This window comes from Tamandua tetradactyla, chromosome 6, assembly GCF_023851605.1.
Source record: "Tamandua tetradactyla isolate mTamTet1 chromosome 6, mTamTet1.pri, whole genome shotgun sequence".
Taxonomy (NCBI): domain Eukaryota; kingdom Metazoa; phylum Chordata; class Mammalia; order Pilosa; family Myrmecophagidae; genus Tamandua; species Tamandua tetradactyla.
Genome location: NC_135332.1, coordinates 89,140,535 through 89,284,713, shown reverse-complemented (window position 1 = coordinate 89,284,713; position 144,179 = coordinate 89,140,535). Strand labels below are relative to the sequence as shown.

Here is a 144,179-nt window from a genome sequence, read left to right as displayed (position 1 = left end):
TCTTGGTCTAACTTATTCAAGACCTTTAGGATAGACTGTGTTTAACTGTTCATATTTTCTCAGTTCTTCTTCATCTGATTCTTGTCCTAGAATGTGGTAGAATTTTTAAGATTGTACTTTTTCTGAAATTGTTTCATGTCCAGGAGGGAGCTTCCTTTCCTCTATTCTTTCTCTGTGAATCTTGCTCTGTTTGTTTTTGTTCAAACTTTTCTCCCCATTGCCTATGAGTTATTTAAGTACTCTCCCTCACTCAGTGCCCTGCCTTCCTTACAGTCTTCCATTCTAGGCCCCCCCTTTCTTACAGCACTTACAGATATTCAGTTTAATATCCATCTTCTATTTCTCTGATTCTTTTCATCTCTGCTTTTTTGCCCTGTTAGGGAATCCTGCCCTGGGAAGCCAGATGAGGTCAATCCAGAAAGGTGGAGCACTTCAGAAAATTCTGTTTTGCCTTTAGTGGTCCAGCCGACTGAAACTGGATTGAGTGACAGCACAACAGTTCTTGCCAGTATTTCTATCATGGTGTCTCTCCTTTCCTCACCTGGAGATATGCAGCACTGTTCAGTGACTTGTTTTCCCCCTGGGTTTCTACAGAATTAGCTGTCTGTGCCTGAGCATGCATGGAGTTCTACCTTGTTTCTGTGAGTTGCTCAACAGTCTCCACAGTGGGAAGACCCATGCTGTGCTGCATCTGTGTGCCTCTTCCACAGGATTGTGTGACGGGAGGGCAGTGGATACTGACTGGTCTTCGAGGATGGAATTTTTCTACCTGGTATTTTTCTGTTTCTTCATTTCAGCATTTGTAGAGTCTGACTCTAGTGTCTGCCATCCTCCAGTTCTAAGCAAGTGAGATTTGTCCTTTTAATTCCTAAATCTCTGGGAGGCTTTTTCAGGGGATGCCTTATATTGTCATATTGAAATCACCTCTGCAATATGATTTTAGTGGTTGCTTTTGGGAATATAATATGCATTCTTAACTTTTCACAACCTACTTAGAATTAATATTTACTGTCATATATAAATTGAAGGTAACTTGAAAAGTTATGGTTGCATATATTGACCCTTTTTGTGTTATTGTAAAATATATTTTGCATCTAGACATATTATAAACCCAACAATACACTGTATAATTTTTGCTTTAAAATAAATTATCTTTTAAAGATGTTAAGAGAAAAAATGATATATTTTATATTCACGTTTTTGTCTTATCTCGCACTCTTCATGCTTCTGTATAGATCTGAGATGCCATTTGGCAGTGCTTCCTTTCAGTGCATTTTCTTTTTTTTTAGCATTTATTTTACTGCAGGTCACCTGGAAATACATTACCTCAGTTTTTATTTTTCTGAAAATGTCTATTTCATCTCAGTTTTGAAATATATTTTCACTAGATATAGAATACTGGATTGGATATTTTTGCCTGTGGATCTTCAAAGATGCCATTTCATTGTTTTCTGGCATTCATTTTTTCTCAGTAAGAAGCGAGATGTAATTTGTTACCCAGTACATAATGTGTAGTTTTCTGTGGCTACTTTAAATATATCTTTTTTTTTAAATTTTCATCAGTTTGATAGAATGCACGTAAGCATGGTTTTCTTTCATTTTTCATTCAGAATTGGCTAGGATTCTTGAATCTGTAGTGATATTTTCTTTCACATTGGAAAACTTTGGCCTTTATTTCTTCAAATACTTTTGCTGTCCTTATTCTCTCTGTTGTCCCTTTCCATGAGTAGAATTTCACATTTTAGACTACTTCATATCTTCTTACACATCTGTAGAAAATTAAATCATGTTCCCTACAAAGACAGTTTTAACATGTCTAAGACAAGTCTTAACCCCTCATTCTTCGTGTGTGAACTCATTTGTAAAGAGGCATCCTTTTTACAAATTGAATCAGGCTGGGCCTTAACCATATATTATTTTGAAGTCCTTATAATGATAGAAAGGTTGGATACAGGGGTATAATCTACAGGAGGACACAGAAAGAGACAGCTATCCATGTGAGAGAGGCAGAAAGTGATTGCCAGCAAGTCACCACCAGAATGATACAAGCTTTGAGGAAGGCATGACCAGCCAATACCTTGGCTTTGGACTTTATCCTCAAAACCATGAGCCAATAAATCCCTGTGGTTTAAGGCAACCAGTTTATGGTATTTTGTCATATAAATCAAGTTCATTGAGTTTCTTCCTTCCTTCCTTCCTTCCTTCCTTCCTTCCTTCCTTCCTTCCTTCCTTCCTTCCTTCCTTCCTTCCTTCCTTCCTTCCTTCCTTCCTTCCTTCCTTCCTACCTTCCTTCCTTCTTTCCTTCCTTCCTTCCTTCCTTCCCTCTTTCCTTCCCTCCTTCCCTCCTTCCCTCCCTCCCCCCTTCCTTCTTTTTTCTCCTTCTTCCTCTTTTTCTATTTCTCCTTCTGCTTCTCTCTCTCCTTGGATGGGACTCTTTAGATTGATATATGTTCTAGTTTGCTAGCTGCCGGAATGCGATATGCCAGAAACCAAATGGCTTTTAAAAGGGGGAATTTATTAAGTTGCAAGTTTACAGTTCTAAGGCCATGAAAATGTTCCAATTAAAACAAGTCTATAAAAATGTTCAAATTATGGCACCAACAAGAGGTGACCTTCACTCAAGAGAGGCCAATGAAGTTCAGGTTTCTCTCTCAACTGGAAAAGCATGTGGTGAACATGGCTACATATGCTAGATTTCTCTCTAGACTTCTTGTTTCATGCCCCCACCCCTCCCCGGGGAGGAGATATTTGCTTAAGAGTAATCTCCAGAATGATTTCCTGACTCTATTTTAAACCTCTTGGCCATAGTAACCCTATTTTGTTTTATTTCATTTTACATTAGTTAAGTAGAATCTTTAAAATGTGTTCATTATATATCTATATGAGAGTCATTATATCATTAAAGGTATGCTTTAATATATCACAAATATCCTGTCCCACATGGCCTCACCTGACCTCAGTGTCCTGGAAGTTTAGTTGTCTGTTTCTCAGAAGGGCAGGAGACCAGGTGTTCATCAGTAAAACTGTGCTTGACCACATGTTGCTTTTTGGGCACTCCCTCAGGAAATCTTTTCCTGACCCCAAAGACTATTATATTATTCAGATTATATTGTTTATGGTCCAACCTCAGACTTTCCATTCATAGTATTTATAACAGTTCTATTGAAATAGTACTTCATAAAATTATGTATTCAATATTTGTCTCTACCTTGGGACTAAAAATTCCTTGAAGATAGATGCCCTGTCTGTCTTATTTTCCATGATGAGCCTGATGCTTAGTGATGTGTGGGCCAAGTTACCATCTGGTAAATATTTGTTGAATAAATAAATGGGTGGAATATTCAAAGAATTTCTAGGTGGGCTTCTTCCCTTCGTAACATTTCTGGGACCTCCTTAGGGTATGACATTTCAACAAGTGGGTTGAGTTCTTGCTATACGGAGATGGTCTTTTCTTGAGAATAAGAATCAGAGCAGAATGACTTTCTGGAATTTCTTTAAGAAGTGATGTGGAGAAGAGAAAAAACATGAGCTTTGGGGACAGAATATAGGAGTTCAACTCCTGGCATCTTATCCACAAGGAAGGAGCTAAAATCTCTCTAGAGCCTTGGTTTCATCATTATTAAAATTGAGAACATGACACATGCCTCTCAGGGATGTTGAGAATATGCAATGGCAGCCTCTGGACACTGTGTGCACTTCAGGTATGACTATTACTATGTTTTAGTACCTATTTCAATTTACTTCAATAGTGGACGAGCATTTTGATGACAATGTGTCATTCAGCTTTTGCTAGGATATGCTGTGATGTCAAACAATCCCTGTTTTGGTTTCCTGGGCTGCTCAAGCAAATACGATACAATAGGCTGGTTTAACATTGGAGATTAATTAGTTTGTTGTTTTGAGATTAAGAGAAAGTCTAAATCAAGGCATCATGAAGATGATGCTTTTGTCCTGAAGACTGGCATTCTGGGGCTGGCTGCCAGCAGTCCTTGGTCCTTTGTTCCTCTGTCACATGACAAGGCACATGGTGGCATCTCCTGGTCTCTCTCTTCCCTTTCGAGTTCCATGGATATCCTGCCTCTTGCTTCCTGTGGCTTTTCTCTCTCTCTATCTGAGTTTCATTCTCTTCCAAAGGACTCTAGTAAAAGGACTAAGACCCATTCTGGTTGAGGTGGGTCACACCTTCATTGAAATAACTGCATCAAAAGGTCCTATTTACAATGGGTTCACACCTACAAGAATGGATTAAATTTAAGAACATATTTTTCTCAGGTACATACCACTCCAGACTGCCTCAACCCGCACATTAGAAGGCTCACAACATCATAGACATCTCATTTCAGCTTCTACTGCAGTTTGTGACTCTGCTTGGCTCTGCCCCAGGTGACTTCTTTGTTCTGGGATATAAGCAAAAATAAGGTGCTTTCTGGAACATATCATTCATTCTCAAGGAAGAGGTAAAGAACACTGGTGGATCCACACAGTGGACACTCCTGTTCACAGTTAGTTGGCTAAGGGGGCAGTCAGTGGGGCAGCACGGGGAGAAATGGGCAATGATAATTGAGGGCTGATATTAAGATCTGCCATCAGGATGAGGATTTGGTGGGACAGCCTTGGACTGCATACCTCTTCACTGGCCACTTGAGAGTCTGCGTGTCTAACGGTCTTGTGCATTAAGCCTAATGCCACTGTGTTCTTCACTACATGTGGTTTCCCCCACCTTGCTGATGTCAAGCCTCTCCCTCCTCCAATTTCTTTCTCCACATGTGCCCACAGGACATATCAGTCCTACTTTGATGATGGCCATGGCCCCATTTCTCTCCACCCTGTGTCTACTTGGCCTGGCCTTTGCTGACCAATGGGGCTTGTCCCCATCTCACAGCAGGTGGCTTCTCACTTCAGGTCATGCCCATGCTGGACACTCCACCTGTGCCTGCGTCCATGTGGAGCTGCCTCCCCAGCCCTCCCCCACTTCCACCCAGCCCCAGGCATCCCTCCGCACCTCCTCATTGCCTGGTGTTGGGTGCTGAGGCCAGTGCTGCTGGACCTGTCCCTGTGTGCACAGAACACACTTTGATGAAAGTCATTCGGGACTGCCCAGCCGAGGGCAGAGAAGTTGTCCTGGGACTGCTTGCCCTGCCCATCTTGCAGAGTGACCCCACAGGCCTACACGGTGCCTCCTAGCTCAGGTTCCAGGTCTCTGGGGAGAAGATAGCCCATGGCGGGCCCATTCATCCACCCTGAGGATGGGCAGTGAGCTTAGGGGGGAAGGTCTTGAGTGGGCAGAAGGGCTGGAAGGTTTCAGAAACTGTGCCTTTGAGGAAGGGCCCCCTAGACTGACCATGTGGCCATGCTCTTCCCAACTGTGCTTTACACTAGGTGTAGAGTGTATCAACATGGAAAGACTAATAAAGCTTACTATTTTAAGGATAGTTTGTTGTCAATTTTAAAAAAGAAACATATACATATTAAAATTATTGGGCTTCAGAAAATTAAAAAAGAAACTAAAGCTACTAAAGCTAATGTTCTGATGTTTCCGTTGAGCAATTTTTCTCTAAGAGCCCCTTGCCCCAAAGGTCATTATTAATTGAGGCACTATCCTCTTAGCAGTGTGCCCTGTGTGGCTGGGAAGGTGCCCCCTGAGCATGTGGCTTGGCTTATGGGGACTTCCTCTCACACCCACCCACTGTGCCTCTCGAGATACACAAAGAAGGGAGATTTCTCTTTTGCTTCAAGCTATTTTGCTTCTTTAGTGCTGGCCCTGAGAAACAATGGATAACATAGAACCTAGGGGGTCCTGGCATTGAGACCAGTGTTAGAGATTGTGGACCCCTGGTGCAGCTCCCGAAGGTGGAGGCTTTCTCTTTTGTCTTGTCCTAACCATACAGCATGCTTGCTAGCTGGACACCTGGCCATGCCTGCTGTCCCTACTCTCCCAGCACTCACACCCATGGACTCTCCCCTCTGCCCTCCTCTGTCTGTGGCACCCACTAAGGCTGCCTCTCACCACGACCACATCCTGCCCAGGCCCCTTCCAGTAGGCTCATCTAACGGTTACCCACTGGACCTCCTGCTTTTCCTCAGTGACATAGATGCCCATCCCTCACAGATATCCTGCCCTCATACCTGCCTGGGCACCTGTCAAGGCCACAGCCCCCAGCTCAGCCCTTTTCCATAAGGACTTCCCAGGTGGAGGTAAGGAGAGATCTCCCACCCCTGCCCATATCCTCCCTGGCAGGCTTTCCCTGTGTGGAGCTAAGGACAAACTCCCCCTGCCCACATTCTTCTTGAGGACAGACTTTTGGAACAGAGTACTTGTTGATGTTTGGGAGATAGCAGGATGTCCTGATCCTCTCCTTTCACTGTTTCTAGCAGGTGGCCAGGAATGTCTGTCCCTTTGGGTTGAGTCCCACGTCTGAGGTTACTGTGGGTAACCATTGTGGGGGTCCCTGCTGAGGTCTCCTTGCTTAAAAGAAGGTGACAGAGCATGGAGGCTGGACACTGGCTAAGCGATTGGACAGGAGGCTCCTCCCTGAGACCAAAGAAAGGTAAACCTGTTCCTCAGGCCTTGGATACACAGGAGCTTCCAGGATAGAGCATGGCCAGATGTGGACTGGAAAGAAGGGAAGTCTGAGCCACAGCCAGTGGCAACTCCTGGGTCTGCCCTTGACAGTAAAGTGTCCCTACCATGGCATCTATGGGAAACCTTTTGCAACCCCGGCCTGACCAAGGGTGGAATCCTGCCTCTGGTTCCTATGAAGGCCTGCACTTATGCTGATGTACATCTGGACATTTGTCCCTGGCATCTCCTCTTCAGGGTGAACCTGCATGGGCTACCCCAAGGGCAGTGTTCTGTATGTGCCCAAGTTGGGAGAACAAAGCCTAATAATACTCCTGTGCTGAGCCCCAGACGGGCACATGGGTTGTCTGCAGCACTCTGGCCAGCACTCCTGGTGGCTGCTGTGCATATGCACCCAGTTATGAAGGAACTGGCAGGCATCCAAGATGCTGAGGTCTGGGGATAGAGCTTGCTGCCCACAAAGTTCTCCAAAGGGATGTAGATAATGCAACAATTCAGAGGATGGAGGGGCCAGAGAGGGCGGGAGCAAAGGCTTGTGAGATCAGAGGGGCAGCAAGATCAGAGTCAATGAAGTCAGAGGGCAGAGGCACAGGCCTGAAGTGGTGGACTGACCACATGAAGCCAATGGGCTTCTATGTTTTGACGTCCAGGCAGGGACATCATCCCCTCTATGTACAGTCCCTGGATGCCTGAGTAGGAAGGGTGGCGCTAGGCTCCCTGCTTGATCCTGTTCCTGAGTCAGGGATGACAGTTCATTTCAGCTCCACCACCAAGAAGAAAATCTGCTTCACTTGTGGACAGAGAGGTGGACATGAGTGTGTGGGGATGGACAGGCTCTTGTGGCTCCTGTGATCCGCACCACCACTGCACCCTCTGGCCACCACCCTCTTTCCTACCAACAGTACTGGTGCCCTGGCTAATGGAGCCCTGGGCTGGTGTGGGGGGTGGCAGTGCAGAGAGGGAGGCCCCAGGGAGAAGCCTGATTTGAAGAGGGTGATGGTGAGACTGAAGCACACACTAAGCAGGAAGAACATGATAAAGATGGAGATGGCTGTCCACAGCCTGCCCAGGTCCCCTCTCTGAGCCTCTCATCTGGCCACAGCTCTGCTCAGGAAATCAGTGGGGAGGGTCACTAGGCTGTCCCAGCTGCTGGTCTTTGGGAGGAGCAGATCCCTGTGAGAGGCAGGTAGGACAGATGAGAGTGGGAAGCATAGGACGAGAAGGTTCAGGTGGAAGGGCTCTGTCTGTGCTGTGATGGGGCTCCCATCCCCTCTGCCCTATCCCCTCTGGGCCTGGCTGCAGGTCCTTCCCAGGCTGAATGGCTTTGTCCTTATCACCATCCCACTCTTCCAACCTGGAAGCTCTTCACCCAGATAATGCCTGATCAGCTGTGGGATCTGCTCCCTGCCATCCACCCGGGCACTGGGAATGTGGGAACAGTATAAAGGTCCAAAAGAGGACAAGCCTCCCCCAAGTTCTCTGCCCCTTCCTTGGATAATCTGGCTGCAGAGAAGAACAGGGCTGGGAGAGGCTCCCAGTGACAGAGACAATGATGAGGGTGGACGTAGTAAGTGGTGTTTGCAGGAGGGTGTATGAACATGTGGGACTGGGAGCATGTGAGCCCAAATGTATGAGCGTGTGAGAAGGTGAGCATGTTGTATGAACCTGTGGTAGTGTGATTGTGTGACTGTGTGAGCGTGTCTGGGTATGAGCATGTGAGAGTGTGAGCGTGGCAGCATGTGAGTCCACGGGAGAGCATGTAAGAATACAAGTGTGAAAATGTGAATGCGTGAGAGTGGGTGAGTGTGTGGGTGTATGTGCTGGCTTGAAAGTATTTTGTACCCCAGAAAAGCCATGTTTTAATCCTGATCCAAGTTTTGTGGGAGTAGCTGTTTCTTTTAATCCTGATTCAACACTGCAAGTTGGAAACTTTTGACTAGATTATCTCCATGGAGATGTGACATGCCTAATTGTGGGTGTAATCTTTTGATCAGATGGAGATGTGACTCCACTCATTCTAGGTGGGTCTTGATTAGCTTACTAGAATCTTTAAAAGAGAAAACGTTTTGAAGAGCATCAGAAACAACAGAGCTGATGGAGACTTCAGAGCAGAGCTGACAGTCAGAGAACACAGACACGGATGTATGGAGATACTTGGTGCCCAGCAGACGTTACCATGATATGTTAAGCAAGTCAGAAGCTGGATTGAGCCAAGGGCAGCCAAGAGATGAAAGCCATCCCTGGAGAAGCAAAGTGAGGAACCCGCACAGGAACAGAGGCTGAAAGCAACAGATCTCAAGAGCGAGGGATCAGCAGATGCCAGCTTCATGACTTCCCAGCTGGCAGAGCTGCTCCAGAACCATTGGCCTTTCTTGAGTTAAGGTATATTTCCCTGGATGCCTTAGTTTGGACATTTTCATAAGCTTAGAACTGAAAACTTTAACTTATCAAATTTCCCTTTTAAAATTTAAATTTTTAAAAAGCCATTCCAGTTCTGATATATTGCATTCCAGCTGCTTGCAAACCACTATAATGTATGAGCATGTGAGTGTATGAGAATGTGGTAATGTTAGTTTGTATGAGTTTGTGAATGTGTGGGCATGTGAGCATGTGGAAGTGTGAGCATGTGAGCTAGGTCGAGGGAATAAGGGAGGGCTCTATGGCTGGAATCATGATGTCACTTCAAAACGGGAGGTAGATTGTTACAACCAAGGCTTCTACACAGCAGACATCAGCTCACTCATTGCTTAACGGACATCTGACCACCTGCTTCTCAACCCCCTAGCATAATGATCCTTTGCTTAATGTGCTGCCCCTTTCATGTCATCACTTAACCCCTGCCCTTAAAAACAGCACGCGCCAAAGCCCGCGCGCGAACTCACCTCACTCCATCTTGGGTTTGGTGAGCTCTGCCCGGGAGTGCAGTCAATAAAGCATGCTCACTTAAAATCATTTCGTCTACTTTCCTTTCTCTCAAATACCTCATTTCTTAACACCTTTCATCTTGGTGCCAAAACCGGGGAGACTGATCCAGCAAATTCCCCCCACAATCTTAACTGGGGAATGGGGTACTCCTCAAACAGCTGCAGCCTGGACCACTCCAACCATGGTGGACTGGCCCACACACGGTAGTGCTTACCACTTCTACAGCGGTAAAACTATTGGGGGATGCTTCTTGGCACCACATATCTTGGGTCAAATTATATAAGCAGGATGAGCCCTCCTACACTTGTCAGCTTCTGGGGACTACTCGGGTCCATATCACTCATGCTGCTCACCCTCCTAACTCCCACTGAAAGCAAATCCTATGTCTGGGAATTCCAAATCAGGGAAACCTTTAGCCAAAGTGGAAAAGCAACCACTTACATAATTGGCACAGCAGACTGCCCGTTAACAGGTTGTAGCCAACCTATAACCATTCCTACTCCTCCAAAATCAGTTGAAAAGGGCCCAAGGCCATATGCCTGCTTTCCATACACCCAAACCAAAAACTATTGTAACCAGAACAACTATAACAACATATATGGGGGATGCCCCTATTGGTCATGCAGGATACACGATGCTTACAATGAAGCACCTCATAAGGGTACCTTTTACATCAGTTCCCAGCAATTTTACATAAATATTGCAGATCCCTGGGGCATGAAATGGGTAGCAGGAGTCCAAGGCAAACTATACTACAGTGGCTGGTCCCAATACCCTATAGGCACCATTGAAATACATCACAAATATGTCCCCATTAACACTACTTTTACCCAGGTGTCTATCGACATTTCACAAGCTGAGCAAATCCTCTCCAATCATCTTGTCCAAACCTCAGCCACAGCAACCCCACATACATGGCTTCAAATCCTCCAACAAACCTTACAATTCCTCAACCAAACACAAATACTTCCTGAAATATCCCTCTGTTTCCTGTGTGCATCATTAAATAGGCCACTCTTGGCAGCCGTCCCTATAAATCTCACCCAAATACACCAACACAGCCCTAATTCCTGCCACACCACCCTGAAAAGTGTCCCCCTATGGGAACCTGAGTCTGAAAACCTTCCCTACCTCCTAAAAACCTGCTACCTCACACGCATAACCGTAGAACAAGCCAAACTTCAGAACCGATGCCAAACCAATGTCACTATCCGCAACACCACCCGTGCCCCCAAAGGGCAATATTTCTGGTGTAATGAAACTCTTATCAAGTGCCTTAACCCCACTGCCCCAGGACCGTGCTTCCTGGTAACTATTGTTATTCAACTAACCCTCTACAGGGAGTCTGAGCTAGCTTGGTTATTACCCCCCTCACACTCAAAAAGGGCTGCCTTTCTTCCTATCCTAGTAAGCATCAGCCTAACCACCTCGGTCACAGCCTCAGCCACAGCGGGAGGGGCACTCAGACACAATATTCTAACCTCTCAGAACTTTGAAACTTGACTACAGGTAGCTCTAGAATCAATAGCCGAATCTCTCTCATCTCTACAACACCAACTCACTTCACTAGCTCAGGTAACTCTTCAAAATCGATAGGCCTTAGACCTGCTGATAGCCAAAAAAGGAGGGACATGTATATTCCTCCAAGAAGAATGTTGCTATTACATCAATGAATCAGGTCTGGTAGAGCAAAACATTCAAACCCTAAACAAGCTAAAGGAAGATTTCTATCGCAGGAAACAGGAAACCTTCTCTTCCCTAAACTGGTTCTCCTCTCCACTAGCAGCATGGCTTCTCCCACTGCAAGATCCAGTTATCTTAATTTGTCTCTTTTTTCTCCTAGCTCCTTGCCTCCTTAACTTCCACCAGAGTTGTATAAGAGAACTATCCTGAGTAGTAGTCAACCAAATGCTTCTGCATCAACATCACCACCTGCCAACCTCACCAAACTCCTGCAGCCAGCTTCTCCTTTCTCCTGACCCTAACAATTTCAAACCATAGCCCCACACTGCCCCACTACAGCAGGAAGTAGCTAGAAAGATCTCAATGCCCTACTATCACAAAAAGGCTGGAATGTTAGGTTGGAGGAATAAGGGAGGGCTCTATGGCTGGAATCATGATGTCACTTCAGAATGGGAGGTAGACTGTTATAACCAAGGCTTCTGCGCAGCAGACATCTGTTCACTCATTGCTCAACAGACATATGACCACCTGCTGCTCAACCCCCTTGCATAATGATCCTTTGCTTAACGTGCTGCCCCTTTCATGTCATCACCTAACCCCTGCCCTTAAAAACTGCATGCGCCAAAGCCCGCGTATGGACTCACCTCACTCCATCTTGGGTTCAGTGAGCTCTGCCCGGGAGCGCAGCCAAGAAAAGCACACTCAACATTGTGTCTACTTTCCTTTCTCTCAAATACCTCATTTCTTAAAACCTTTCATCTAACATGTGAATGTGTGGGAGAGGGGAGGGTGAATGTGTGACTGTGGAAGTGTGTTGGAGTAGAAGTGCCTGAGAGTTACAGCATGTGGGTGTATGAGTCTTTGAGAGTGCAAGCATTTTTGAGTATGAGAATGTGAGCATGTCAGTGTGTGCGTATATGGAAGTGTGATAATGTCAGCGTGTGATTGTGTTTGTGTTAGGGTGTGGGTATTATTCAGGGTTCTCTAGAGAAACAGAATCAATAGGAGGTATCTGTAAATATGAGATCTATAAATTTGTCTCATGCAACCATGGCAATGGAAAAGGCCAAAATCTGCAGGCAGGCTGTGCATCTGGTGACTCTAATGAAGGGTCTGGATGACCTCCACAGGAGAGACTCACTGGCTGAAGAAGCAGTGAAAGAGTCTCTCCTCTCCCTTAAAAGCCTTCAGCTGATTGGATTATCTTGCTGCTGGAGGCATGCCTTAGTTAATCACAGATGTAATCAGCCACAGATGCCATCAAATGACCGATGATTTAATACACCAGTCTTCTGGTCTGTCAACCAGCCATAAAATATCCTTGCAGCATCAGTCAGGTCAGTACTTGCCTGACCAGACAACTTGGTATTATCACTTGGCCAATTTGACACCAGAACCTAACCATTACAGTCCACCCCTTGTCAAATTGGCAGCTATAAACATCAGTTTGAAATAAGCTTAATTTCCAAGTAGAATACAATAACAGACACCTAGTAATACTCAACTGTCCTGTGTACAACGTGAAAAGCACTACATCTCTCCATAATAGGATTTAAGTCCTTAGGTAACATTCACCCTTATATTTAATATCCTATTACTTATATGCTATAACATGAACAATAGAACTTATGCTATATGATAAGAGGAGAAAAGATATGTACAAATTCAAAATACTCATAACAAAAAAAGGCAGGAAGTATTCATATAATCACAGTCCTCATTTCTATAACTGGTGACATGGTCATAGTTCATTTATCACTACCATCTTCTACTAACCATTACATGTTCCCTTTTTATCTTCAGCAAGCACTTCAACTGGCCATGGTTCCTTGCTAGGTGGGGTGAACCAGATCTTCATTCCTGAAGTTTTGGGCTATTGCTAGTCCTGCCTGGATTGCGTTGTTGCAGTTTTCTATTGACTTTAATCATAGGGCATGGTAGTACTAACAGAAGTCCTAGGGGATCTCATGTATTCCAGGAAAACTCTTTCTTATCTCCATTGTGTTACTGCAGCCCTATTTCCTCATGATGATCAGGATCAATCACCCCAGACAGAACAGTAATCCCTTTTCATCTGTGTTGATTCAGTGGCATGAAAAGCCCAAAGTGGCCAGGTGGCAGTCTTAACTTCCACTTCAGTGAAATCATTGTTGTGTATCCTGGTAGGAGCACTTCTTCTTTTGAAACTAATACTTATAGACCAGCAGAGCTTAAGATTTCAGGGACAGGAAGCAAAAATTTTCCCAGTGGACCATTAGGGGTGATAGTGAGTGATGCCACTCCCATTTCCACGCCTTGATTCCTGTACCTGTGTGTGAATCCTGGCTATGGGAGAAATAGCACCATTGAGTGGAGGCTGATTCAGAGCATACACAGCCTTCCCTTGGCCTACAAAGTACTGCCACCTATTTAACCGGGTCTTTGAAAGGTCATTCCACCATACTATCAACCCAGCTGCCTCTGGATGATGGGGAATATAGTAAGACCAGAGAATTCCATGAACATGTATGTGCCCATTCCCACAATTAATTTGCAGTCAAGGAACCAAGTGGGTTCCTTGATCAGAAGTAATGCTGTGTGGAATACGATGATGGTGGACAAGGCATTCATAAGTCCATGGATGGTAGTTTTTGCAGAAGCATTGTGTGCAGAGAATACAAACCCGTATCAGGAGTATGTGTCTATTCCAGTTAGAACAAATAGCTGCCCCTTCAATGATGGAAGTGATCCAGTGTAATCAATGCAGCACCAGGTAGCAGGCTGATCGCCTCAGGGAGTGCTGCCATATCAGGGACTGCCATATCAGGGACTGAGTGTGAGCCTCTGCTGCTGGCAGATTGGGCACTTGGCAGTGGCGGTAGCCAGGTCAGCCTTGGTGAGTAGAAGACTATGTCGCTGAGATCATGCATAACCTCTACTCCTATCACTGTGCCAACTTTGTTCATGAGCCCATTGGGCAATGGCAGGAGTGGCTTAGGAAAGAAGATGACTTGTGTCCACAGGATGTGCTGTCTTATCCATTTGATTATTAAAACCTTCCTCTTCTGAAGTCAACCTCTGGTGACTACTCACATGGGACACAAATATTATCATATTCTTTGCCCACTCAGAACGGTCTATCCACATAGACTCTTCCCCAGACTTCTTTGTCACCAGTTTTCCAATCACAGTCCTTCTAAGTCCCTTTCCATCCGGCCAAACCATTAGCTACAGCCCAGGAGTCAGTATACAAACACACCCCTGGCCAGTTCTTCTTCCAAGCAAATGAACAACCTGGTGCACTGCTTGAATTTCCATCCACTGGGAGGATTTTCCCTCACCACTGTCCTTCAAGGATATCCCAGAATGAGGTTGTAGTGCTAGAGGTGTTCACTTCTGAGAGGTCCCTGCATATTATGCAGAACCTTTTGTGAACTTGGCCCAAGTTTTCTCTTTTTCAGTCAACTGAATATAAGGAATCCACGAGAGCCCATAGCTCTGGTCTATGAAAGAGAAGGTAATGTGGCAGGAGTGGGGGCCATGGGCATTTGGGCCATTTCCTCATATAACTTACTTCTGCCTTCAGGGCCTGCTCAAGCCCTTTCTATAATATACCATTTCCATTTTATGATGGAGTGCTGCTGTGCATACCCAACTTTTTGTCTTGGTTGGTCAAACAACACCCAGCTCATAGGCAACTCAGGTCTCATGGTAACTTGGTGGCCCATGGTTAAGCGTTCAGTCTCTGCTAAGGCCCAGTAGCAGGCTAAAAGCTGTTTCTCAAAAGGAGAGTAGTTATCTGCAGTCGATGGTAAGGCTTTGCTCCGAAATCCTAAGGGTCTGCATTGTGATTCTCCTATAGGGGCCTGCAAGAGGCTTCAGACAACATTTCTATTTGCCACGGACACTTTAAGCACCATTGGATCTGCTGGATCATATGGTCTGAGAGGCAGAGCAGATTGCACAACAGCCTGGACCTGTCGCAGAGCCTCCTCTTGTTCTGGTCCCCATTCAAAACTAGCAGCTTTCCTTTTCACTTGGTAAATGGGCTAGAGTAGCAGACCCAAATGAGGAATATGTTGTCTCAAAAATCCAAAGGGGCCAACTAGGAATTGTGGCTCTTCTTTGATCATAGGAGGGGCCAGATGAAACAGTTTATCCTTCACCTTAGAAGGACTATCTCCACATGCCCCACACCCACTGGACACCTAGAAATTTCACTGAGGTGGAAGGTCCCTATATTTTTTTGGAATTTATCTCCCATCCCCTGACACACAAATGCCTTACCAATAAGTCTAGAGTAGTTGCTACTTCTTGCTTAGTAGTTCCAATCAGCATATCATCAATATAATGGACCAGTATGATGTCTTGTGGGAAGGAGAAACGATCAAGGTCCCTGTGGACAAGATCGTGACACAGGGCTGGAGAGTTGACATACCCTTGAGGCAGTGAAGCACGATGAAGGTATACTACTGGCCTTGCCAGCTGAATGCAAACTGTATCTGGTGGTCCTTACTGACAGCTATGGAGAAAAAAATCATTTGCCAGATCAATGGCTGCATACCAGGTACCTGGTGCAGTGCCGATTTGCTGAAGCAATGATACTACATCTGGAATAGAAACTGCCAATTGGAGTCAGCACCTGGTTAAATTTATGATAACCCACTCTCATCCTCCAAGACCCATCTGTTTTCTGCACAGGTCAAATAGGAGAGTTGAATGGGGATGTTGTGGTGATCACCACTCCTGCATACTTCATGTCCTTAAGAGTGGCACTAATCTCTGCAATCCCTCCAGGAATATAGTACTGCTTCTGCTTCACTATTTTGCTAAATAGGAGCAGTTCTGGTGGTTTCCACTTGGCCTTTCCTGCCCTAATAGCCTTCATTCCATGAATCAGAGAATCAGTGTGGGGATTCTGCCACTTGTTGTGTTGCTGATTTCAATTATGCATTCTGGAATTGGGGAAACGATCACAGAACAGGTCTGGGGACCCACTGGACACACTGTAAGACAGATCTGAGCTAAAACTCCATCACCTGACCTCCATTAGTCCTACTCGGACAGATGGACCAGAGTGATATTTTGATTCTCCTGGAATTAGTGTCATTTCTGAGCCAGTGTGCAATAATCCCCCTAATATCTGATCATTTCCTTTTCCCCAATGCACAGTCATCCTGGTAAAAGGCTGTAGGTCTCCTTTGGGAAGGCTGGGAGGAATGTTAGCAGTGTAAATCTTGGGCCATTCTTCTCAGTCTTTCTTTGAATTTCATGACTTCGGCATTTTCAAGATCCCAAGTCATTTATTTTGTAAAATGGCCCTCAGTTTGGGTTTGTCTGATGATTTTTCATGATTCAGTTGATGCAGCTTTGGCAAGAATAACAGAGAAATAAGGCTGCACACTTCTCATTGCCTTTTATCAAGGGGTACATGATTTCCATTTGCCCTGTCACTGATGACATTAATTCTAAACACTTAATAAGGTATTGTCCTCCTTCTGATCCACTGTGAAGATACTCTTTTCCCTTTGTAATTAACAAGGATTTTATGGAGAGCACTTTTAAACTATGTAAATATTCGTCTTCAATTTATTCATTAATTTTTTCATGTTTCTTATTTTCATTCAACAAATTATGTTACTATCATTATTTAATTTGATTGTCAAGTGGACCCCAGAATCATTGATTTCTTCCCAGTTGGCTGTTGTGTATTTTTCACATGTTCACTTCACTCTTTGAGCACTGCCTTGCTTTGTGGCATAAGATGTTCCAAATCATGTTAGGGTTTTCTTGCCCCAGCCCTGCATTAAGCCACTTCTTCAAAGAACACTATTTAGAAATAAAAGTCAGGTTCTGTGTATACCTGTTGCTATAGGAATGTCACTGTTCTCAAAACTCTACAATGGGTAGAACTGGGAGATATTTATATGTACACATATGCACCTATAGACATATAGATATATAGATTTAATTAATTTATTTATCTAACTACATATGTTGAAATCCGCGAATTCACACTGATGAATCTAGTTCCAATCAGATACCATAAGGTTTGTTCTGTTTTCTTTTCCCCCTTTTGGTATTCATAATTCCATTCTTTCCCTCCATTCTTATGGTGTGTCCTGAAATCCAAGTCTTTTCTCCATAGTTCCATGAGATTATGAAAATTGCTATTCAGCCTCTCAACTGTTTATTCCAGAATTAGTGAATGTTTCAGCAGAAAGGTGACAGCAGATTCAGGCTTAAATCTCTGAATTACTTTTGGCTCTTGGCCTTGTGATTTGTTACTTCTCCACAGTATTTTGTAAAATGTGTCTTCCAGGTTTTCTATTGCTCAGTAGAAGGGTTGGTCCAAATTACCTGTATGTCATTACAAGAAGCAGACATCTGGTTATTTAATACATTTTTATATTCTGTTTGCTCCTGGTCTACATAGCAACATAATTGATTTTTTAAAAAATTAATCTTGTAGCAGTCACCTGTTATATATAATAATAATTTTGTACATATTTCTGGATTTTTTCTTAGAAAATTATCATACTTTGTTTTATTTATTTACTTTTTGGTCTTCTGCACATACTAAGACCCACAGTGAAATGTTGCTTTTAACAACTTGCATTAAGAATAATTCTTAAAAGGTTTTTGGTAGATACACTCCATCAGGTCAAGAAAATTCCCTTTTATTCTTAGTTTGAAAAATGGTTTATATTATAAAAAATGTGGAATTCTTTCAATCTTTTCTGTACCTTGAGATTATATTATTTTCATCTTTTAATTTGTTAATGCTTTGAATGACATTTACAGAATTCCTAATGTTAACTATGCCTGCATTTGGGGATAAACCTAGCTTGGGCATGGCAATTAAAAAAAAATTAATATGCAAATATTTGTTAATATTTTCTTTAGATGTTTAGTATCTATTTAATGAGTGATATTGTCTTGTAATTTTCCTTTCCCATCCTATCCTCATCTGCTTGGCTATTCAGGTTATACTACTGACTTTATAGAATGACTTAGGGTTTATTTCTTCTTTTTCACTTTTTGAAACTTTTTGAATTCCAATACAAAAAATTGGAATGATATATACCTTCAAAAATTGGCAGAATATGGTCCTGGTAATTTCATTAAAGAAGATTTGAAACTACTTCTTTAATTTATTTGATAGCTATAGTATTTTTAAGGCTTTTTTCTTGTTAAGTAATTTTTTAGGTAAAAAAATGATATGTAGATAATAAAGGTATTAATACCACAAATATTGAATAATTAAGCTTTGGTTTGATTAGAAACCCATGATTCACCAAGTTACTTTATGGAAGCAGTATAAAACTACATTTAATATTTTTCTCAGTTCTCTGGTATCCATGAAGCTCGTAAATATTCAGAGCACTGTAATATTAGCTTGCTGAACAGTGATAAAGATGAGATGATTTATTTAAATGTCAGTTTCTCACACAAAAAAAGATGCTCCATCCAGTTTCCTTCAGAACCCCCGCCAGTAAGGTCCTAAAAGGATGAAGGCATAGGAGAGATTCATGGAAGCAAAGCTCTTCCATTTTAGTACAGAGTGTAAAAGCAGAAGGCTAATTTAAGTAACATTGCAATGTGGTAATAGACTTTTAAAATTATATATATATATATTCTGTTATCCGTGTTGAAGGTCAAAGCCAGACTTTCACCGTCCAATCATTTTCCCAACCAGTATGACAAGAAGGAGAGTATCAGATACCCAGGCTGGAATAAATATGAGGGAGGATTTATAAGGTGCCTTCTCAAACAGTTTCAACAGCAACCTGATCAAGAAGAATAACATGAAAAGCTAGGTAATTAGTACTCTCTGTGCCAAGGACATTCTCATTTAAGCAGTTTAAAGAGCCTTCTATAATGAAGTACCAGAAACTGGGTGGCTTAAAACAAAAGACTGGAGACCAAAAGACTGAAATTTATGGGGGGGGGGGGGGATTCTTTCCTGCTTCTTCCAATTCTGGTGGTTTGTCAGCAATCCTTGGGCTTCAGTCTTGCCCTCTGTCATCACATGGTCTTCTCCCCTTTGTCTCATTGTATCCAATTCTTCCTTTCTTGTAAGAATATCAGTCAAATTGGGTTAAGAAAACACTTACCCCAGAGTGACTTCATTTAAGGCAGTTAATTCTATCCGGAATAATCCTATTTCCAAATAAGGTCACATTCTGTAGTACTGGGGAGTGGACTTCAGCGTATCTTTTGTGGGGGATACAATTCAACTCACCCTTTCTTGGACTTGCAAAGCACATTTCTGCCCCAGGACCTTTACATCTTTGTTTCTTATGCCTGGAATGTGCCTTCCCTGACCTTGGGATAACCTCCCCTTGCTCCATTAAGATCTTGGTGTCAAATGTCATCTCCTCAAGGAAATGACCTTGAACACTCTCTGAAATGGCATCTGGAACTGATGTCCATGCCTTCACTTGGCTTGGCTATTCTTTATGGAACATTTATTTGTTCTTTGATTTTATTGTTTGTCTCTGTTAGAAATGAACACAGGTGTGTGAGTTTCTCTACCTGACCACCTGCTTGGTGCACTGTAGGTGTTCCGTAAGTGTTTTCCCCATGAGTGAATGGCCAGTTGCTTGAAGCACACTTCATTGATTATGTATGACCTTTAATGATTTTCAGGTGCTTTATTGACTATATGTGTTTTCAACTCCTTGGAAACGATTTTCCCCACACTTCTTCTTTCCACTAATCTTTTCCTTGAAGGTCAAGTTTCTTGTAAGTTTTTCCAGTGTTCATTGATTTGAGCTGTTTTTGAACTTCGATGCTTTGTTCACCCTGTTTTCTGTAGTGTTTTACTTCGTTTATGATATTTTTATCTTTACGGATATTTAATTTTTTTCTGTAGGAAACTCTGTCCATCTTTTCTTTTCAATGTCCTGGCCTAAATGTTCTTCAAAGAAAGCATTTATTCACCACCACCCCTCCCTAGGAATCTAGAATCTAAATTTTTTTTTCCCACGCTCTATTCTAGATTCATTTTTTATTTATAGCTGTACTGCTTTATGATATTTAATTTATATTTTGTACTCCTTACAGGAGAGCAAGTATTTCTGTCTCTTTTCCCTTTCATTTTCCCCAATTTTCCTTTTAGGTCTCATCCCTACCAATATGCCTTCAAGAATAAATCTACAGAATGCAGACCCAGCCCAGGCCATGGGAGCAGGATTTGACATGGAATCTGGGGGACCTTTTGCGGTCAGGAGATCATGACCTGATATCTTCCCAGACTTTGTAGGCATGAAAGATACACTAAGGTCCTTCCTCTAAACACGTACAGGGCGAGGGTCATTGATCCTATGCGTGTTAATAGGGTGGTGAATTACAGCAGGCAAAAAAACCCTTGCCAGAGCCTTGATTTAAGAGTGGAAGTGTGTGTGTCCTGTTTGTTAACACAGCTGGAAACAGATGTTTCTGCCCCAAGGAGCTGCATTAAAAAAATCACATCCTGGTGGGTGATGCTGTATGACGGGGTTGGTCTGTAATATGTGCAAGGAAATAGACCTCAGCACCACCTGTCACAGGGGTTGAATTAGGGCCTGTGGTTCCAGTGCCCAGAAGACAGTTAACATGGGGCCACAGGAAGGGAAATGGCCTGTCACATGCCTCCTAACTACGATTTCTGTAGTTAGGCAAAAAGTGTCTGGCAAGTATTTAAGATTAAAGAAAGGGAAGTAAGGTTTGAAGGCAACTCACTGGATTTTTCAGTTGAAGAAATGGGTGGAAATGTGTAAAATAACACCAAAAGACTAAAAGGTGCTAGGTTTGTAGATGTTTTAAGCAGATAGGCTGGCTGTAGTTGATGGGGTTTGTGCACTTCGAAAGGTATGCAGTTTAAGAAGTTTTTGATGATGTACATCATGTGTGTTTTGCGGCATTTTGTAAATATATCTTCTGTACAGAGAAAAAGCACATGTACCAGGCCCTTAGAATCAATCCAGGCATTCACCATCCTCAGGGTAAACCACAGGGAACCTATAAGTTTGGGTTCCCAACATCCCCCGTTGACCTCCAAGGAGTCCGTGGATGGGGTTCAAGGATGCATGTTAGTGTCCAGATGGACCTGTCAGGATCTGCTTGCTGACACCTGTGATCACACTGCAAGAGTGTCTCTGGTTTGTGCTGGGCTGGAGAACGTTGCTTAGGTCAGAAGGTCCAAGTAAGCTCTTTCCTTTGACCAGCCAACCCTGAGACCACTTAACCAATCTAAATATTCATTCATTCATTCATTCGAGGGTTCATTCAGCTGTTCTTGAGGCTAGGTGTGCACTATCTCTGCTCTCATGTGGTTTAGAGTCCAGAGTGGGAAACAAGAATATGCAAAGAGAGCTGATAAATGATTACAAATGATAAAGTGAGATAGGAGCTATGGCAGAGCGGATATGTGGGTGTAAAAGGTTGAAACCAGAGGAGATAAAGAAGTGGATCTTGGAGAGATGAGGACCACAGAGGAGTGGAGGGCAAGAATGCTGGAGCCTTTGAAGCATGAGGCTGGGAAGCAATGAGTACGGACATGAGGCATGGTGGTGTGAAGAGGCCCAGGCTCCAGGCTGCACCCTGAGAAGTACAAATGAGTTTTTACTTTCATTCCAGGTGTGATGGGAACTATATCAGTCACAGTTCTCCAGAGAAACAGAACCAACAGAATACGTGTGTGTTTGTGTGTGTATCTGTATTTATCTATCTCTACCCCAATTATCTGTCTGCATTTTCATCTACTTCTACATCTCTATTATCTATCAATCTCCATACTTATGGAGGTTTATATTAAGGAATTTTCTCACACTACTGTGGACATTGAAAAGTCTGAATTCTTTTGGGCAAATGAGTCTGAAATTCACAGGAAACGACAGCAGGCTGTAAAGGAAGAGAGAAGTAGATGAGGGAGCCTTGAGGCAGAATTTCTTCTCTCTCTGGAAACCTGTTATTTTCTCTTAAGGCCTTCAAACTATTGGATGAGGCCCTCTCATATTATCAAAAGTAATCTTAAAGTCAACTGACTGGAGTTAATCACATCTACAAAATACTTTCATGGCCACATCCAGGCCAGTGTTTTACACAACAAAAAGAAAAAAAAAAACCCTCATCAAGTGGACACATTAACATCACAGGAACCCAACAAAGGGTCTTAGAGAGAGGTGCCTGACAGTTGTATGTTTTAAAGATATCATGCATGTTGTGGATTGGAGGTGGGCAAACATGGAGGCTGGTGAGTCAGAAAGAAACTCCAGATGGAATCAGTAGCATGGTTTGCACTATTGATGGTCATAATGAAGTGGCAAGGGTGGGAGAATGGACTCATAGAGGCAGAAGTGAAGACTGTAGAATCAAGCATGACTGAGGTTTCTTGCTTTAAAGACTCACCAGATGATGGTTCATGTATGAGATGGCAGAGCCTGGTGAGAGGTAGATTTTAGAAGGGACATTCATTTGCGAATTTTAAATTTGATAAATCTGTGACTTGTTGAGTTGAATGTATCTGGAAGTAAAATTAATTATATGATCCTGTAATGTAGAGACCTGGACCTATCACTGTCACTCATGCATTTGACAAATGTTGGTTGGGCACCAACTGTGTCCTGAGGTCTCCTTTAGGTACTGGAAATCAGTGGGAACAATGGAAAAAAATCCCTGTATTTTGGACATTATATTCTAATTGAGGAGACAGACAATAATAATAGTGAATCCTGACAAAGTCTTTAAAAATATGATCTTCAGTGTGCTTAAGGAGATGAAGGAAAGTACACAGAAAGAACTGAAGGATATCAGGAAAACAATGAATGAGCAATATGATAGTCTAAGTATAGAAAAAAATTTTTGAAAAAGAATGAAACAGAACTAATGAAGTTGAAGACCATAATAACTGAAATGAAAAATACCCAGGAGAGTTTCATCAGAAGATTAGAGCTGGCAGAAGAAAGAATTAGTGAACTTGAAGACAAGACACTTGAAATGAGACAAGCTCAGGAGCAGAAAGAAAAAAAAACTTTAAAAATTGATAAGAAAGGATACTAAACAGAGGTTCAAAGTAGCCTAAAGAAATAAAGCCCTAGAGTAAAAGTAGCCATTTGGGTAATTATAAATGCTAGTATTGTATAGTTGGTATGTAATGCCATTTCAAGTTCCCACAGGGGCTAAAATGCAAAGTCAGAAAAGATAATGCTAAATCTATACATTTGTACATACAATGTGCAAAGATATAAATGGTAACAAGTACAAAATATCTTGGTGGGATAGAGAGGTATAAGATAAGCATATATGCATGCTATTGAAGTTAAGCTTGCATCAAACCACATATGAATACTATATATTTAGGATGTTAAATTTTAAGTGCATTATAACCACAAGGAAAATAGATGAAAAAATATATATGGCAAATCACATGCCAGCCTGAGGTGTGTGTGTTGCCTGTGTAACCTTGAAGGAACTGGGGGTGGATGGGTCTCAAGAGGAGACCCCAAAGGACGCAGGACAGCTGTGGCAGGTGAGGGAATGGGTATCTATTTTTTTTTTCAAATAATAATACTGATCATTTTACTCTTACATTTTCTTGCCCCCAAATCTGTAAGGCCATCAGAAATCTGTAAAGCAGTCACAGGAGGAAAGAGCATACAGTTATTAATAATTTAGTTAATTTGACTCTCATTTGTGAAAAATAGGTTCTTTGAAAGCAAAAGGATGTGCCAATTCGAAGCTGCCTCCCATAACTCTAAGCCATAATAAGTAGAACCTCATAAACTAGGGATCTTTTGAGGACACCAACCCCACAACTGCTAAGGAGAGGCTGGCCTGGTGGGAGATTGGAGAGCGCAGGGAGAGCTGGTGATTAAGTCAGTAGTGGAGGCTGTGTAGTCATGGTCCATTCTAGGGGGCCTGAGGCTGCCTACAGCAGGGGAGCAGTTCCAGCCAACCTTCAGCTGGCCAAGGGAGGACCATGTTCTTGACCATGTCCTGACAACATGCACTGGCTGACCCCTAGGGAGGTTGGTGAGGGGTTTGGTCTCCTGGGGGAGGACTTTCTTCCCATTCCCTTCCAGAGGAGCCAAGAAACAGGCCAGGCTCTTGGAGCCTGGAGCCAAGTTCAGGTGGTGGTTGGTACTGACCTGGCCTCCACAGCTTCTGCAGCCCTGCCATGTTTCTGGTATGTATGGCCCTAGGGTGCTGCCAGGGCCCATGTGAGGAGGTATGACTGGTTTTGCCAAGGCTCTGGAAGTCTCTAAGTCCATGCTGGGACAGGAACATGTTTTAAAAAGCATGACCAAGGGATATCAGAACACGGGGCAGCATCAAAATAGGGAGATAGCAATGCTGGGTGCCAGGGTGGCTCAGCCCTTCATCACTCATTTTCTCACCTCATGTATATACAAGCAGATATGCCCACAAGTGCATACCTTGCTCTGTTCTACATAGACTCTTATACACAGGTACACAGGGGGTGGGGGCGCTGAGCACCTTCCAGCACGATGAAGGTAATACGGTGCCCATTTTAAAAGTGAGGAGAGTGAAACAGGACAAGACATGGTGAATTCCCCAGGGCCCTATGGCACAGCGATGGGTGGAGACGTAGACCCAGGCAGCCAGATCACTGCCTGAGCTTTCATCCATGAGGCTGTTCTGGTGTCTCTCCCTACATGGTAGGGTGTAGATGCGTGCACTTGTGTACTTCTGGGTTGACAAGATACACACTGCAATAACAGACCCTCTCGTGGTAGAAGAGCCTCCAAGCCAGGTCTGGCACAGGAAGAAGAGGCTCACCTGTGATGCCACAGAGCCCAAGAAGGGGCTGGTCAACTGGGAAGGGACTCCACTGTGCCCCTGCCCAGAGCTGTGGGGACTGAGTCTCTCTCTCACACCTCTTCTGCTGGCTGCTCCAGTAGCGTGTGGTTAGGTCTTGCCAGTAATGCACACTCATCTCACTTTGCGCTTGGCTGTGGAGCCCAAATCCCCAGTTGTGGATGTATCCAGAGGAGCCTTAAATGTTCCTGCATGGGCAGAGGGCCTGGGTCTCCAATGAACTGAGCCTGCGTTCTGGGAAAGCTCAGATGTCCTTGCAAAGGGCAGATGTCTGCGGTGACCACATGCCCACAAAAAGGGTGGGGGGGGAGCTTTGGGGTGGGGTGTAGGGGGTGAGCTGCTTTGCAACCAACCATGGAAAGCAATGGCCAATGGTTTGAGACTGGCCAGGGGCAGCACTAGAAGTCCGCCTGCCCTGGGACCCACCTGCAGCAGCCAGAGGTGGTTTGTGGACAACTGGGACTGGTCAGGGAAGGGAAGGACAGGAGTGGAGGAAGAGAGGGTGTGCCATTCCCAGACACCAGGGGGAACGCTGGGGGCAGGAGGTAGGAGAAGGTGTGGAGTTGGGGGCTAGAAGGTGGGGTAGTGCTGGCAACCCTGGCCTAGAGTGCAGGTCCCATCCCCTCCAAGCACGGAGGCTGTCCCTGCTCAGCCCCGGCTCTCCGTGGGGCGGCCCCCAGGGATGCTCACCACCCCCCCACCTCCACCCCTGCTCCGCTTGCCCCGCTTGGCTTACCGTCGACATCCACACTCCTGCTAGCGTTGAGCTCCTTCGGGGAGGCTTCGTGCCAGATCGCGCACATCTAGGTAGCCGGCTGGCTGCAAGGTTGCCGGGATGCAGAATCTGGAAGGAGGAGTACCTGCGGGAGGGGGCGAGAATCCAGACGCCTTGCACAGTAGCCAGTGGGCAGCCTCCGGGGTGCTGTCAGGAGATCAAAGGGAGACACTGCTGGGCGCTGTGGCAGCTGAGGGAGGAGAAGGTTGGGGAGAAGCCGATCATGGAGAGAAGTCAAATCTGGACAGTGGGCCCTCCCCCTCCTCAACTCCAGAGGCTAGAGTGCTACTGGGGTCCCCTGGCCCCACCTAGTCAGGGCAGGAGCAGGCGGCAGCTGACCCTGTCAGTGCCAACGCTGTGCTGCTGCTCAAGGGGCCCCTAACATCCTGGGGAAGACACAGCCACCTCCCAGGACCAGGCCAGGCGATGGCAGCCTCATGTGAAGCTCTAGGCCCTGTGGGTGCAGAAGGTAGAGCAGGGAGGGGCGATAAAGCAGGGCTGAGAAGAATTTTTCTGTAAAGGGAAAAAGACTGGATATTCTAGGCTTTGTGTCTGCATAGGATTTCTGTCACATATTCTTCTTCTGTTTAAGATCCCTTGAGAAATATAAAGGGCAAATTTGGGCCTTAGAAAAACTGAAAGCGGGAAGCCTTATGATAAAAAGCAATGGCACTGTGGAGTTAGCCCAGCAGTGCCTGCCTTAGACTCTTCTACCAGCCCTTGCTTTCTCTTACACTGAAATTCAGGTCCTCTTTCTCTCTGCGTGATGGTGGGGGTGAGTGCAGACCCTGCCTCGCAGGGATTACAGGATATGTGAGTAAATGCTGCTAAAGTCAGCACTGGCAGGGAACAGTGCTGCTATGCCATCTTTATTGTTGATGCCCAGTCCCCCTGGTGCTGCCTGTTCTCCGCAGAGCAGCCTGGGGCCTATTGCTTGGCTGAAATGCAGAAAAAGCTCCATGCAAACACTGGTCCACCAGGCTGGGAACTTATTTGCAGGCTCTGTTGCCCCATATCTGCCCTCCACCCTTCAACACCCTCTCTGGGCGCTGAGAGGCTGACCTCTGAGGATGGAACCACCTGGCTTTCCAGACTCCCTGCTCCTGTGAGAGGGCCTGCAGAAGTGGTGGTTGGGGGAGATGTAGATATGGTATTGGCCCCTAGCACCTGAATTCTGAAGGCTTAGCAGTTGTGGTGCCCCAGCTTGAGCTCCCTTGAACTATCCCTCCTGTCCCAGGCAGACTTGCATGGTGCCAGGCTTTTTGAGGTCAAACTCCCATTAATTAAGATGAGGGTTGTCCGCGACTTCTCGCTCAGCGTCAAGCCCCCGGCCGGCGGGTGAGACAATGAGGAGAGACAGAGAGACGCAGACAAATCCGCGCTGGTGAGAAACACAGATCCAAGACACGTAGCAGTTGTAAGCACAGACCTTTACTGGAGTTAAGCTTGCATTCTCTGTTACAGGTTCCGCGCGGGACAAGATACCCCGCGGGGGAACAACCTCTATGCGGCCGTCAGGCACGGCTCCCTGTGGGTCGTCTCCACCCACCCCGTCCGGGTAACCTCTTATATACTGTGCCCAAACCCAATAGGTTAGTGCCACGTATACAGAGGTGATTGGAAGATAGGGTTGGTGGGCGCGTGCGTCATACGCGGAAACAGGATGCGGGCGCCATCTTGACTCACTCGATGGGCGGGGGGAACTCTAGAGCAGGCTGCAGCGTGTCCACTAGGCCCAACCCGGGAGGCGGCTCTCCACAGAGGGTCATCTTCACTGAGCCTTAAAGCCAAGCCCCTGGCTGGCTCCCCTCTGCTCATGAGCCTCACTTGCCACTGATCCTCCCCCTACCACTTGCCTGCCATACTGTTATTTCATGTGATGGATACTCTTCTCTGTCTTTTTTCTCTCCTGTCAAGCCCCTTTCTAATGTGCTCTCACTTGCAGACTCATATCAATGGCTTCTGCTGTAGATGATGCCATCCCAGGCAGAGAGAAAAGGTGTCCCATACTGCTTCAGGCTGTGCTCCCTGTGCGACTGCATCTCCTGGTCATATCATTATTATGGGTAGATTTGTGTCCTCCAAAGAGACATGAGCAAGTTCTAACCCCCACCCTCCAAAATGTGACTCCAATTGGAAACAGGATCTTTGAAGATGTGATTGATTAAGACGAGGCCAAACTGGATGTAGGGGGTGGGGTCCTAATCCAGTTATTGCTAGTATCCTCATAAGCAGATGAAATTTGGGCACAGACGGGAAGATAGAGAGATGGCCCTGTGACAGAGGCAGAGACTGGGTTATGCCACAAGCCAAGGAACATTGCAGAGCACCAGCTACCCACCAGAAGCCAGGGGAGTGGCCTAGAACTAAGTCTCCCTTTTAAAAGGAGACACCTTGTTTTCAGATTTCCACTCATGAGACAATATACTCCTATTGTTTTAAGATGCCCAGGATATGGTACTTTGTTACAGCACCCTGGGCACACTGAGACATCACACAGATGTGGTACACACATGCTGAGCTCATGGAGGGAGCTGGCCTCCATGCACACCACATGCCATGAACGATTGCTGAAGATGGATGAAGCAAGCAGTGACACACCAAGAGGGTCTTCATAGTCACTTCCCCACCAAGACCTGACACCAGTTTCTCTCCGTCATTGCTCCCCTCCATGAACATCATCCCAGTCACAGATAAGTAACTGTTGAGCAAGGTGGGGTAAACCAGCTGCGACAAGACCCTGAATGTGCAAGTGTCAGCTGAGACCAGGGGCTTCCAGCCCTCTGTGGGGAGAGAAAGAGCTGGGTGTGGCAGGACCCAGTGTGGAGTTGGGGACACCCGCATGGTGGGCAGGAGTGGCGGGTGGGCCTCTGGCAAGGCCACTCTGACACCTTTTCATCTAAACCTACTGCCTGAGGAATAGTCTCCCAACATGACTGTGTACATCTTGCCCAGTGACACTTCCAGCTCAAGCCAGCACATATCCAAGCTCATCTGCCAGGTCCCGGACTTCAGCCCCAAGAAGATCTCTCTGTCTTGGCTGCATAATGGCAAACTGGTAGAGACAGATTTCTCCATGGGTAAAGTCGAGTCCAAAGCCAAAGGATCTCAGCTGGTCACCTGCAAGGTCACCAGCACGCTGTCCATCGGTATGAATGACTGACTCAGCCAGAGCGTGTTCACCTGCCATGTAGAGCACAAAGGGCTCACCTTCCTAAGAAATGTGTCCTCCGTCTGTGGCACCGGTGAGTGGACAGTCCCTCCAGGCAGTGGCAGTTTTCCCTATTCTTATCATATAGGGAGATAAGGCCTGAAATTCTCCAGAGCAAGGCTGACACTCTTATATCAGGCCTGAGGAGCTCCAAGACCCTAGGGTTAAGCATGTGTGGACTTACATTCTTACATTCATGTCATGTTGCCATGGCCCCTTTCTCAGCACGCCCCACCATAAGTCCATGCTGAGACATAGATCCCTTTCCCACAGCTCCTTTGGAAACACTCATGCAATAAGAAAGGAGTGAACTTTGCAAAAAATAAAAATAAAACCAATTAAAAACTCATGAGAAAGCAGTTTAACAAGAGAAAATATACATATTTATTTTTAAGCAATAACCACACAAACAGCAGAAGTTCACAGCTTTGGGTTCCACACATAATGAATAGGCATTTGGTTTCATCTAGAAAGAAGCCTGTTTTTTTTTTTTTGAGCTCAAAGATGGAGGGGGACATGTGAAAAGATTTCAAGCCAATGGTTAATACAAGCCTGGGACAATCCTCAAAACCCAAGGAAGGTCCCTGTTGGCTCTTTCTCTTTGGGGTTGAATATCCTTCCGTTGATGGATTATTTTACCTGCAGATGACAAAGATGGATATGAATGACTTTTCTATAGTTGGGAACAATAGGGAGGAATACCTTGGGGACCCATTGCCTCTGAGTTCCCTTCTCCAGTCCTATCTCATTTTGCCTCCTTCATGCACATCAAGAGAGGGACAGTTTCTGTTCTTTGCATTTCATAGATGAAGAAATGGAACTCAGAATTCCAGGGCTGGGGACAAAATGTCTGTGACACTTAGCATCTTGGGTATGGGCATTCAAGGCCTCTAAAGGAATGTGACACCCAGAAGAACCACAAGGGTCTCTTATTCACTCTGAACCCTCCCACAATATGACTGTGGAGACCTGGCCAGATGGGTACTTCCCGGGACCCCACTCCACATGCCCACCTGGGGCTGACCTACCTTGAACAGGGTAACAGTTGTGCTGTAGAAGAGGCTCAGGAGGAAGAGGACAATGAAGGTGGAGGCCATGGTCCACGTGTTCTCAAACCCTTCCTCTTCAGCGTTCACCTCCACCTCTGTAAAGGGACACAACATAGAGGGAGGAATCAGACTTGTGACCAGGCATTTTGGTGGACTCTTCTCCAGGGTTGGAGGGAATGTGTTGGCTCAGGAGGGACTGTCCAGCCTGCTGGAGCCTCTGAAGTTTGCACACCCCACTGTGATAAGATCACACTTGGTTCTTGGTTGTGCTATACCTTTGAGGAGGGGGCAAGGTAGGGAAGAACAGCAGAAGCAAGAAGACAGGAAGGAGGCTATGCACAAAGAGGATGTGGGGGACGGGTTAGCGTGCTATAGGGGTGGATCTCTGAGCAGCAGCCATCTGCCATTTGCCATGGGAACTCCTGGGCTCTGTCTGAACAAGTGACCAGCAGCAGTGATATGGATCTACCCAAACATCTGATGAGGTGTGTGCTTGGGCACAGAGGCAAGAGCATTGATGAAGCTTGAATAGGTCACTGACATATAGCATCCTTTTCTAGGGCCATTGATGGTGACAAGGCAGTGAAAGAGGCAACACACAGATATATAGGCAGGCCAGGCCTGGGCTGGGACCAAAGGTTGGGACCTCCCAAGTGTGTCCTGGACCCTCCTTGAAGAGGTAGTGACATAGATGGGAGCACAGACTCCCTTGGTCATATGAGACTAAGAAACATGGAGAGGAGTCTCCTCTATATTATGGTTTAGGGTAAGGGTGTGCCCCTGGGTCATTGTAGGAGTGGCAGGGTGGAAAACTGGATCTGAAAGTTCTCCTTTCCTGGATATTTTCCCCTGGTATCTCTTCTGTCCGTCACTTCTCTCTATCTCTCTCTGTATCTTTTGCTCCATCTCCATTTTTATCTCCATTTCTATCTTTCCATCTCCACCACTATCTGCATCGCTTCATTTCCACCTCCTAGCTCCATCTTTCATCTCCATTTTTCTACCTCCTTTTCTCTATTTCCATCACCATATCCACCTATCTATGCCCAACTCCATCTCTACCTTTATTTATCTCTACCCAGCTCTGTCTCCATCTATATATCTCCAACTCTCTATCTCCATCTTTACCTCTATCTCTGTCTAGCTCTTTGTCTCTCCATCTCTTCATCTCCACCTCTCCATCTCCATCACCATCTCTATCTCTGTCCATCTCTGTCTCCAGTTCCACCTCCACCTCTCTCTCTTTCCACCTCTGTCCATACCTCCATCTCTATATCTCCCTTCCTCACTCTGTCCCTCCCTCTCAGTATGGAGGGCATACATGAGAGACCATGGTGGGATTATCCTGCCCCATCCAGACTGATGACCCTTGTGACAGAGGAGACAGGCAGACAGCCTGAGGCCCAGGGAGGTTGGCATTAGGATGGGCAGGTGGAGAACACTGAATGGGACTGAGTCTGCAGCATAAATAGGCCATCCAGGGTATCTGGAGCTCAGGCCTCCAATGGGCTAGGAACCTGGGCATATCTTGGAGGCAGTCCCAAAGGCAACCCCTAGGGATATACTCTCTTTTAGGTGTAGTTCCCAGGGACCTCACTTGGGATCCCATTCTTCTATCTGGGTCTACTTGGCTCAGGGATTCCCTGGGCAGCTGGATTCTGCCTTCTGAGTTTCTCTGCTCTCTAATCTGGGGGGTGGGGGTGCATAGGAGTTGTGTTTGGTTGAAACAGCTGGCTCAGATTTAACTCCCTGCCACTTCCCACTAAAATGAGGAGTTGCCAAGGATTGCTCTGGTACTGTTAGGACGTGGGTCATGACTCCTGGTCCGGTTAACAAATGGGTGCTGGTGGGTCATGGGTGCTGCTTTCACCAAGAGTCTGGACTGGGAGAGACCACAGATCCTCTGAGGACCTCCAACCAGCCAAGCCATGGGGAGCTCAGGCTCATGCCCAACATGCACTTCAGAGACTTCTGCCCAGGGCCAGGTGATAGCAGTCATGGTCAGTACCCAGGCCAGGCCACTAGCTGAATACACATTCAAGCTGAGACAGAGGGCAAGTGGAGCTTTTGGCAGAAAACCCAGTGGCAGCCACAGTACAGGGCCGAGATGGCTAAAGAAGAGAGGTGCCAGCAGGAAGCACATGTCTGGTGTCCATGCATCTGTGTATGCGTGTGCATGCTCGATGTGCTTGAGTGTCCAGGAATGTGTGTCCCCAAGAAGGTGTGTCTTGGTGTGTGCTCATATGTACATGTGCCAGTGTATGTGCATGTGTACCCATGTGTGTGTGTGTCCATAAATCCACGTGTATCTGCATGTGTGTTTTATCTGTATTTGTGTGCCCATGTACATCACTGTGTCTGTGCATATTTATGTGTATGTGGAAGTGGGAGTGTGCATGTGTACGTGTGTGAGTGTGTCTGTGTGTGTTCTCTAATGTGTTTGTGCCTGTGTCTGTCTGTCCACCTGTCCATGTGTGTATGTGCGTGCCCGTGTGTGTCTGTGTCTATATGCCCATGTGTCCATGTGTGTGTATCTGTGTGTGTGTTTGGGTGTGCAGCCTCTGACTATGTGGGCCTGCTCTAGCCAACTATCCAGAAGCAGCTGGAGGAGCAGTGAGTATTGGGCCTGCCACTGTGATGTCTTGTCAGGTACACATAGGGCTTCCTCAGGCCGGTGGCAGGTGGTGGTGGTGGGAAGGTGGGGTGGGGGAGTGGTTTGTGATGTGGAAGCAGATGGACACAGCACAGTCATGGCCCTGGGCAAGTGGAAAACCCTGCTTACTCAGGACGAGCATCATTTGAACTGATATTTTTATTTGTAGCTTTTATGAAATGCAACATCCCTCCCCATTGACATGGTTAGTTTGCAAACACAGAGACCCCGGCACAGTCAGCAGCACGTATTGTCGGATATCACTAGGGACACATTGTACAAGGAGGGTTTACCGGTGGACTTGTCTACGGTCCTCTCGGTCACAATGTGTGGCAAGGCCTCGTGCCCCACGACGCAGGTGTAGGTGTCCCCGTTGCTCCAGTCCTCCTTGGATATGGTCATGATGCTGTAGGCAAGGTAGAGGCCAGGGGCCTGGGGCTCAGGCATCGGATTGCTGGTCACATAATTGTCTGTGGGCACGGGCTCCCCCTTGTGTAGCCACTGCACAACCACGTCTGGAGGGGAGAAGCCCTTCACCAGGCAGGTGACAGAGGCTGATTCCTGCAGATTCAGCTGCTCTCGGGTGGGTGGTAACATGTAGACCCCTGGCATGTGCTTGGCGACCCCTGTGAGTGCAGAGAAGACAGTGAGTGGGCAAAATAGGACCATGAGTCTGGGTTCACATTAGGGAGGAGGGAGGGATGCCAGGGGTGTGGGGAAGAAAGAAAAGGCCAATGAGAGGATTCCTGGCCTGAGCCACAAGTCCCCATCTGCCTTTGGGAGTCTCACATTCACCCAGAGGCCTGTAGGGGAATTCCCAAGTGAAGGGCAAGAGCAATTGGAAGGGGAGTCACTCTCACCTTTGGGCTTGGAGATGGTGCGCATGAGTGGGGCGGGGAGGTCCGTGTGGGTCACAATGCATGTGAACTCATCCCCAATCTCCCAGTCCTCCACGCAGACGTTGGTCACACCCGTGGCACTGAAGGTGGCATTGGGGAAGCTCTCAGAGATGTTGGTGTGGGTGTTTAGAACTTGGCCGTTCTGGTGGGTCCAGGAGATTCTCAGGCTGTCGTAGGTGGCCAGGTCTGTGACCAAACAGGAGAGCTTGGCAGATTTGGCTAGAAAGATGCTGGTGAAGGTGGGTGGGATGAGGAAGATATTCATTGCTGAGGATGGACCTGAGTCAAGAGAAAGTTGGTTTCAGCGAGCAGTGGCATACGAAATTGAGGGAAGTTGTTGTGTTCTCCCAGAGAGCCGGGTCGACTGTGCCAAGCTCTCCTAATATCCAGGGGTATCTAACCAGTGACCCATGCTGCCTGGTAGGACTGCTCTCCTGGCCCAGCCATGAGTGACTGTCTTAGTGAGCCCTGAGAAGCCATGGTCCAGGGCAGAAGACCACATATGGGGAAGCATCTATCCATGTGCGGAGTGGGAACTCCTCACCTAGGTCCAGAAGGGCAGGTGCTGGATTTGGGGCCGATACCACTGTCTGGAGGGACTGCCCACTCACCAGTGCCACAGGTGGAGGACACATTTCTTTGGAAGGTTAGCCCTTTGTGCTCTATGCGGCAGGTGAACACGCTGTGGCGGAGCCAGTCGATCTCGCTGATGGTCAGCGTGCTGGTGACCTTGTAGGTGACCTGCTGAGATTCTTTGACTTCAGACTCGACCTCACCCGTGGAGAAACCTTTCTCTACCAGCTTGCCATCATGCAGCCAGGACAGAGATATCTTCTTGGGGCTGAAATCTGTGGCCTGGCAGATGAGCTTGGACAGGCGCTGGTTGGAGCCAGAGAAGGCATCCCGGGGTGGGATGTACACAGCCAGGTTGGGGGACTGTTCCTTAGGCAGGAAGTCTAGAGGGAAAAGGTGTCAGAGTGGCCTGGATGGAGTCCCACCTGCCGCCCCTCCTGCCCAATGTACGGGTGGCTCTCAGCCCCATACTGGGTTCTGCAACACCAAGCTCTTTTTCTGCCTAGAGGGCTAGAAGCCCCAGGTCTCACCTGACAGATCCAAGTTCAGAGTCTTGTCACCACTGCTGTGCCCCACCTTGCACACCAGGTACTCATCTATACCCGGGACAACGTTCAAGGAGGGGAGGAACAACTGAGAGGAAGCTATGTATGTGCCATCTCTCAGGATTGTCGGGAAGATCATGAAGTTCTGGTTGTTGATCGAGGTGCTGTTCTTATATTTCCAGGAGAAGGTGATGGAGCTGGGCAGGAAGTCCCGGGCAAAGCAGCCCATGACCATCAGGCTCTCTGTGGATCGCCTGCTCCCACATGAGACCAGGGGGAAGAGAGTTGGGGCAGATGGGCTCTCTGTGGACCCAAGAGGACAAAAGAGAGAAGGGAGAGGGGTGGTTAGGTGGGACTGTTGACCACTGGGCTGAACAAGCAGAAATGGGTGAGTGAGAGGCAGCTCAGTGAATCCAGGTAGGTAGAACTCAGCTAATTCTCTGCTCTTAGCTACCCCCATCCCCACCCCACTGTGGCTGGTCCCCAGGGCTAAGTCCACCAAGTATTGCCTGCAAGTGGTCCAGAATTGTGGCAGGAAGACATGGTGAAGGGAGCCCAGGTCCTGAAGGATGAGGAGGCCAGTCCCAGCCTTAGCTTGCTGTAGGAACCTTGCTCTGAATGTGTGGGAAGGCCCAGTGACAGAGGGTTTCCTGTCGAAGCAGGCAGATCCCTTCCACCAGCATTGATCTTGCCACCCAGAGAGGAGCACCCTGAGGCTCAGTCACACTAGAGCTCAGACCTGAAGTCTAGTGAGTGAGTAGCTCAGTACATGGTGTCAGGGGTCGGGGGTGCATGTGCATGATGGATATGGCCCAACTCAGCCCTCTCCACCTTAGCCCAACAAGATCATCCATGGTCCGCACAGTATACTGTCATCCAGGACAGTACAGCATGGCCATTTCAGCTCAAACTGGACCCACGTAACCAAGCCTAGTTCAGTCTAGCCCAAAGCAGCCCATCAGTTCATACTAGTTAGCTCAACCCAGCTAGCTCACCCCATCTGGATCCAGCTCAGCTCACCTTAGTTAACTCTGCTAAACCCACCAGCTCAGCCCAATTCAGTTAAGCCAAGCACAGGTGAACTCAGCCAGTTCAGCTCAGCCCAGCTCAGACCAGACAAGGCCAGGCCAGCTTAGCCCAGGTCGGCTCAGCTCAGCTAAGCTAAGCCCAGATCAGACTAGGCCAGGCCAGCTTAGCCCAGCTCATCCTAACTCTGCCAGTTCTTCCCAGCCAGCTCATGCTAGCTCAGTCCAGCTCAACCTAACTGAACTCAGCCCAGCCCAGCCCAACTGAGCTTAGCTCAGCCCAACTCTGCTCAGCTCACCAGTTCAGCTCAGCCTGGTTCAGGTCAGCCCAGATCAGCCCACTTCAGCCCAATTTAGCATACCCGGCTCAGTCCAGTTCAGTCCAGCTCAGCCCATCTCAGTCCAGCCTGGCTCAGCCCAGCTTAGTCCAGTTCAGCCCATCCAGCTCAACAAGGCTTGGTTCAGCTCAGCCGAGCTCACCCCGCTTTGACAGTTCAGCTCAACCTAGCTCTGCCAGTTAAGCTCAGTTCAGCCAGCCCAACTCAGGCCAGCTCAGTCCAGCATCACCAAGCCGTATGCAGCCTGTAAAGCCCCAAAAGTCAGGTGCTGGGATATTGGCCAGGAGAATCCAGCTCAGTAAGTCCTGCTTGCTTTAGCTAGAGGCATGGCATTCCAGGAGTCCTGCACAGCCAAGCTCATCCCAGGTATCAATTCCTTTCTGGCTCCTCTTCCTGACTCTCTCCAACCTCATAGATTTTCTTCTGTGCTGTTTCCACTTCATGCCCTGAATCTCAGTTCTCATATCCCAGCTCCACTGACTTTGGCTCCAAAGCAGTACCTGCTTTCAGTTTATGTAACTTTAAATTCATTAAAACATCTCATAAGAACTGAAGAATAGCAAATCCTTATCATAAAAATGAATGCACCTCTTTTGCTCTACAGTAAGGAGCTGACAGGAAGTAAGCTTGGATTCCGTGAGGAGGAAGAGACTTGGGAGATGCATCCCTTCAGACATTTTATATCCCCTTCAGGCATTTTGACTCCTTGGATCAAGACAAATTCCTCTGTCTTGAGCCTAAAATAAGCTCTTTGCTTGAACTAAATTCCCTCTAGATAAAAATCATCATTAAAAACTACCAGGAAATGAATCGTATCTGATTTGCCTATTTTGAACTAGGCTTTTTACTGTAAAGCTCTTTAGAAGGCATAGGAGTGCACAATAATGATCTAAAATCCAAAGCTACATTTATTATGTAAATAAAGACAATTTAAGTGGTGTTTTGTATATTTTAAAGCATCATAAACAATATAATCAATAAGGAACAGTTCAGCTCATGCCATTTTTTTTCCTTGCAACATCATTGAAGGAAAGTTAAATGTTTCTGAACCCGTCAAGGATCACCAAGGGACTCATCCAAATACGTCTCTTTCCACTCAAAGAGAAATAATATAAAGGCTTATTTCCCTCCACAATAGAAATAAAACATCAAATACAAACATTTATGAGCAGTAAATCAGACTGCGCTGGCTGCTTCTTTCCTACCATTTTACTGCCTAGTCACTGGCACATTCTATGGGATATTTTGGCATTGAATAATTCCTCCAAATCCAATAGCTAGGTTGGCCATTGGTGGCAAAAGCTACAACTGATTGTTCTGGACTCTGGGTGGCCCTGGGAGATGACACATCCAAGGGCAGCCTTGGCAGGAACCCTGCTTGCTGCCCTTCCTTACTTTTCTTCAATTAAGAAGCTCGGCCAAGATTAAAAAAAAAAGAAACCACTTCAGAAGTGGTCCTGGAGTTGCTTTGTTTCAGAAGTTCCTTTCTGACACTCTGTCTGACTTGTTTTCCTCTTAATCCACCAACTAACATGTTAACTGAAATAACCCAGCATCAATTTATGCATTTAACCTAAAATTTATCTATAATCAATACTTGAAGAGTGGTCTTGAAAAATATTGAAGGGAGGGTAAACTTTTCATAATATTCAAGCATTTCTTAATCACAAAGAACAAATAATATAAACAATTCTGAACACAATCATAGCAAGAATAAGGCTTCAGGACGGTGGAAAATGGTTTGACGTTAGTTTTCATAAGAGAGAATGACAAACAAATAAGGTAGCAGTGGCTGAGAGTGTTCAAATAAAGTTGAGAGGCTACTTTGGAGGTCACTCTTATGCAAGCTTCAGCTAGACATTCTTACTATCATAACTTGCCAAACCTCAATCAAAACTATTCCTGCCAATCTTTTAAGAATACCTAGGACATTATATAAGATTCTACAAAGGTTCCAAGCACCACGGGGTAACTTTCCAGAAACCTGCAACTTCCAGATGGGTCTCTGAACCAGATAAGTCCTGATATGCAGAGTGGCCAGCATTTCCAGAACATCAACTACTTCCATCTCCCTATCCCATATTATCGATAGCCCCTTCCAACATGAAAAAGTTAGAATGGCCATAGCCCAAATACCCTTAAAGAGTAGGAGAAAGATCAAAGGTGAATGGTGGAGTTATACAGAGAAGGTTGGATTTAACAAATGAATATGAGTGCTGAATCAGTACAATGATATTTCTTTTAGTCTCTAGTACCTTAGAGAACCTAGAAATAAAAACCTTAAGTTGTAACCCATACCAAACTTTGAAATCTATTCTACAAATAATTGTTGTAATGTGCTTTGAAAATTACTACCTTTCTGTATATGTTATTTTTCACAAAAAAAGAGAAGGGAGAGTATAATAGAGAAGATAGGATTTAAAAAATAAATATGACTGCTGAATCAATATATTGATATTTCTTTTGGTCTCCACTGTCTTGGAGCAGCTAGAAGTAAAAATGAATGATTGTGGAACTTTACCCCATAACAAACTTTAAAATCTGTTCTGTAACTACTTGTTAAAATATACTTGGAAATTTATTGCTTTTTTGTAAATATGTTATTTTTCACAATTAAAAAACATTTAAAAAATAAAAAAAGAGAATGACAAAACAATTAAAAAAGTTGTATAAATGCATTACAAACCATACCTAAGACTTAAATTTCTTAAACACCTGACTTTGTAAAATGAATACAAATATGAAGGTGATAAAAAATAAGGCCGAAAAATTAAAATCAAGTAGTTGAAAATGGAACTTTCCCTGTTTTTGTCAGGTTGCATGCCTTATTTTAGAAATGCAAATTACCCAGGTGTTGTTTTGTTCACTGGAACATGTTTGGATATGTGGGGCTGGGCAAAACCATCTGAAAACCACCTCTTCAGAACCATAAACTAATTTTACCAATTGTGTTTTCTCAGTTCCTGAAATAGACTCCTGACGTCACCCATTTCCGGCCACCTGCTGTAGGTACCAGTGTCCAGCCTATGGCCATCTTGACTCTAACTCAGCACCAATATCTCAGAAAATTGCTCCATTAATTTTTAAAATAACCTTCTTTTACTATTGTCAAAACTCATCCCTGAGTTGAGGGAATGACAGTATCCCATTTTACCATCTCTTTTCCAAACCTATAGTACTATCAATACACAAAGACAGCACTCACAGTTATTAATTGAATCTGAATTTTATGTCCTTTGGCATCTTAAAATTTAACATACTGACAACCTCTAAAATTTTTAAGTAACTTTTTCCCTGATCATCTTTCTCAAGCCACTTCAAAGAAGTAATCTCTGTTAATACTTTGAAATCACTTTCTTTTAGAAACTGTCCTCACAAACGAAGCTCCCTAAAACGTCCCTGTACAGATTGCTGGTGGACGTGGGAAACAGCCCTCGGAAGCTCTCCGAGACAAAGATTATATAACTCTCCTTTCTGAGACACTTACAGAAAGCAGTTTTCTTTGTAACTGACAATCTGGCACAGAACATAGCTCATAATTCTAAAGAAAGTAGTTCACTGTGCTCTCTACATGTGGCATTCTCATGGTTCTAGAAACACTATTAGAAAGGCACACCATTCAGCAAACACCATGTTCCCAGAAAAGAAGTGGGAGGACCCTGTCCCTTCTGGCTACCTTGCCCAAATTTGGCCCTCCAAACGCTCAGCCCAGTGCTTCCCTCTTTCAGTAGCTAAGGTGCGTCCTCAGATAAGCTGGACATCATGAAATTTAGAAAGGCATCTGAGAAACAATGGAGGTTCTTAAATCCCTATAGCAGCCCCAGCCCCATCTCCTTCCGACCACCCCCCCTAGGATCCTCAGGGATACATCCCTGGGATGTTCAGAAAAATGCCGTAAGAATAAGGAGAAAATGAGGCCCCGGAGGGTTTGACCTTACCTGAGGAGATGGTGACCATGAGCCGCAGACGTCCATAGCATAGTAATCACAATGCCGAACTCTCCATGCCCACCCCCCAAAAAACCCTGGGCGCTGGCCTGGGTATCACTGCCTGCTGCCCAGAAAATGGACCACACAGAGAACTTGCTGTGTCTCATGGCCTCCCATGGAAGCCGATGGTCCGTGTGCTGTTATCTGGGGTCTCCACACTCAGCCTCCTCTCTGTTTGGGATCAGAGAGCCCTGGACCCCTCGACTGGCCCCAGAGACCCCACATCCTCTTTGCCTGCCTGGACAGTCTGACTGAGCTGAACAGACTAGCCTGCTCTGAAGACAAGTCCTAACACGCACTCAGAAGTCAAACATAACCTGAGACCAGTAACTGGCCCCAGAAGCAGGTGGCTTGGAGGTAGATGGAAGCCTCAATTATGACTCAAAGTCATGACAGTCTCTGATACTGCACCCTGCTGAGGATGCAATGAAACGGGGAGCAGCCACCCTTAGTCTCTGATACTGTACCCTGCTGAGGATCCAATGAAACGGGGAGCAGCCACCCTTGTTTGGGGCTCCTGAACAGCCACAACTACAGCAGGCTGCCCTTTGAGAAGAGAGGTTGGATCTTGAGTTCCTAGTTATGGGACGAGAGGTAGGACCCTCTCCCTTTCCTGACCTCCGATGTGCCTTGGCCTCTTTCTGAGACCCACATACCATAAATTCCCCCAAGTAATTAAGATGCAGTGTTGAGTAGGATGGAGACGAGAACTCACCTGAGGAGACAGTGACCATAGTCCCCTGGACCAAGATGTCAAATACATTGTCACATTATGACAAAAAAAACTGGAGTCCCAGGCAAGAACTGTGCCTGATGGAGGCCGTCAGGGGCTGCAGGACCATCTCCCATCAAGCCCGGTAGGGCCAAGAAGCCACAGGTAGTTCAGAGGCCAATAACAGCTGAGACCCTAGAGAAACCTCCAGCCCACAGAGTCCAAGAGGAGAGGCGCTGACTCCTCGCTGGCCCCTTTCAGAGACCCCCAGACAGCAAGCACCAAGTCCTACTGGGGATGAGACCCAAACACCCTCATTTCTCCCCCCAGATAGAGCAAAAAGCCTCATAAACCAGAGGGAGGCTGAGAGGACTCACCTGAGGTGACAGTGACCTGGATTCCTGGGCCCCATAGATCAAAGTAATCACATTGCTGTGGGCCCCACTAGGGGTTGTACAAAATCCCTGACCTGGCCCTGCCGACCCAAGCCTGCCCAGTCAAGATATAAAACCTTATTCCTTAAAGTCCCTGCACCCCAAACACAAAGCCCACCTCTGCCCAGCCTGTGTCCCAGTAGTGGAGCACATCTAACCTTGCAGAGATGCCATTTACACAACAGAGAGCCAGACCATGCACAGAAAGCCTCAGAGAACCCTGAGAACCCCGGGAGGCCCCACCTGGACCAGAGTGTCTTCAGAAATTACCGTCCCTGCTCCAGGGCAGAGAAGGCTGTGGGCAGGGTGAGGAGGCAGAGAAAGAGCTTTCTCACCTGAGGAGACGGCGACAGGGTGGCCTTGCCCCAGAAGTCAAATCTGTTGTCACATTTTGACAAATACACTGGAACCTCAGGCAAGTACTATGCCAGACTAGAGCCATTGGGGGCCTCAGGACTTTTTCAAATTGAGCCTGGTAGGGCCAAGAGGCCACGGGGGACTCCAGATGCTAATGGCGGCCGAGAGCCCAGAGAAAGCCCTAGGCCTGGAGTCCAGGAGGAGAAGGTGTCCTGTGAAGCTCTGACCCTTCACCAGCCACAGCACCAGTTCTCCAGGGCCTGAGATTCAGACACCCTCATTTCTTCCCAAAAGTATAGCCAAAGCCCTGAGAAAGATGCTGGAGAGAGAGGCTGAGAGGACTCAGCTGAGGAGACAGTGACCAGATTCCTGGGCTCAGATATCAAAGTTATCATGCTGCCGTGGGCCCCACTAGGGGTTGAACCAAATCCTTGATCTGGCCCCGCCTCTGTGCCTGCCCAGTTGTGGCAAAAAGCCTTATTTCCTAAGGTCTCCATGCCCCAAACACAAAGCCCGCCTCTACCCTGCCTGTGTCCGTGGAGCAGAGAACCCCTAACTCCGTAAAAATGCTTATTGCACAGCAGAGAGCCAGATCACGCAGCACAGAGACCTGCAGAGGGCCACAGGAAGTCCCACCTGGGCCAGAGTGTCTCCAGAAATTTCTGACTCTGCTCTAGGAGATGCTGAATGCAGGTGGAGGAGGCAGAGACAGTTTTGTCTCCTGAGGTGATAGTGATGAGTGTGACTGGCCCCAGGAGTCGAAAGCATCGTGCAGGGACACAATCCCTGGTCTTGCCCTCCATAAACCTGCTGTGGTCCCCTAGGATGGGGAAGCAGAGTGAGCTGGCCTCACATCTCAGACACACAGACCCCCAGGACTAAGACAGAAGGCAGACAAGGGAGCAGTTACCTGAGGACTGGGGTGCCTGGGCCCCATTAGCCCAAATTGCCATAGACACACTACTGGACATACTTAGGTCACTGGCACAATGCCCCACTACAGCCCAGGTACCCCAGGGCTTGCCTGAGCCCTTCATGCCCCTAAAGAGGTGGACACCTGCTGGGTCCACATATGGCTGGAACTCTCTGCACCTACTCAGAGCCGGCTAGTTGGTTGAGGGGGAGACCCACCCAGGGTGATGATGTTTGGGGTGCCCTGGCCCCAGAACTCAAAGATGCCACACACTCAGTGGTATGCATGCCAGCACCCCAGTAGGCAAATTTCCCTAGGACCTGGGACCCTGTCACAGCACTGCCTGCAACTTCTCCTTTACAGCCAGGTCTGTACTTTTGGCTTCTTTCCACCCAGCTCTAAGGCTTGTCCACTTACTCAGCTATGCAGGGGATCTATCAGCTACCAGAACCCAGCAGGCCTCCTTTCCTAGCCACTCAGGGTTGGCTGATTTCCAGGGCAGCAGCGATGGCCATCCCGGGTCTCTCTCTACCTGCAGACCCCAGTGCCTTTGCCCTGAGCCCTGGCAGAGAAGCTGCAGGAGCCCACTTATTTGACAAGAGGTTGTCTGGGGCACTTTGACTCCAGATCTGCAGGTAATAATGACACAGCATACACCCCTCTGCTTCTGCTGTCCAAAGTAAGCCCTCCCTTCCCTCTCCTCTGAACCTTTCGTCCTCCTGAGCCTGAGACTGACCAACATCCCTCAGCAAACTTGATCCCCACTGCCCCTGGTTTCAGGGCACCAAACGTCAGGCTCACCTGCTGAGTGGGGTGTCCTGGGCCCAGGACTAGGGGGAGTTGTAGCCAAAGTAAGTGGGCCCTGTGCTGGGGGCCACAGAAACTCCCCACAGCCCAAGTCTCCAGGGAGTCCCCAGGGAGTCCAGGATCCCAGAAACTCTGTTCTCAACTTGAAGAGCTCCCCAACCCTACTGTCCCTGCAAACCTCACCCTTTCCCTCAGACCCTGGCTCTTTGATTACTGGGTTCTTCCTGACACTTGGCTGCATTTGTTTCCTAGGGTCACAACTTCACCTGCTTCTGATGTGCAGCCCAGCTTGAAGGACAAGCCAAGCTCTCTGTGGCCAGTCCATTCTGTACTCTCCCTGTCCTGATCTTGCCCCAGGTGGTCCTCTACCCCTATAGCCCCAGGTTGTTGCCTATGGCAGGCCCCTACCCATGCCCCTCCTGACACCAGTGCATGTCCACTCAGAAATTTCTCCCCCTCATCCTCCAAGACAGCCCATGTCTTCCTTTGTCTCTTCTCTTCTGCCTATTTTGGTCTCCTCACCCCACCCCTTTGCAGAACTGACAGCATGCCATGGGGAAAGACCCATAGGGCTCTCTTATGGTCCTCTGGAGACTCTGCCCTGCCAGCACAGCAGAGATGAAGCCTGGTTTTGTATTGTTTTCGGTCACTGTGGTTGTGGTCGCAATTAGCAATGTGATTCCCTACTGAGTCAAAACCTGGGTGGTGCTGGGGACCTGTAGCCTGAGTAAGAAGGAGGGTGGCCCAGCAGGCTACTAAGGCCACAATGACAGCCCCTCATCTCACCATTAGGAAGGGGATGGGCTCCTCAATCTGTGAGTTGGTGCAAAGGACTTGCTGTTGCTGCTGCTACAGAAGGTTGGAGCACATTGTTTGCTTTAAAAATCAGAGTACATGCAGGTCGGTTCATCAGCTCCCCCATGGACCTCCCTTTTGCAGTGTTTTCTGGAATCTGGTTAGAAAGGACATGGGGGCAGGTGTAGGGTCCCATGGTGAACAGGGGCTACTCTTGGACACCCACTGCACCACAGGCTTTCCTAACCTGGCCCCTCAGGGGGCTCTGCTGGCCTCCGAGCCCTCCAGGAGTGGCTTTTGGTCTCCTTGATGGCATCATTCATGCAGGAAGCGCCCCTCTTGTTATTTTTGTGTCACGGAAAGTCTCTCTGTGCAATGAGACCATCGGGAGGACAATGCCTGTTCTGAGTTCATCCTGGTGAACTCTGTGGGTGCCTGGTTGTCTCTCCTTCCACCCTCCTATAGCTGCTGGTCCTGGGCTGCAGCCTCAGCTGGAGGGACAGGTGCACGGGGAGAGGAAGAATGGTCTGAGGGTAGACATTTCCCTCCCCCATGCTCAGGAAATATAGTCTAGCCATCTCCATCTGAACTCTCCTGGCCAAGAGAGGTGTCCTTGGTGGGGCAGTCTGTTGGATGGGGAGGGGAGGTCTGCAGCTATTCACCACTGGCCTGGGGATGAAGATGCAGGCTTTCACATGCTAGGTGTGCATCCGAAGGTTGTGCCCTCAGAGAGGTTCCTGCTGGGTGACCAGAAGAGGGTCCATACACTGAGGGACTGGGGGTGAGGGTGCCCTGAGGCTTGTTGGGGGAGAGACAGGTAAATGGTATCTTGCCATGACAACAGGGGTGGGGTGAGAGCTGGGAGCAGGGAAATGGAGTTCCAGGTAGAGAGTTACAGCCAAGGTGGAGGCCCAGCGTGCCTCCTGGAGAATGTCAGGTTGCATGTGGCTGGACTTAAAGAGCATGCATGTGGCATGGAAGCTCACATGCCCAGCAAGGAAGCTGCCTGTTGCAGGAAGCTATGGAAGGACTTTCACTCCAGATGCTCACTCTGATACAGTGTGAATCAGTTTAAGGGCAGGATGGGCCAGGCAGGGAGTAAAGGGTAAGGACTGAGAGATGGTAAGTGCTTCCCATGAGGTCCAGGTAGGATGGAGTAGAGGCTGTAAGGGGAGGGTAGAGGTCCAGACAAGAAGTATATGGTGGGGAGGGCAGGGGTTCCAGGCAGATTGGAGTAGAGATAGGGAGGTTCCAGGTAACATAGGGTAGAAGGAGCACAGGATTCTAGGAAAGATGGAGTGGAGGGGGCCAATGTAGAGATTCCAGGCAGATCAGAGTGGAGGATGTCAGGGGCACAGCGGAACTGAGTGGACTCCATGGGAGATGGAGAGCAGGGAGAGCAGGCACATTTTTTGACGTCAAACCCAAAGGATTTGAGGGACAAAAGTGGTGTTCTCATTTCTGGGCAGGTTCTTGGAGGTAGCATGGCCAGGGAAGCAATGGAGGACAGGTCTCCAGTAAGGGAGAAGAAATGGGAGTCAGGCATGGAGAAAATGAAGAAGGAGAGTGTCTGGTGCTAGGTAGAGAGGACAAGACTGAAGACCAGCTTGCCTGCCACTGGTAGGGTGGTGGTAGGGATGGAGCCAAACCAGGGAGTGAGGTTGTGGCCTCCTCTGCCCAGCCTAGCCAAGGTCTGTGATGAGGAGAAGGTCTGGGCTTTGCCCTCTTCTATGAACTTGGGTTCCTCTTCTCCAAGGTACATGGAAGAAACTCACAGCTCAGGGTAGGCTTCCTCAGTGCCTCCAACCCAATTCCTCAAGAATGGGTGAGGCCACCTCTCCTGCCCAGGGAGCAAGGGGAACTGCCACAGGCCCTGCAGGAAACACCTGCTTCTCGGGTACCACAGGCTCCAGTCTGGGGGAAGGGAAGTTTCTTGTTGTGAAAATAAATAAAACAAAATCAAATTACCTTGGTTAAGGAATTTAAAATGGCTATTACATGTGTCCCAGTCAGATATCACAAATTGCCAAGGTGTGCAAAACCCCAAGCAACAATATTCCTCAAAACCTTAGGGACATCTGGACTCCATAAGCAAACCACAGGATAAAGAACTCAGCAAACTATGTAACTTAGAGGACATATCAAAAAGCCTATTTAGTCTTTTTCTTTAAAACTCTTGCTTGGAAGCACCTAGACAAGGAACAATTTGGGTTGCTACCTGAAGGTGCTCCACGAATTGCAATTCTAATACCCCCAAATAAATGTCTTTGCTGCCTTGCACATCCTTTATGGTATTTCTCAGTCAAAACTGCTATCAGCAGCCACCTGGCCAGGCTGCATCAGCATTGACCAGACCACAAGGCACTCAGATCAGCCCATGAAAAACCTAGCCTTGCAGAGGTACCTGAACCTTTCAGAGAAAGTTTCTAAGCAGCCGAGTCTTTGGTCAGGGAAACTGGGGTGCTTCTGGAGTCCTACAGACTACCTACTGACTTTTCCCATGTCCAGCTTGCCTTGAGCTCTTTCTGCAGCATCCATGGCCCCATTCTAGGAGCCCATACCCCCTACTTCCTGCCTTTACCACAAGCACACACCCAAGAAAAAGATGTTGTGTTACAGGCATGTGTTGCCACGGCTTTCCCTGTGTACCAGGGTGTATTGTTGCGATCTGGGTGCTGGAGCAGACAGAATGGGTTGCGCTGGCCTATGTCCAGCCTCTGTTCATGGCTGGAGTCTGCTGGTGGGTCCCCACCCCTACCCTAAACAGGAGGAGAGGGGGATCGTGAAGACGGAGAGGAAGGAAATGAGGAGTGGGGAGGATGCTGAGGAGTTAGAGCAGAAGGGAAGGAGAATCCTATGGGTTGAAGTGTGTGCCCCCCAAAATACATATTCTAGTCCTAATCCCCAGTCCTGGAAATGTGATAATGTTTGAAAATAGGGTCTTTGCTGGTGTGATTAGTTAAGATGAGGCCAAACTAGATTAGGGAATGTCCCAATTAAATATGACTGGAGTGCTTCAAAGAAGAAAATTCAGACTCAGAGTCTGACAGACACAGAGGGAAGAGAGCCGAACAGAGGCAGACACTGGAGTTAAGCTGCCACAAGCCAAGAAGTGTCCACCAAGTTTTGCTGGTAACCACCAGAAGCAGGAAGAGACAAGAATAATTTTTTCTTAGGGACTTTAGAGGTTGTGCAGCCCTGCCAACACCTTGATTTCAGACTTTTAGCCTCCAGAAATGTCAGGGGATACGTTTCTGTAGTTTTAAGAAGAACTTTAAATCACCGGTTTGCGGTGATTTGATATGGCAGCCCCAAGAAACTAAGACAGATAGTTTATGCAAACTCATTGCATTTTATTTGATTTTTCAACAAGGAAATGAAAACAACAAATAACACAATTGACAAATGGGCAAAAGATCTGAACAGACACTTCTGCAAAGAAGATATACAAATGGAAGATAAAAACATGAAAATATGCTCAAAGTTTTTAGTCAGCCAAGAAATACAAATCAAAGCCACAAGGAGGTACCATTTCATGGGGATGGCTATAACAAAAAATGACTGACCATAACAAGTGTTGATGAAGAAATGGAAAAACTAAACTATCATACACTGTGGGTAGGAGTGTAAAATGGTGCACTTGCTTTGAAAACCAGTCTGGAAGTTCCTAAAAAGGTTAAGCATAGAGTTACATATGATCCAGCAATTTCACTTCCAGATATACACCCAGGAAAAGTGAAACATTTTTCCACATAAATACTTGAATACGAATGATTATAATAGCATTTTCCACAAAGGCTAAAAGGTGAAAGCAACCTAAGTCTCCATCAATGGAAAATGGAAAAGCAAAATGTGGTATGCCCATATGATGAAATATTATTTAGCTAACAAAAGGAATGTATTTATGATACTTCCTACAACATGGATGAACTTTGAGAATATTGTCCTAAGTGAAAGAAGCCAGACACAAATGACCAGAGATTGTTTGATTCTATTTCTCTAAAATGGCTAGACTATGCAGATCAGAAAGTAGACTAGAGGTTTCCAAGGGTTGAGGTTGGGGATGGGGGAATTGGTGAGTGATGGCTAAAGTGTACATAGGTGTACAGTGTTTTTATTTGATGTGATGAAAATGTTCTAAAACTGATTGTGATAATGGTTTCACAACTCTGAATATATTAAAAATCATTGTATTACAGACTTCAAATGATGAATTGTGTGGTATGCGAGTTATTTATCAGTAAAGCTGTTGTTTTAAAAAAAAAAGACTGGTTATGACTTGCAAGTCAGCAACTGGCAGTATGGGGCGATGGGTTAGTGTCTCACTCAATGACTTAGCTTTTCTTTCATGACCGAAAAGTGACTGTCCCTTACCAATACCTGAAGCAGGGAAGGAAGGTCAACAGCGGATTTTCTCTTGTGGAATGTCTCGCTCTTTTTCAAGCTTGGTAACTGCAGCTCCCTCTATTTCTCATTGTCCAGAATTTTGCTGCATTTCCATCCTAGGCTTCCCATGACTGCACCAGAGCCTGGGACCTGGAGGTGCATCCCTGAGTCGAGGGAAGCTGTGCTGCTGCATAAACACCTCATTTTCACAACTTCTCAGCATGGGTACGCTCTGGCAGTTCAGGAATCAGGGGCATGTAAAGAGGTATGCATCAAGATCTGATTCTCTGCTGGGAGTGTGAACTCTAGGAGCCACTGTGAGTTCAAATCCTGAGGGCAGCGCCCACGAAAGTAAGACAAAATTGTTTCTTCCATGGAATGGCCCTAGATGTTTAACAAAGTGTCAGAAAATTCAGTGTACTCCTTTACTCCTTCCTTGGCCTAAGATGAAAGTAAATAGTCCCAAGGTCAGTGCTCAGCCAGGAGTGGTCCAGAGCTAGAGATGCATGGCTTCACATGGGGTAGAGGGAGCCGGCGGATTCAGCTCACTCTACCATCTCAAGAAGGCATGGACAAACCTGAGCCTCATGATTAAAAAAAAAATGAAATTATAGTAACATATATATAAAGCATAAATTTTCCAATTTTAGCTATTTTAAAAATGTATAATTCTATGGTATTATCATCACCACCCATTACCAAAGATTTTTTCATCACACTCAAACAGAAGCTACACTCTGAACCTATTTAGAATAACATCCTGTTCATGCTCTCCTCCAGCTCCTGGAAACCTATAATCTACTTTATGTCTGTGTGAGTTTACTTATTCTAGGTGTTTCATATAAGACAGAATATACAATATTTTCCCTCCTGAGTCTGGTTTCTTTCACTTAGCATAATGTAATCAATCCATGCTGACACATGTATCAGAACATCTTTCCTTTTTTTGGTTAAATAACATGCCATTGTATGGATATGCCACAGTTGTTTTATCCATTCACCTGTTGATGGACATTTGGGTTCCTTCCACTTTTGGCAATTGTGAATAATGCTGCGATGACCACTAGTGTAAAAGTTTTTGTTTGAGTTCCAGCTTTCAACCCTTCTTAACATTTGTGTACAATTTGCATCCATTTATTTACGCATTTTTGAAGCAACTTTTAGGTTTTTCTCCTGAAAGTAATCTTGACTTAGTCTCTGTAGTTCTTTCCTGCCTCATAATCCATCTGTACTCCTCACACCACAAATTTACTGTTAATGGTGAAAGGGGTTGAGAGGAACAAAATGCCCTAGGAATTCTCAAAAAATTCTGAATAACCATTGATCATGAGGTATGTATGTTCTGTGGATGAAATCTTGGGACTGAGCCATGAATTATAGCTCCCTTAGCTTCCAGAACGTGAAGAATTTCACTTTGAAAACTTGGCATGTGCTGACCCTAATACAAAAGTGCCCCCATTGTCTTTCGCGACCCACCGCGTTTAGACCACACATTGTGAATTGCTTTTCTCCTGGCAGCCACTTGCCCCTGTGACTGAGCCATCTCAGCCCCTGTGGTCCCTGCAGCAGGCCCAAATCCACTGCCATTGGAACAGAGAAGAGAACAGGGGTTTCTAAATCATTATGAAGCCAAATTGCATGCGGTTTCAGTAAAAACATGCCCAATAGTGTGTGGTTAAGCTTGTGTGTCAACTTGGCCAAATTTTGGTGTTCAGTTGTTTAGTCAGGCAAACACTGGTCTTATTTTTACTGTGAGGGCATTTCATGGACTTGAGTGTGTCTGAGGTTGATTACATCTACATTGGCCAGACCTGGGTTCACATAGCCACCCTTAGATGCTAAGGAGTCAGGACTGTGTTAGAAAGGAAGAAGAGAGAATAGATAAATTAAGTGGAGACCTAGACTAAGTGGACACCTGTGGTTTCCTACCCCAAAGACTGATTGAGGAGAGCTCTATAGAAGCCAAGCTGGGCAGGCCCTGTGGTGTGTGGCCATGAATCCAAAATGGTGCCTGGGACCACTGACAGTCACAGTCCCTGTCTGGACTCAAGGAGGATGTGCAGAGTTGCTTGGTAGGAGCTACAAAGACTGTGTGTGCGTGTGTGTATAGGGGGTGAGGGGGGTAGAAGTCAAGGGATGCAGAGGAACTTCTGTGATTATACGCATGGATTCAAGCTAGGTGAGGAGAGAAGTGAGGACCTGAAGGCTGAGAGAGGGAGGTAGGGACGCTAGATATTGTGATTTAGGAAGTGGGACAACGGAGAATGACAAGTTCTTGTGTTGGACCCAGGATGTGCTATTGTTGGGGATGGGTTAGGGAAACGAATGGCTGGGTGTTGGAAGGGTCACTCTGTGGAGAAGAAAAAGAGCAAGGGGTGTGTGGGCTCTCTGGAATCTCTTTCGATTCTGTCAGTGCTGCCTTCCCCATCCATGGACCATCAACACCTATATCCACTTTATTTTAACACTGACAAACAGCACAAGCTGTGAGACTCCAGAAGACCCTCTTACAAACCCTTCTCTATTCACAGAAGGAGTGACCTTGCTGGGTCTGGTTCTGGTTTGGGGTCCACTATGCAGCTATTCTGAGGTCCATATGCCTTATCCGCTCTGTTTCTCTCCCAAGTCTAAACCCACGCATGCATGGGGTCTATGAACCTTGTAAGGCATCCTTGCCTTTGGGGTCTTGTGCTAACCCTTCCTAGCTTCAGCCCCACCAGGGTACTCCCTACTGATAGGTTTCTCTACCGAGAGGGATAAGAGACCCAAACTTGATTAAAGGAGCTTTATTGTGAGGCTATGTACAGGCAGGCTGATGGTTAAGATGGCGACAGCCATGAGCAGGAGAAGGTGTACAGCTTGTATAGGATGTTTAGTGGTGGTAGGAAAGGGGAGGTGGATTTTCACTGTCTAGCTTGGAAGCAAGAAATTGGCAAGCTAAGTGTGGAGTTATTGTGAGCTTGTAGCTGCCACGGGTGTAACTGCTGGAGGGCAGAGGTTGGACAAGGGGAGCTATTTTAAGATTGTAGCTGCCAGAGGGAGACGCAAGGACACTCATGTGACTGCCCTGTGGGCTGGTCACATCATGGAGGTAAGCGCTCTGCCTAACACCTATGTCTGGTGGCCAGGACCAGGTGGATTGCAGGGGAAGGAACATGCTTGTGTCCTTAGATGCAGACTACCAGCTGCTTTCTGGCTCCCCCTGTCCCCACACCATGACAAGGAGGCCAAGTCCTGGCTGCCCAGGCTGCCTGTTAGGGGGTATGCTGGTTTGAATCTGTTGTGTACCTCAGAAAGCCACGTTCTTTAATTCTCATTCAATATTGCTGGGTGGAATCATTTTTATTGTTCCCATGGAGATGTGACCCACCCAAATGTGGGTGATAACTTTTGATTAGATGGTTTCCATGGAGATAGATGTGTGTCCACCCATTCAAGGTGAGGTTGCTTATCGGAGCCCCTTAAGAGGGAACCATTTTGTGAAAAGGTCAGAGCCACGAGAGCCACCATAACTGACAGAGCTAACATAAAGGACAGAACCCAAGGGAAGCCACTGAAGAGAAAACTGGCAGATCCCACCATGTGCCTTTCCAGCTGAGAGAGAAACCCTGCGGCTTTCTTGAACCAAGGTATCTTTCCCTGGATGCCTTAGATTTTTATAACCTTGCCTTAATTTGTACATTTTCATGGCTTTAGAACTGTAAACTAGGAACTTAACAAGTTCCCCTTTCTTTAAAATCCATTTTGTTTCTGGTATATTGTATTCTGGCAGCTTGCAAACTAGAACAGGAAGGGTTCTTTTCTTTGGTTCTGGTGGACACTTTGGGCTGGATTCCAGTTGGCAGGGCCATGAACTGGGTCACTCAGGTTTCAGGGGATGCCCAGGGTGGTGAGAGCATTTGAGCAACCCAAGTTTCCTACTGGAGGGCATAGGGGTCCCACATGTTGGCGCCTTTGACCCGCATCTGCTTTTGCCATGGCACTGTCCTCTCCACAGTGCAGGGATGGACCCATTTACTTGTGCCCCACACTTGGGGGAGGGGATAGTCAGATTTGTATTTCAACTCTGGGGCTAAGGAGGGGGCTTGTCCCAGAGACCAGAGCTGAGCCATTTGCCAGTTCTGGCAGCTGATAAAAATGTCTTAATTCTTTTTTTCAAAATCGCAAGGAAAAATGCATATCCAAATGAAAATATAACAATGAATTTGGCCTAGATTGTATAAATCTTTATACCCATGCAGTCATAAAATATTTTAAATATTTTTTGGTGGAGGAAGGAGCCCAGGAAAATCTGAACTCAGTTGCCCTGGGTCATCTGCCTAGGAAAGCTGACAGATGGAGAGGCTGTTCCATTTTCTGAGCAGAGACCTCCAGGAACACAAGCGTACAGGAGGTCACATGCCTGTGAGGGGTCCTGCAGCAGAGCGGGGTCATGGGTTAAAGGCCAAGGCTAGGATATCCAAGGCTGTGTCTGGGCTTTCTGAAAAGAGGCTGATGGCTTTCTGATGTTTGCTGGCAGTCATTTCTCTGTCTGACCCCATCTTGTCTCTCTTTAGGAACTAGACACTCCTGTCTCCCCAGTGTCCACCTTAAGGTCTGCTCAAGCTAGGGGTGTCCTAGCCAAGGCCAGAGGATATGGGATTGTCTAGCTCACACCCAGGTGGCTGGTGCCCTCTGTCCTTAGCATGAAATGGCCATACATATGGAGCATCTGGGGGTCAGTGTCTGCCAGGAGATGAATGGAGTGTGGGTCCTTGGAGCAAGCACTCCTCTTTGCTCCCTGCTGTGACATCCAGCCTGGCTGCACCTCTGGCTGGCTGCCACAGAGCAGTATCACAGTAGTAGCTCCCACTATATCCACAGAGCCACCCAGAATCCCCCAGGCACTGTGGGCCCTGTCCAGAGGTGTGGGTCCTTGGTGAGAGAAGGGTGAGCACCGCAGTGAAGTTTCTGTTAAACGGGCTTGACCACCAACCCTGGGCTCTGGGTGGCTGTGGGGGTCACACTCAGGCCTCCCATGTTCAAAATCTTAGTCTTGTCTGGCTTGGAGGTGTGATGGGGGCTGGGCTCTTTTCTCTCCAGCTCTGGACATCTTCAAAGCTAGTTTCCATGGGGATTTAAAACCTGCCCATTGCAGGACACAGCTCCCACCGGCTGGGATCTGCTGGTCACTTGTGAAGCAGAAGATGGTCATTCCTCCTGGGGCTGGGGTCAGTCCAGGCCCCACTTATGACTGAACCCAGATCTGGTGTTCTCCCAGCCTTGCTAGGTTTGGATCCTGTCCTGCCCCAGAGGGGTCTGAACCGTGGGGCCGGATCCCTGCATTTGGCCTCCTTAGGTGCACGGCTCCCCTTTGGATAGGGACAGCTCGTGGAGGAGTTTTGGCTCTGCATGAGCCACTGGGTGGTTCACCGTGATAGGTCCCAGAGTGAGGACCTGGGATCCCAGACGGGGTTGAATCTGCTAGGTAAGCGGTGGGTTCAGGGAACGCTGGCGTGCAGGAGGCTCTGTCCTTTCGCTCCGCCCCTCTCTCGCCACTCTTCCCAGAACCGCTCCTGCTCGGCCCCGCTCGGCCCCGCTCGGCTCCCGTTCGGTCCCGCTCGGCCCCCGCTCGGCCCCTGCTCGGCCCCTGCTTTTGCCCGGCTCAGGCCCCCTCGCTCTGTTCCGCTCAGGCTCTCTTTACTCTGGCAAGAGCGGTTCCTGCCTGGCTCCGCTCTGCCCAACTCCGCTCCCGCTCGGCTCCCGCTCGGCTCCCGCTCGGCTCCCGCTCGGCTCCCGCTCGGCTGCCGCTCGGTTCCCGCTCGGCTTTCGGTCAACTCTGCTCGGCCCCTGCTCGGCTCCGCTCGGGCACTCTAGCCTTGCTCCGTTCGGAGCGGCTCGTGCTCGGCTCTGCTCGGCGCAGCTCGGCGCAGCTCGGCGCAGCTCGGCGCAGCTCGGCGCAGCTCGGCGCAGCTCGGCTTCCAGTGGGCTCGCGCCTGGCCGTAGTAGGCAGCTCTCTGGCTCTCGCTGGCATCGGTCGGCCCGCTCGGCCCCGGCTCGGCGTCTTGTTTAGCCCCTGCTCTGCCCCACTCAGCCTGGTCTCGCCCTGCTGGGCCCCAGTCCAGCCTCTCTCACAGGAGCTGGTATTTGCCCTGCTGTCTACCACAGTGGTAATTGGTACCAGCTTTATCACAGCGATAGAGCCTCATACCAAATCCCCGTGGCGTGCCCCGTGTCTGTGCGCAGCCCCTGCCCCCCGGCCCCCCCCGCCCCCGTAATGGTTTCGGCCATCCCTGCGGAATGTCCTGTGGAGGAAATGAGAAGAGAGCAGAGGCTTGAGGAAGAAGAGGCCAGGCTGGGGGTGCCCTGTGGCTTCAGGTTAGCTCTCATCACTGCTGCCCAGGGAGCTCTGGGGAAGGTGCTTGCCTGTTAGTGAAGGCCCCAGGGGTTGGCTGCTAATCTTCTATGGTAATAGAGTTCTTGTCCAGCCCAGTAGTTAACTGGGTTACTGCTCAGCTGTTTCTCAGGGACCTGTCAGTTTTAAGAGGGTGGGGTGGTTTCAGTTCTTTTAGGACATGGTGCTGACTTTAGACATCTTGGAGAGTAAGTATTTGAGTTCTCCGAGGGTATCTATTATAAGATCCATAGTCTTAAAAATTATCCCCCGAAGGAAAACAAAACTATTCTAAGTGTCCCCATAATGCTAAGAACAAATAGTGGTGCAGAAAATACAGATTTCAGTAGTAAAATGTTGATATAAAACATACGTAGTGTACATAGTATATGGTGCACATGGTTGTGGTCCCGTTTATGTGTAAAATATACAAAATATTTATATACAAAAATACTGAGCATTGCTCATATATACGTTGTGTATGTCCATATTACAATGAATAAATCAAAGTATGTAATGGTAAAACCCAACCATGAATGCTGGTTATCACTGGGAAGGAAGAGAGAAAGAGGTGAAAAGCCCATATATGAGTTTTTTCCAAGCAACGTAATTGAAACCTTATAATAGGGTGCATGCTTCTTTGAAAATGTCTTTATAATAGTTTTCTAGAAGGTATAGGGAATCTGTATTACTGTTTTTATATGAAGAGCATAGAGTCTTTGTAGTTTTAAAGTACATAAAGTTTTATGTATGAAATAACATAATTTCACCTGCTGATATAAAAATATGTATAAATAATAAAAACAATGATATAAACTGTATATTGTATTATACATAGTGAATATAAATGTGTTTCTGTGGCTTACTTTTTCCCATGTCATTCCATACATATATCCCTGTCAGTGGATATAGTTCTAACTCACTCCTTTTTAATGGCTGAGTATGATTACATTGCATGGTTATAACGCATTAATTTGACCATATCCCTTATTTCCATCTTTTGGCTGTTCTTGTGTCTTTTATTTTCCATATGACATTTAGAATCGGTTCATAAAATATTCTACTGTTATTACATCGAACTGCTAGGATAATTTAACAAGAATTGTATGCTTTCACAACATGGAGTTGTGAAAAACTGAAGAACATGGAGTGATTTATATTTATCCAGGTCTTTTTGTCTGATTGTGCTTCATAGTTCACTTTATAAATTATATTGTACTCTTACTGATATTGGTATGCGTGATATCTTCTATTTCTCTCAGAGTTAGTGTAGATCGCGCATCTGTTTCTAGGAAATTTTCCATTTCGTCTAGGTTGTCAAATTTGCTAGCATACTGTTGTTCATAGTATTCATTTATGATCCTTTATTACTTTTGTGATTTTATTTTGTGTGTTTATTTTATTTTATATCCTTCATAATACACCCTCTCTCATTTATGATTTTAGTTATTCACGTCTTCTCTCTTCCTTTCTTTGTCAGTCTAGCTATGGATTAGTAAATTTAAACATTTTGTATTTATCTTTTCAAAGAACCGACTTTTGATTTTGTTACTGGTCTCTGTTGTTCTTTTATTCTCTAATTTATTTCTGCTCTAATATTTTAAAAATTCTTTCCTTCTGATTGTTGTGGGTTTAGTTTATTGTACTTTTTCCAGTTCTTCTTGGTGTGCACATGTCTTCAATTTTAGCTCTTCCTTCTTTAGGACAATAAAGTTCTCTCTCAGCATTACCTTCACTGCATCCATAGGTTTTGATATGTTCTCTTCTCATTTTGTTCGTCTCAAGATATTTACTTATTTCATTTGTGATCTCTTCTTTACTGATTAATTGTTTAAGAATGTGTTATTTAACTTCCATGTATTTTCAGATTTTCCAGTTGTCTGCCTGTTATTGATTTCCAGGCTCATTCCTTTTGGTCAGAGATAATACTTCATGTATTTTCAAACTTTTAAAATTTATGGACACTTGTATTGTGACTGAACATGTGGTCTATCCTGGAGAATGACCCATGTGCTCTTGAGAATCATGTATATCCTGATGTTTTGTGATGCAACGTGCCATATATATTTGTTAGGTCTAGTTCACTTATATTATGCAAGTTCTCTGTTTCTTATTGATCTTCTGTCTCGATGCTCTATGTATTGATGAGAGTGGGATATTGAAATCTCCAACTATTTTTATAGAGGTGTTTCTTTCTCTCTTCAGTTTTGCCAGTGCTTGCTTCGTTTATTTTGGGGCACATGGTCAGGTGCACAAATATTTTTATTTGCTATTTCTTCTTGGTAGATAGACCCTCTTATTAACATATTATGTCTTTCTTTGTCTTTTGTAAAAGCTTTTGACCTAAAATCTTTATTGTTGAATATTAATACAGCTACTACAGTTCTTTTGTGGTTACTATTTGCATGAAATATCTTTTTATATCTGTTCACTTTCACACTATTTGTGTCTTTGTCTCTAAGGCTAGTCTCTTGTAACTGACATATAGTTGGATCATGCTTGTTTATCCATTAAGCCAATCTGTGACTTTTGATTGGGAAATTGCATCCATTAACATTCACTGTTAAACTTCAAAGTTCATTTTATCCTTTAATTTTTATGCCATATTTTTTTGTTTGATTCTCTTTTCCTTTATTGCAGCCTCCTTTTCTGGATTGTTGATCTTATGTGATATAGCTGACTGATCCCTTTCCTATTTATGTATATTTTAAAATACTCCCTTTGTTGTTACCCTGTAGATTGTATCACATAACATACATCTATAACCTACTAATTTGAAAATATACCAATTTAGATTCAATAGCATGCACGTTCTCTGCTCGTATATCCCTCCATTTCCCTCTTTATATAGTTTTTGCCCCACATTACCTCTTTGTATTTTGCATGTACATTATCAAGAAATATGATTGCCTGTTCAGAGTCTTATAGAAATTAAAGTGTAGAGTTACATATTGATGATACAGTGTTATTGGGTTTTGCATTCACCCTTTTCTTTACCTGTACTCAAGATTTTCATTTCTTTACATTACTTCAGCCACTCTCTCAGGTCTTTTCCTCTCAACCTGCATAACTCGCTTTGATAATTCTTCTAGGTGAGGTCTATTGTTGAATTTTCTCAGTTTCTGTTTTTCTGCAGATGCTTTAAACTCTCTCTCATTTTTAAGGGCATGCTTGATGGATAAAGATTTTTTTTCAGTTTTTCTCCTTCAATACCTTCAATATACAGTGCATTTAATTTGTGATATTTATTGAGGTATAATTTAGGATTGGTATGCTTTTCTGTGTCATGAATCTATTTTCCCAAAGCTTTATCTAAAAAGTAGCTGATGGATGTAAATAATAAAGGACCTGATGTTCTGCCTTCTGTTGGCAATCTGTACTAATAAAAGTGTACAAGAATATTACTTTTCTGTAATATGTCCTGAAACTTTTCCCCTGGCTTCTAGGAAGAAAGGTAAGGAGACATGAAGATGGAAATCACTCCCAGCCATGCTTTAGGGAGGGAGGGAATCTTTTCAGATTGGAGAGTAGAAATGTGTGTTTTGTGCTCCTGAATAGTTTTTATAGAAAAATGTATACCATCTCTCCTCCAGCCTACCCTCTCTGACCTAGTCTTAGCTTCTCCTCTCTGCATGGTCTTAGTTTATGACAAGGTAGCATGTCTTATAGTACATGTCCTACTGGAGGGCAAGTCATCAATTAATTCTTTCTTTGGAAGCTCATATTCATATCATATGGACACGGGGATATTGATCTCAGTAATGTTCATTCTTCTAAGGATAAGGTATGCTTTCTTAAATCAAAAAGTTTTATTGAAAAATACGGAGTTTGTTACTAGAGATAAATGGAATCAAACCAATAGAACTTAACAGATCTCAATATTCCTGAGGTTGAATAATAAATTTCATAGTTAGACGCTTTGCAGTCCATCTTCATTTTTATCCTTAGCTCAGCTGTCTTGCTGTATCTCTGTGCATATGATAAAACCAACTTGATTGAGGGATAGGAAGAAAAAGAATTATCTAAAGTATCTGTGAGTCTCTGGATGACCTTGAGCCCCAGGAGGGTCATGTAAAACTAGTGACAAAAAAGAAGTCTCTACTCCCCTCCCAACTGATGAATTCTTTTATTTCTTTTGTTTTTTGTCCACAATATTTTAATACTTTTTCCACTGTTAAACACTTATTTTAATTTTCTGATTGTAACATGGAAGATCCAACTTTATTACTTTTTAAATACATCGTCAGGATCATAAAGCTATTATAGAATCGTTATACTCTATACACTCCCAAGTGTAGACATAATAAAATGATTATGTTTTTGAGTCTGTAGCTGAACAATGACAACAATCCAAATACATGTTTGTGCAACTCGGATGAAGTGTTTATCTGGACAAACAAGTGATAAGCTTAAAGATAACCAGCACAATTTCACATCAGGCTTGACCAGTGCTGTTGTGGCTCCATCTGAAACACCAACACCATCTCACTCTTCTCTCCTACGGGCCCTCTTTTGGGCAGCAGTCAATGCATGTTTGTTGGATGAGACAATAATAATGAATGAAAGAAAAGAATTACACAACAAGATTTATTTTATTCACTGCAGGAACATTGAAGGCTGGAATGAGTTCATAATTTGGTTTACCAGTCATACATGCAGTGACCTCCTGTCCACGAATATGAACATATTTAAGAAAAACTGCTCTTTTTTATGCCTGAAACTGTGAAATGATGTGCCAGAGGCAGCAAGGGAAATATGGTCTCTGGAATGTCTCTCTTCTTCCTGTCTTCTTTAATTACTAAGAAAAGGAAGCAAACCTGAAAAGAAATATTTCCTGGCCACTCCCTGCATCCAACCTTGGGTTGGGCCCTAGGTTCCATGGTCCTGAGTATCTCATGCAACCGAGCATCCTCCTTGAAGAAGCTTGCGTCTAGGCCCCCCACATAGTGCTTTCTCTCACCAGTTATACACAGTTGAGTCCTCGGCTCTCAGACTGCCCATTTGCAGATACAACATATTTTGGGATAATCTCTAGAAACAAGGTATTTGCCTTTCACAGATCCAGCATACTGCCTAATGGGGCCACTAGCTTGGTGTCTTATTAAACCAACCCCCTCTGGCCCTTTCCAAAGCCTGGCAGTTCCAGTTTTCCAGTGGTTGCTGAAGGCAAATCCAGAGGCTGCACAGGACAGCCTCAGCAAATCCCCTGGCTGCCTCACATCACCCCCAGACTCCACCAGCTGCACTTCACACTGGACACCTACAAGGGCAGAAACACAGTGTCCAAGGTAGATTTACCTTGGTAGAGGAAAATATAGGCACACATATGCTGTTTGACTGTGGCACACTTAGAAACACAACCTTGGCAAATACTCAGGGAACAAAACAGCTTGGCAGAAATTTCATGACAGACCCGTTGGTTTCCATCTGCTAAGATCAGACACAAGAGATTTGGGCTTCTCTTTGAGCTCTGCTTTGTATTAGCAGAGGGCGTGCCTCCATTTGCATGTCCTCTGAATAAAGAAGTGAGCCATGAGTCTGGTCTGTCTATATTCATCAATGTCTATATCATCCTACAGATGACCTTGGATGGAATGCCGGCACCAAGGTGGACCCTGCTGTGATCTACCCGCCCCACATTCCCCTATGAGAACTGGATGCCTGGTCCCATTATTATTTTTATTTTTTATTTTTTGGCATGGGCAGGCATGGGGAATCAAACCCAGGTCTCGAATTCTACCACTGAACCACCGTTGCACCGTTCCGATTATGTTTTATATAAGTTACTAGAACTGAAACTCTTCTGGCCTCTGTTTGTTTTTATTTTTAATTTTTTTTTATTGTATAATATAACATACATACAAAGCAAAGAAAGAAAAAAGCAGTAGTTTTCAGAGTACTCTTCAACAAGCAGTTACAGGACAGATCCCAGAGTTTGTCATGAGCTACCATACCATCATCTCAGAGTTTTCCTTCTAGCTGCTCCAGACTGGCCTCCACTTTGAGACTGTTGATGAAGACCTCAACTGAGTAATGCTGCCAGAGGCATCGTGATTATGCCCCTCTTTCAACAGTTTTCTTTGCTTCCCAGTTGACTTGTTGCCACACTGGGGCTCAGAAAGAAGAATTTGAATGTAGACAACATCTTCTGACACTGAAAGACTCTATGATTAGTTTTTCCAAATCAGGTCTTACACTAAACTCTAACATATAAATGTAATAAAATTAGACTGACTTCCTTTGAATTTGTGGCTAAAAGCCCCATCTCATTGACATCACTCTTGTAAGCACACAAACTGCTTCTCTAAAAACAAAATTTTCACATTACTTTCATGATTTTTAGTATATGAGAGCTCTTAGTTTTTTACATATCTCTCAAATTGTGACAATTTCTGTTGCTTTTAAAAAGAAAAGGAATTTGTTGGCTTATATGAATGAAACTCCAGTTCGAAACTCACGGAACTGCCAAGGTATTCCATTGGGGTACTCTCCCATCTCCTTACTGCCTCCCTATGTGCCAACCCCACTATCTGACAGTTGAACCCTTTCATAGCTCAGGGAAACTCTGTCAAAACTTCTTTTGGTAGTGCCAATTACAAAGGACATCTACCATATTTCTCCTATGGTAAAAGATACTAGATGAGTTATAATTGACTTACTTGTGATTAAACCTATACTCTCATTGATCATTTTGCTCTGAGAGGAGAATATCCTCATTGGGCAGAGTTTTCTTATTGCCCATCCCCAGATTTGGGCTGAGAAATCACTTATTCAAACTCTATTGAGTGGGTATAGCAAGTAGTGGTTCTGTAAGGAGAGCTAAGACTCTTATGAGAAGGAGAACAGATGCCATGAGGCCAGAACAAGTGTCCATTAAGTGGGCCTTTTAACCCATTTCACAGATGAATTAACTGAAGCTCAAAACACCCACATCGATTATCCCCCATCTCTGATGAATAACTTGCAGAGCAAGCTGCTCTGTATGATTCCCAAATCTGTGTTTTATTACATATGATCTACGTCTTCACAGTGCTGACAAGATAATGGCTATAACATTTTGCTGGCCATTAGAAATATCTCTTGTATTAATAAATATCTTTGTGACAGTGAAAGTTTAAAGTCCTAGGTTTATAATTAAGTTATCAAAAGGGAGTAAGGCTAGAATAAACCCTATGGGGCTTTATTAGGATAAGAGATATCAGTATTAGGTTAATACATATCTATATCTATGTATCTACACGTATATCCATTCCATATCCATATCTATGTCTCTCTATCTACATAACTATCATCTTTAAATTAATCTATAGTTATAGCCGTATATACACACAGATGTAATTATAGAGACATGTGAAAACATGTGTTTGTATGCATAGATATCTTTTCTAACTCCATTCACAGTGAGAATCCAGAAAGTTATATTCCATTAGCAATGAGCACAAACAATGCCAGATTTTGGTTTCTAAGACTTTTCCAACAAAAACAACCATCATTCCTTGAAGAAATGACTAATTTCAAGGCTGATCCAGAGAATATACAAAGTGAACAGGGCATCTCATAATGTAAGAAAATAAGGACTTGGGGAAACAAGGGACTAGAGTGCGTTCAAAAGACCCAGGGGTCAACATAGATGAATTCTCACTGACCAAATTTGGAAAATTTTACCCCTTTAATAAATGAATTAAACAGGGGTACAAGGGACAAATATTTACAGAAGAATTCCTAATTATAAATTCTAAATATAGACAAATTTTGAGCAAAATAGAAAATCAGCATTAGAACACCACAAAAATATCTGCTGCAGGCAAGAACCACCAATGATGCTAAAAATATTTTAAAAACTCAGCAGAAACGTAATATTTGTATAGCCTCAAAGTATTTTCCCACATATTTGTTACTTGCTCTAAAGTTTTTAGCATACGTTCACGAATTTCTGATATTCCTCCATGCAGTAACTAGCACCTAATTCATTTCTCCTTCAGTGTGGGCTAAACTAAGTGGTGCTTTTAAAGACTAGAATTTTGAAAGGAAAAAAAAATGCAACTTTCCAGTGAAGGAAACTCTCAGTTACTCCTTAAGCAAGTGATCAAAGTCAACCTCACCCATGATAAATTATGTAGACATCATGACCATGTCGATGTGATGCAAAGAGAAGGGCATCTCATTTCTGTGGAATTCTTCTCCCTAAAAGATACCCCAGTTAACCATGAGAAAATATCAGACAAACCCACACAGAGGAATATTCTACAAAATACCTCACCCGCATCCTTAAAATGTATCAAGGTCATGAAATATAAGGAAAGAGTAAGAACCACCACAGACAGGAAGGATTAAGGAGATATGATGACAAGAGGCAATGAGGAGTCCTGGATGAACTCTTAGGACAAAGACGTACATCTATAATTACATCTCTGTGTATATATGTTTATAACTATAGCTATAGGTTTATTGAAAGAGATAAATGATTATGACAATAGCTATATACAGATAGATATAAATATAAAGAGATATAGATATGGGTGTGGATGTGGATATGGATACATAGGAAAAACCACTGACATTTGAATAAAGTCAGTATTTTAATCAATAGTGTGGTACAAAATGTTCATTTCTTAGTTTGATAAAGATGCAAGCTTATACATGATATTAACTTTAGGGAGAGTTAGGTAAAGGATATATGGGAACTCTCTGAACTATCTTTGCATTTCTTCTTCAGATCTGAAATTGTTTCAATATAAAATATTGTAAGAAAACACAATACAATGGTTAATATTCAAAGTCATTTCCAGGGCCTCAGGGCCCACTGGATGTGGACTTGGCCACCTCTTACGCCTCAATTCTCTCTCACTTCACTCCAAACACTGTGGTGGGGTTCAGTGAACAACCCCAAAACACCCACAGCTCAGTGCCTTTGCACTGTCTGTTCTCTTGCAGAGAATCCGTTGGATAGGTGCTTCCCCAGGTAGCCACACCCTCCTCTACCCTCTTTTCCACTTGTTCACCTCGAGTGTTGCCCTCTAAGCTAGTGGGCTCCAAGAATTACTTATTTCATGCTGTATCATAGAATTATTATTTTTTATTTTTTACCATATAAAGTGATATTTTTTTATTATGTATGTGCTCATCCTGTGGCCCCACAAGAATGCAAGCTCCACGAGAACAGGATTATTTTTAATTTTCAGATCAATAGTGACTAGAATAGTGCATGGCTTTTGCTAGGTATTCAAATGATTGTTGGAAGAAGGAACTGTAGGTTCTCTCTGGTGCAAATGGAGTGTACTACTCAACATCAAAAGGTAGAGTGTCACCTCCATCTGCTTTGGCCCAGCCATCCCACATCTCCCAACCATGATTCCCATAATAATGTTTTATTTTTTGTTGTATTGTGTTTATAGTTAACAATCTTTTACATTTCTGAATCACCATATTTTAGGTAGGGGTTTTATAGAAACTTGCAGTAAGTGTTTTGGTTTCATTTATATTTTTCCATATTTAAAATACATTTTTTAAAAAATCAAGAGTAGATATGACTTTAGATTCAGGAGTAGCATCATTCTGAAATTTCTGCCATTTCTGAAATTCAATTATATTTTACTGTATTTGAAATACATTAAGCTCCATATGTAGGTATGTATGTTACTTGTTTGTTTACAAGAGTAAGTTTACTTCACATACTAGTGCAAATGTTCGCATTCGTTTGGATGAGATGTGCTGAAGTTTATTGACATAAAAAAAAGTGTGAAAAATAAACCTGGCTGGGTGGTGCAATGGTTCTCAGTGGCAGAATTCTCACCTGCTGTGCCAGAGACCCGGGTTTGATTCCTGGTGCCTGCACATGCAAAAAAATAAAATAAAATAAACCTGGCTTCCAAAATGGATGGAATTGCAGAACATATTTCTCATCTCAAAGCAGTGAGTAGCCAAATAGAAACTGTCTGAATCAAATTTCTGAGGAACTAGGGACAAAGGGGAGGTCAATACATTGCCCAGGGAAATGTGGGATGGAGAGACTGTGAAATTGTGATCAGAGACTGTGAGTAATTCTGCCTGAGACTCCTGGGGCCCATCTCCCACCCTTGAGAGAAGCAGCAGCTGATAGTCCAAGCCTTGCCTGGGTGACAAATCTTTCACCCCAAGTACAGAGGGGGACACAGCCCCAAACTGAACGAAATATTTGCTAGCTAAAAGAGAACTTGGTACCCTGTAGTTTCAGCCTTTCCTGGTCAGATGACACTGGGCTTCACTATTTCAACTGCCTCAAGGTCTGGCAAAGAGTTATGGCTTGTCTTAATAGAGTGAAGGGGAACTGGCAGCCAAAGAGCACCTTCTGGGCAGGATGGAAAGCAAAGGATAAAACAGGGCTTTTTGAACTCTTTCCAGATCCTCCTTCAGGGCCCGTTGGATCTGGGACTTTCCATGCATGGGTATCTCATCCTGTTTTGGCTTTGAAACTGATGATCCAACAAATTAAGACAAAGAAGTAATATAATCCATATCCTGTCAACAATAAAATATTTTATAAGAAAAAGAAACTGACCTCCAGCATAAACACATCAAGAAAATCAGATAACCAGATATCAGCAAAAAGTCATAAAACATTCAAAAATATAGGGATATATAGTCCAGTCAAAGAAACAAATTAAAAATTCAAAGGAGACACATAGTATGGAAAAACTAATCAAAGATTTTCAAGCAAATATACTAAACAAATGCAATGAGATGGTTAAAGAGGTAAATGCTATTAAGAAGACAGTGGGTGATCATTAAGAAGAATGTGAAAGAATTCGTAGAAAAATAACGTGTAACAGAAGTGAAAGACACTATAGATGAAATTTTTAAAAAGCTCTAGAGACACACAACTGCAGATTTGAAGAGGCAGAAGAAAGGATCAGCAAGCTAGAAGATAGCACATCCAAATTTGAAGGTACCAAAGAACAGATGGAGAAAAGAAAAGAAAAATTGGAGATGGGTCTCAGAAAAATGATTGAAAACACAAAGCATCCAAACATATGCAAAATGGTTGTCCCAGAAGGAGAAGAGAAGGGGAAAGGGCCAGGAAGTATATTTGAGGAAATAAAGACAGCAAATTTCCTATCCATTATAACAGACACAAATATGCAAATCCAAGAAGATCAATGAATTCCAATCAGAATAAATATGAATAGAAATACTCCAAGACACATACAATTAGATGGTCAAATCCTGAAGAGAAAGAATGAATTCTGGAAGCAGCAAGAGAAAAGCAATTCACCACATCCAAGAGAAGCCAAATAAGAATAGATGCCGATTTCTCACCAGAAATCATGGAGGCAAGAAGATAATGCTACAATATATTTAAGATATTGAAAGAGAAATATTGCCAGCCAAGAATAGTGTAGCCAGCAAAGCTGTCCTTCAAAAATCAGGAAGATTTAAAAATATTCACAGATAAACAGAAGGGGAGAATGTTTGTTTAAAAGAGCCTTGCCCTACAAGGAAGTTCTGCTGTCTGAAAAGAAAAGAAAGAGTGACAAGCTTGGAAGAGAAATACAGAAATGAAGATTATCAGTAAAGATAACTAAAAGAATAAATACAGACAAAAGATAGATCTGTCAAATAATAGCCAAGGATAAAGTGTTTGAAATAAGACTACTTTTACAATAATAACATTGAATACTAATGGATTTAAATTCCTGAATCAAAAGATGCAGGTCAGCAGAACAGACTCAAAAATATGATCCATCTATATGTTGTTTACAAGACACCTATTTTCAACCCAAAAAGCAATTTGAAAGTGAAAGGATGGAAGAATATATTACATGCAAGCTGTATGGTAGCCATACTAATAACAGACAAAATAGAGATTAAATTACAAAATGTTATAAGAGACAATGAAGGGCATAATACATTAATAAAAGGAGCACGTCACCAAGAAGAAATAATAATTATAAATATCTATGTAACTAATAAAGATTCTACAAATTACATGAGGCAAACGTTGACAAAATTGAAGGGAATAATATACATCTCTACCATAATAATGGGAGACTTCAACACACCATTCTCTTAAATAGAATATGTAAACAGAGGATAAATAAGGAAAAGAGAATACGAATAACGTGATAAATGAACTAGACCTAACAGATATATATATAGAGAGAGAATATTGCATGTCAATACTGCAAGATATACATTTTTTCTCAAGTGCTCATGGATCATTCTCCAGGATAGATGACATACCAAGGACAAAAAAAGTCTTAATAAATTGAAAATGATTAATATTACACAAAGCATTTTTTCTGATCACAATGGCAGGACGCTGGAAATCAGCACCACCCAGAGAACTAGAAAACTCATAAATATCTGGAGGTTTAAATAATCAGTTCATAAAAGATGAAGATTGCAAAAATAAATCAGTAAATATATTGAGACAAATGAAAATAACTACACAGTATATCAGAACTTATGGGATGACATTGAGAGGAAAATTTATAACCCTAAACAACTACATTAAAAAGTCAAAAGAGCTAAAATAAAAGATCTAACTGAACACCTGGAGAAACTAGAAGACTAAGCAAACTAATCCAAATGCAAGCAAAAGGAAAGAAATAATAAAGATTAGAGCAGAAATAAATGAAATGGAGAACAAAATAAAAATAGAATCAATGAAACCAAAAGGTGTTTTTTTGAAAAGATTGATAAACTTGAAAAACTCTTAGCTAGACTGACAAAGACAAAAAAGAGAAGATGAAAGTAAATAAAATCAGATACGAGAGTGTGTTCATTAACAGGGAACCTGTTGAAATAAAAAAAAAAGGTCATAGAGGATGCTATGAACAACTGTACACCAACAAACTAGACAACTTAGATGAAATGGACAATTTCCTAGAAACACACGAAAAACCTGTATTGGCTCGAGAATAAATAAAAGACCTCCACAAACCAATCACAGATAAAGAGACTACATCAGTCATCAGAAACCTCCTAAAAAAGAAAATCTCAGAACCAGATGGCTTCATAGTTGAATTTTTATAATTATTCTTTGTGCTCAATGTGCTCAAATGTTTCTAAAATATTGAAGAGAAGGAAACAATACCTAACTCATTAAAAAAAACCACCATCACCCCAATGCCAAAGACTGATAAAGATATGACAAGGAAAGCAGATTACAGACAAATCTCTCTAATGAATATACATGCAAAAATCCTCAATATAAGAATTTCAAATAAAATCCAATGACCCATCACAATAATTATACATGATCAAATGGGTTTTATTCCAGGAATGCAAGGGGGGTCAATATATCACATTGTTAATGTAATCCATCACATTACAAATCAAAAGGGAACAAACACATGATCATATTGACTGATGCAGAAAATATTTTTGGCAAAATCCACAATCCTTTCTTGATAAAAAGCACTTTGAAAGGTACAAATAGGAGGAAACTTCCTCAATAATGATAAATGGTATATATGAGAAACCCACCACCAACATTTGACTCAGTGGTAATAGAATGAAAGCTTTCACTCTAAGATCAGGAACAAGACAAAAATACCTACTGTTACCACTGTTATTAAACATTATGCTAGAAGTTCTAAGCTAGAGTAATTAGATAAAAAAAAATTTATAAAGGGCATCCAACTTGAAAAAGAAGTAAAACTAACACTATTTGCAGAAGACATGGTCTTATATTTAGAAAGTTCCAAAAAGACAATGACAGAGCTACTAGAGCTAATAAACTAGTTCAGCAAAGTGGCAGGATACAAGATCAAGACCTAAAAATCAGTAATGATTTTACACTCTAGTAGTGAGCTATCTAAGGAGGTAATCTAGAATTTACAATAACAACTAGAAGAATCAAATATCTAGGAATAAACTTAATCAACAATGTAAAGGACATGCACACAGAAAACTACTGTAAAAAACTACAGAAAAATATTGCTTAAAGAAATCAAAGAAGCCTTAAATAAATGGGAGGACATGCCATATTCATGGATTGGAAAGCTAAGTGTCATCAATTTGTCCATTCTTAACAAATTCAATGCAATACCAATCAAAATTCCAGCCACCACTTTGCAAAAATAGAAGAGCATATTATCAAATTTATTTAGAATGGTAAGTAGCCTTGAATAGGTAAAAAAGTTTTAAAAAATAGGAATAAAGTTGGATAACTCATACTTCCTGACTCTAAAGCATATGATAGAGCTGCATTGGCGAAAACAGCATGGTACTGGCAAAAAGATGCACATATTGATCAATGCAATTTAATTGAGAGTTGAGTTTTATGGTCAATTGATTGTTGGCAGTCTCCCAAGTCCACTCAACCGGGACAGAGCATTCTCTTCAATAATTGTGCTGGAATAATTGTGTAGACATATCCAAAGGAGTGAAATAGGAACCCTATCTCACACTCTATAAAAAAATTAACTCCAGGTGGACCTAAGACCTAAATATAAGGTCCAATACTGTAGAAGAAAATGTGGAGAAGTATCTTCCACACCTTGCAGTAGGCAATGGTTTATTTAACTTTACACCCAAAGCACAATGAAAAAAAATAATAATAAAGGATCTCCTCAAAATTAAAAAAAAAAAAAAATCTGTGATTTAAAGCACTTGCCAAAAAAGGGAAAAGGTAGCCTATGCAAAGGGAAAAGATGTTTGGGAGCCACGTATTTGATAAAGGTTTGATATTCAGAATATATAAAGAAATCCTACAACTCAGCAATAAAAAGACAACCTAATTAAAAGTGGGTGGGGCAGGCCACGGTGGCTCAGCAGCAAGAACACTTGCCTGCTATGCCAGAGGACCCGGGTTCGATTCCTGGTGCCTGCCCATGTAAAAAAAAAAAAAAGAAAGAAAGAAAGAAAAAAATGGGCAGAAGACATGTATAGTTTTTCCAAAAAGGAAATACAAATCACTAGAAAGCGCAGAAACATATGCTCATCTTCATCAACTTTTAGGGAAACACAAATAAAAAACCACAATGAGATTTCATTTCACACTTACCAGAATGGCCACTATTAAACAGGAAACTACAAATGTTGAGAAATAGGAATATTTATTAACCGCTGGTGGGAATGTAACATAGTACAACCACTGTGGGAGACAGTTTGGCATTTTCTCAGGAAGCCAAATATAGAACTGCCTGTGATTTTGCAGTACTGCTGCTAGTTATATACCCAGAAGAATTGGAAGCATTAACTCAGACATTTGCACACTGATGTTCATAGTGGAGTTATTCACAATTGCAAAATAGTGTCCATCAACAGATGAAAGGATATACAGAATGTGGTAGATACATATAATGTAATATTATTTGGCTGTATGGCTGTAAGAAGAAATGAAGTACAGACACATATAAAAACATAAATGGACCTTGAGGCCATTATATTGAGTGAAATAAGCCAGACACAAAAAGACAAATGTTGGATTATCTAATATGAACAAAGTGTAATGAACAAACTTATGGAGCTAGTATCTATAATATAGGTTGCCAGCAGATAGAATGAGGGTAAGGATGGGGAGCAGATGCTTAATTTGTTCAGAATTTCTAATAAGGTTGATTGGAAATGTCTAGAGGTGATGGCAGCACATTATCATGAGGGTAATTAACAATGCTGAGTTTTGGCTGTGATTGTGGTTGAAAGGGAAAGTTTGATATTGTGTGTGTCACTAGATGGAAAGCACAATAATTTATCATGGGACTGTATAATACAGCGAACCCTGTTGTGGAAGATGAATGCAGTTAATTGTGTTACGTGAACTAGAACAAATGTACATCATTGCTACAAATAATACTTCATAATAGGGTAGCATATGGGAAAAACACACCTAAAGCAAAATATGTTCTATTAGTTAGCAGTAATATCTTAGTATCTCGCATCTATTGGATTAAAGGTACCACGACAATGGTATGTATCAACAAGCAGGTCATATATGGGAATGCTACATTTTTGTTTTTGTTTTTAGCTTTATTTTTCATTGTTATTTTTCTTATTTGGAATGTAGTAATTTTTTTATCCTTAGAAAAAGGTTACATGACACAGAAACAACTGAATTTACTTTTCATTTACAGTGCTTTTCTCTCTGATCCCTCTGAACATGCATGTGGTCAGCTATAGGCAAAGCTTCATCTTCAGTGACAAAAGGCAAAACACAAAAACAAACAAATAGCAACCCAAAAAACTTTACACAAGAAGCAAGGCAAGATATAATTTATGTTCTTATGTGTCAATTAGTATAACTCTGGCAAGAATGTAAAAGTGGTAGAAGGTCAGGTGTCTCGACTAACAGGGCCATTTTGGACATCTTGAATTTATAGAGCTATGGAATATAAATCTGTCCTTGTTGTCATAAGTCGGGTTTCTAGAACCTTAGTCTTATGATAATGAAATTAACCATAATTATAATTAATGCTTAAGCATGACCCTCTGAAAACCTTGCTGCTTAAATGTGGCCTTGCGGTATGCCAAACCGCATGTTTTATATATATGTTTAATGCCTCCTTTAATATGTTCCTCCACAGGACGTACGCACACATTATCTTTGCACCACTTTTTGTAGATAAATGGAATTTGTAAATGCATTCTGGTCTTAAATCGTGGCATAATTTTTATTTAAAATACTTTTCTCATTTATCAACGTTCAGATTGAATTAGTATGTATGACTCCTAACAAGAGAAAGAGAAGCAAGGCATTTGGGGTATGCTTCTTCTCAATAATTTCTGATATCCAATCCCAATAGAAATGAACACAGAAAATGAACTCCAAAGATATTTCCCTATTACAGGAATATTATAATATCATCCACACTCAGATACATAGATGCCGAAGTTCCGCTAGGATCATGGAGTCTCTTCTTAGCACTGACAGGGCCCTGAGACTGCTGGTCCATGTCTTCCCAGGTCACTGTTCCAGTGAGCCTAGAAGTTCTAGTTCAAGAGATTCATAGAAGGGATCCACAGTGGGAAAAGGCACACAGAGAAATCTCTTTTCTGAAGAAAAGAGACATCCTTCTCAAAGTCAATGACAAAGAAAATTATAATCTAAAATCAAATTTGTTTTTTCCTCCAGTGAAATCCAAACTCTTTTAAAGTCAACCTCATTGATGTTGCAAGTGATGATTCTGTGCATGGTCCTCTGCAACCTGCAAGAAATATGTATTAAATTTTGCCTGAACTAGGAGAGACCAATATAACCTATAAAACTGTAAAACAAGATTTCTTATGATCTCAGTTCCCTGAGCAATTGGAGCAAAAACAACTCAAGGCATCTGACCTCAAGTTATAGGATCTTTGCTTAACTCTGCATCTGCTCCCGGGGTCTAAGCTGAATGGTCCTGAGACCCCCTCCTGCAGGGAGGGTTTGTGCCTGGGCTCACACTGGCTTCTTCCGATGGTGTTTCCTACACAGAAACACATGGTCATGCTCTGGGTGGTCATGGAGATCAGCTGCAGGGGGAACTCATTATTGCAGAAGTAGATGGAATTCTAGGACTGGTAAAAGGAAAAGACAAGATAAACCCAGAATACCTTGTAGTACCAGAACATAAGGGCGTGTTCACAACACGCATGGATGCAAACACTCACACACATACATATTCACGTACACACATACTCACGCACACACATGCACACACTCATACATATCTACACACACACACACGCATGCATACTGTAATGCCGAAGAGGTATTTGGAACCACCCTGAAAGAGCTTCCACTTAGAAAAGCTAGAACAATTTTAACATCAAAATAACTAATGTATTGGCTTACAACCCAAAGCATAAAATGAATATCCAAGAAAACATTTCGCTATTTCAAATAATCTATGCAAACTGTTTGAAACAGGCAACCAAACTGATGAAGGAGTTGAAGCTTAACTACCATCCTCTGGTGTGTACACTGGACTCAGTGACACAGTTCCAAAGAATAGAGAATGGAAATGGGCAGTTAGTACCTCTACAGTTAAGGCGGAAATTGCCACCTTCACCAGGTAAGGGGCTTCGACATCACCAGCACTGACTTGGAATGATGTCATGTGCCCCCTGGCGTGACACCAGGGGAAGGGCTCTGCACCTCTGTTGCATTCTTTCCCCTCCTCTTACCACAGTGCAATTATGAGAAAGCCTTGTACAATGCAAATTGAGGGTCATTCTTCAAAACACCTAAAGACACCAGTAAGAATGTGAAACTGTCACGGATCAGGTGTTAGGAGAAATGAAACTGAAATTCAACATGTGCTCATGATTGGATCCAATATCAGAAAGAGGACATACATGGGAAAACAAGCAACAGCCAAAGTCTATTGTTTATTACTGTTACCGTTAAAGGTATGTTTTAATTCATGTATAATGAACGTATAAGAGATTCACAGTAGGAGAAACTAGATGTGGAATATATGGGAAGTCTCTCTATATTTTCTTTTTCTATAAATCTAAAACTTTGAAGATAAAATATATTTTACGAAGAAAAAAATGGAGGTTTAATTACTTGCTCTTTCCCTAACTCAGGGTTCAATTTTTAGAAAGAAGAGAAAGTGGTTATTTGACTCAGATTTTCAGGTGTTTCATGAGTTACTAGTTCAGAGAAGCTAGAAAAGGTCACACTGGGTTCTTTATGAAAACCCTAAGTAAGGGGGTGTGGCAGCTACAGTGACCTCACTTCCCTCTTGATGTGAAATAATTGCAGGCTTTGAGTTGCCCTGACATTGCCCTGGGGACTGAAATGAACCCAGGCAAGGGGAAGGCAAGTCCTCAGGGAAGTAAGCTCAGGGGAGAGAAGGGTCAGACCCTGAGAGGAAACCGTTACCTAACCTGCACCTGCTCCTCAGGCTGCCCTGTTGTTGGGGGTCCTGGAGGTACCCCACAGCTCATCCCCCTCCCGCAGGGGAGGTTTGAGTCTGGGCTCACACTGCCTCCCCCTCACTGTGTCTTTTGCTCTATAAGGTCGTGGCCTCGGCATTCACAGGACTCGGCTGCAAATAGCACTCATTCTTCGACGTGTCAGTGGTGGTGGAGATGCAGTCTTAGTAAGCTGGGTGGTAGTTTATGCTACCTGTCCAGTATCCCATCCACTCCATCCCTTTCACAGAACGCTGATGGATCCAATTCCAGAAATAACTGCTGGTGACGAGCCTCTGGAGATGGTGCGGGTGAGGGAGAGTTTCTGCGAGGGCTTCACCAGCCCTGGGCCTAGCTCCTGCAGTGTCAACTCAGGCAGGACATGGGGACAAGGAGAGTCGTTGTGAGTCTGTTTCATTGCACAATCCCTGTGAACTCCTGGACCTCCAAGACCCTTACCCAGGAAGCTGCCAGCACAGAGCATCTGTGACAGAGATTTCATCTGTGAGTTTGCAGGGTGATTTGCATGTGGCGTCACTGGGAGTAAAAGAGGCCAAGCTGATGACAGTCACTGGGCTTACTGTGGCTCCAGTGCAGGGTGGGGGAGAACTGCTGAGGCTGTCTCTGCTTGACCTTGGGCACACCATCCCTTAGACCTTTAACTCTGGGGCGTGGCAGTGGGGAGAGTGGTGGTTTCTGCAGTCTGAGCACAGAGAGCTGCCTCCATCCCACAGGGCAGCTTGTGGGGTACATGACAGATTCTGCACTGCATGGAGCCCGTGTTCATCTCAGTCTGGGTCTCTAGTCACCATTTCCCTAGGGACTCCAACCACAGGAGGGGATACCATCAGGAGCCATATCCCAGCACTGATATAAGAAAATGACCTCATCCATGTCAAACCCTTAGAAGGATGTCTGCCATGAAATAACCAGTCATAACTGGGAAGAGTCTGCATCAAAGCTTAGGAAGGGGACAGAGTACCATGACAGAGGGCAGGGACATGCCGTCATTGGATTGTAGGATTCCAGGGACTGTAGCATCTTCAAGGGGAGTCAAAGGCAGCTCCATCAGTAGGTGTGCACAGAGAAAGGATGTGTGAGATGGAGAAAGCCCTAAGCAGGGAACGCTCCCATCATGGTCCTCACAGGGTGCCTGCTCTGCCTGCACAGAGCCAGAGCCTCTTACCAGGCACTGGGCCCCAGGGCTGCGTGGACGAGAAGCACTGTCCACGTGAGGAGGGGGCCCAACCTGCTCCTCCTCAGAATCTCTCCACGCTCCCTTCCCAAGGAGGCTCCAGACCAGATTCTCATCTGTGAGTCCAGCTTTCATTTCTTCTATTGTGCCTTTCATTCCCATGAGTTCTGTGGTTTGTTTTTTCAGACTTTCAAATTCTTCTTTTTGTTCACCCAATGTTTTCTTTATATCCCCCCTCAACTCATCGATTTGATTTTTGATGAGATTTTGCATGTCTGTTCGAACATCCTGAATTAGTTCTTGCAATTCCTGTTTATCATTTTCATTTAAAGTTTTGGTTTATTCCTTCCACTGGGCCATATCTTTGATTTTCTTAGCATGACTCCTTATTTGTTACAGGCATCTAGGCACTTGATTTCCTTTATTAGTTCATTCTGCAGGTTGTTTTCACTCTTTTACCTAGGGTTTTCTTGCTGGATGGCTTTGTTCTCTATCTGTTCTTTGACATTCAGTTCCACTTTGTTCTAGTTTGCTAGCTGCCAGAATTCAATATACTGGAAACAGAATGGCTTTTAAAAGGGGGGAATTTAATGAGTTGCTAGTTTACAGTTTAAGGCCGAGAAAATGTCCCAATTAAAACAAGTCTATAGAAATATCCAGTCAAAGACATCCAGGGAAAGATTCCTTGGTTCAAGAAGGCCGATGAAGTTCAGGGTTTCTCTCTCAAGTGAGACGGCACATGGCAAACACAGTCAGGGCTTCTCTCTCGGCTGGAAGGGCACATGGCAAACACGGCGTCATCTGCTAGCTTTGTCTCCTGGCTTCCTGTTTCATGAAGCTCCCCGGGAGGTGTTTTCCTTCTTCATCTCCAAAGGTCACTGGCTTATGGACTCTCTGCTTCATGGTGCTGCAACATTCTCTGCTCTCTCTGAATCTCCTGTTCTCCAAAATGTTTTCTCTTTTATAGGACTCCAATAAACCAATCAAGGCCCACCCATTTGGGTGGCAACATCTCGTCCCCTAATCCAGGTTAACAACCACTCTTGACTAAAACACATCATCCAGGGAGATGATCTGATTAGAGTTTCAAACATACAGTATTGAATAGGGATTATTCTGCCTTTATGAAGTGGGATTTTGATTAAAACATGGCTTTTCCAGGGGCATACTTCCTCTCAAACCAGCACACACTTATTCTAGACCTCTAGCATAGGTTCTGTTTAACTGATCAGATTTTTTCAGTTTTTGTTTTTCTGTTTCTGGCCCTGCCTGTATGGAGCCTTTTTAATGAGGAGGGTCTCCTCAGGTATCATAGATGCCAGTCAGATTTTCCCAGACCAGACAGACCCATGTCTCGAGAAGAAAGAGCAGCCAGCATGAGTTTTCCCTGAGGGTGAGACCCAGCAGGTTGTCAGGCTTTCCTAAGAAGCCTCTGGACTATATCCTGCCCAGCTTGTGCCACTTGTCTGCCGCGGCTTCCCACCTGCTTAAAGTGATGTGGTGCCTTTAATTTCAGCAAACTCTCCCTCCCAGAGGCATGGGTGGGACAGAGAGGAGGTAGTAGGATGGCTGTGATTGCTTTTATTTTCTAGTCCTTGGGGCCTGAATTCCCCCCACCTCTCTTTTCTTCAGGAAGATATTCCCTCTAGGGAATTAACCCCTTTCACCTGACTAGTTACTTTGTCTCTCAGACAAGCTTAATTCTGCCCTTGCCTGGGGCGGAGCTGGAATCGGGGAGTGCTTCCAGTTCTATCTAATGAGCTGTTTAAGGAGCGAAAAAAGAGCAAAAAAGCCTTTTCAGAGCTGTACCCCAGTTCCTCAGGTTTGTCAATCCAGAGCTTGAGTCGGTATGTGGCTCTATGTATCTCTAGGCTCTATGCGCCCCTTTATCTTGGGGTCCAGCCCTTTTCTGGTATTTTATGTTATCAGACTCAAAAAATCCTCGTTATTTATTTATTTTTTTCTGTCAGCCCTGCCCCCTCTCTGTGATGCAAAAACTCCTTTATTTCTTATTACAGGTTTATCTGTGCTGGGGCCTGTTTTCAGTAGTCAGAATTCGTTAATTAATTCCACAATTAGAGCTTGGTTGAGCTAAGTCCTTGCTGCTAGTAAGGTCTATTTCCTTTCCGCTTGGAGAATCAGCCTGCTGTGCACATAGGGGAGGGGCTCCGACCTTTTAGCTTGGGAGACTTACAGTTCTTTGTGGGAATCTCAGCTGGTGTACCTAGTCCAGTGTGGTGTACACTGTGCGTCTGGTTATGATGTTCCCTCTGAAGTTGTTCTGTACTGTTCCTGGCTATTTACTAGCTGCTCTGGAGGACGCACTAAATTCCACACCTCTCTGTGCTGCCATCTTGCCCCAGTACTTTCATTTTTCACCTTCCCCTGACCCAATTTCAATTCTGGCTGAAGCAGGTGCTTCCAGTAAGGAGCATCCAGGGCTGACCTGGTCACATGAATCTAAGAACTGCTTTTGAGTCTTAGAGAGTAGAAATAGTGGGCATATCAGCAGCTACCATACTGTGCCTGATTTGCGCAGCTCAAAGCTGCAGATGGGGACATAGATTCAGGGAATCTTAGTGCTTGCTACAAAAACAGACTCTTTTAACAAAAACAAACAAACAAGCAAAGAAAATGAATAGTTGTGTTGATTCAAAGTTCAAAGGTGTGTGCTCTGGCATGGGCTTGGGCATACAGACTAGGTAGTGGGTCCTTTAAGATTGTGCAGTGGACCTGCAGAAGGGAGAGGAGTCCAGAGGTAGCCTAAGAAGGAGGACTGATGCGTTGAGCTATTGAGGTGGGAGAAGAGGAGCAGGGATGATGTGCATCCTCGGTTGATGTGGATCTGATCCTGTAAGGATGACTTAGCCAGTTGTGTTAGAAACACTGAATCACTGAGGAATTGAAAGAAAAGAGAAGTAATTGTATTTATTAAAATGTTCTTTAAAAAGGTAAAATGCATTTTATAAACTTACGAATACATTTTAAAATTAATATTGACACTATTATATATGAATTTGTATTTCTTAACGTGACACTATTATATATGAATTTGTGTTTCTTGATCATTTAAGACCTGTGAGGAGTTTGGTAAACATTTGCTGTGTCCCATCTAGTTTTCCCATCACAACTCTATGAGATTATATTGAAAAGCTCCCTAAGAAATGTGACTATCTGTAAAGATTAGGGTCCTCTAATAATTATCAACCTTCTGGGTCAAATAAAGAGAGGGCAGAGATTTATGTCCACAATAACTTCACCTCTAGGTGACACATGATATTTATAGCAGTCAGGATCTGCCAATTCTACTGACTTGGTTAAGGTGGAGGCATGCAGTCATTAATTTATTTGATCCAGAAAGACCTGTGGAGTCCCCACCTCTATCATGGGTGCCCAGGACGCTATCTGTGAAATGGACCTTTGAGGTATCTAAGGTTCTCCTGAGAGCAGAATCAGCGCATCTGCCTTCTAGTTCATCAGGCAGTGGAGTCCTCCAGTGAGTCGGGAAAATGGACACCATGGCTTTGGATTCTGGGGCCCACTCTCAGGTCATTGCAGGGCAAGCTGGATGCTGAAGCAATCTCATGCAAGAGCAAACAACCTGGTCCATCTGTCCCACCAGAAACAGACCTTGGACACCAAATGGGTTATATTTAGCTTCTCTTATCCTAATTAAAACATGTAGCAAAACTTGACATGTGTACATGGTCCTCTTGGAATGCACTCTCATCATTATGACCATTCAATTTTGAGCACTGGGTATGGGCCCTACTGGTTGTAGAGTCTCCTCAGATATAGAGGCTTGCATAGATAAACATGCATATGCTAAGGTGTGGGGTTTGGAGGGCGGGGCAGGCAGAGTCAGCAGTGGGCACCAGATTCCTTTTGACTCAGGGATGCTGTAGTCAGGGTGTCTGGGGCTGTCACAACAGAGTGGGGCTGACCCAGACGGTGCCCCTCCAAACACCACAGGGTAACTTGTCTATGCTCTACCCATAAACTGTCATTGTGTCCATCATACAAACACTTATTTTACAAATATAAAGCCCTAGATGCTCATAGACAAAACATATTTATGGTCAATTCTCAAAGCATAAAATCACATTTGCAACAAAATAATTCTACAAACGTACTTTTACATGCACTTTAAGTAATGGAAATTAAACATGTTTGCATATGAAGATGAAAATGTTGAAGAATGTCCACTACACTGACCTTCACCCAAATCCTTTAGATTCTTATTGATATGGGGTTATCTTTGTGGGCAGTTGGCATCTATTGGCAACTCAGTCTCAATTCCTGATTACCTTGTGCTCCAATTAGAGCAGTAGGACTAAAGAACCCCATTCACTTAGCCCCCAGGCTCCCTGCTTACAGGTGATCATGCCAAGGGCTGGCACCTGTCTGTGATAGACCAGTGCCACTTCCTCTCCCAGATACTGGACATCATGGGTTAAATCCATACCAGGGGCCTTGAGCAGTTGACAACTGATTCTGGAAGAAAGTCCATCTCACTCTGCTAATGGAGTGCCCAGAAATTTCCATAGCTTTTTTAACATAGGACTAGATGGTTTAAGAAGCCCCACTTATCACTATTTTAAAAGTCCTGGTGTGTGTGCGCAAGAGTGTGTGTATACTTTTCCTTGTTTATGCTATTTAGAATTACTTTCTGTTATTTGGACTCAAATCCATTTCTTTTTTTAAAATTAATTTTAAAATTTTTTCTAAAAATACCAAAAACCACCAAACAAACGCAAGCGTTCTTAACTTTTGATCATTCCCTTCCACATATATAATCAGTAATTCACAATATCATCACATAGTTGCATATTCATCATCATGATTATTTCTTGGAACATGTGCAATCATCTATTCAGAAAAAGAAATAAAAAGAAAACAGAAAAAAAATCATACATACCATATCCCTTACCCCTCCTTTTCATTGATCACTAGCATTTCAATCTAAATTTATCAAATCCATTTCTTGATAGAGAATTTTGCTTTAGAAGGAGTGAAGAGAACAGCAGACATTCAGGGAAATGTGCACAGTTTTAAGAGAGTGAGCAGGTCAAGACCAGTGTGAAAGGCACATCCCTGATCCAGTCCAGGAAGGGACAATAATATTTGATGGTAGCCCTTTGGGACCAGCTACCTCTTTACTTAACTCCTGGGATCATCTGAGCCCACTAGATGATGGTTGCATTCATTCAACATTTAAAGGGTAAAAGAAGTCAGTATTCAAGAGAGAACTCACCAAGGACCCTGCCTTCCTTTCCCTGGTTGTGCATTAGACAATACACTGTGGCTATAAGAGCATTCAATTACCTTTTCTTATAACATCATTAAAGCTTCTGCAGCTTGCGGTAACTTTTAAAGTATTCAGTCTTCTAGAACTCTTTCATCAGCCCAACTTGTCTTCTTCCACAAAGCCATCATGCACAGGACCTGTGCTCACCAGCTGTGATTCTTGTGACCCTCACAGGTGTGCAGGATTCTCATTAGAATATTCTCCTGTAGGATAGGGTTGGCTTTAACATGGACACTGGAGAGCAGATGCTCAGCTCCTCCTGGCCCTGTCCTTGAAGACCTGGCCCTGTCCCCATGAGTCCTTGCTCAACTCACTTCTTGGTGATGAAAGGGGACTGTGTTCCCGGTGGTTCCTCAGGGTATGGTGGGTCCATCCCCAGAGGTGTCATCACTCGTCTGTAGCAGCTGACATTTTCCATAAGACTCTGAAGCTCACAGGCATAGCAGTGGATGTTTATAGATGTGCTCTGTATCAAAATAAAGGTAGACAATTCAACTTCTTTCCTTTGCAATGCAATGTAATTAATTTGTGTTTTTATTAGGGGCAGTGAAAGAGAATTCCCTAAACTGAGCTGTTGAGGAACCCAGGTGTGGGGCAGGGGTGGTGGTGGGTGATTGGGGTGTTCAATGGCTGAGGGTGATACTCCAGAGAAAGAGGCAGGTATGGCTTCAGCATCCAACTCTCACAGCCGTGGGTGAAGGGGGCACCAGCCCGGAAAAAGCATTGGGCAGGAAATTGAAGAGGCTCTTGTCAGGGCCAAAGGTTGAGAGCTGGGCTCTAATAAAACCTCAATTTAGGTTCTAAGCTGGGCTCTAATAAAACCTCAATTTAGGTTCTAACATTATGTATATGTGTGTGTACATATATGGAAACCTACACACCTATATGTATATATACACACACACACAAACTTATATACATATATGTTCACACATGCATTTGTCTATTTATATAAAAACTCATGTGAAAAAAACTCATGTGCATGTATATGTATACGTACAGACACACATATGTACTCTTATCATATACCCACACACACTCACACACACATATTTTATGGATCCCCCAAATTAGTACCACTGGAAAGAAACCAGAGCTCTCTCTCTCTCTCTTTCCCTCCAAGAGAAATAAGGGGCAGGAAAGCAGAAATGTGGACAGATTCCTTGGTGAAACCATTGGCTCATAGAGAAGATAAATAAGATTAGGCAGAGTGGTGTGGAATAGGGGGGCTTTCAAAAACTAAAAACAAAAAAATTCCCTTCCTTCCTATAGAAACTCTGTCCCCGTCCCTGAGATGGGCACTGCTCCTGGTGGGTCCCAGGTGACTACAAGTGCTCCCCACGACTGAGCCCCTCCTGTGCCCTGCAGGGGAGGTGTGTGTCTGGGTCCACATTGACTTCTCATTGTGTGTCTGGCACAGTAATTCATGGCCACGTCCTCAGCAGTTATGGAGCCCAGCTGCAAAATGAACTGGTTCGTGGAGGTGTTCCTAGTAATGAAGCTGCAGCTCTTGAGGGATGGACTGTAGTACTTGCTCCCCTCATAACTACTTTCTCTATCCACTGCAGTCCCTTCCCTGGGGCTGGCAGACTCAATCCAGCAGTTATCACTGGCTGTGATGGAGAATTAAGAGACAGAACGGGCAAAAGGTCAGGGCCTGCAAGGGCTTCTCCAGTTCTTGGGCTGACTCTTGCAGCGGCATCTGGTACCAGACACCTGGGGACACGGAGAATTGCTACAGTGCACCACAACCTGGCACCACAGCCCACAGCCTCATTTCTGAAATCCTATACAATCTCACATGGGAGATCCACCAAAAGGCAGAGCTCTTAGGAGACAGAGAAGTCTCGTGGTTTTCTCCTTGAAGTTCCTATCTTCCTTGGACCCCTGTCCTGAGTGGGAAGTCAGATTGATTTGCCCCAGTTTAAGGCTCCTCCTTCCCTATATGGCTTTAAGAGAGATTATCTTGTGGGGTCCTTAAGCTACAAGAGAGGGCAACATAAGGAGAGGACTTGTGTGCACATGGACATCTCTTAGGGCTATTTCCCTACTTCTCTGACCCTGGTAGAGGGTAAAGTGATTTGATTCATGTGTAAGAAACATTATGGATGGTCCAATAACAAATGACAATGTTCCATCACTAGCATGGATTTCATCAGTTTGGAACAAAAAGGACATATGTTAAGATACAGGTGCAGAGTTCGTGGATTTAGAAGTATAAGTTTTACCCAGTATTCTGTGCCTCTATTTATATATCCAGGAAAATATTAAGTTTCCTAAATTCACTAGGGTTGTGGTGGGGGTAAAGAATTAAAAAAAAATAAAGCCAAGATACTGATTTTGGAATTGAAGCAAAAAGATTCTTTGACTGTCAAAATATTCCAAAATTAAGATTTATTTCAATCCAAGGAAATGTAATTAGGTATTACTGAAACTTCCATTATACAAGTGCATACATTTAAAATAGAGTAGTATTAATTTAAAAAACCTAACCTGCAATAACTGTTAGATACATTCTCATTTGACCTTTCAGTGTAATATTAGATGTTATCAAATATCGAATGGCAGTAGCAAGACATATTCTGCTGCAGAACAAATGGTCCCAAACTTTTACAACTACGTTGATCATCTCCCATTTTTCTATGGGGCATGGATTCTGCATTCGCTTCCCTTCATACTTTTGGCTCAAGATCCTTCATGAAGTTGCAGTCAAGATGTTGGTCTAAGCTGAAGTTGTCTTCACGCTGGACTGTGGCTGGAGAAGCTACTTTTGAGACTAGCCAGGTGATGGCTGGTCATTGAATGTCCCAACAGTCGCCACACCTTGTGACCCTGATAGGTGTTGAGGATGAAGCCATTTCTTGCCCATCCCTGTACTTAGCAGTGTTTTGAAGTGCAGACCTCAGTGCAGGTCCCAGGTGCTTTCTGCCTCTCCACTAAAGGAAGAGGGCTTGGCTTCTACCTCTCTCCAGTAATAAAGATTTTTCCTCTGGTGGCCATGAGAGTTTCTTGTAACTTTCCCACTGATTAGAGAAGGCACTGCATGGGTGGTTGTAACTGGTTGTCTGCTCCAGTGCCCTGGAACACCCCTTTGATGCATATGCACTTGCATAGGGGGTGATCTCTCTTTTCTCCTGCCCTGGACTTGCTCTTTCCCCCAAACACCCAGGTGAGCTGTGGACTCCCATTGTATCTGGGCTGCCCTGCTTGGTAGTTCAGATATTGTTAAATTGCCCCCAGATCTCATCTTACTCAAGTTTACAAATTAATTAGATTAAGAATATTGCCTGAAATTTATATCCTAATATTTATCAATCCTTTCATTTATAAGTCAACTACCACATATGTTTCAAGTTTAATTTTGAAGAGTGTTTATAATTGAAATTGAGGCAAAGGTTGACTTTTGTCAACTTCTCATGCTTGGCTCTAAACTTTTTATCTATTAATAGATGTCATCAATGTATCTCAAAGCTGTCATAATAATTTTATACTTAAATTTTGCATTTTCTCACCTCCCTTATCTTCTGCATGTGTCCACCCACTTACACACCCCTTATCACTTTCTCATAATAAAATATGCATGTATTCCACAGAACTACATTTTCACAAAACCACTAACTAATATGTAACTGATTTTTAAAACTGAATCACACCAAGGATGCTTTCTTCATCTGACTTTTTGGGACAGTCATTGTCCCTCATTCTTTTCATGGTGTAGTTCAGAGACTGCAGCCAGGGCAGAGTCTTGTCCAGAAATTTAATATTGCTCAAGATCCCCAGCCTCCTGTCCTTCCTTGTGTCCTTGCTCAATATCCACAGCTGTGTGGTACTTCTCTGATCCTGGAAGACTGTTTAACACACTTTATGTGAGAACTCTGAGGGTCAGCAACTTAGTAAAGCCCCAGAGTCATGCAGAACAGTGGGACCCTCGAAGAATTTGGAGGCAATAGAGGAACCACAGATATACCAGGAGGACAAGAATACCCTCCCCAGCACCATGCACCTTCCCAGGGCCTGGGTTTCCTTGTGCATAGGCCCTGAGCACCCTGTGCAGGGGATTATGATGAGTCTCCCACCAACCTCCAAAAAGGAAATACAAATAGCAAAAAAAGGCACTTGAAAAGATGTTCATCTTCATTACCTATTAGGGAAATGGAAATCAAGACCACAATGAGCTATCATCTCATCCCTGTAAGAATGACCATTATTAAACAAACAGGAAACTACAAGTGTTGGAGATGATATGGAGAAATAGGAACTCTTGCTGGTAGGAATGTACAATGGTACAGCCATTGTCTATGGCAGTTTGGTAGTTCCTCAGAAAACTAAATAATGACTTACCCGATGACCTGTCATTTCTGCTACTTGTTAGATACCCAAAAGATCAAGGTTGAACCTAAATGTCTGGAAAGGGATAGAGGTGAGTGTAGCTCATTATTGGGATTATAAGTAAGTGCTGAATTTTAGGTGGATTTGGTGGGAAAAGGTTGTTTAGAGTCATGTATGTCACTAGAAGTAAAGGTAGAGGTTTAAATATGGGTTTGTATAGTACTGTGAACTTTGAGATGAAAGTTGTTGAACATTAACAACACAATGTAAGTTCTTTCATAATGTAGGACAAATGTATGACACTTGTACAAAGAGTAAATAATAGATTGGTATATGGGGAAAAGTTTCAAGCTATGAACTATAGTTATTTCATACTATAGTATATGTACTATTTCAAGCTATGGACTACAGTTAATAGCAATCTTAACATCCTTTCATCAACAGTAACAAGTGTACCACACCAATAGTAGGGGGCATGGGGGTATGGGATATTTGGGTTTTTCTTTTATTATGACTATCTGTCATTTTTTTATTCGGATGATGGAAGTTGTTTAAAATTGACTGTGACTGTGATTGCACAACTAGGTGATGACACTGCGAGATATTCCTTGTATATACTTTATATGGATTATACAAAATGCCAAAATATCTCAATAAAATTTGCAAGAAAAAAAATCCGTTACCACTTTGGTTAAATATATGCCTAGGCATTTTATTCATTTTGGAGTTGTTGAAATGGATTTTTTAATATTTCCATTTCAAAATATTCTTTGCTGATTTATGGAAAAACAACTGATTTTAATCTTGTAGCCTGCAACTTTGCTGAATTGGTTTATTGGCTCTTGCAGCTATCTTGTGGATACTTGGGGATTTTGTAGGCAAAAGGTCATGTCATCTAAAATAGGATGAAAAAAAGAAATAAAAAGATCATGTCATCTGGGAAAACAGATAGTTTTTCTTCCTCTTTTCTAATTTGGATGGCTTTAATTTCATTTCTTGCCTAACTACCTTGGAAGGGGCTTCCAATAAAATATTTCCTAGCAGTGGTGAAATGGGGAATCATTGATTTGTTCCTGACTTTACTGGGAAGGTGTTCAGTCTTTCAACATTGACTGTAAAGCTGTATCTGGGTTTTTCTTTTATGCTCTTTATCATGTTGATATCTATTCCTATTTTTCTGAGTGCTTTCATCATGGAGAGGTGTTGGGTTTTGTCAAATGCTTTTCCTGCATTGAGAATGATCATGAGTTTTTTTCCTTCATTATGTTAATATGGTGCTTTACATTATTTTCTTATGTTTACCCATTCTTGCATTCCTGAAATCAATTCTACTTGGTTTCAGTTTATAATACTTTTAATGTGATGTTTTATTCCATTTGCTAGTATCCTGTTGGAGATTTTTTGTATCTAACATTCTTAATGAAAATTGACTTATAGTTTCCTTTTTTTCTTAGGTCTTTATCTGGCTTTCAGTATTAATGTAAATTTGACTTTGCAGAAAAAATTAGGAAAAGTTCCAACTTCTTCAATTGTTTGGAAATGGTTCAGAAGGATTGGTGTTAATTCTTTAAATGTTTGATAGAATTCACAAGTGAAACTGTCTATTCCTATTATTGGGGTGTGTGCTGGTTTGAAAGGAATATGCACCCTAAGAAAGCCATATTTTAATCCTGATCCATCATGTGGAGGCAGCTGTTTCTTCTAATCCTTATTCAGCACTGCAGGTTGGAAACTTGAATAGATAGATGTGACATACCCAATTGTAGGTATTAACCTTTGATTAGAGGGAAATGTGACTCCACCCATTCCAGGTGGATATTGACTGGTTTACTGGAATCCTTTAAAAGAGGAAGCATTTTGGAAAGAGTCCTGAGATCCACAAGAACCATGAGAGCCCATGCAGCCAGAGACCTTTGGAGATGAAGAAGGAAAATGCTGCTGGGGGAGCTTCATGAAAGAAGAAGCCTGGACAGAAAGCAGGATGTCGCCATGTTTGCATGCACCTTTCCATTTGAGAGAGAAACCTGAACATCATCAGCCTTCTTGAACAAAGATACTTTCCCTGAATGGCTTAAATTGGGCATTTCTATATCCTTGCTTTAATATGGACATTTTCATGATTTTAGAACTGTAAATTTGCAACTTAATAAATTCCTCCTTTTAAAAGCCATTCTGTTTCTGGCATATCGCATTCCAGCAGCTAGCAAACTAGAACAAGGTGCTTCTGATTATTGTTTCAATCCCCTTATTAATTACAGGTCTATTAAGGTTTTTTAATTCCTCCTGAGTCAGTTTAAGTTGTGCATTTCTAGGAATTTGTACCTTTGATATAGGTAATCTAATTTGTTGGTTTACAATTGTTCATAGAATTCCCATATAATCCATTTAATTACTACAAGATCAGTGAAAATGTGCCTCCTTTCCTTTCAGATATTAGTTATTGATGTTGTCTTTCAATTTTCTTTGTAAGTCTAGCTAAAGGTGTGTGAACTTTATTGATCTTTTCAAGGATCCAACTTCCAGTTTCACTGAATTCTCTCAATTACTTTCTATTCTCTATTTCTTTCATCTGCTCCAATCTTTATTATTTCTTTCCTTCTACGAACTTTAGAGTTTGCTTGCTCCTCTTTTTATAATTTCTCTAGTTGTAAAGTAAGGTTATTGATTTGAGATCTTGCTTTTTTTAAAAAAATAAACAATAATAGCTATAAATTTTCCTCTGAGTACTGGCTTTGTTTCATCCCATACATTTTGGTATGCTTTAATTTCATTCGACTTAATGTATTTCCTAATTTAACTTGTGATTTATTCCTTGACCCATTGATCATTATATAGTGTGCTCTTTAATTTCAACATATTGTGATTTTTCAAGATTTCTTTCTCTCACTTATTCCTAGCTTCATTTCATTGTGGTTGGAGAATTTGTTTGTATAATTTCAATGTTTAAAAAAAAGATATTAGGACGTGTTTTGTGACCAAACATGTGGTCTAGCCTGGAAAAAGATTGATTTGCCCTTGAGAAGAATATGTGTTCTGCTGCATTTGGGTGCTGTGTTCTATTTATGTCTGTTAGGTCTAGTTCCTTTATAGTACTGCTCAAGCTCTCTATTTCTTGTTGATCCTCTGTCTATATATTCTACCATTTGTTTAAAGTGAATACCACTTTTTTTGTTTAAAGTGAATACCACTTTTTTTTTTGAAGTCTTCAACTATTATTGTAGAGGTATCTATTACTTCCTTATGTTTAGCCAATGTTTGCTTCATGTATTTTGGACTTTATGATTAGGTGCCTATATGTTCATAATTGTTATATTGTCTTGGTATTGAGACTTGTATGAATTTATACTTTCTTTCTTTGGCTCTTGTACCAGATTTTGACTTAAGTTCTACATTGTCTGAAGCTAGTATAGCCACCAGAGCTCTGTTGGGTAATTATTTCCATGGAAAACATTTTTCCTCATCCTCTTACTTTCAAATGATTTATGTCTTTTGCTTGAAAGCATGGCTCTTCTAAACAACGTAGAGTTCAATTAGCCTTTTTTCCCCCCCATTATGTCAAGCTTTGCTTTTCATTGGAAATTTTAGTCTATTTACATTTAAAGTAATCACTGATAAGACAGAATTTAATTCAGCCATTTCTTTTTGCCTTTGCTACTTGTGATTCTTTTCTTTTTTGTCTTTCATTTCCACCAGTGAAGCCCTATTTTGTGTATTATTGGTCATTTGTAGTGAAACAGCTTGATCATCTTCAAATTTCCTTTCTATTTTTATTTTTTAGATGCTTTCATAGTAGTTACCATGAGGCTTATAATTAGAGTCCTAAATCTAAAAGAAATTAATTTGAAATGATATCATCTTAATTTCAATAGCATACCCAATCTCTTCTACTATACTCTTCTACTACTATAGTTATGTCGTTCGTATTTTTTGTATTAGGACCATAAATTTTAAGACTCTTACTATAACTGTATGGACTTGGACCTTGATGCCACCTGAAATGGAGGGAACAGACTGAGGCACCTGGATCCTCCTCTTAAGAGAAGGCCAGGCTTTTCCATTTTCTCCTCCTTTCTCCTGAGGATGTCCTACATGATGGATTCTACATGATGGTGCATGTGTGTTATGTCTGCGCAATTCACAGACATGACTTAAGTTGAAAGAACCAGATTTACAGACATGGTAATTACCATGCAAGGTTTCGTCACACTCTCAGGCAAATTCAGAAGAATTGGGATATCTTACATCTTTCATATGTTTTATATAAGATATATGTATGTATGTATTTACACACAGTTAATAACATTAAAAAAAATTATTCTGAAGTTGAATCATGGATACATCATGGCATTGCTTAGAAAAGGTGCAATGGTGGTTTTCTGGGGGTTACATGTACCAAAGCATGAGGTTGGCCCCTGAGCACTCCCTGGTGGTCATAAGGGCCTCCTGCAGCCCAGTATCTTCCTGTGCCTTTCAGGGGAGTTCTGTGTGTGATCACACTGTCTTCCCTTCACTGTGTGTCCTGCATGGTAATACTCGGCCATGTCCTAGGATCCCAGGCTGCTCAGCTTCCAATAAACTTTATTCTTAGATGTGTTCTTGCTTATTCTGAGTTGAGACTTAAGAGTTGGATTACAGTATGTGCTTCCATTACTCCATATTTCACTGAACCACTCCAGCCCCTTTCCTGGAGCCTGGCAGATCCAGCTCACAGCATAGCTGATTAAAGAGAACTCAGAGAAAGTGGTGATGAGGGGCAGGGTCTGTGAGGGCTTCACCAAGCCAGGCCCAGACTCCTGCTGCTGCACTTGGGAAAGGACACCTGAGGATAAAGAGACTGACAGTGAGTCATGTGCTCAGATGCATCAGCCCCATTTCCCTCATGTCTGAATCTCTGAGGCACTTACATCGGGGAGCAGCCACAAAAAAGAAAGAAAGAAAGAAAGAAATGAAGAAGAGACACAAATCTTCTGTGTTCTTGTGGATGAGATCCATGATTCCCAGGAAATATTTTCCAGATTCAAGAGCAACCTGAATTTAAATAAATGTGTGCCATGGTTTCATATGTTTGCCCAGGTGGAAATTTGCATTGGGGAGATGACTTTGCATGTAAAATGGAAGGAGGTGAGGTGAAGTCCTTGTCTTAGAGGCACTCTGGGAGGAGGGTGGTAGCTGAGACCCAGGAGACCATAGTCCTTTCCCTGAGGTGCCCCCTCACCATCAGGAGGGCTAAAGGTACATCACTGTGCTCCTGCTGAACCGTGGTTATTTTTATTCATCTGCCTTTCCAATTTATTTTGGGGTTTACTTTGAGAAATGAACTCTCTGATGAAGAACAATTGCTTTCCAGTTTGTTCACATTTTTCCTTGTTTTCAGGGTGGGCATGATGGTATTGCAAGTCTTTATAAGCTGTTTCTCAACCTGGAAATCTGATACAGCCTCTTTGTAAAACAGTTTGGCATGTTCTTAAAATGTTAATCACTGAATTATACGCTTTCCTATCTGCCTAAAAGAACTGATAGCATATGTCAGTCAAAATGTAGCACACATATACTCAGAGCAGCATTAATTATAGTAATAAATAAAAGTGGAAATAACTGAATGTCCATTGCTAAATGGACGAAAATGCATGATATATTCATATGATTGAATATTATGCGGTGATAAAAAGGGAATTGAGTTCTGATATATGCTACACCATCATGGACCTTGAAAACATTTTGCTAAATAAAAGAAGGCATTCACTACAGAATATATATGATTCCTTTTATGTGAAATGTTCAGAGTCATATCTTTAGAAGAAGGTAAATTATGGCTGTGAGAGGCTGAAGGTAGTAAGAAATGGAGAGTGAGAGACCATGGGTTTTCTTTTATGGGCTGTTAAAAAGTTCTAAAATTAGCTTGCAGTAATGCTTTCATAATTTTGTGACTATACTAACAAATAACTGAAATGTGTAGTTTAAAATTGTGGACATTATGGGATGCCAAATATATTTCAGTGGAGCTATAAAAATATGAAACTTGACCTTTTATGCACCTCAAGAGGAAGTTTCCCTGAGACACTAACATAATTTTTAATACTAACAATTTTTAACATGCTTAAAGTAAATGGAAAGATCCACAGATGTTTACGTAGCAAGGAAAACCCAAGACTCGACAGATAGTGCCATTTGCACTTATTCCTGAGCTTGGTCTCCTGTGCTCTGCGCCTGAAATCTGACCCCTAAAGGAGAATGCTCTTGGCTGCCCTGGAGGGGAAGCTTGTATCTGGCTCATGTATACTGTCTTCCCTTCACTATGTCTCCTGCACAGCAATACATGACCTTGTTTTTGGCCATCTTCAGCAAGAACCGATTCTTGGATGTGTCTCTGAAGATGGGGATTCTGCTCTGGAAGGGTTGGGGTACTTTCTACCACTGGCATTGATGCACCCTCCATGGCTCATGGCTGCAATTGTTGGACTGTTATTCCATCATCTGAGTAAATATTTCTTTTCTATGAGAAATGGCTGTGGTTTGTAGATAAATACTTCTCTTGGCTTTTGTTCTTCTCATGTATTCCTAAAGCTCAGGGGATGCATTTCATTTTATATTATCTCTGACAATTTCTCTACTACTATAATTATCATACAATACTTTTTAGGTTCTGTTTTAATCTCACAGTCATGCCGTTTATATTAGGAAAACAAAACTGATAAATATGGAATATAAAGCCCTTTCCTCCAGATTCTCTGAGTTTTGAGTGTCAATCTCTGACCAGTCATAAAAATAACTGACATTAGTGGAAAAATTTATCTAGACACTTAGGACCAAAACATTTTATTTTTCTGGATTCAATGGCTCTAAATGGTTCTAAAATAACATTTTCTGAGGTATTAAAAGTATTTTAGACCAGGCTTTTTGTTTTGATCCTTCCTATGGAATGATCTCTTAATTTAAGAACTTTGGAGAGGCTGAGACAAAAAGAATTTTCCATTTGAATTAGGCATGCCCTTATACTTTCTATTTCCTCTAATATCTACTAGATAATGAAACAGATGTTTTTTAACTGTAGGTTTATATATGGGTAATTGCCAAACAATAAAACATGCATATTTATAGTGTAGAGCCATAGTCAGGAGAACGAGCATGTCCACACCCACTAAAGCTACCCATGCTCTGATGCAAACTTCCTCTCCCCACCTAAAATCAAGTAACCACAGTGTTGATACCCATCCATCAGAACGGAATTCTTTTACAGAGTTTTATGTAAATGGTCTCACTCATTGTGCTCATATTTTTTCCTGTGTTCAGCATTTGTAGAGTCTTTTTCCATCCTCTTGCAACCTTGAAAGTCCCAACCAAGTGAAATTTAGCTTTTTATTTTGTTGTCTTTCAGGAGAAACTTCCCCATGTTCATTCCTCTTTAACATCTGGATTAAATCACCCCGGAAAAACAAATATTCATTGATTTTAATGCCAAGTAGTATTTCAATATATCCTGTTCTAGTTTGCTAGCTGCTGGAATGCAACACACCAGAAACGGACTGGCTTTTAATAAAAGGGGATTTATTTTGTTGGTTCTTCAGAGGAAAGGCAGCTAACTTTCCACTGAGGTTCTTTCTTACGTGGAAGGCACAAGATAGTCTCTGCTGGTCTTCTCTCCAGGCCCCTGGGTTCCAACAACTTTCCCCGGGGTGACTTCTTTCTGCATCTCCAAAGGCCTGGGCTGAGGGGCTAGTGCTGAGATGAGGAATGCCGAGTTGCTTAGCTGTGCTACGTTGCAATCTCTCATTTAAGCACCAGCCAATTAAGTCAAACGTCACTCATTGCAGCAGACACGCCTCCCAGCTGACTGCAGATGTAATTGGCAACAGATGAGGTTCACCTACTTTTGGCTTATGTCCGCAGCAACAAGATTAGGTATGCTCACCTGGCCAAGTTGACAACTGAATCTAACTAACACAATCCATATACTTAATTATTTCTCCTTAACTTGTTGATTGAAATTTGTGTTGCTTCCAATTTCTGGATTTACAAAAAAAGATGCTTCTCAAAAAAAAAAAAAAAAAAAAGAAACAGATGCTTCTCAGCTTGTTGAATCGAAAAGTGAGAAAAATACTATACTTATTCTTTCCACAACAGCAAAAACAAAAGATCTGGGAAAATTGCAAATTTTCAAAATGTGTTCAACACATCACAGAATACAAGTCACAGATTAAAAACAAATTCTGAAATTTGGAGACAGAGAGGTACCTAAAAAAGAGAAATAGTAACTAAACCTAAGCCCAATAGGAGCTGGTGTCACCAGATGTCATATAGGTTTGTAAGAAGATTAAACTAGGATTTGTTACTAAATTTCTAAACTCTGATGAGATCAAGTTGCTAGGGTGAGTTTCACAGCTATCAGATGTCTACTGTCTTGCAAGATTTGCCTTCAGAATTAAGGGGAATTCATCAAAAAACAAAACAATACAACAATAACAAAAAATAACAAATCTCCCCCAAAGGCGCTTGGATGGAAGGACCACATCCATTGTAAAAATGTACACACAAGCACCTCCTATGCTCCACTACAGAGGATAAGAATTAATATGTATAGGGAAAGGGTGATGGTTTTGATCTGTATGTGCCCGAGAATAACATGTTCTTAGATTCAGTCCAGTCTTGTGAGTGTGAACCCATTGATTGTAAACCGTTTGCTGAGGTTTTTTCCATTAAGGTGTGGCCTATAGGGTGGATCTTAAACCTAATTCTGGAGACCTTCATAAGCAGAAAATAAACTCAGACACATATAGAGAAATCCTCAGAGGGAGCAGCCAGAGGTGAATATCTACACAACTCATAAGGGAAGGGAGAGGCCAGGAGACACACCATGTTCCTTGTCATTGCACAAGCTAAAGACTAAGGATTGCCAGCAGCCAGCTGCAAACACCACAGCCTTTGGGGAGAAAGCATTGCCTAAGTGATGACTTCCTTTAAACTTTCCTGGAGCCTGAAAACTTTTAGCAAATAAACTCCCACTGTTTAACATTATTCATTCTATGCCATTAGCTTGAGCAGTGAAGGGAACTAAAACAGAAAGTAAGCAAAACTATAGTGTCCTATGGGCTCTGGTGAGATCCTGGGTTGCGGACAGACCCCAACATGGAAACTCAGTCCAGAACCACTTCCCAGATCTTCAATAAGAAATTAAAGTTTATCCTGCAGGTGAAGGATTCCAAAATAGTAAGGTCAGGACAATGGTGGAAAGAAATGCACCTTGAGAGGCAAAAACAAAAAACAGAAAACCTGGAAGAAAAGAGAGTTTACTCCTGGAGGGAGCATAATTACTTTATAAGTCAAGCATTGACTCAGGAGTAGGAACAGGTCACTTGGATGTTATTCCAACAATCGCCCACAGTGCTCACGTCCCAGCCTCTCCCCAGGGAGCTGGGAATCATAAAGGCAAGGTGTCAGCTGTACCACAGGTGTGGTCGTGGTCAGGAAGGCTGTTCCTATCTTTGTGTTGGGTGTGATAGTTGCTCTTGGGCTGAACAACCAGGAACAGGAAATCTCCTTCCTTCAAATACAAGACAGAGAGACAAGAGAGCTCTTTCCCGTACACAGATGAAAGGCAGGGTGGAGGCAGCGGGAGGCATGCTCTGCTTCTCAAGATGTGCTGAAATTTGTTGTCCAAGCACACATCTGAGTAAGTCTCACCTCCCCGTGGAGAACGTCATATAAGCTCTGCCTTCAAGTCTGTGAAGGCAGACTTGACAGTATTATTAGGACTGACACAGTCCTAATACTGTGCCACAGGATGCTTGATATTATACTTATAGAAAAGTAATTGGTTCTTTTAGGGAAAATGATTATGCTAACAAATGACTGACATTCATAAATTAGTAAAAGAAAGGTCTAAATGAAATTTGTGTCATTAACAATGCATTTTTGTATAAAAATGTTAGACACTGTGATCCTTTTTATCTTTTATATCTATTAATAAATATTTTGAAATTTATGTGTGTCTGTTTAACAAGGATGGCATTAAATATATGGACTTTGCATAGAATCATAATTAATAAAGGTCTTAGAATATGTGCACGGACCAGTTCTTTAATGCCACGTGAGACAAGAGAACAAAGTGAGGCACGTGGATTAGGCACCTGTATCCAGGCCAAAATTTCCCCACTTCCTCCTCTTACATCCTGAAGACAAGGGCCTCTATATGTATTTTGAGTGAGCACTATTGCTCTGTATATTCTCAGAAAAGTGATTTTTTGTTGAGAGAAATAAACTTAGAGATGGGAAGCACTAGTTTTATTCACAGCAAATTCAGAAAGGGGAAAATTCCAAAATTCCATATAATTTCAAGTATTTTATGTTATATCATGTCCTATTATATTACATTATACCGTACATATATTCACACACACATTGGGGATGAAAATAAAAACATTCTGTGTATATATCATGCATGGCTTAGAAGATGGTAAAAGGAGAATCTCTGGAGTTTACATGTTTTCAAACAAGAAGAGTGAGCCTCACGTAAGAAATTCCTCTGCAGCCCCTCTCTGCACCTGCTCTCGAGGCTGAGCCCTAATCATACCCTGCAGACCACAAGCACCCTGTATGGCTCAGCTCTCTCCTGTGCCTTTCAGGGGAGTTTTGTGTCTGGGCACACCCTGACTTCCTACTGTTCTGGGTCTTGCACAGTAATAGGTGGTTGTGATCTCGGCTCCCAGGCTGCTCAGCTTTAAATACATTTCACTCATGCAGGTTATCCCTGCTGGTGTCAGGTCAGGACTAAAGAATTGGGTTATAGTTTGTGCTTCCACCACTGCTTATCTCACCAACCCACTCCAGCCCATTTCCTGGAGCTTGGCAGATCCAGCTCATGGCAAAGCTGGTTAAAGAGAATCAAGAGACAGTGCAAATAAGGTCAGTGTCTTCAAGAACTTCATCAGGCCGGGTCCTGACTCCTTCAGCTGCACCTAAGACAGGACACCTGAGGTCAGGAGAACCGCAGAGTCATGTATACAGATGCATCATCCCCGTTGCCTTCATGTTTGAATCCTGAGACACTCAGATCTGGGAGCTGCCCCCAGAAAGGGGAAGTACCACAAGGCTTTCATGTTCTGCTGGATGTTGTCCATGACTCTGACAAAATATTTTCCGGGCTTATGTGGAACTTGAATTTAAATAAATGTGTGTGATGGGTTTACAAAGGCAAAGCCCAGTGGGGATTTGCATTCAGAAGGTAGCTCTATGCATAAAATTAAAGGGGATGAGGGGAGTTCTTTGACTTTGTGGTACCCTGGGAGGAGGATGCTGGCTGAGCCCTGGGAAGAAGCAGTTCTCTCCTTGGGGTGCCCCCTCAGCAAGTCCAGGTTCCTCTACTTCCAGGCAGGAAAAGTGTTGAATAAGCAGGTGAGGGAACCACATGCAATCAAGATCGATGATGGCTTTGGCATTATAGTCATCCTTCTGCTGCTCCTGTGGAGTGTGTGTGTGTGTGTGTGTGTGTGTGTGTGTGTGCGTGTGAACGTGTGTGTGTGTGTGCGTGTGAGCGTGTGTGTGCGTGTGAGCGTGTGTATGTGTGCGTGTGAGTGTGTATGCGTGCGTGTGTGTGCGTGTGTGTATGTGCATGTGAGCGTGTGTGTGAGCGTGTGTATGTGTGCGTGTGAGCATGTGTGTGCATGTGAGCGTGTGTATGTGTGCATGTGAGCGTGTGTGTGCATGTGAGCATGTGAGCATGTGTGTGCGTGTGAGCATGTGTGTGTGTGTGCGTGTGAGCGTGTGTGTGTGTGTGTGAAACACAGTTCAAGGTTAGTTCTGAAAGTTCCTGATTGTTTCTCAATGTCTGTGGAGGGGTGGGTATTTATAGCTCCCTTCTCACAATTTTGTTCTCATCCCAATGCAGCAGTCACATTGAGTGGAGGTTCATAATAGGATGTCAGATCCCTCAGTAACATGACGGTTATTTGCATTACCAGTCCCTCTTAGGAAACAGATGGAAACGTTCTGTCCTCATTTCTCACTGCCATGAATGCATAATGAACACACGAACAACTGCTCCTATCCCTGATAAAGCATGCTGTGCAAATCGGGCAGTTCAACTTCTCTCTGTTTCACTGTTCTCACTTGTACATTCATCAATGTAGATATGCGTGTCTATAACCATCCCTTCCATTGTATGATATTGTGACCTGAACTTGAATGCAGTATATTGCAAACCATTCAGTTGTACTAAAGAATTGAATTGAAAAGGAAAAAGATACAGGGCAGTTATCACTAGCACTGCAAGAAGTTGTGGAAGTAGTGATGAGAAACAAAGAGTAGTAGGTCTGGACATGAAGTCTTCAAATGTGATGTCAGTATTTTGGGAATTAGGACAATATCTGCAGCCAGTTGGCAAGTCATCCCCAGTCATGGAAGGGGAGTGGCAGAGGGACACAGCTGCCTTGGGTAAGCCAGGATGTCACACTAGATTCATTAGGGCTGGAGTATAATTGTTGTGTTGTCATATCAAGGAGCATGAGGTAATGAACTGCATGGTTTTCTTAGGAAACTTGGGGCAGGACAGCATATTTTCCTTGAAGAATTAGACTAGAATTTTACTAATGTCTTTAATGAAATGTAAAGATTGTTAATATTGGAACTGGTTTCTAGAATTACAAGTAAATGTTGTCTATACTGAAGGATTATGAAGAACAGCGCTGGCTTCAGGAGGAAAAGGCTCAGGGCATTGAGTGGAAGTAGGGATAGAAAGATGACCCTGGGAGTATGTGCTGACTCAGGGGGTCACCATGAAAATAGTTCTTGGCTATGGAGTTGTGAGTAAACGATGCTACACATCGACTTAGGCCCTCTAATGGAGACCCACCAGCTCAGAGCATGCCCTCACTATTGATTCAACTCATGCACTCCACGGGGAAGTCAGTGAAAATTAAACATCCGGAGACCCCTGGCAGAGGGAGATAGGAGCAGTGACATCATGTTCTTGGAGACAGGAATCATATTTCACCCAAGATGTCCCAGCAAAGGTATATAATGCATACCTCAGTTTCACTTTCCCCTCTTTCCAAAAGAGAATAGAGACACACCAAGAATTGGGTGAGCCAGCCCAATGTCCCTCTAGATCAGATCAGTTCCATTTAACATTCCAGGGGTAGTTATTTGTTTCTATGCTAGTCCCTGGGTAGCTGTGGACAACTTTCCTTTTTGCTCTGGCACTAACATGCTCCTGTTGTAAAAGGGGAGGGAATGGTAATGATGAATGTCCCTTGATTCTAGATATCCACAGTTCCTTGGCTGACCCCACACTGCATCCTGTCCAAACTGAGCATTGCCTGACCCTCAGCCTGATCAGCTTCCTTTTTTCCCCACATCTCTGCCCCACTTACCATCTAAAAGTTTTGTCTTTTGTGGCTATGTAGTACTCTGATCTGGAGAAATTGGAAAGGGAGAAGAAATCAGAATCAGAAAAAGAAGAACAAAGTGGGAAGACTAACATTTCCCTATTTTAAAGATTATTATAAATTGTGTAGTTAGATTTAGGTGTCAACTTGGCTAGGTGAAGGTGCCTAGTTCCATTGCTGTGGACTTGAGCCAATGGCATGTGAACCTCATCTGTTGCTAATTACATCTGTAGTTGGCTAGGAGGCATGCCTGCTGCAATGAATGATGTTTGATTTAATTGGCTGGATTCTTAAATGAGAGAGCTCAAAGTAGCACAGCCAAGCAGCTCAGCATACCTCATCTCAGCACTTGCAGCTCAGCCCAAGCCTTTGGAGATGCAGAAAGAAATCATCCTGGGGAAAGTTGTTGGAACCCAGAGGTCTGGAGAGAAGGCCAGCAGAGATCACCCTGTACCTTCCCACGTAAGAGAGAACCTCAGTTGAAAGTTAGCTGCCTTTCCTCTGACGAACTAACAAAATAAATCCCCTTTTATTAAAAGCCAACCCATTTCTGGTGTGTTGCATTCCGGCAGCTAGCAAACTAGAACATAAATCCACTGTCGTCAAAATAATGTGGTACTCCACTCTCACCAGTGAGCCTGGGAGAAGCATGACTGCTCTCTTCCTGAGCTGAAGCAGCCTCCTCAGCTGCAGAAATCCCTCTCCCTAAACTATCAAAACTATGTCCATGGAATAGCAACAGGAAATATCAAGTTATTTTTGTTTTGTTTAATTTTTCTTCAGTAGGTTTTTCCATACCCAAATATTTGACATCTTAAATCTTTGGCATTGTGAATGATGAAAGGCTCCATTGATATTCCTTTTGTCAATGGAGGAATTGACTTTAAACTCCGTGGCACAGGCAGCCAAAAGTGACTGACAAGGAGGGCAAGATGATGGCATGGTGAGGTGTGGAATTTAATTGGCCTCCAGAGCAGTTAGTAAATAGCCAGGAATGGTACAGAATAACTTCTGGGGTAACATCAGTGACCAGACACACAGTATATACCAGTCTAGACCAGGTGGAATGGCTGAAATTCTTCACAAAACTGTAATTCCCCAAGTCATATAGACCAGCATTGCTTCCCCACAGGCACAGCAGGCTGGTGCTCTGAAGGGAAAGGAAATAGACTTTACTAGCAGGATGGGTTTATCTCCAAAAGCTCCAACTGCAGAATTGATGAACAAATTCTGATTACAGAAAACAGGACCCTAGCACAGATAAACTTGAAATAAGCACCAAAGACTAGGAGTTTTTCCCCCAGAAAAGAGATGGGGCAGGGCTGATGGGAAAAAAGGGGGGGGGGGGCTTTTTGCGTTGGACAGCACAAAATACTGGAAAAGGACTGGATTCAAGGAAAGGGGACACATAGAACCTGGAGATACATAGAGCTAGGAACCAATTCAAACTCTTGATTGACAAACCCGAGGAATGGGGGTGCAACTCTGAAAAGACTTTTTGCTTTTTTTTTTTTAACTTTTAAAAAAACTTTTTATTGTACAGTATAACAAATATACGAAGCAAAGAAATGAAAAAGCAATAGTTTTCAAAGCACTCTTCAGCAAGTAGTTACAGAACAGATCCCAGAGTTTGTCATGGGCTACTATATGATCCTCTCAGATTTTTCTTTTCTTTCTAGCTGCTCCAGAATATAGGAGGCTAGAAGGCTTAAATATTTTTTTATCATCACAATTGACTTTTCCCCTTCTTTTTCTATGAAAAATAACAAATATACAAAAAAGTAATAAATTTCAGAGCACAACACCACAATTAGTTGTAGAACATATTTCAAAGTTTGATATGGGTTACAAGTTCACAATTTTAGGTTTTTACTTCTAGCTTCTCTAAGATACTGGAGATGAAAAGAGATATCAATTTAATGATTCAGCATTCATATTCATTTGTTAAATCTTATCTTCACTATATAATGCCACCATCACCTTTGATCTTTCCCATCCCACTTTAGGGGTGTTGGGGCTATGGCCATTCTAACTTTTTCATGTTGGAAGGGCTGTCACTAATATGGGGTAAGGAGATGGAACTATCTGATGCTCTGGAGAGGCTTGTCCCTCCAGGTTTCATGACTTATCTGCACCAGGGACCCATATGGAGGTTGTAGGTTTCTGGAAAGTTACTCTAGTGTATGGAACCCTTGAGGAATCTTATATGTTGCACTAGGTGTTCTTTAGATTGCCTGGAGTGGTCCTGGTTGGGGGTTGGCAGGTTATGATAGGTAGGAATGTCTAACTGAAGCTTGTGTAAGAGCAACATCCAGAGTAGCCTCTGAACTCTATTTGAATTCTCTCTGCCACTGATACTTTTTGTTACACTTCTTTTCCCCCATTTGGTCAGGATGGAATTGTTTATCCCATGGTGTCAGGACCAGATTCATCCCTGAGAGTCATCTCCCATGTCACCAGGGAGACTTTCAACCCTGGATGTCAAGTCTCACATAGGGGGGAGGGCAATGATTTCATTTGCAGAGTTGGGCTCAGAGAGAGTGACGCCACATCTGAACAACAAAAGAGGTCCTCTGAGAGTAACTCTTAAGCATGCCTATAGGTAGTTTAAGTTGCTCCACTACCTACACAAGCTTCACAGGAGTAAGCCTCAGGATTGAGGGCTTGACCTATTGATTTGGGTGTCCTTAAAGTTTGACCCAGTATCAGGGGATTCCCTGATGGTAAGGTTTAATAGTTCCATATTCCTCCTTCTGTCCTTCAAGGGACTTTGCCCCCCGTGTTTCAATTGCTCAAATGAGCTATACAGATAGGTTGAGTTAAATTGTGTGCTACAGAAAATTTCAGTTCCAGCCCAAATAAACCTTTCTTCCTTTGGTTTCAAAGAGTATGTGCAGCTCTAAAATATAGATAATGTCTTCCTTACCCTGTAAGGAAGGGTAAAGTAGTTCTGAATTACTTTAACCCCAACTTGATTGGCTTCATTCTTATCTCTAAATTTCAGCCTCTCAAAACCCGGAAATAATAATAACCACTCTGGACGTAATGTGTCTTCTCTAAAAGCTTACAATCTAGGCCCTTGCTTTCTTATAAGCATTTTCTAAATGTGACCATTCTATTGTTGTTCTTTTATTTCTGGCTTATTTTGCCTCACTTTTTAACAGCTTATTAAATAGAATTCCAAGGACTCTAAGACTCCACCACTGCTCCAGGCAAAGGCAGAACTAAAGCTTGTCTGAGAAACAAAAAAACTAGTAAGGTGAAAGGGGTTAATTTCCTAAACAGAGCATCTTCCCCAAGAAAAGGTGGAGCAGAGCAAGTGGAATTTCTCCTTTCAGTAATTGAGGCCCAAGGAGCTGGAAAACAGAAGCAATCAAACAGAAGCAAGCATTCTTCTACCTCAGTTCTGTCTCAACCATGCCACTGGCATGGAGAGACTGCTAAAATTAAAGGTACCATATCACGTTAAGCTGGTGGGAAGCCACAGGCAGACAAGCACCATGTGCTGGGCAGAATAAGAAAAGCACAGAGTTTAGAGGCTTCATAGAAAAGTCTGACAACCTGTTGGGCCTCAACCTCAGGGAAAACTGATGCTGGCCAATTTCCTCCTGAAACATGGGCCTGTCTGATCTGGGAAAATCTGACTGGAGTCTATAATATCTGAGGAGATCCTCCTCCTCCAAAAAAAGCCTCCATATAGGCAGGGCAAGAAACAGAAAAAAAAAAAACTGGAAAATTCTGATCAGTTAGACAGAACCTCTGCTAGATGTCTAGAATAAGTTGAACTGAATGCCAAATAATAGATACAGAACAAAATCAGCCAGCAAGAAAACCCCCTAGGTAACAGAGTGAAACAACCTCCAGAATAAATTAATAAAGAAGTCAAATGCCTAGACACCAGCAAAAAATAATGAGTCATACTAGGAAAATCGAAGATATGCTCCAAACAAAGGAAAAAAAAACAACACTTCAAATGAGATATAAGAGTTGAAACAACTAATTCAGATTGTTCAAACAGATATGCAAAATCACATCAAAAATCAAATCAATGAGTTGAAGGAGGGTATAAAGAAAACATTGGGCAAACAAAAAGAAGAACATAGAAGTTTGAAAAACAAATCACAAAATGTAATGGAACGAAAGGCACAATAGAAGAGATGATAAAAGCAATGGGAACCTATAACAATTAATTTGAAGAGACAGAAGAAAAGATTAGTGAATTGTAGAACTGGGCATATGAAATCCAACACACAAAAGAAAATATAGGAAAAGGAATGGAAAAATATGAACAGAGTCTCAGAGAATTGAATGACATCATGAAGTGCATGAATATATGAATTGTGGATGTCCAAGAATGAGAAGAGAAGGGAAAAGGAAGAGAAATAACAATGGAGGAAATAATTACAGAAAATTTCCCATCTCTTATGAATGACATAAAATTTCAGATCCAAGAAGTGCAGCGTACCACAAACAAAATAGATTCAAATGAACATACTCCAAGACACTTACCAATCAGATTGTCAAATGCAAAAGACAAAGAGAAAAATTTTAAAGTAGCAAGAGAAAAGCAATCTATCATATACAATGGAAGCTAAATAAGACTATGTGTGGATTTGTCAGTAGGAACCATGGAGGTGAGAAGGTAATAGTATGATATATTTAAAATTCTAAAAGAGAAAAACTACCAACCAAGATTTTTATACCCAGAAAAACTATCCATCCAAAATGAGGGGCAGATTAAAACATTTTCAGACAAATAATCACCAAGAGAATTTTTGACTAAGAGACCAGCTTCAGAAAAAAAACACTAAATAGAATGCTATGGGCAAATAAGAAAAGGCAAGGAAGAGAGCTCTGGAGAAGAGTGTAGAAATGAAGACTATCAGCAAAGATAAAAAGAGGAAAAAATAGATGACATATAAAACCAAATGGACAAAATGGTAGAAGAAAGTACTGCTTTATAGTAATAATATTAAATGTTAATGGATAAAGCTCCACAATTAAAAGATAGAGACTGGCAGACTTTTTTAGAAAATGGGACCCATCTATATGCTGCCTAATAGAAGATTCACTTTAGATCCAAGGACAAAAATAGATTGGAAGTGACAGGCTGGGAAAAGATATTTCATGGAAACAACAATCAGGAAAGAGCAGGAGTAGTTATATTAATATTTGACAAATTAGACTTTAAATGCAAAGCAATTAAAAGAGACAAAGAATGACACTATGTATTAATAAAGGAACTATTCAACCAGAAGACATAAAAATCATAAATATTTATCCAAAATATGAGACAAACACTGACAATACTGAAGGGAGAAGTAGACACCTCTACCATAATAGTTGGAGACTTCAATTCCCTGCTTTCATCAATGGATAGAACATCCAGACAGAGGATCAATAAGGAAACAAAGATTTTGAATAATATGATAAATAAATTAGACTTAACAGACATTTACAGACCATTATATCCACAACAGCAAGATACACATTTTTCTCAAGGGTTCATAGATCATTCTCAAGGATAAACCATATTCTGTGTCACAAAGCATGTCTCAATAAATTTAGAAAGATTGAAATTATACTAAACACTTTCCTAGATCATAATAGAATGAAATTGAAAATCAATAACAAGCAGAGGGCCAGAAATTCACAAATATATGAAAGCTAAACAACACACTCTTAAACAAGCCGCAGGTCAAGGAAGAAATTACAAGAAAAATCAGTAAATATCTCAAGGTAAATGAAGATGAAAACACAACATATGAAAATATATGGGATACAGTAAATGCAGTGCTGTGAGTAAAATTTATTGCCCTAATGTCCATATTAAAGAAGAAGAAAGAGTAAAAATCAAGGAATTAACTGCTCACTTGGAAGAACTAGAGAAAGGACAGCAAATCAACCTCAAAGCAAACAAAAGGAAAGAAATAACAAAGATTAGAGTTGAAATAAATGAGATTGAGAATATGAAAACAATTGAGAAAGTCAACAAAACCAGAAGTTAATTCTTTAAGAGACCCAACAAAAATTGATGGTCCTTAGCTAGGTTGACAGGAAAAAAAGGAAAGAGAATGCAAATAAATAAAATCAGAAATGGAAGAGGAGACATAGCAATTGACCCCACAGAAGTAATGGAGGTAATGAGGGGATACTATGAGCAACAATATGCTAATAAGCTAGACAATCTATATGAAATGGACAACTTCCTAGAAAGGCATGAACAACCAACATTGACTCGAGGAGAAATAAACAACCTCATCAAGCCAATTACAAGGAAATAGATTGAAATCAGTTATCAGGAAGCTCCCAAAGAAGAAAAGTCCAGGACCACAGGGCTTCACATGTGAACTCTGCCAAGCATTCAAGAAAGATTTTAGTACGAATCCTGCTCACACTTTTCAAAAAAATTGAAGAAAAGGGAAGCCACCTAACTCATTCTATGAAACCCAAATCACCCTCATACCAAAGCCAGACAAAGATACTAGAAGAAAAGAAAATTACAGACCAACATCTCTAATGAATACAGATTAAAAAATCCTTAACAAAATACTTGGAAATCATATCCAGGAGCACATTAAAAGAATTATATACCATGACCAAGTGGGATTTCTTCCAGGCATTCAAGGCTGGTTCAACATAAGAAAATCAGTTAATGTAATAAACAATCTCAGTAAATCAAGTAATAAAACCACACAATCACCTCAATTGATGCCGAAAATGCAGTTGAGAAAATTCAGCATCCTTTCTTGATGAAAACACTTCTAGGATAAGAATAGAAGGGAACTTCCTCAACATGATTAAGGGAATATATGGAAAACCCAAGGCTGGCATCATCCTTAATGGGGAAAAAAATGAAAGCTTTCCCTCTAAGATCAGGAACAAGACAAGAATGCCCCACTGTCACCATTGCTATTCAAAATTGTGCTGGAAGTTCTACCCAGAGCAATTAGAAAAGAAAAAGAAATAAAAGACATCCAAATTGGAAACGAAGAAGTAAAACTCTCACAGTTTGCAGATGACATGATACTATATGTTGAATATGCTGGGAAATCTACAGCAAAGCTACTAGAGCTAATAAATGAGTATAGCAAATTGGCAGGGCACAGTACTAATGCCCCCAAATCATCAGTGTTTCTATACACCAGTAATTGAGGAAGAAATCAAGAAAAAATCCATTTTCAGTAGCAACCAAAAAATGATACTTTGGTTGCTAAATTTAACTAAGGATACAATAGATATATACCCAAAAATCTATACAAAACTGTTAAAAGAAGTCATGGAAGACCAAAATAAAATGAAAGGGCATACCATTTTCATGGATTGGAGGACTAAATATAGTTAACATGTCAATTCTATCTAAATTGCTTTATAGATTCAAGGCAATACCAATTAAGAGCCCAACAATTTACCTTCCAGAAGTAGAAAAACCAGTAAGCAAATTTATTTGGAAGGGCAGGGTATCTGAATAGCCATAAATATCTTGAGAAAGAAAAATGAACTGGGAGGTCTCACACTGACTTTAAGCATATTATATAGCTACAGTGGTCAAAACAGCATGATACTGGCATAAAGATAGCTATATTGACCAATGGAATTGGAATGAGTGTTCAGAAATCGTCTCATCTATGGATAATTGATCTTTGATAAGGTGGTCAACCCAACTTACCTTGGACACAGTAGTCTCTTCCATAAATGGTGTTTGGAGAACTGGATCTCTCTATGCAAAAGAATGAAGCATGCTATACAAAATTTACACTATCACACGCTATACAAAAATTAACTCAAAATGGATCAAAGACCTAAACATTAGACCTAAGATCATAAAACTTTTAGAAAAAAATGTAGGGAAATAGCTTATAAATTTGTAATAGGAAGTAGTTTCCTAGATCTTACCTCCAAAGCACGAGCATAGAGAAAAGAAATAGATAAATGGGATCTTCTCAAAATTAAACATTTTTGTGCATCAAAGAATTTTGTAAGGAAAGTGAAAAGGCAACCTGCACAATGGGAGACAATATTTGGAAACCACATATCAGATAAGGGTTTAGTATTCAAAAGATGTAAAGAGATTCTTCAACTCATCAACAAAAAGACAAACAACCCAATTGAAAAATAAGCAAAAGACATGAACAGACAATTCTCAGAAGAAGAAATACAAATGGCTAAAATGTACATGAAAAGATGATCAACTTCACTGCCTATTGGAGAAATATAAATCAAATCCACAATGAAATACACCTCACATCCACTAAAATGGCCATTATCAAGAAAAAGCAGAAAATGACAAGTACAAGAGAGGATGTGGAGAAAAAGGCACACTTATCCACTATCGGTGGGAATATAAAATGTTCAACCACTCTGGGAGGCAGTTTTGCAGTTCCTCAGGAAGCTAAATATAGAATTGCCGTATCATCCAGCAATCCCATTACTAGGTATACATTCAGAGGAACCGAAGACAAGGAAACAAATGGACATTTGCACAATGAAGTTTATAGCAGCATTATTTGTGATTGCCAAAAGAGGGAAACAGGCAAATGTCTCTCAACGAATGAGTGGTTAAAGAAGCTGTGGTATAGACATACAATGGAATCCTATGCTGCTGTAAGACTGAATAAAGTCATGAAACATGTGACAATGTGGATGAACCTTGGGGACATTATGTTGAGTACAATAGCCAAAAACAAAAGGACAAATACTGTATGGTCTCACTAATATGAACTGACATTAATGAATGAACTTTGAGAGATAAAGTTAAGAGCACAGGTTAACAGGAGATAGAAAGAGGATTGAGATTGGGCATTTTGTGCTGAAGGAATACAGATTGTGCAACAGGACTGACTGTAAAAGTTCAGAATCAGATACAGGAGGCTAGGCGTGGGTGTCTGTATGATCCTGCAACACCGTTGCTCAGTCTATACGTGGAGAAACCGAGTGTGGGGACACCAATGGACTGGTGTTTATGGTGACAGTGTTTATGATTCACAATGGATAGAGGTGGCTTAAGGGTACAACAACTGAGGGAAGAAAGAGGGAACTGTGGTATATACATACAACGGACTACTGAGTGGCTGCAAGAGCGAATGAAGTGAGACACGCAACTAGGTGAATGAACCTTAAGGACTGCATATTGAATGAAATGTCAGAAGTGAAAAGAAAAATATTATCATGCTTCACTCACGTGGATGAACTATAATGTTAAAACTCAGTGACTTGAAGTTGAGAGCATGAATTATCTGTTTGGGTCCTATTGTAAAGGGTCCTATATTGTAAGGTCTTACAGCAGCCACATATATTCAGGAGTTGTCACTACTATTTCTAAATTCTGAGATAGTGAGATCTTTGTATTTAACCTGTCATTCCTACCCAAACTCCAGGTATTTATGTAAAACCTGAAACTCAGAGTTAGAGCTCTGAAGCTATGAAAGTCAGCACCACCCCATGCAGGAACTGTTTAAAAAGTTGGAAAAAGGATCAGACATTGACTAGAAATATGATTTGAAGCTGATCTGGATAGGACTAAAGTCATCAGAATATAGGTTAATGATGATATCGTCCATATTTTAAAATTTCAACTTCTGTGTGAGACCAAAGGGACAGATGTTTATTTGGTGCAAAATTTATATTTTGGGCAGTGCATTACCTAATTTGACGTGCATGATCAGTTTAGTTGAACACCATAAGTACATGAAATTTTGAATAGGTTGTGAGGTCTTGTTGGTTTGTCCAGGTTAGGGTGATGCTTCAGTATATCCCAGAGTAATTTGAGCAGTGGATAAAGAAGTATTTTCAAAGTCCCCTTTGCAAAGACTGGGGTGCAAGGAAAAAATAGTCAACTTCCCCATTTGGAGAATTTCTAATATTCTCACAAGCACTGGGCAAAACTAAATCAATAGGCCAAGCTCTTGATCTTGGGGTTTGCCCCAATGAAACTTATTCCTGCAAAGGAGAAGCTAAACCTACTTATGATTATGCCTAAGAGTCACCCCCAGAGAACCTCTTTTGCTGCTCAGATGTGGACACCCTCTAAGCCAACTCAACAGATGACCTTACTGCCTTCCCCTCTACTTGGGACATGACTCCCAGAGGTGTAAATCTCTCTGCAAATGTGGGACAGGACTCCTGGGATAAGGTGGGACCAGCATCATGGGATTGAGAAAACCTTCTTGACCAAAAGGGGAAGAGAGAAATGAGACAAAATGAAGTTTCAGTGGCTGAAAGATTTCAAGCAGAGTCAAATGGTTATCCTGGAGGTTATTCTTATGCATTATATAGATATTCCTTTTTAGTTTATGGTGTATTGGAGTGGCTGGAAGAAGTACCTGAAATTGTTGAGCTGTGTTCCAGTAGCCTTGATTCTTTTTTTTATTATTATTCACCACCATGATCATTTTTAGAACATTTGCATCACTCCAGCAAAAGAAATAAAAAGGAGAAAACTGGGCCATGATGGCTCAGCAGGCAGAGTTCTCGCCTGCCATGCCGGAGACCCAGGTTCGCTTCCTGGTGCCTGCCCATGCTGAAAATAAAAAAAAGAAAGAAAAAATCATACATATCATACCCCTTACCTCTCCTTCTCATTCACCACTAGTATTTCAATCTACTCAATTTATTTTAACCTTTGTTTCCCCTGTTATTTGTTTAATTTTTATCCATATTTTTTACTCATCTGTCCATACCCTAGATAAAAGAAATATCAGACATAAGGTTTTTACAATCACACAGTAACATTGAAAAGCTATATCATTATACAATCATCTTCAAGAAACATGGTACTGGAACACAGCTCTACACTTTCAGGCACTATCCTCCAGCCACTCTAATACACTATAAACTGAAAAGAAGATATCTATATGATCCACAAGAATAGCCTCCAAGATAACCTCTCGATTTTGTTTGAAATCTCTTGGCCACAGACACTTTATTTTATCTCATTTCTCTCTTCCCCTTTTAGTTGAGAAGGTTTTCTCAATGCCTTGATTCCAGGTCTTGGCTCATCCCCAGATTTCTGTCCCATGTTGCCAGGGAGATTTACATCCCTGGGAGTTATGTCCCATGCAGTGGGGGGAGGGCAGTGAGTTCACTTGCTGTGTTGGCTTAGAGAGAAAGGCCACATCTGAGCAACTGAAGAGCTTCTCTGGGGGTGAATCTTAGGCCTAATTTTAAGTAAGCTTAGCCTATCCTTTACAGGAATAAGTTTCATGGGGGTGAACCCCAAGATCAAGGGCTCAACCAAATCAATATATTTGGTTGTCCCCACTGCTTTCAAGAATATCAGAAATTCTCCAAATGAGGAAGTTGAATATTTCCCCCTTTCTCCCCATTCCCCCAAGGGGACAGCCTTGATTCTTGAAGACAATTGTATAAAGATATAACATTCACAATGTGACTGCGTGATTGTGAAAATCTTGTGTCTGTTGCTCCTTTTATCCAAAGCTTGGACAGATGAGTAAACATTTATGGATAAATATAAATAAATAATAGGGGGGATAAGGGGTAAAATAAATTGGGTAGATTGAAATACTAGCATTCAATGAGGGGGGTATGGGATATATGAATTTTTTCTTTTTTCTTTTTATTTCTTTTTCTAGAGTGATGCAAATGTTCTAAAAATGATCTTGGTGTTGAATACACATCTCTGTGATGACATTGTGAACCACTGATTGTACACAATATATAGACCGTATGTGTGTGAAGTTTTGTCAATAAAAATATTTTCTAAAAATCCATGTAACCACATTACACAAACAGTAAATCCTAAGTTAACCTGTGGACTATAATTAATAGTACAATTATAAAAATGAACTTTCATCAATTTTAACAAATGTACTCACACCAATTAAAGGTGTTTATGATAGGATGGAAAGGGGGAATCTGTTCTTTTATGCTTTTGATTGCTTGGTAAGCTTATGACTTCTCAAATTAAAAAATGCTTCAGGCTCTACTCGTTATCCAATTCCTAAAACAATTCCACATTTTTACGTATCTATAATAGCAGCACCACACTCTCTGATACCAAACACTGTCTTAGTTTGCCAAAGCTGATAAAATAAATACCTCAAATTTGATTGGTTTAAATAGTGGAGATTTATAGTCTCAGGTTTGGAAGCTAGAATTCCAAAATCAAGATATCAAAGGACTTGCATTATCCTTGAAATTGTATCATGCTGTATCTTTATTACTAAAAGTTATCTTCATAATTGATTTTAGAAATGCAAGAAATCAAGTACTATTTTGTCTTTTTGACAGCAATAGTGTGACAACAAGGAAAAACCAGGTTATCCTGAAGGCATCACTAATACAATGAAGAGAGAGACTCCTATTCATACGGAAGCCCATGGATGGAAGCTCCTTCTGTCTATCCTCACACCATTCTCAGAATCCGTCAAGAGGCAGGAGTGAGGTGAGTAGTTGAGTGCTCTTGACTGATAAGTGGTCCCATAAAATTGGCATTTTTTAGTAAACAATGAGAAATCAACTGATGCCCATATTAAGAATTATTGAAATTAATTATGAATTACATCAACAAAGGATTATTTAAGCACATATTGGAATAACTAGTTTATAATAATGTCAAATATAGAATGCCACAAATGAGGGTTCTTGGGGGAATGATAAGAAAGGGGAAAATATTCATATTGAACAAATGGTTCAGTGGTAGAATGCTTGCCTTCCATGCAGGAGACCTGGGTTCAATTCCCGGACTATGCACCTTAAAAAAAAAAAAAAGGGCAGTGCAACGGTGGCTCAGTGACAGAATTTTTACCTGCCATACAGGTGAAATCCAGGTTTGATTCCTGGAGCCTGCCCATGCCAAAAAAAGAAAAGCCAAAAACAATAGTGCCTAGGTTTGTGTATCTATGTAAATAGAGAAAGATTAGCATTTAGATCCCACAATAATATAGTTGTAGGTGTTAATACAAGTGTGGAATGATACAACAACACAGTATTACAATGCAAATTTGTTATGAATTATAATTTCTGAGTGAATATAAATATACCTTTTGGATTGTTTCACCAGGTATCATTTTTAAATGTCTTATTTTCAAAAGCGCTACAATATGAGGAATAGAAAATAAAGTAACATAAACTACAAGGCTTAAAGACTCAAGAGACCTTAAGCAAAACACAGAATTTTCCTGCTGAGACTAAAAGGATAACATCTAAACCCAACAGGAAGACCTTCTCTTGGCTCTCCCTACACCTAAGGGTCTATTCTTAGTGTCTGTTTCCAGGTACAGGCTCTAAACTCTGTGCAGACCAAGTATCCCCCTGAAGGGGCGGTTTGTGTCTGGGCCCACACTACTTTCCCATCCCTGTGACCTGCACAGTAAATCATGGCCGTGTTCTCAGAAATCATGGAGCTCAGGTACCAGGGAAAACTGGTTCTTGGATATTTCTCTGGAGATGATGCTTCAACTCTTGAGACATGGGTATTGTATCACCGTTGGCACGTATCTCCCAATTCCAGTCCAGACCCATCCCCCAGGTTGCCCTGTCCATTCTCAACAAGAGCCACTGTTGATGGAGTAACTGAAGACAGAGCAATTTGAGGGAGAATATCTGGGACAGCTTCATTATAGACTCAATTGAATGCAAATTTTTCACATTTCAGTCAAATCCATAAGAAGGAGACAAAACCCAAAACCAAACCAAGCAACAACAAAAAGTATAAACTATACCATGTACACTTAGTAAGATTTAAAAACAGTCTGTACTGTACTTGAACCATGGATACATCATGGTATTGCTTAGGAAAGAACAGGTAGAGGGCCTCTTGGGATTAGAGGTGGTTAGACAGGAAGAGGAAACCTGAAACAATGGCAGACCCTCTCTACACTAGCCTCTGGGGTTCTCCCAGAGCTCAGTGGCTTCAGAACTCATCCAGCTACCCAACCCTCCCCACGGGCACACTACAGGGGAGTTTTATGTCTGGGCTCACCCTGATTGTTTCTCTCATATAGTAATACCTGGCTATGTTCTCAGCTCTCAGGCAGCTCAGCTTTAAATAAACTTACTCTTGGTGTCCCTGATGATGCTGAGTCAGGACTGAAGAGTTGGATTATACTTTGTGTTCTACCACTAACTGTCTTGCCAATGCACTCCAGCCCGTTTCTTGGAGCCAGGAGCATCAAGTCCAGATGATATTTAAAGAGAATCCACAGGCCAGGAAAGTGAGGACAGGGTCTATCGAGGGCTTCATGAGGCTTCATCCAGATTCCTGCAGCTGTACCAGGGACAGGACACCTGAAGCAAATGAGAACAGAGAGTCATATGCTCAGATGAATTGTCCTCATTACCTTCATGTCTGAACCCCTGAGACACTTACACCTGGGCTTTGCTACCAGAAAGAGGAGCAACCACAGGGTTTCATGTTCTTGTGGATGATGCCCATGAGACCCAGAGATGCAGGAGAAACCTGAATGTAAGTACATCTGTGCTGTGGTTTCATCTGTTGGCCATGTGGCAACTTGCATTTGGGACACAACAAACATAATTTACATAATGTAAATTGGAAAGGGATGAGGGAACTTCCTTGTCTTCGTGGTACCCTGGGAGGAGAATTCTGGCTGAGCTCTGGGAGAACACAGTCCTTTCTCTTGGGTGCCCCCTCACCAAGCCCAGGTTCTGCTATTTCTAAGCCAGAAAATGTGTTGAATGTGCTTATCAGGGAGGCAGATGCAGCCAAGGATAAAGAATGGCTTTGGGAATATGCTCGATGTATATATATACATATATATATTTCCTGACAATGTTGGTTCTGACAGTTTCTGCTTGATTTTCAATGTCTGTGGAGGGTCGTGCATTTGAAGCTCCCTCCTCAGTATTTTGTTGGTGTCACTCTGCAGTAGTCATCTAACATGTGAATTTATAGCAGGTCATCAGGACTCTTAGGTTTTATTTCTGCAGTTCCTTGTGCTATCTTTCTCTCTCAGGAACCAGAGGGAACCTGGATGAGTCATCATCTCTGACCACCATGAATGAATAGGGAACACATGAACTGCTCCTGTCCCTGATAGCTCACACATTTGCAAACTAAGCAGGTGAATCCCCCTCAGTCTCAGTTTCTTCACCTGGTTTGTTGGCAATTTAGATCCATTTACCTCTAAATATCTCTCTCCATCTTATGCTATCATAAACAGACTTTGATGATAGCATCCTGAAACCTGGCTATTCAATACTATTAGTGAAGTGAATTAAGGACTAAAGAAGACACAGGGCGCATATCACCAGCACAGGGAGATCTGTGTGGGCAGTGATGGGGTGAACAGAGCTCAATCTGGACACTGAAGTCACCAACTTTGATGGCATGACTTGGGAATTAAGAGAAAATCAGGTGGCTGTTTCTAAGTCATTCCACAGTCATGGAATTCTGGGAAACATGGTGCTTACAGAGAAGTGGAGTCACAGGAGTGTATATCTGCATAAAGAAAGCCAGGAATGCACACCAGAATCCATGCGGATGTAGGATAAACATTTTGTTGTCATGTTGAGGAACAATGAGGAAATATACCCAACCACTTTCTTCTGAAGCTTGGGGGATTAGAACATCCTTTCCTTGGAGGAACCTGGACAATAATCTGAGTAAAGTCATAAAACACAGAGAATGATTGTGAATCTTCATATGCTATGTAGAGATGTATATTGATATATCTATTAATATCAACATTGAAAATCTGCGTTAGTGGTTGTGATGGAATAATCTTATTTTTTGCTAGATAATGGTAATTAATAAGTGCCTTAAAGTGAGACAGGTATTTCATCCTTGATCCCACACATGACCAAAAGAAAAAACTGAGCCACATACAAGTTGCACCTAACTTGAAACAAGTTATTTCGAGGTTCCTGCTCCTTCCCTGTTCCCCTGAGACCATGAGGCTTGACATGATGGTGGGTGGGGGGCTATTTTGGCTTGACATTCTCAGGAAAGTGACTTAATCCTAGTAACTTGAGATAATTAATCTCAGACACATGATAAATACATTTTCCCACACTATCAGGCAAATTCAGAAGAGACAAAAATTTCACAATTTTCATATACTTTTTTACACACTCAGGGAATAACGACAAAAATATGCTCTGAGTATGAATTTTAGATACATCATACCATGGTCATCTCATCTCGTCTCATCGTCTCGCTTAGAAATTATGACCTTGAAGCATGTTACAAACTAGCAATTCAAAATATTAATTAATTGAATTAAAAACACACAAGATACAGGAAAGACATCACCAGCACTTGAAGAAGATATGGAGGCAGTGATGAGAAGTAAACAGTAAGAGAGCTTTACATTAAAGTCTCCAGTTTTGATAGCAGGATTTGGGAATTAAGAGCAAGATATGGGACTGGTGCCAAGTCATCACAGTCATTGAAGGCCAGGGGAGAGTGTGGTAAGGTAGAGGGGGAGTAAGGGAGGGGAATCATTGCCTAGGGAAAGGCACAGACTCACATTACACATGATAGGATGGAAGGATACATATTTTGTGTTGTCTTGAGGAGCATGAGGTAATGTACTCTATTAATTCGTTCTGAAGCTTGGGCCAGGAGACCGTAATTTCCTTGGAGGAATTGGACAAATTCTGAATAATGTCTTGAAGAATGTAAGACAATTCTTTATCTTGGAAGTTGTTTCCAGAGCTACAAATAAATGCTGTTGAGGGTGGAAGAGCATGGAGTACACATATTGGCTTGGGGTGGAGGAAGTACAGAGCACTGTGAGAGGTTAGAGGACTGGAGAGATGACATACTGGGTTAGGAGAGCATGATGAGGACAGACCTCGGGCTGTGGCAGGGTGAGTAATCAATGCTACCTATAGAGTTAAGGCCTGTTAGGGAGAACTATCAGCTGAGATTATGGTCTCACCATTGAATTAAATCACCTCCACCGGCAAGTCAGGGCTAACAACAGATCTAGAAATTCTTGGTAGAGGGACGGAGAAACAGTGATCTCACCAGAAATCAAGAAACATGGGTCTGTCCTTGGAGACAGGAATTGTGTTTTCACCTAAGATGTCCTGGAAAATGAAACTCCATGGGGACAGGCCTCTTCAAGATGAACCAGGAAGGTGCGGATTCTTCAGTATATTATGCATACCTCACTTCCCTTTCCCCTCAATCAGATTGAGAAATGAGACACGTATGGGCCATGTCCAGTGACCATGTCCTTGAGCCTGCCCCATGTCCGTCCAACTCAGTGCCATTTACTTCAGCACCCCAGGGTTTGTCTATTTGACCAATGGTTCATTGTCCCTCAGGGGTACTGAGGTCACCAGAGATTTCCTAGAAGTGACTAGGGTAGAATGAATTGTTGAGTTGTGCTTCAGGCTTTACGTCCTTTTTGTTCTACCAGAGAAAGTCCACTGCCCTCAGCTGAGTAACAACCATTATGAGGTTTCATAATACCTGAAAAGTGCTTAGAAAAGTTATCATTCTATAAAGGAGTTTTTTCACTGTTATTAACAGTGTAGCATTAGGGAGTATATAGGATTAGCAAATACTGCCACAGCAAATAAAGTGACTATCTGAAGTCAAGCTACTTTTCTTAAGAAAAGTGTGTAAACATTTATCAAAAGATTTCAGTATTTTATATTTATATTTATAAGGTTTGATCCACTAATAATACCAGAAATCATGGCAATATGACTGGTCTGAGAAGTTAATGAACACAATGTGAACTTCATTAGCATCCTGGCCATTCTTAGTGTTATTCAATTATTATTTGAGATATCTGCCAGTCAGGGTGTTTTTTTTTTCTTTTGGATTCCCCTTTGAAATATTATTAGTAAATTTGATTCCAAAATATCTCCTCAAATTTTAAAATTTTAAGATACATCTATCTACACACTATAAAAGAAAATGTGTTAAATAATAAAGAAGTTTTGAGGCAATCAGCAGTGATAATAACACAAACAAAAGTCATTTCGTAAAGCAGTCATATCGCCAGTAGTTCTGAAGGAATCTGGTGTTTCTTCCCTGAAGAAATTGTAGAGTAATTAAAGTTTGCCCAACATTATGTGATTTTTTTTGTATGAATATTTGCATGTTGTAGCATTGTGAAACTACAATTTCAAATTTTTACCTTCCTCAAGAGTTTTGGAAATATTTCTACTTACACTGAAAAATGACATAGTTCATTCTATAAACCAATATTTATAAGTCGTGTTGTGTTGAGTGACAGCAGAGTGCAATATGTTTGGTTCTGGAAATGGAATGGAGAATAAAACAGTCTTTCCCAAGAGTTCAGCATCAAGTTTAAGTGATGGAAATTAAGTATCATAGACTATGGAGAGGAGGCTCTGTAGGGTTCATTAGAACCCCAAAACTAATAGTTTGTGTAAAAGTTAAGTGCTAAATCTAGAAGTAGCAGGTTCAGAAGCAGATTCTTACAACCTGTTGCCTGGGATTCCATCAATGTAAATTAGTTAATCTCAGATTGAGAAAAGTGATGCAGGGAGCTCCAAGGAAAGGAAACACACTGCACAGTGCTAGTAACCTCACCTTTACCCTTTCACTCAAACACTCTGTCTTCCCTTCCTGGGAGCTTGGATTTTATCATCCTCATTCTACAGTAGGAGCCAGGCCCAGTTCATAGAAAAATCATAAATTCTTCATGGCACATGTAGTTAAATAAAGCCTGAATCAAGAAATTCTCAAAAAGTTGTGTATTTACTGTTAATGAGGATATTTGCAAAGCATTAGGAGAAATAAATAAAATCAAAAGCATTCCAAGTTTTGAAAGACACATTCTCACCTAGATAGGTGAGAAATAACTTCCCAGGTTTCAGCATCAAAAAAAGTGGACCAAGAAATACAGAGTTAGTGAAAACGGTTTTCTAGACAAAAACATTGAAATTTCCATACACATATATTGTAGAAAAATGAAAAACACCAATTTTACAACCCTTGAGTTTCTTAGGCCAATTCAGCAGATTCTGAAGCTAGGATGAGCCAAATGAAATATTGCACTTTTCTCTAACTAAACTTGCAACAAATAACAAAAGAAAATGTGTCAGAAATATAGAGATTAAATCATTACCTCTATTTCTGATTATTCTGAGTTGTAGAATATAGCTGAAAAAGAAATAAAAGGCATCCATATTAGAAAGGAAGAAGTAAAAGTTTCACTGTTTGCAGATGACATGATCCTATATGTAGAAAATTCTGAAAACTCTACAGTAAATTTAGTAGAGTCAATGAGTAGAGCAAAGAGTCAAGATACAAGATCAACATGAAAAAATCAGTTGTTCATTTATATACCAGCAATTAACAATCTGAGGAGGAAATAAAAAAATGAATTCCATTTACAATAGGTACCAAAAAATTTAAATATTTAGGAATAAATTCAACAGAGGATATAAAAGACCTATACACAGAAAACTACAAAACGTGGTAAAAGAATCAAAGAAGACATAAATGAATTTCTAAATTGAGTAACATTCAATATTCTTGGACTGGAAAACTAAATATAGGTTAGATATCAATTCTACCCAAATTGACTTACAGATTCAATGCAATACCAATTAAAATCCCAACAGCACAAAAAGTAGATAAACTAATAATCAAATTTATTTGGAATATTAGGATGCTTGAATAACTAAAAATACCTTTAGAAAGAAAAATGAAGTGGGAGGTCAAACACTACCTGACTTTGAAGCATATTACAAAGTTACAATGGTCAAAACAGCATGGTCCTGGCATAAAGACAGATATACTAACCAGTGGAATCAAATTGAGTGTGCAGAGCTGGACCCACTCATCTCTGGCCAATTTATCTTTGATAAAGTGGTCAAGTCAACACAAGTTGATAAACAGATAGAATGTGACAATATCGTACAGACTTTTTTTATATGCTGTATGGCAGGGTCACATTTTATTCTTTCTCCATGTGAGTATCCCATTATTACAGCACCATTTGATGAATTTTTGTGTTTTTTTTTGTTTGTTTGCTTATTTGCTTGTTTTGGGGAGGTGCATGGGCTGGGAATTGAACCCGGGTCTCTTACATGGCAGGTGAGAATTCTGTCATTGAATTACCCTTAAACCCCCTCTTACAGACTTTTTGACAAAAACACTCTGAAACTACAAATAGTACAAGGGCATTTATGATAAAGGAAATTTATAGAAAAATTTAGCTAAAGTCTTACTTGATGCTAAAATATTTAATATTTTTCCCTAAGCTAAAGAACAAGAAAATGGTATTTTCTTTCACCATTGCTACTCTTCATTGCACTAGGCATTCTAGTCCAATCAGCCAAGCTAAAAAATCAAATAAATGGAATCTAAATTAGAAAGAAAATAATGAAGTCTATTCACTGATTAAATAACGTTATTTATGGATAATCTCAAAGCATCAGCACAAAAATATTACTAATAAACAAATTCAGAATGTAGCAGGGTTCAAGATCAATGTGAAAAATGATTTGTGTTTCTAAATTGAGCAAACAAGAATCTGAAATAGAGTTTAAGAAAATTCTATCTTTATAGCATCTAAAGGAATAAAAGCCAACACAAATTTAGAAAAGGAGGTAAAATTTGGTAAAGGAATCTAGAAAACTTTGCTGAAGGAAATTGAAGAAGACCTAAATAAATGAAAAGGCATCCGGTATACATTATTTGAGAGACTTAATATTTTTTGTAGCTCTCTAGAGGAATATTTACCTTAAATGTGATCTTTATCAAACCCCAGTGTATTTTAATGCAGAAATAGAATACTGAATCCTCAAATTTACATAGAATTGCAAGAAACCCCAAGAGACTAAAGAATATTGGAAAACAAGAACAAATTTAGAGGATTTGAATTTCCTGCTTTCAAAACTTAATTCAAAACCACAGCAGTAAAACTAAAGTGCAGTATTGGTAAAAGAATACAAGTACAGACAATTAGAAGAAAATAGGGAGTCTGGAAATAAACCCCTTTTTCTTTGGTCTGTTGATTCTGTTCTTTATTAGGAAAGTTTATTAGAGAAGCTACCATATATACAATCTAATAATTTCCATTTAAATCACATTCAGGTATATACTTCAGAGCTCTTAATTGCATTCACAACTTGGTGCTATCATTGATTTTTGACAAGGGTGCAAACATCATTCAACATGAAGTAGTTTATTCAGCAAATGATGCTGAGGTAACTGGATGTCTATATGCAAAAGAATGAAGTAAGATCCTTACCTTTTAGCAAATTCTGCTTCAACTTGGATTCTAATGAATTAGGTTTGACAAAGGAATACTAGATATTCCATTAACAGCAAAAGCAACAAATAATAGATACTATTACATTAACAGAATATCATGAGACTAAAAAGCATATGTGTATCAAAAGGAAGTAACTGCACATCTGATTACTGAATAGAATGCAGTTTATGTGTGTATTACCATGCACACATGTATTCTCACTACTCAGCAAGAAAGGTTAAACATCCATAGTCATCTGGGAAATAAAAACCAAAACAACAATGAGGTGCAACTTCTCAACCATGAGGATGGCTATAATCATTTTGTCAATAAAAGGTAAAGGTTGATGAGCGTATAGAAAATTTGAAATTCTCATAAATAACTGGTGGTGAAGCAAAATTTTTCAGCCTTAGTTAAAAATACTATGGTTGCTCCAAAATGTTAAAGATAGAATTTGCAAACAACACATGAAAAATAACAAGTGCTGGTAAAGATGTTCAGAAATGATCAACAGTGGATGTAAACCTACCTGTTTCCCTTAACTCCTTTCCTGTGTTTTATGGATCAGCATTCAAACAAATCCTCTTTTTGTCCACAGCTCTGTAACCTCTTTGCTATGTTATGATAACTGGAACTCAGTCCTCTTTTGGCCCCATAACTATACGTGTATCAAACTCACCCACCCGCAACCTTTTGTATGTGATTTTTAAAATAAATTTGAAATAGAATACAACCTATCTTTTATGAAAATCCAGGAAATCTTTCTGTTTATCAGCGTATTTCCAAATGCCAAACTCTAGTCTGGCAGAGAATCAAGAGTAAATGATAACAGTGTAATGAACTGACAGGTGTGCTAGTTTCAAGCACAGTTTTCTTCAACACCATCATTCCCTTAGTCCTCTCCTTGACAATAAATCCCCAAAGAGGGGCATAAGCATAGGCCACAGTCTTGGTCCCAGGTTCATACTAATGGGTATCAGAGAACAGGGAGCAGTGAAGGAAACTGCTGATTATGTGACATACACCTCCTTGCATGCATGGCTATTGTGACTAGTTATGACAAACTTGAAAATCAAAACTCCATTATTCGTTCCCCTATACTTCTGGTATTAAGAACTCTGACATTCGAATTACTGGACCAAATTAAACATATTAATGGGGATGTAAGCCCTCCATTAATTCTAGGAGGCTACTTGTTTCTTTTCCTTTTTCAGCTTCTGAAGATGAATTCCCTCAAATTCTCTGGTCCATTTAAAATCTTCAAAACCAGGAGTACAGCATCTTGCTTCAGTGGTCATACGTTTTTTGTAATTCTCTTGCAGCACCATATCCCTGTATATTCCACTTATAATGATACTTGTGCTTACCTGTAGAACCTGCTGCAAAATCCAGGACATTCTCATCTCAAGATCTTCAGCTTAATCACATCTGCAAAGTCCCTCCTGCGATACAATGCAGTCTTCATACGTTCCCTGAGTAAGGACTGAAAGATATTATGGACTCATAATTTAGATGCTCATATTGCTCCTGATAATCAGTTCCTCAGCTGCCCCCAGAAGTGCAGGGGCTATCTCTGTTTCCATTGTTGTGGAAGTCTGTGTGTGTGTGTGTGATTTTGCATGTGTGTCTTTCACATTTGAATCTTTTGTCATAAGCACACACATGAGTTAGCTGAACCTCTTAGGAGATATGTGTTGCTGTCACTTTTATATTTTTATAACATGAATGCATATTCATAGAAACTCAGGGAAATAGCACCTCCCTATGTAGAAGGCACTGTTGACCTGGGTGAATGCAGAAGACAAGTGGATGCCTCTGTGATTCCATGAGGAACAAGCTGTATACTGAGTTTCCCCCTGGCCTGGAAGCAAGGGTCTTCCCACATGCAGATGGAAACCCAGGCTCCCACATATAATCACAGGCCCAGAATGGGCAGCTGAGCACTTGCCTTCCCTGTGGACTTCCCTGTGTGTGCTAAGAGACCAGAGCAGCTCATGGTCTAAGCAACACATGGTTCTTACTTTCCTTGAAGACAGCAACACTGCCCTAGTGTCTCAGGGATTATTGAAAAAGGAGCTCTCCTGTCTCAGGTACAGCTGCAAGGGAAAACCCAGGTCTGGAAAAGTTCTCACAGACCCTTGTGCTCACCTGAAATGTCAGTACTTTCTTTGTTGCAGCTCATGGTTTTGGCTGGGAATGGATCAATCGTCACCAGGAAAAGGTCTGAAGTGGATGGCGTGCACTGGTGTCAGCCGTACTGCACACCCAGCTCTTCCTACCACCGCAGAATCTCAAGTTCAGAGACAAGACTAAGAACCAGTTCCCAGTGCATGTGAGGCCCATGACGGATTAGAAAATACTTGTGAACCATGTATTGGTTAGGGTTCTCTAGAGAAACAGAATCGACAGGAAATATTCATAACTATGAAATTTATAAAAGTGTCTCATGTAACCATGGGAAAATAGGGTCCAAAATCCATAGGGCAGGCTGTGAAGCTGATGAATCTGATGGAGGGTCTGGATGAACTCCACAGGAGAGGCCCAACAGCCCAAGCAAGAAGAAAGACTGTCTCTTCTGAATTCTCCTTAAAAGACTTCCAGTGATTAGATTAAGCATCACTCATTGCAGAAGACACTCCCCTTGGCTGATGACAAATGGAATCAGCTGTGGATGCAGCTGATGTGATCATGATCTAATTCTATGAAATGTCCTCATGGCAACAGACAGGCCAGCACTTGCCCAACCAGACAAACAGGTACCACCACCTGGCCAAGTTGACATATGAACCTGGCCATGACAAACTAGTATGCAAGAAATCACTGTGAGAGAAAAGAAGTGGGATCCCAGGTACAAATTTTCAGGCCTCAAAAAATAAAACTTGTCACACTCCTCTCCCTCCGTGGGACCCGCCCCCGCGCCCCTGCTCCTTTGAATTGGGCAAAGCACTGTGTGAACCGCTGCTTGGGTGTACGCGGCGGCGGCGGCGGCAGCTGGGTGGTGAGCCAAGCGCGCGGCTCTCCAACCACCACCATGCCCTCTTCCGCCTTCACCGGCTCCTCCGCCACTGTCCTCGAAAGCCTTGCCATCCTCACCTTTCCTCCTCCAGAACAGCTACTAGGGGAGTAGAAATGATACAGAACACCTCCCAGAGTCACGACAGAGATCAAAAAGACAGTGTACCCCATCCTGGAATGGATGACTGGCTGGGAGAACCCACTCCAGTGAGATCACCGAGGGGCGCGGACTTTCCCGGGCGGGGCGGCAAGCGGCTGGAGTCCTTCCCCTCCTCCTTCCCAGGCCACCTGGCAGAATTGGGCAGGCAGTCCCCTCAAGCCGCGGCAGCTGGCGCCCCCACCACACGCAGCCCCCCGGACCAACTGAGAGAATTGGATCGGAAATCCCCAGGCCGCGGAGAACGGTGACTGGGGGGGTCCCTTCCAAACAGGTAACTTCCCGGTCTGGCTGGGAACGGTGCACTCTCCTGGGCCATGGTGGCTGGCACCCTCCCGCCACGCTTGGCACCCCGGGCCAACTAGGAAATTCGGACGGGCGCTCTCCTGGGCTGTGTCGGCTGGCAACCCTCCCTGCGTTCGGACCCCCAGGCCGGCTGGCACTCTTTCAAGCCACTTCGGCTGGCGAACCTCCCCCACGGCGAGAGTTTTCCAAAGTTAAAGGACCCACAGCACCTTTTACTGGTGGGACCCGCAGACAAACGTGTGCCACGAGCACCACCTACTGGGCAGGATAAGAAAAACAGAACCCAGAGATTTCCCAGAAAAATTTTTCAACCTGTTGGGTCCAACACCCAGGGAAATATGACTAAATGCCCAGACGCCACCAGAAGATAATGGATCACGCTCAAAAAATTGAAAATATGGCCCAGTCAAAGGAACAAACCAACAGTTCAAATGAGATACAGGAGCTGAGACAACTAATGCTGAATATACGAACAGAAATGGAAAACCTCTTCAAAAACGAAATCGATAAAGTGAGGGAGGACATGAAGAAGACATGGGCTGAACAAAAAGGAGAAATAGAAAAACTGAAAAAACAAATCACAGACCTTATGGAAGTGAAGGACAAAGTAGAAAAGATGGAAAAAACAATGGATACCTACAATGATAGATTTAAAGAGACAGAAGATAGAATTAGTGAATTGGAGGATGGAACATCTGAATTCCAAAAAGAAACAGAAACTATTGGAAAAAGAATGGAAAAATTTGAACAGGGTATCAGGGAACTGAAGGACAATATGAAGCACACAAATATACGTGTTGTGGGTGTCCCAGAAGGAGAAGAGAAGGGAAAAGGAGGAGAAAAACTAATGGAAGAAATTATCACTGAAAATTTCCCAACTCTTATGAAAGACCTAAAATTACAGATCCAAGAAGTGCAGCTCACCCCAAAGAGATTAGACCCAAACAGGTGTTCTCCAAGACACTTAGTAGTTAGAATGTCAGAGGTCAAAGAGAAAGAGAGGATCTTGAAAGCAGCAAGAGAAAAATAATCCATCACATACAAGGGAAACCCGATAAGACTATGTGTAGATTTCTCAGCAGAAACCACGGAAGCTAGAAGACAGTGGGATGATATATTTAAATTACTAAAAGAGAAAAACTGCAAACCAAGACTCCTATATCCAGCAAAATTGTCCTTCAAAAATGAGGGAGAAATTAAAACATTCTCAGACAAAAAGTCACTGAGAGAATTTGTGACCAAGAGACCAGCTCTGCAAGAAATACTAAAGGGAGCACTAGAGTCAGATACAAAAAGACAGAAGAGAGAGGTATGGAGAAGAGTGTAGAAAGAAGGAAAATCAGATATGATATATATAATACAAAAGGCAAAATGGTAGAGGAAAGTACTACCCAAACAGTAATAACACTAAATGTTAATGGACTGAATTCCCCAATCAAAAGACATAGACTGGCAGAATGGATTAAAAAACAGGATCCTTCTATATGCTGTCTACAGGAAACACATCTTAGACCCAAAGATAAACATAGATTGAAAGTGAAAGGTTGGGAAAAGATATTTCATGCAAATAACAACCAGAAAAGAGCAGGAGTGGCTATACTAATATCCAACAAATTAGACTTCAAATGTAAAACAGTTAAAAGAGACAAAGAAGGATACTATCTACTAATAAAAGGAACAATTAAACAAGAAGACATAACAATCATAAATATTTATGCATCGAACCAGAATGCCCCAAAATACGTGAGGAATACACTGCAAACACTGAAAAGGGAAATAGACTCATATACCATAATAGTTGGAGACTTCAATACACCACTCTCATCAATGGACAGAACATCTAGACAGAAGATCAATAAAGAAATAGAGAATCTGAATATTACTATAAATGAGCTAGACTTAACAGACACTTATAGGACATTACATCCCAGAACAGCAGGATACACCTTTTTTTCAAGTGCTCATGGATCATTCTCAAAGATAGACCATATGCTGGGTCACAAAGCAAGTCTCAACAAATTTAAAAAGATTGAAATCATACACAACACTTTCTCGGATCATAAAGGAATGAAGTTAGAAATCAATAATAGGTGGAGTGCCAGAAAATTCACAAATACATGGAGGCTCAACAACACTGTTAAACAACAAGTGGGTCAAAGAAGAAATTGCAAGAGAAATTAGTAAATACGTCGAGGCGAATGAAAATGAAAACACAACATATCAAAACTTATGGGATGCAGCAAAGGCAGTGCTAAGAGGGAAATTTATTGCCCTAAATGCCTATATCAGAAAAGAAGAAAAGGCAAAAATGCAGAAATTAACTGTCCACTTGGAAGAACTGGAGAAAGAACAGCAAACTAATCCCAAAGCAAGCAAAAGGAAAGAAATAACAAAGATTAGAGCAGAAATAAATGAAATTGAAAACATGAAAACAATAGAGAAAATCAATAAGACCAGAAGTTGGTTCTATGAGAAAATCAATAAGATTGATGGGCCCTTAGCAATATTGACAAAAAGAAGAAGAGAGAGGATGCAAATAAATAAGATCAGAAATGGAAGAGGAGACATAACTACTGACCTCACAGAAATAAAGGAGGTAATAACAGGATACTATGAACAACTTTACGCTAATAAATACAACAATTTAGATGAAATGGACGGGTTCCTGGAAAGACATGACCAACCAACTTTGACTCAAGAAGACATAGATGACCTCAACAAACCAATCACAAGTAAAGAAATTGAATTAGTCATTCAAAAGCTTCCTAAAAAGAAAAGTCCAGGACCAGACGGCTTCACATGTGAATTCTATCAAACATTCCAGAAAGAATTAGTACCAACTCTCCTCAAACTCTTCAAAAAAATCGAAGTGGAGGGAGAACTACCTAATTCATTCTATGAAGCCAACATCACCCTCATACCAAAACCAGGCAAAGATATTACAAAAAAAGAAAACTACAGACCAATCTCTCTAATGAATATAGATGCAAAAATCCTCAATAAAATTCTAGCAAATCGTATCCAACAACACATTAAAAGAATTATACATCATGACCAAGTAGGATTCATCCCAGGTATGCAAGGATGGTTCAACATAAGAAAATCAATTAATGTAATACACCATATCAACAAATCAAAGCAGAAAAATCACATGATCATCTCAATTGATGCAGAGAAGGCATTTGACAAGATTCAACATCCTTTCCTGTTGAAAACACTTCAAAAGATAAGAATACAAGGGAACTTCCCTGAAATGATAGAGGGAATATATGAAAAACCCACAGCTAATATCATCCTCAATGGGGAAAAATTGAAAATTTTCCCCTAAGATCAGGAACAAGACAAGGATGTCCACTATCACCACTATTATTCAACATTGTGTTGGAGGTTCTAGCCAGAGCAATCAGACAAGAAAAAGAAATACAAAGCATCAAAATTGGAAAGGAAGAAGTAAAACTATCACTGTTTGCAGACGATATGATACTATACATTGAAAACCCGGAAAAATCCACAACAAAACTACTAGAGCTAATAAATGAGTACAGCAAAGTAGCAGGTTACAAGATCAACATTCAAAAATCTGTAGCATTTCTATACACTAGTAATGAACAAGCTGAGGGGGAAATCAAGGAACGAATCCCATTTACAATTGCAACTAAAAGAATAAAATACCTAGGAATTAATTTAACTAAAGAGACAAAAAACCTATAAAGAAAACTACAAAAAACTGTTAAAAGAAATCACAGAATACCTAAATAGATGGAAGGGAATACCGTGTTCATGGATTGGAAGACTCAGTATAATTAAGATGTCAATCCTACCTAAACTCATCTACAGATTCAATGCAATACCAATCAAAATCCCAACAACTTATTTTTCAGAAATAGAAAAACCAACAAGCAAATTTATCTGGAAGGGCAGGGTGCCCCGAATTGATAAAAACATCTTGAGGAAAAAAAACGAAGCTGGAGGTCTCGCGCTGCCTGACTTTAAGGCATATTATGAAGCCACAGTGGTCAAAACAGCATGGTATTGGCATAAAGATAGATATATCGACCAATGGAATCGAATAGAGTGCTCAGATATAGACCCTCTCATCTATGGACATTTGATCTTTGATAAGGCAGTCAAGCCAACTCACCTGGGACAGAGCAGTCTCTTCAATAAATGGTGCCTAGAGAACTGGATATCCATATGCAAAAGAATGAAAGAGGACCCGTATTTCACACACTATACAAAAGTTAACTCAAAATGGATCAAAGATCTAAACATTAGGTCTAAGACCATAAAACAGTTAGAGGAAAATGTAGGGAGATATCTTATGAAACTTACAATTGGAGGCAGTTTTATGGACCTTAAACCTAAAGCAAGAGCACTGAAGAAGGAAATAAATAAATGGGAGCTCCTCAAAATTAAACACTTTTGTGCATCAAAGAACTTCATCAAGAAAGTAGAAAGACAGCCTACACAATGGGAGACAGTATTTGGAAAGACATATCAGGAAAAGGTCTAGTATCCAGAATTTATAAAGAGATTATTCAACTCAACAACAAAAAGACAGTCAACCCAATTACAAAATGGGAAAAAGACTTGAACAGACACCTACCAGAAGAGGAAATACAAATGGCCAAAAGGCACATGAAGAGATGCTCAATGTCCCTGGCCATTAGAGAAATGCAAATCAAAACCACAATGAGATATCATCTCACACTCACCAGAATGGCCATTATCAACAAAACAGAAAATGACAAGTGCTGGAGAGGATGCGGAGAAAGAGGCACACTTATCCACTGTTGGTGGGAATGTCAAATGGTGCAACCACTGTGGAAGGCAGTTTGGCCGTTCCTCAAAAAGCTGAATATAGAATTGCCATACAACCCAGAAATACCATTGCTGGGTATCTACTCAGAGGACTTAAGGGCAAAGACACAAACGGACACTTGCACACCAATGTTTATAGCAGCGTTATTTACAATTGCAAAGAGATGGAAACAGCCAAAATGTCCATCAACAGAAGAATGGCTAAACAAACTGTGGTATATACATACGATGGAATATTATGCAGCTTTAAGACAAGATAAACTTATGAAGCATGTAATAACATGGATGGACCTAGAGAACATTATGCTGAGTGAGTCCAGCCAAAAACTAAAGGACAAATACTGTATGGTCCCACTGATGTGAACGGACATTCGAGAATAAACTTGGAATAAGTCATTGGTAACAGAGTCCAGCAGGAGTTAGAAACAGGATAAGATAATGGGTAATTGGAGCTGAAGGGATACAGACTGTGCAATAGGACTAGATACAAAAACTCAAAAATGAACAGCACAATAATACCTAAGTGTAAAGTAATCATGTTAAAACACTGAATGAAGCTGCATCTGAGCTATAGGTTTTTTTTTTTTTTACTATTATTATTACTTTTATTTTTTTCTCTATATTAACATTCTATATCTTTTTCTGTTGTGTTGCTAGTTCTTCTAAACCTATGCAAATGTACTAAGAAACGATGATCATGCATCTATATGATGATGTTAAGAATTACTGATTGCATATGTAGAATGGTATGATTTCTAAATGTTGGGTTAATTTCTTTTTTTCCGTTAATTAATAAAAAAAAAACAGCAGAAAACCTCATGTCAAGTGAGCACTTCACTTGTTATTCACCCACTTAGCCAGGGCTTCCTCTGAAGCTGAAATAGATTGCTTACATAAAATACTCAGAATTGCCTCCACGAAGTCTTCTCATGCTGCTTGCTTTCCTTAAATCTGCAGCTTCCTAATCCTTTGATTCTGATACCACTGAACTCTTTCAGAGTGTAACAGAAAGGACAGGGTTTAGATTTTAGTGTGACAAGTAGAAGAAAATCAATTTTGACTTCCGAAAGATAGAACTAGTGGTGCAAAAGATCGCCAGTCACAAATAGATGTTCTCTGGAGTTGTCTTGGGTGACTAAAAATGCCGAAGAGGTACAATGCATTGCAGACAATAGGAGGCAACTTTGTCTGTATGCAAAGAATAAAGGAAATTAAGTTTAATGCTCAGACCACATCATGAACGTCAATATCCTGCCTATTCTATTTCTTGTGTTTTGGCTTGATGTTAAAGATTTGAGGCACACTAGCATTCCAGCAGAGGATTTACACACTGATTAGCAGTTAAAAGCATTTGTCTGTAAGTTTGGTTTGGTGACTATTTCCTTCTTCAGGAAAACCAGATATTCCCTGTAATTGGCAGTCCTATTATAAATGGATATTCTGTTAAGCTTCTAAAGAATGTCTAAGAACTTATTAAGTAATTGAATGAAAGAGAATGCATTCAGTCTTATGGGTTGTACCATATTTCAGAATATCATATAACCTGTGAGTCAGTTCAAATGTTATATGCAAGTGATAAAATATGAGATAAAAAGCAATACTGAAAAGAAATTATGTGAATTACCATCCCACACACTAAAACATTGCATAGGGATTTAGTCATCCTTTTTCATAATTGTACTGTTAAAGATTTGGTTACAATTATTTTTCTCTTCAAAATAAAGCTATTATATCCAAAAGGTGTAAAGAAATTTAAAAAAAAATAAAAATAAAAAATGAAAAAATAAAAAAAAAATAAAACTTGACAAACAAAATAGATTCTGTGGCCTGGGGGCCTCTTCAGTTTTTCTCCCTCAGCAGCTCCTCTGACAGGACCTGATGTGCAGGCAAAATAGATGAGCATGAACATGCCAATGCCCCCCTTGACAGAGGACAGGCCAGATAACCATGAGCATGAAGTCATGAGCTGTACCACCTGATATCTCCCAGTGATGCCTGCAGCCACACGTCACCCCCCACCCCTGTTGGTGCAATTTTTCCTTTAAAACCACAAGCTGTCAGAAAGAGAGCTGGAATCATTTTTCTTTCCTTTTGCTAGCAGGTTTCACTGGCTCCTATCTGCCTGCTCTCTCCTTGCTCTCACTCTGTTGCTTTCTTTCTTAAGAAACCTGTTAAGCTTTGACTTGCTATCTCATGTGGAATCTTTTAACAACTCCATGCCTAATATAATGGTGCCAAAACCCGGGATGGAGTTCTGACTGAGGCTTAGCTTTCTGGCCCCTTGGGGCTATGGGACTGCCTTCCAGTCAAGTACATCTGGAGATTGGATTGAGGTTTGAGTTTCTGGACCCTCAGGGCTACAGGAGCAGCCTTCCAGTCACTCTGTTTCCCTGAAATGCACAGTCACTATGGTTTCAATGTGATTGATGGCTTGAAGTTCCCAGCTCAGGCCATCTTAAAGTGATGCCACCTCACATCCATGGCATTCGAACATCTACAACTAATTTGACTCTAGGTAAGTGCTTTCTTTCTGCCCAGATCCTCCCCTTAAGAGTTTTGTGTATTGTGGACTGTTGCCCTGCAGCATGTGGGCCCACTTTAACATGGCACCCTGGCCAGCTCCCTGAGCGTTTTTTTAATCAGGCTGAAAAATTTAAGTGCTTAGTCAAAACTCTCCAACTCCAAGAGCATTTTCCACCATTGCAGCAGTCAAAAGTAACAGGGGGCACCCTGAGTGAAAGTCTGCATGCACTCTCCTGGTCTCCCACAACAAACCATGGATGCCTACTTTGTTGTTGTAACTGGATCATAAATTTGTGCAATTAGTCCCACTTAAAACAATGTGTTAAGTAGCCCCACAAGCCTCCAAGGGAGCAATAACTTGTAAGACCCCCACGAGCAAACCTCCATAAGTCTTCCCCAACACTCTTTAGAACAACAAAAATGTTGACCATAAGATGGCACTCCCGATTAACACCTGATCTAAAAGTTCCTGCTGGCAAGCTTAACAAATTTATTCCTGTGTGCTACGCTATTGCTTTACCTCCTTCATAAAAGCTTTCTAAGCCTTCTACCCCTCTAATCACTTCTGAAGTAGTGTAATAAGTGTTTCATGTCTGTTTGTTAACTAGTATATTTGGTATGTTCAATATTTAATGACTGTTTGTTAGCTAATGTGTTCAGTCTAATTATTAATTGGAATGTTCCTGCATTTATATTAATCAGATGTTCATAACTGGTTACTAATTACAGAACTTATTTTAAAATAAGTTTAAAATAAGTTTAAAAAAAGTTCCCTTTTTAAAAAGGGAACATTTAGGCTGCATTAAAAATTTTAAAAATTGGTTATGAGCTTATAAAAAAGGTTTTATTTCTGTAACATAATCTGGCCTCACTATGATTTAAAATAAAAATACTACAATTAAAGTTAAAGATATTATGTTTAAAATCATTCTGCAAACAGTAGAAATGAAATCAATCCTTTATTTGTCCCTTTCAAAAATATCTAATAATATGAATCTAATAGTTAAAAATGGTTGAGGGAAAAGCATAAAAACTCTCAAAATTCCATGGCCCTAACCTAAAACTTTGAAACCCAAAAAGCCTAATATCTTTCTGTCTGTGCAACCAATTAAGAAGTTTTCCTAAGTTTAAACTTGGGACAAATTCAATGAGCTCAATGTATTTCCCAGAATTTAATAGTCAATGTGCTTTTAAAGTTCTTCATAATTTAAAAATGTTGTAAGAACAATAGAAAGATTGAATAATGAATTTTTAAATTGAACAAAAAAATCAGTTAAGTTTAATAAAAATATAAATAAAATTTTATAACTGATTACCTAAATTTCAAAAAATCTGGCTCTTAGTTACTTGGCCATTTACTACCTTTTTTTTTATTTAAAAAAATCTAAAATTATAATGAATTTGTTAATGTCAATCAAAATATTTCTGTTAATATGTGCTGTCATAAGTTAAGAAACCTAATTATTGGCTTAAAAGAGTTTATATTATAGTTAAAATATACTTGCACCAGGGCATAATGCAAAACAGTCATAAAAAAGGGAAAAAATGCTGGAAAAATTTAAAAAGCAGGGAAATAAAAAATAACCTAAGAAGTCCTTATAGAGATGACATGTGTAAACACTTTAAATAAGAAAGTAGCATTTAAACAAATAAAACTCCGAACTAGTTTTTAGAAACTATAACTTAATTCTGTAAATTAACACATTTCTGGCACTATTTAGCAGTAGAAAATATTCTTCAGAAAAAATTTTAGTTTTTTGCTGAATTGAACTGAGAGATTTTAAATATATTATAAAATAATCATGTATGTATTCTGAGTATAAAGTATACAAATGCCTGGTCATGTTCTAAGCACAAACATAAATTCCTTCCCTTCCTCCATTATTTTATAGATTTCTGGCTCTTCTTCCCTTCATAGATACTTTTATTGAAAGGAAGTATACAGATTCAGAAGCTTTATAAATGTATTATCCAATTTATTTCTGATTATAGGCAGTTTAAATAAATAAAAACTATAGGTAAAGTGAACACAAAAGGTGAGAGAAAATTTAAGGAAATGGATTTTGTTTGTTACAGTTATTGTGAATTACAAGCCCTGAATGTACAAAGAAAGTAATAGAGAGTTGGAGGAAATAAATTTTATTTGTTATAGTCATTTTTAATTATAAGTTCTGAATGATTATAAAAAGTTATAAAGAAGTTTATGAAAATGAATTCTATCAGAGAATGATTGTAAAGAGTTATAAAGAAGGAGTTTATGAAAGTGAATTCTGTCTGCATTAATCAGAACTAACCAAAATTTAAAAGGTCTGTTTATCAGATATTTCAAAAAAAAAAGGAAAGCTTTGTGTTAAGCTGAGTATTCATTCAAAACTAAAGTTAAGTTTTCTCTGTGTTCTATTAACATGGATTGTTAGTATGCTCTTAGTATAAAGTATTAAAAAAACAATTTTTCTTAATCATCCAAATACTGTGTCTAAAATATTTTAGTTCAGAATTATATCCTTACTATTGTTTATGCTGGCATTAGCTTTTGTTTCAGAAGACAAGTCTTCTCACTGTTAAGAAAAAACTGTTAAAATAATTTGCTCTTTTGCCTTGCATAAATGAGGTGCTAAGGTACTAAAGTAACTTAACTTATTACTAAAGAAGCCACATTACAATGCTTAAAAGATTTCTATCTTGTTACTAATTAAATTTAAGTAAGTAAAATATTCATATATTTGAACATTGTATAAATTCCTAAAAAATTGACAATATTCTCACTATCAATGTTATATCCTGATACGAATCTATATGATATTAAGCAATGGTATGGTGTTATTAATCATGGTTTAAATTATTTTAAAAAGGCTACAGATCATAGAAACAACCAAATTGTCAGTTCACTGCTTTGCTCTAATTTGTCTTTAAAATATATATACTCAACTTTAAAAGAAAAGTTAAAAAATATATGTATATTTTATCTGTTAAATAACATAACTAGTAAATGTGTAAAATTACAATAGAACAAAACCTCAGCTATGATTTCTTAATATAAAGCAACTGTCTAATGTTTTTATTTTTTAAAAAGCTTCATTTAAAAATATTTATAAAAATTACAGCTCAGATTGTAAGCATTAACTAGTATCATTAAATTCTGAGGTGTTTTACTCTTTATATAACACAGTAATTCCCCAAAACTTTAAGTACCTATGTAACATCTAAAACTCAAATTTAGTTTTCCAGCTCTGAAAGTTAGCATGGGTCCACACAGCACCAATTAAAAAACTAAAAGAGATCAAACTCCAATTAAAGATGTGACAAAACTAACATAGTTAAAAACAAGATAAATCAATATACAAGATATTGATAATATCGTCTGTTTTTTAAAGCTTTAACTTTTGTGTGAGATAGAATAAAAATGTTTATTTTCTCCAAAATTTGCACTATCAATTTAATCTGCCTAGTAAATTAAACAACTTAATTCAGCTTTATTTAATATACAGCCTGGAATAAGGAACAAAATCTTGATGTTTTGTACAAGTTAATGGTTTATACTCTGCATTTCAAAGTATTTGGGGCAAAAAAATGAAAAAGTGTCTGCAAAGTCCCCTGAGGGACTGGGAAAGATAAAACTATTAAGTCCAGGTAGCCAAGACTTCAATTTTAAGGCTTGCCCTTATGAAACTCATTTCTATAATAGTAATCTAAATCTACCTAAAATTAGTGCCTAAGAACCATCTCTAAGATATCTCTGCTGTTGTTCAAATGTGGTCTCTCTTTAAACCAAACTCTGAGCTTCTATCCAATATGGGACATAATTTCCAGGGATATAAACCTGGCACTGTCAGTGTGAAAAATAAATGATCCTGACATCAAAGAACATAGCTGTCCCTGGCATTGTGAGACATAAGCTCCAAAGATGAGCCTGGCCCTGACATGGATGAACTGACTAAAAGTGGGAAAAGAAATAGAATTTCAATGGCTAAGAGACTTCAAATCAAGTTGAGAGGTTATTCTGAAGGTTACTCTTATGCAAGTTTCAGCCAGATATTACAAAGTGCAACAATACAGCAAGCCCCAACCAACAATGTTCTTAAAATTCCTACAAATATCTAATGCTCTATAATATCTTTCTTATTAAGTTTGTTTTTCAGAAACTTAAAGCCTCCAAATTGTCCCAATACCAAAAATGCTCTGAAACCCAAAAGATGCTAAACTCTCTAAGAATAACAAGTAATTTCATCAATTCATCCTTTGCCCTTTAGATCTTATTAACAACTCATTCCTCCTTAATTACCCTTTTATTAATTTTCTTCCTATACCCCTGTCTCTCACAATGTCTAGCTAAGTTTGTTCACTGATCAATAGCAGCCATGACCAACCAACAGCATTCTAAAAACACACTCCTGCTACAACAGAAATTTAAAACCTGCTCTTGTTGCAGCACAGACAGCACTATCAGCCCATTCCAACCGAAGATGCCTAAAAGCCCAATTAATGATGCCTCTGCTCAGCTGAAAGCAATTTTTCCTTCCACAACTCCACCCCTTTGACAGCAGGAAGCAGCCATAGAAAAACAACACAATGTCCCTGCTCCTTCTAAAAATTTCTTTGAGCTGAGCTAAGTAAGGCATCCACCCAAATTTAATCTCAGCTCCAGTCAATTTTATTAAAATAAAAAGGCAGGAATGTCAGGTCTCAGAAAATAAAATTTGACATACGAAATGGATTTTGTGGCAGTTTCCCTCCCTCAGCAGCTTCTCTGACAGGCCCTGATGTGCTGGCAAAATAGATGAGCATGAATGTTCCACCCACCAGAGGCCACGTCAGATAACCATGAGCATGAAGTCATTGTCTGCACCTGATATCTCCTGGCGATGCCTGCAGCTGCATGTCACCCCCCCACACCCCTGTAGGTGCATTTTTTTCCTTTAAAACCACAAGCTGTCAGAAAGAGAGCTGGAGCCATTTTTCTTTCCTTTTGCTGACAGGTTTCACTGGCTCCTATTTGCCTGCTCTCCCCTTGCTCTCACTCTGTTGCTTTCTCTCTCAATAAACCTGTTAAGCTTTGACTAGCTGTCTCATGTGGAATCCTTAATGGCCCCATGCCTAGTACAAATGGCCCCCTGCAGTTGGCCAAGTGCTTCAAGGTCACTCAAGGCCCAAGGCTCACAGGGTGCATCTAATGAGCACATGCAGAGGGAGACTGTACTGAAGCTTCTTGAATTAGCCTGTACATCCAAGGTATGTACACCTGAATGTGTAAATGTGCATGGATTTTACATATGTGTGTTAACTTATGGGTACTCATGCCTGTAACTCCTTGGGTGATAGTGATTATGTTAGTGTGTACGCTTGTGCTTCTTACTATGTTAGTGTGTGCTAGTGTGTGTTAATTTGGGTGTATGAGTATGTGCGAGTCTTTCAACATGTGTCAGAATGTGGGTATTACTGTCTGTGTCTGACTGTTTGTTAGTTTGTGGATTAGTATTTATGGAAGCTAGCATGTTTTAGTTTATGTATATTAGTTTGTGTGTTCCTATGTGTGTGTATCTGTGTGTATGTTATTGATCATGTAAATGTGTTTGTGGTTTTGTCTTTTATCCCATTTGTAGTATCACGATTTTAATAAATGAGTAGGCCCTTATGCTTCTTCATAGTATTTCCAAATTTTCCAACAAAAACTCATATGCTGCATATATATGCCTGAAAACTTTGAGTTCTAAACTGATGTCATTCACCCCATGGTTTTCAACTTTTTCACTAATAAATAACTCATCTAGAGCATGCAAATATATGTGTAAACTCTGAATAAATTTAGCTATGTGTGCAGGTCTTTAGGTGCCAAAGAGTTAAACACAAAGGACCCACATCAATCGTTGCTCACTCAATGTACTCTATCCTTTTCTTGGTTTCAGGGGATGAAGCAGTTCCTCCTTCTGCTGACTGTTTTGGTCAAGCTCAAGATTGATGGAACTCACCCCAAATTCTCTGAGATTCAGACTGATTCCCAGAAGAAATGCAAAGCAGCACCCTAAAGGGAGGAACCCTGACCATAGCTGACCTCAAGAGGGTCCAACAACCTGAAACGGTCTTACCACCACCACTGGGACATTTGACATTGAGTGTATATCCAACATGGAAATTCACCTTCTTGCAATTTTTTCTTGGTCATTAATCCTCAAGTCTCACTGTGGAAAAGATTAACTTGTTGGATTCTGATGATCACAGAATCCTTTCAATTCCCTGGGACCTCAATGTTCAATAAGAATCACAGGTGATCATCATGGTCAGAAATGGTACACAGATTTACCAAATCTCTTCAAACAAGATGAATGCCTACATTTGTAACTACATATAAAATCTCATCGTGGACCCCTTCCATGAGCAAACAACACCAACAATATATATCCTATGTAGTGACCATATATAAAGGCATGAATGTAAAGTAGATTCCATGTTGTACTCTATTGCACACCTGAGATGAACACATGATTTTACTTTAACACACATTTAAATATTTGGTGATAAAAATCAGTTCAGACTGCATAGGATGCTACACAGTTGTTCCTCTAAAGAAAGTTTCAGGGTTCTTTCCTCATATTAATGAAGAATTTACAAAAAACCCAGTGAAAAATTGCCCTCCTACTTGTGATTACTACAATACCTATTTTAAAAATGACTTTTACGTGGCATTTGCTCTATTTTTTTCCAACTACAACAATCATAATAAAATTCTTTAAATACCATAAAAGTGTCTTTGAGAACATATAACTGGATTTACAACTACAAAAGTAAAATTGTTAATTACCACTTTTTTCCTTTAAGATTTGAAAATAATTTTTAAAAATTGTACATTAATAACATTTACCATGCAGGGATACACACCATTAAGACTCTTTAAGTGATGTTACAGAAATATAAATTCTTGATTTTCGTACTCTGTCACAATTGCCGAATCATCATTTTAATATAGCACTTTGTGTTTCCTACTAATCTATGCTTAATAAAGGGATTTTTTTTGTAGGCTGTATGGCAGGGGTCACATTTCATTCTCTTTCCATTGACTATCCTGTTATTGCAGCACTGTTTGTTGAATTTTTGTTTTGTTTTTTCTCTTCTTTGTTGGCTTGTTTGTTTGTTTTTGGATGAGCTGGGACTCAAACCTAGTTCTCCCGCATGGCAGGCAAAAATTCTACCACTGAACTACCCTTGCACCCCCAGTAAGGGGATGATTGTAAATGAAATAACTAACAATGAGGCCAAGGCTTGTGGAGTAGCATCTGGACATGGTTAATATGTAGATGATGCATGTGAGCATCATGTGACAAATCTGGAGGCCTTTAATATTTCCGTGATCCATTCTTTGTCTTTTATTTGTAAAACAGAAAAGAAAAAACAAGGTTTAGATAATAGCTAAATCTCTAATACTTTGCATGCTGTGTGTTGATGGTGTTTGAGGTACTTTTAAGTCCATATATTAAAAAAATTGAAGCTGAAGGGATACAGACTGTGCAACAGGACTAGATACAAAAACTCAAAAATGGACAGCACAATAATACCTAATTGTAAAGTAATCATGTTAAAACACTGAATGAAGCTGCATCTGAGCTATAGGGTTTTTTTTTTTTACTATTATTACTACTTTTATTTCTTTTCCCTATATTAACATTTTATATCTTTTTCTGTTGTGTTGCTAGTTCCTCTAAACCGATGCAAATGTACTAAGAAACGATGATCATGCATCTATGTGATGATGTTAAGAATTACTGAGTGCATATGTAGAATGGTAAAAAAAATATATATATTGCAATGGCATCCAAACTATATGTTACTCTGCTGGCACTTAAAAATTGTAAACTTACATTTGACTCAATTACAAAATGTGGTCTTCCCTTTGGAGAATTTTGAATGCATTTTTAAAATTCGTTGATTCTTTTTCATTATTTTGGTCAGATGCTTTTTGTAATTATAGATCAGCTATATATCCTTAAGTATAATGTCATTTTTTACATACAGATTTGAAGAAAATGTATTGTGCAGCTCTACATGTTTATGTGTGTGTGTATTTATGTGTGTACTTTTGCACATGGACATACCATGGAAATACCAGAAGGCATAATGATACTTATAATTTGTCCAACTTTTGAAAATATTAATTCATTTTCTCTGTGAAACTCACCAAGTATCTTTCAATAACATTATTTCCATTTGTTAATGCTTCCAGAATGCAATATACCAGAAATGGGTTGTTTTTACAAAGGAAAATTATTGAGTTACAAATTACAATTCTAAGGCCATGAACATTTCCAAATTAAGGCATCAACAAGAGGATAACTTCACTCAAGGCTGGTCGATTCTGTCCAGGGTTTCTCTGTCATATGGGAAAGCACATGGCAATGTCTGCTGGCCCTTTGTTCCTGGTTGTCATTGATTTCAGCTCCTGTTTCTGTGGCCTTCTCTCTGAATTTCTGTCTGTCTCAAAGTATCTGTGTGTGGTTTCATTTCTCCCTATCCATTTCAGTTCTGAAATTTCTCTCTTTCCATCAGCTTTTCTAAAGGACTCCAGTAAACTAAGACCCACCCTCGAATGGGTGTAGTCACATTTCCATGGAAATATTCTAATCAAAATGTCCCACCCAAAACAAAAGATCTTCCCCCACAATATTGGATTATGATTAAAAGAACATGGCTTTTCTGGGATGCATAACAGTTTCTAACCAGCACATTCCACCCTTTGGACCCTCAAAAAACATGTTTTTCCAAGTACAAAATATGCTCATTCCATCACAATATCACAAAAGCCTTAAACCATTTCAGCACTAAAAACAAATACAATATCAACTCAAAACTAGTTAAAATCTCATCAAATACAGATACAGGCAGGCAAAGAATTCTCCTCTGATTCTGGACCTGTGAACCTTAGAACAAGTTATGTTTCCAATATACAAATGAGGGACAGATAAAGGATAAACATTCCCATTGTTTCAAGAAGAAACTAGAAGGAAAACTGGGGTCACTGGTCCCAAACAGTTCTGAAAACCAGCACGGCATACTCCATGAGATTTGAAGGTCTGTGAATCACTTATAGAATTATGCTTCATTATCAAGACTTAAAAGAGTGGCAGTCCCATCCTTTCAAGGGCTTATGCAGTGGCCTTGTTCTCTGCAAACACTAGTGTAACAGTTGGAACATTGGGGAGCATTGGAGAGAATACGTTGTTCTCGGCCCCATCCTCTCCAAACATCTGGACAGCACCTGTCTCTCTGCCAGCTTTGGGCCACATGCTTAACCCCTTCAGAACAGTGATGTGGTAGCCAGGCTCTTCTCAATCACTGAGGAATACGTTCCATGCTCTCTGAGGCCTGAGGGGTCAATACTCTTCCTGAGCAATGAAGTGGAAGGACCACCCTCTGGTTCTGGGGAAAATTCACCCTCTCCAAATGCATGGATGGGTCCACTCTCCTGGCCCAAGATTTCCTAGCTCCAGACCATAGCTTCCATGGTTCTGCCTTTGAAGTAATTTTTCCTTCAGTCTCTCCCATTTCTGCCCCTTTTAGTCTAGATTGGCAGTGGTCCCATTTATACAGATCCCACAATACTCTTGCTGGTTTTCCATGCAGTATACAGAGATAACAGACATCAAGCAGTAGGATTTTACAAAAATTCCTTCTGAATAATTCGATCTCCAATTTTGGCTTATCCTGTCTTGGTTGACTGGTTCAATGTTTGGTTAAATACTCAAAGTGGGCACTAGTCTCTGTGGTCTAACTTTCTGGAAACCCAGAATTTTTCAATCCATCAAGTTCTGGTTACTTTGTGCTAAGAGTTCAGTTCTCTAGTTATCTCTTTCCTGTCACATTTTACTATAAGCTGCAAGGAAAAATCAGGTTGCACTTGCATATTTAATCTGAAAATCTCTTCAGTTAATATCCCTGGGAGCTTTCTAAACATCATAGAATTTCCAGTATCTATGCATAATAAATAATTATCTGGTGTGCAATATCAACCAGGCAGAACTTGAGAACTTCTAGTATATAGTTTCAAATCTCCTCAAAAGTAATAGAAATGAACTAAAGAACATAATTTTTCTGTATGTGAATCATCCCTCAGAAAAACAGAAACAAAGCAAATGCTGGTTTGGTTTTGTTTCTTATGTGTACATAGTTGGCCCTCTTCACTTGCATGCTGTGCGGCATATTCACATTGGGTGTAATCCTCCAGGATCTGGACCGGCCATGGAATCCCCAAGGGAGCTTTCTGAGGGGTTTGTCTCAGCAAGATAAGGGCATTTTATTTGGATGTGCAATACCATCTCAATGAGAATTGGATTTTGTAGGAAATCTGACATAAATGAGGAAGTTATTATCAATACAGATGACAACGAGATCTTTCCTGCAAAAGAAAGAGCAAATACAAAGCACATTGAGAGAGCTTCCTTGGAAACTCTAAAAGTGTCTTGAGACCAGAGTGCAGGTAATATAGAAAGGCAATGAGATAAAATTTAAAAGATGACGAGGCCATAGAGGCTACTTAATAGATTTTAGTTTTTAAGACGCGAGAAAGGGAAGGACAATTGGTAACTTTCAGTACAAGTGGGATAATCTATTAAAATAACTTCTCTAGTAACTTTGCAGGTATTATCTAAAAAGAGTCAAGGGCAGAACACATCTTTGAGGAAATTATTGAGGCAACAGAGAGAGGTGAGGAAGGATTTTGATTTAGACCAGTTCAAAACTGACATGTGGTCCATCTGGGATTTATTTGAAAGTAGAAGAAACGTGACTGGTAGAAGAGAAGAGAGTTGCGGCCATCAAATTTTGCTTCTGAGCAACTGGAACACAAGCAATTGTATGGACATAGAAGTGGAATCCTTCAGAAGAAGAAACAGATGCTGAGGAATATCAAATACAAATTTACCACATTAACTTTTATATATTTTATGCACCTGTAATATAATGAAACATATTAATGGGTTGACAAAATTGAGTTTTGCTATTTCCTAGTCTAGACACATCAGTCTTCAGATCAGTTCCTATCATGGTTAAACTTGCAGAGGATCTTCTAGAAACAAACACCAATGCTGATCCCAAGTACACCGTACCCCAACCGTGGGCAGGTTTGGGATGCCTCACATTCGTGTCAGGGAATTCTGGAGAGATCTCTGGAACTTCATATAGACAGGAAATTACTGTGTATCTTCCAATAATGGGTGGTCAATAATCTTTGTGAGTGTTTGTGAGTGTTTGTGAGTGTTTGGAGATCTGCTTTGTGGGTGGTTTTAGCATGTGTGACCCACAGTGATATCCAGTCATCCTACCTCAGCAGTAGGCAGTGAGATCAAGCTACACATGATTCAGCTGTCCCAGAAGCATATCCAATTCTTCAATTTTGCTTGTGAACAAGACTGTGGTAGTTAGATATAGTTGTCAACTTGGCCAGGTGAAGCCACCTAGTTCTGTTGCTGTGGACATGAGCCAATGGTACGTGAACCTCATCTTTTGCTGATTACATCTGCAGTCGGCTATGAGGCATGCCTGCTGCAATAATGATGTTTGAGTCAATTGGCTGGTGCTTAAATAAGAGAGCACAACATAGCACAGCCCAAGCAGCTCAGCATACTTCATCTCAGCACTCGCAACTCAGCCCAGGCCTTTGGAGTTGCAGAAAGGAATCACCCTCAGGAATGTTGTTGGAACACAGAGGCCTGGAGAGAAGGCCAGCAGAGACCACCCTGTGCCTTCCCACGTAAGAAAGATCCTCAGTGGAAAGTTAACTGCCTTTCCTCTGAAGAACTATATATTAACTAAATAAATCCCCTTTTATTAAAACCCAATCCGTCTCTGATGTGTTGCATCCTGGCAGCTAGCAACTAGAACAAAGACTTCTCCTGGCACAGGGTCCTATGGACTGGATTGACCGTGACGGTCACAGAAGACCTGGTTTTAGTTTCCAGAACCAAATTTACCCTTTGTTTAGACATTGAAAAGAAATTTACCCCTATAGCTGATGTCCTGCCTGCTGAGAACACGATTACATATTCTTGTTCAATGGACTCAACGAAGGAATTTTCTTGAAGTGAGGCAGGAGGATCTGCTCCTGGCTGGGGTGCTTCACACAGAACTATCTTCCCCCGTGAGGGAACCCAGTGATTCTGAAGGTTTTCATTGTTGTTGGAGGTTGTATTTCCCTCCCCAGGACTACCACAAACATGCCACTTCTGAAAAAGAAAATGTAGGACTACCATGGCGTTCTGAAAAAATTTGAATCTCCTTCTCCAAATTAACGTCAATATCCATTTATTTTGTTTTCTCACATTTACACTTTATTTTTATCATTTCAAATTTGTTCTATCAAGACCATATGACAATCAGTGATAAAGAAATAATAAAGCCAGCATTTACTTTAAAAAAATGCTTGTAAACAGCTTGCAGGGGACAGACATGGGCAAAGTTTTGTGATTTAAAGTTAGCAGAAGAGAATACATATGATAAATACATATATATGTGATAGGTTATATATCATACATATGTGTATAAACATAAAACTATATATAGGAGTATATATGTTTATAAATACATATGTGTGTGTGTGTATATATTTGCATGTATCATACTCCCAATAAGATAACAGAGTGAGAAAAGCGAATACTAGAATGTGTATAGAAATCATTAACTTTAATGTATATAAAGATTTAATTTGTATTATAATTTTATTTAGACCAATTCTGTTTTGGTGTCACCTTTTTCTGTTGGTGTTGTATAACCCCCTTCTCTTGAGCATGGAAAGATCCTGTGAATCACTTGTAACTGGCAGAATTTAGCAAAGGTGATGGGTTATCAAACCTGTGACAACATTACATTATTTAAAAATCTGACCTGCCATCCATCTCACTTTTGTATGTCTCCCTCCATTACTGTCTTAGAAGAAAAATCATCATTAATCTTAGCCTCAAGACAAGAATTCCTCCAAAAAACTGTGGGGTGGTAGACATCAGCTCATAAAGGCATCTCTCAGCAATACCAGGATTCAGAAGCGTTGGTGGCTCCACTTTGTGGAGAAACCACTTTGTGCACAAATCACTCCTCTCCAGTTGTGGCTGAGCTTTTCCCCAAACCTCTTCTTAGAGACCAGGCAGCTTCCCCTCAAATCAACCATGTAGTTTGGTGGCAGTGGTAGTGGCACACATTTATTTCCATGTATCTGTACCAGGAACCCTGTTCTACTTTTCCAAAAGAAGAGTGCTAAGAATTGTGCAGCACCCAGTATGTTTTTTGTCGATATAAAAGTTATAACACTGAGGGATGCAAGGGTAGTTCAGTAGTAAAATTCTCGCCTGCCATGCAGGAGACCCGGGTTTGATTCCCGGCCCATGCACTTCTCCCCCTCCCCGCCCCCCAAAATCAAGAAATGGTGCTACAATAACAGGATAGTTACATGGAAAAAGAATGAACTGTGACCCCCACCATAAAGCATACAAAAAAACGTTATAACATTGGGTCACAGTGAAGAGTAGTCTATTCTTGGAAGAAATAGAGCAAGGTTACAAATAGAAATTTGCACATCAGTGTTTATGGTGGTATTATTCATGACTGTCAATGGATGAAATTGGCCCAAGAACTCATCAACTGAGGAATAAAAGGGCAAACTATGTTGTATATGGTAGAATATTGTGCAACTTCAGGAAGAATGAAATCTTGCATGCTATGACTTGAATGAACCTTGAGGACATTAAGTTTAGCAAAATAAGCTGGAAATAAAAGGGCAATATTGTTTGGTCTCATTAATAAAAACTGAGTATAATGAGAAAACTCTGAGTTAAAATTGAGAGCATAGGTTATCAATAAGTTGACAGAGGGCAGTGAATGGGCAATTGATGCTAAAGGAGTACAGAATGTAAAATAAAGTTGATGTAAAGGTTTGGAAATGGATACCTCGATGCTTTGTGATGGTAACACAACATCATAAGTGTAACTAACTAAGCTGAGTATGAGTATGGACAAAAGAGGAAGATTAGGGTCGTGTATGTCACCAGAGGGAAAGGTAGAGGATGAAAACTGGGACTGATTAACTTTGCAAAAACTAGAATGGACAATGATGGTAGTTAATTGTACAAATACAAGAAAGTTTTTACATGAACTAGAACAAATGTATGTCACTCTTTCAAGGTGTTAGTAATGCATTGCTATATAGGAAAAATACAATTAACGCAAACTAAGATCTATAGTTAATACGAATTGTAATATTCTTTCATTAATTGTAATGAAGGCCCTATATCAAGGTAAATGTCAATAATAGGGGAATCTATGGAAGGGGTTTGGGGACATTATTTCTTTCTTT

General features: G+C 41.6%; 1 long non-coding RNA gene and 1 gene segment (V, D, J or C); one reads left to right on the top strand and one right to left on the bottom strand.

The window, feature by feature from the left end:
* Window positions 1–29,337: 29,337 nt before the first annotated feature.
* Window positions 29,338–41,383, bottom strand: LOC143688600 (immunoglobulin heavy constant mu-like). The segment is given in 7 exon segments: window positions 29,338–29,616; window positions 30,006–30,121; window positions 32,973–33,305; window positions 33,540–33,857; window positions 34,190–34,534; window positions 34,682–34,999; window positions 41,353–41,383. Coding segments are annotated over 7 exon segments (1,455 nt in total).
* A 31,980-nt stretch (window positions 41,384–73,363) lies between these two features.
* On the top strand, window positions 73,364–136,651 carry LOC143688603 (uncharacterized). Of its 3 annotated transcripts, XR_013178165.1 has the most exons (4): window positions 73,364–74,151; window positions 110,108–110,261; window positions 120,405–120,507; window positions 135,757–136,651. It is a non-coding gene; the product is annotated as an uncharacterized LOC143688603 (long non-coding RNA). The 3 variants fall into 3 exon arrangements; XR_013178164.1 differs by lacking the exon at window positions 120,405–120,507 and having other exon boundaries at window positions 73,366–74,151; XR_013178166.1 differs by lacking the exons at window positions 120,405–120,507; window positions 135,757–136,651 and adding an exon at window positions 110,880–110,956 and having other exon boundaries at window positions 73,366–74,151.
* The last annotated feature ends 7,528 nt before the right edge of the window (window positions 136,652–144,179 follow it).